Source organism: Oncorhynchus mykiss, unplaced genomic scaffold, assembly GCF_057628025.1.
Source record: "Oncorhynchus mykiss isolate SJ-2025 unplaced genomic scaffold, ASM5762802v1 scaffold93, whole genome shotgun sequence".
In the NCBI taxonomy this organism is placed as follows: domain Eukaryota; kingdom Metazoa; phylum Chordata; class Actinopteri; order Salmoniformes; family Salmonidae; genus Oncorhynchus; species Oncorhynchus mykiss.
Genome location: NW_028322092.1, coordinates 1,494,638 through 1,638,816, shown reverse-complemented (window position 1 = coordinate 1,638,816; position 144,179 = coordinate 1,494,638). Strand labels below are relative to the sequence as shown.

Sequence of the window (144,179 nt, the reverse complement as noted above, 5' to 3'; positions counted from 1 at the left end):
ACTGTGTGTCTCTACTGTTGTCAGGTTGTAGTACTGACCACTGTGTGTCTCTACTGTTGTCAGGTTGTAGTACTGACCACTGTGTGTCTCTACTGACCACTGTGTGTCTCTACTGTTGTCAGGTTGTAGTACTTACCACTGTGTGTCTCTACTGTTGTCAGGGTGTAGTACTGACCACTGTGTGTCTCTACTGTTGTCAGGTTGTAGTACTGACCACTGTGTGTCTCTACTGACCACTGTGTGTCTCTACTGTTGTCAGGGTGTAGTACTGACCACTGTGTGTCTCTACTGACCACTGTGTGTCTCTACTGTTGTCAGGTTGTAGTACTGACCACTGTGTGTCTCTACTGTTGTCAGGGTGTAGTACTGACCACTGTGTGTCTCTACTGACCACTGTGTGTCTCTACTGTTGTCAGGTTGTAGTACTGACCACTGTGTGTCTCTACTGTTGTCAGGTTGTAGTACTGACGCTGCTGTTTTGACCACTGTGATGTTGTATTGTTTATTGATACCGATCAGGGAAACAGCTGTTTTAAAGGCCACTGTGTATCAACAGGTAGTCGTGATGCTGTGTTAACCGTATATGCATATCCTAGCTTCTGGGCCTGAGTAGCAGGCAGTTTAATTTGGGCTCGCGTTTCATCCAAATGTCCTAATGCTGCCCCCTACCCTAGTGAAGTTAACAGATGCCCTGTTAACCTCTCATCTCTGTGTGTTAACCTCTCGTCTCTGTGTGTTAACCCCTCGTCTCTGTGTGTTAACCTCTCGTCTCTGTGTGTTAACCTCTCGTCTCTGTGTGTTACCAGGTCGTCGTGATGCTGCTAAAGAGTGAACATGATCAGATGACTCGACTGTTTGACCGTCTGTCTGCTGTGGACAGTGATGCCTTCAGTAAGAACGATGTGCAGAACCTGGCCAACAAGTACATCTGACCTCTAACCTCTGACCCTGTCTGGCCTGCTGGAGCGCATCCCCAATAGGTCCCTATTACCGAGTGCACTATGGAGGGAATAAGGCACCATTTGGAAACATCACAGCCGACTTTAAATACGAGTCCAGACTGCAAATCACCTTGCGTCATAAATAACCTCTCAATATTATTTTGTAGGTCAAGTCACAATTTACCCATGATACACCACGGTTTTGATGTTCTCAAACGCGACCCTTCACTCTGTCCTGCGTGAAGCTCCCAACATGACGTACTGGATCTATGCAACGTTGCACAACACGACTCAGAAGATGCTGAACGAGCTCAGAGCATTACGGACCCAAACCGACCTGTCTCTTTCTCTCTGTGTAATATATCACATCTCTACCGACCTCTACTAGGTATTTCTCTCTGTGTGATATATCACATCTCTACCGACCTCTACTAGGTATTTCTCTCTGTGTAATATATCACATCTCTACCGACCTCTACTAGGTATTTCTCTCTGTGTAATATATCACATCTCTACCGACCTCTACTAGGTATTTCTCTCTGTATAATATATCACATCTCTACCGACCGCTACTAGGTATTTCTCTCTCCAAAGACCTTTTTCACCCTGATCTGTTTTAGTTGACCGACAGTAAATGTTGTGAATTATTTAGCTTTTAAAAAACATCAACGCATAAGGTCCAATGTTCCACGATATCTGTCAGCATTTCCCTGCTGGGTCCGTGTTCTGCGGGCCAGGTCCATTCTCCTGCTGGGTCCGTGTTCTGCGGGCCAGGTCCATTCTCCTGCTGGGTCCGTGTTCTGCGGGCCAGGTCCATTTCCCTGCTGGGTCCGTGTTCTGCGGGCCAGGTCCATTCTCCTGCTGGGTCCGTGTTCTGCGGGCCAGGTCCATTCTCCTGCTGGGTCCGTGTTCTGCGGGCCAGGTCCATTCTCCTGCTGGGTCCGTGTTCTGCGGGCCAGGTCCATTCTCCTGCTGGGTCCGTGTTCTGCGGGCCAGGTCCATTCTCCTGCTGGGTCCGTGTTCTGCGGGCCAGGTCCATTCTCCTGCTGGGTCCGTGTTCTGCGGGCCAGGTCCATCCTCCTGCTGGGTCCGTGTTCTGCGGGCAAGGTCCATCCTCCTGCTGGGTCCGTGTTCTGCGGGCCAGGTCCATTCTCCAGCCTGCAGAACCTTCCCTACTTTCCCAGGCTGCTTTGACTGGCCAATAGGACGGTTGATTTGTTTCCCGGGTGTGATTTTTTTTTTTAAAGCTTGGAAGACATAACGACTTGAATTGACCGGGCTAGCGTTAGCCCCAGAGGCTATACAGAAAACAACATGTTGTTGTACAGCTTTATCATGCTGATATTGAACTAGATTAATGCATGATGCATAAATCACAATATTAACCAAGCGAATAAACGATCCAAACAGCACTATTTCCTCTGGGGTTCAAGGAGTATTTGACCATCCGTTCTCTGTCTAGAAATACAATGCTAGTTTTGGGGCAGTCGTCTCAGTTCTGTGTATAACCCCCATTTGTCTGAAAACAATGATGAAGCAACGTACAATGTGCTCAATACTAAACGGGGAATTATACAGGACTGGAGGTCAAGGTAAATGCAAAGTAAGTGTGTAAAAACATGTATCTTTTGAAGAAATGACCAGAAGTTATGAAAATGCCCCAGCATCAGTCAGCCAGCCAGCCAGCCAGCCAGCCAGCCAGTCAGCCAGCCAGTCAGCCAGCCAGTCAGTCAGTCAGCCAGCAGAGCACCCTTCCATCTGCAGTAGTCAGCAGTCTAATGCAAAATGCCCCAGTCAGCCAGCCAGCCAGCCAGTCAGCCAGCTAGCCAGCCAGCCAGCCAGTCAGCCAGTCAGCCAGTCAGCCAGCAGAGCACCCTTCCATCTGCAGTAGTCAGCAGTCTAATGCAAAATGCCCGTCAGTCAGCCAGTCAGCCAGCTAGCCAGTCAGCCAGCAGAGCACCCTTCCATCCAGCAGTCTAATGCTCACAGTGGAGAGACGAGAAGCAGCATCTTTGTGAGATGTGCCTTTGGAGTTCAGCTCATGGATCTACACTGTTCTGTTGTGAACCCATTTCAGATGTTCTGTCGTGAACCCATTTCAGATGTTCTGTCGTGAACCCATTTCAGATGTTCTGTCGTGAACCCATTTCAGATGTTCTGTCGTGAACCCATTTCAGATGTTCTGTCGTGAGCCCATTTCAGATGTTCTGTCGTGAACCCATTTCAGATGTTCTGTCGTGAGCCCATTTCAGATGTTCTGTCGTGAACCCATTTCAGATGTTCTGTCGTGAGCCCATTTCAGATGTTCTGTTCGTTGCAGAAGACAATAGTACATTTAAAAACATTTAAAATGACTTGTCAAAATGTCAGTGTGTTCTTCTTCTTTCTGTGTCCTGAATGTACCAGTCGCTTGGTTTAACCATTCTATAGCAATACAGCTGCACGGTCAGCGGGCTAGCGGCTCAGTGAGGGAGTCGCTTGGTTGAACCATTCTATAGCAATATAGCTGCACGGTCAGCGGGCTAGCGGCTCAGTGAGGGAGTCGCTTGGTTGAACCATTCTATAGCAATATAGCTGCACGGTCAACGGGCTAGTGGCTCAGGGAGGGAGTCGCTTGGTTTAACCATTCTATAGCAATATAGCTGCACGGTCAGCGGGCTAGCGGCTCAGTGAGGGAGTCGCTTGGTTTAACCATTCTATAGCAATATAGCTGCATGGTCAGCGGGCTAGTGGCTCAGGGAGGGAGTCGCTTGGTTTAACCATTCTATAGCAATATAGCTGCACGGTCAGCGGGCTAGTGGCTCAGGGAGGGAGTCGCTTGGTTTAACCATTCTATAGCAATATAGCTGCACGGTCAGCGGGCTAGTGGCTCAGGGAGGGAGTCGCTTGGTTTAACCATTCTATAGCAATATAGCTGCACGGTCAGCGGGCTAGTGGCTCAGGGAGGGAGTCGCTTGGTTTACGGGAGTCGCTTGGTTTAAGAGAGTCGCTTGGTTTAAGAAAGTCGCTTGGTTTAAGAAAGTCGCTTGGTTTAAGAGAGTCGCTTGGTTTAAGGGAGTCGCTTGGTTTAAGGGAGTCGCTTGGTTTAAGGGAGTCGCTTGGTTTAAGGGAGTCGCTTGGTTTAAGAGAGTCGCTTGGTTTAAGGGAGTCGCTTGGTTTAAGAGAGTCGCTTGGTTTAAGGGAGTCGCTTGGTTTAAGAGAGTCGCTTGGTTTAAGAGAGTCGCTTGGTTTAAGAGAGTCGCTTGGTTTAAGGGAGTCGCTTGGTTTAAGGGAGTCGCTTGGTTTAAGGGAGTCGCTTGGTTTAAGGGAGTCGCTTGGTTTAAGGGAGTCGCTTGGTTTAAGGGAGTCGCTTGGTTTAACCATTCTATAGCAAAATAAAAAATATGTAAAAATGTGTTTTAAGTCAAAAATGTAAATGGTTCTTTAACAATAAAACTGGGGTAAATAGTTTATACAGCTTATTTCTCTGATACTGTACAAATCACAATGATTGTGAATATATTAATGTTATGAAAAACTGAATAAAAGTGAAGACCAATTGTCCTCTTGATTCTTATTGTCACTAAAAACTGATATCTGCCTCAGAATGCTGTTCGTTGACAACAGCTCAGCGTTCAACACCATCGTGCCCACGAAGCTCATCACAAAGCTAAGGATCCTGGGACTAAACACCTCCCTCTGCAACTGGATCCTGGTGGGTGGTGAGGGTAGGTAACAACACGTCTGCCACGCTGATCCTTAACACTGGAGCCCCTCAGGGGTGTGTGCTAGTCCCATCCTGTACTCCCTCAGGGGTGTGTGCTAGTCCCCTCCTGTACTCCCTCAGGGGTGTGTGCTAGTCCCCTCCTGTACTCCCTCAGGGGTGTGTGCTAGTCCCCTCCTGTACTCCCTCAGGGGTGTGTGCTAGTCCCCTCCTGTACTCCCTCAGGGGTGTGTGCTAGTCCCCTCCTGTACTCCCCAGGGGTGTGTGCTAGTCACCTCCTGTACTCCCCAGGGGTGTGTGCTAGTCCCCTCCTGTACTCCCCAGGGGTGTGTGCTAGTCCCCTCCGGTACTCCCTCAGGGCTGTGTGCTAGTCCCCTCCTGTACTCCCTCAGGGGTGTGTGCTAGTCCCCTCCTGTACTCCCTCAGGGGTGTGTGCTAGTCCCCTCCTGTACTCCCTCAGGGGTGTGTGCTAGTCCCCTCCTGTACTCCCTCAGGGGTGTGTGCTAGTCCCCTCCTGTACTCCCTCAGGGGTGTGTGCTAGTCCCCTCCTGTACTCCCCAGGGGTGTGTGCTAGTCCCCTCCTGTACTCCCCAGGGGTGTGTGCTAGTCCCCTCCTGTACTCCCTCAGGGGTGTGTGCTAGTCCCCTCCTGTACTCCCTCAGGGGTGTGTGCTAGTCCCCTCCTAGTCCCTCCTCCGAGACCTGGTGGTAGGCCTGATCCCCGACAACGATGAGACAGCCTATAGGGAGGAGGTCAGAGACCTGGTGGTAGGCCTGATCCCCGACAACGATGAGACAGCCTATAGGGAGGAGGTCAGAGACCTGGTGGTAGGCCTGATCCCCGACAACGATGAGACAGCCTATAGGGAGGAGGTCAGAGACCTGGTGGTAGACCTGATCCCCGACAACGATGAGACAGCCTATAGGGAGGTCAGAGACCTGGTGGTAGGGCCTGATCCCCGACAACGATGAGACAGCCTATAGGGAGGAGGTCAGAGACCTGGTGGTAGACCTGATCCCCGACAACGATGAGACAGCCTATAGGGAGGAGGTCAGAGACCTGGTGGTAGGCCTGATCCCCGACAACGATGAGACAGCCTATAGGGAGGAGGTCAGAGACCTGGTGGTAGGTCCTGATCCCCGACAACGATGAGACAGCCTATAGGGAGGAGGTCAGAGACCTGGTGGTAGGGCCTGATCCCCGACAACGATGAGACAGCCTATAGGGTGGAGGTCAGAGACCTGGTAGTAGGGCCTGATCCCCGACAACGATGAGACAGCCTATAGGGAGGAGGTCAGAGACCTGGTGGTAGGGCCTGATCCCCGACAACGATGAGACAGCCTATAGGGAGGAGGTCAGAGACCTGGTGGTAGGCCTGATCACCGACAACGATGAGACAGCCTATAGGAGGAGATCAGAGACCTGGTGGTAGGCCTGATCCCCGACAACGATGAGACAGCCTATAGGGAGGAGGTCAGAGACCTGGTGTTAGGGCCTGATCCCCGACAACGATGAGACAGCCTATAGGGAGGAGGTCAGAGACCTGGTGGTAGGGCCTGATCCCCGACAACGATGAGACAGCATATAGGGAGGAGGTCAGAGACCTGGTGGTAGGCCTGATCCCCGACAACGATGAGACAGCCTATAGGGAGGAGGTCAGAGACCTGGTGGTAGGCCTGATCCCCGACAACGATGAGACAGCCTATAGGGAGGAGGTCAGAGACCTGGTGGTAGGCCTGATCCCCGACAACGATGAGACAGCCTATAGGGAGGAGGTCAGAGACCTGGTGGTAGGCCTGATCCCCGACAACGATGAGACAGCCTATAGGGAGGAGGTCAGAGACCTGGTGGTAGGCCTGATCCCCGACAACGATGAGACAGCCTATAGGGAGGAGGTCAGAGACCTGGTGGTAGGTCCTGACCCCCGACAACGATGAGACAGCCTATAGGGAGGAGGTCAGAGACCTGGTGGTAGGCCTGATCCCCGACAACGATGAGACAGCCTATAGGGAGGAGGTCAGAGACCTGGTGGTAGGGCCTGATCCCCGACAACGATGAGACAGCCTATAGGGAGGAGGTCAGAGACCTGGTGGTAGGGCCTGATCCCCGACAACGATGAGACAGCCTATAGGGAGGAGGTCAGAGACCTGGTGGTAGGGCCTGATCCCCGACAACGATGAGACAGCCTATAGGAGGAGATCAGAGACCTGGTGGTAGGCCTGATCCCCGACAACGATGAGACAGCCTATAGGGAGGAGGTCAGAGACCTGGTGTTAGGGCCTGATCCCCGACAACGATGAGACAGCCTATAGGGAGGAGGTCAGAGACCTGGTGGTAGGGCCTGATCCCCGACAACGATGAGACAGCATATAGGGAGGAGGTCAGAGACGTGGTGGTAGGCCTGATCCCCGACAACGATGAGACAGCCTATAGGGAGGAGGTCAGAGACCTGGTGGTAGGCCTGATCCCCGACAACGATGAGACAGCCTATAGGGAGGAGGTCAGAGACCTGGTGGTAGGCCTGATCCCAGACAACGATGAGACAGCCTATAGGGAGGAGGTCAGAGACCTGGTGGTAGGCCTGATCCCCGACAACGATGAGACAGCATATAGGGAGGAGGTCAGAGACCTGGTGGTAGGCCTGATCCCCGACAACGATGAGACAGCCTATAGGGAGGAGGTCAGAGACCTGGTGGTAGGCCTGATCCCCGACAACGATGAGACAGCCTATAGGGAGGAGGTCAGAGACCTGGTGGTAGGCCTGATCCCCGACAACGATGAGACAGCCTATAGGGAGGAGGTCAGAGACCTGGTGGTAGGGCCTGATCCCCGACAACGATGAGACAGCCTATAGGGAGGAAGTCAGAGACCTGGTGGTAGGCCTGATCACCGACAACGATGAGACAGCCTATAGGAGGAGATCAGAGACCTGGTGGTAGGCCTGATCCCCGACAACGATGAGACAGCCTATAGGGAGGAGGTCAGAGACCTGGTGGTAGGGCCTGATCCCCGACAACGATGAGACAGCCTATAGGGAGGAGGTCAGAGACCTGGTGGTAGGCCTGATCCCCGACAACGATGAGACAGCCTATAGGGAGGAGGTCAGAGACCTGGTGGTAGGCCTGATCCCCGACAACGATGAGACAGCCTATAGGGAGGAGGTCAGAGACCTGGTGGTAGGCCTGATCCCCGACAACGATGAGACAGCCTATAGGGAGGAGGTCAGAGACCTGGTGGTAGGCCTGATCCCCGACAACGATGAGACAGCCTATAGGGAGGAGGTCAGAGACCTGGTGGTAGGGCCTGATCCCCGACAACGATGAGACAGCATATAGGGAGGAGGTCAGAGACCTGGTGGTAGGCCTGATCCCCGACAACGATGAGACAGCCTATAGGGAGGAGGTCAGAGACCTGGTGGTAGGCCTGATCCCCGACAACGATGAGACAGCCTATAGGGAGGAGGTCAGAGACCTGGTGGTAGGCCTGATCCCCGACAACGATGAGACAGCCTATAGGGAGGAGGTCAGAGACCTGGTGGTAGGCCTGATCCCCGACAACGATGAGACAGCCTATAGGGAGGAGGTCAGAGACCTGGTGGTAGACTTGATCCCCGACAACGATGAGACAGCCTATAGGGAGGAGGTCAGAGACCTGGTGGTAGGGCCTGATCCCCGACAACGATGAGACAGCCTATAGGGAGGAGGTCAGAGACCTGGTGGTAGGCCTGATCCCCGACAACGATGAGACAGCCTATAGGGAGGAGGTCAGAGACCTGGTGGTAGGTCCTGATCCCCGACAACGATGAGACAGCCTATAGGGAGGAGGTCAGAGACCTGGTGGTAGGCCTGATCCCCAACAACGATGAGACAGCCTATAGGGAGGAGGTCAGAGACCTGGTGGTAGGGCCTGATCCCCGACAACGATGAGACAGCCTATAGGGAGGAGGTCAGAGACCTGGTGGTAGGGCCTGATCCCCAACAACGATGAGACAGCCTATAGGGAGGAGGTCAGAGACCTGGTGGTAGGCCTGATCCCCGACAACGATGAGACAGCCTATAGGGAGGAGGTCAGAGACCTGGTGGTAGGGCCTGATCCCCGACAACGATGAGACAGCCTATAGGGAGGAGGTCAGAGACCTGGTGGTAGGGCCTGATCCCCGACAACGATGAGACAGCCTATAGGGAGGAGGTCAGAGACCTGGTGGTAGGCCTGATCACCGACAACGATGAGACAGCCTATAGGAGGAGATCAGAGACCTGGTGGTAGGCCTGATCCCCGACAACGATGAGACAGCCTATAGCGAGGAGGTCAGAGACCTGGTGTTAGGGCCTGATCCCCGACAACGATGAGACAGCCTATAGGGAGGAGGTCAGAGACCTGGTGGTAGGGCCTGATCCCCGACAACGATGAGACAGCATATAGGGAGGAGGTCAGAGACCTGGTGGTAGGCCTGATCCCCGACAACGATGAGACAGCCTATAGGGAGGAGGTCAGAGACCTGGTGGTAGGCCTGATCCCCGACAACGATGAGACAGCCTATAGGGAGGAGGTCAGAGACCTGGTGGTAGGCCTGATCCCCGACAACGATGAGACAGCCTATAGGGAGGAGGTCAGAGACCTGGTGGTAGGCCTGATCCCCGACAACGATGAGACAGCCTATAGGGAGGAGGTCAGAGACCTGGTGGTAGACCTGATCCCCGACAACGATGAGACAGCCTATAGGGAGGAGGTCAGAGACCTGGTGGTAGGGCCTGATCCCCGACAACGATGAGACAGCCTATAGGGAGGAGGTCAGAGACCTGGTGGTAGGCCTGATCCCCGACAACGATGAGACAGCCTATAGGGAGGAGGTCAGAGACCTGGTGGTAGACCTGATCCCCGACAACGATGAGACAGCCTATAGGGAGGAGGTCAGAGACCTGGTGGTAGGGCCTGATCCCCGACAACGATGAGACAGCCAATAGGGAGGAGGTCAGAGACCTGGTGGTAGGCCTGATCCCCGACAACGATGAGACAGCCTATAGGGAGGAGGTCAGAGACCTGGTGGTAGGTCCTGACCCCCGACAACGATGAGACAGCCTATAGGGAGGAGGTCAGAGACCTGGTGGTAGGCCTGATCCCCGACAACGATGAGACAGCCTATAGGGAGGAGGTCAGAGACCTGGTGGTAGGGCCTGATCCCCGACAACGATGAGACAGCCTATAGGGAGGAGGTCAGAGACCTGGTGGTAGGGCCTGATCCCCGACAACGATGAGACAGCCTATAGGGAGGAGGTCAGAGACCTGGTGGTAGGGCCTGATCCCCGACAACGATGAGACAGCCTATAGGGAGGAGGTCAGAGACCTGGTGGTAGGCCTGATCACCGACAACGATGAGACAGCCTATAGGAGGAGATCAGAGACCTGGTGGTAGGCCTGATCCCCGACAACGATGAGACAGCCTATAGGGAGGAGGTCAGAGACCTGGTGTTAGGGCCTGATCCCCGACAACGATGAGACAGCCTATAGGGAGGAGGTCAGAGACCTGGTGGTAGGCCTGATCCCCGACAACGATGAGACAGCCTATAGGGAGGAGGTCAGAGACCTGGTGGTAGGCCTGATCCCCGACAACGATGAGACAGCCTATAGGGAGGAGGTCAGAGACCTGGTGGTAGGCCTGATCCCCGACAACGATGAGACAGCCTATAGGGAGGAGGTCAGAGACCTGGTGGTAGGCCTGATCCCCGACAACGATGAGACAGCCTATAGGGAGGAGGTCAGAGACCTGGTGGTAGGGACTGATCCCCGACAACGATGAGACAGCCTATAGGGAGGAGGTCAGAGACCTGGTGGTAGGCCTGATCACCGACAACGATGAGACAGCCTATAGGAGGAGATCAGAGACCTGGTGGTAGGCCTGATCCCCGACAACGATGAGACAGCCTATAGGGAGGAGGTCAGAGACCTGGTGGTAGGGCCTGATCCCCGACAACGATGAGACAGCCAATAGGGAGGAGGTCAGAGACCTGGTGGTAGGCCTGATCCCCGACAACGATGAGACAGCCTATAGGGAGGAGGTCAGAGACCTGGTGGTAGGGCCTGATCCCCGACAACGATGAGACAGCCAATAGGGAGGAGGTCAGAGACCTGGTGGTAGGCCTGATCCCCGACAACGATGAGACAGCCTATAGGGAGGAGGTCAGAGACCTGGTGGTAGGTCCTGACCCCCGACAACGATGAGACAGCCTATAGGGAGGAGGTCAGAGACCTGGTGGTAGGCCTGATCCCCGACAACGATGAGACAGCCTATAGGGAGGAGGTCAGAGACCTGGTGGTAGGGCCTGATCCCCGACAACGATGAGACAGCCTATAGGGAGGAGGTCAGAGACCTGGTGGTAGGGCCTGATCCCCGACAACGATGAGACAGCCTATAGGGAGGAGGTCAGAGACCTGGTGGTAGGGCCTGATCCCCGACAACGATGAGACAGCCTATAGGGAGGAGGTCAGAGACCTGGTGGTAGGCCTGATCACCGACAACGATGAGACAGCCTATAGGAGGAGATCAGAGACCTGGTGGTAGGCCTGATCCCCGACAACGATGAGACAGCCTATAGGGAGGAGGTCAGAGACCTGGTGTTAGGGCCTGATCCCCGACAACGATGAGACAGCCTATAGGGAGGAGGTCAGAGACCTGGTGGTAGGCCTGATCCCCGACAACGATGAGACAGCCTATAGGGAGGAGGTCAGAGACCTGGTGGTAGGCCTGATCCCCGACAACGATGAGACAGCCTATAGGGAGGAGGTCAGAGACCTGGTGGTAGGCCTGATCCCCGACAACGATGAGACAGCCTATAGGGAGGAGGTCAGAGACCTGGTGGTAGGCCTGATCCCCGACAACGATGAGACAGCCTATAGGGAGGAGGTCAGAGACCTGGTGGTAGGGACTGATCCCCGACAACGATGAGACAGCCTATAGGGAGGAGGTCAGAGACCTGGTGGTAGGCCTGATCACCGACAACGATGAGACAGCCTATAGGAGGAGATCAGAGACCTGGTGGTAGGCCTGATCCCCGACAACGATGAGACAGCCTATAGGGAGGAGGTCAGAGACCTGGTGGTAGGGCCTGATCCCCGACAACGATGAGACAGCCTATAGGGAGGAGGTCAGAGACCTGGTGGTAGGCCTGATCCCCGACAACGATGAGACAGCCTATAGGGAGGAGGTCAGAGACCTGGTGGTAGGCCTGATCCCCGACAACGATGAGACAGCCTATAGGGAGGAGGTCAGAGACCTGGTGGTAGGCCTGATCCCCGACAACGATGAGACAGCCTATAGGGAGGAGGTCAGAGACCTGGTGGTAGGGCCTGATCCCCGACAACGATGAGACAGCATATAGGGAGGAGGTCAGAGACCTGGTGGTAGGCCTGATCCCCGACAACGATGAGACAGCCTATAGGGAGGAGGTCAGAGACCTGGTGGTAGGCCTGATCCCCGACAACGATGAGACAGCCTATAGGGAGGAGGTCAGAGACCTGGTGGTAGGCCTGATCCCCGACAACGATGAGACAGCCTATAGGGAGGAGGTCAGAGACCTGGTGGTAGGCCTGATCCCCGACAACGATGAGACAGCCTATAGGGAGGAGGTCAGAGACCTGGTGGTAGACCTGATCCCCGACAACGATGAGACAGCCTATAGGGAGGAGGTCAGAGACCTGGTGGTAGGGCCTGATCCCCGACAACGATGAGACAGCCTATAGGGAGGAGGTCAGAGACCTGGTGGTAGGCCTGATCACCGACAACGATGAGACAGCCTATAGGGAGGAGGTCAGAGACCTGGTGGTAGGCCTGATCCCCGACAACGATGAGACAGCCTATAGGGAGGAGGTCAGAGACCTGGTGGTAGACCTGATCCCCGACAACGATGAGACAGCCTATAGGGAGGAGGTCAGAGACCTGGTGGTAGGGCCTGATCCCCGACAACGATGAGACAGCCTATAGGGAGGAGGTCAGAGACCTGGTGGTAGGCCTGATCCCCGACAACGATGAGACAGCCTATAGGGTGGAGGTCAGAGACCTGGTGGTAGGTCCTGATCCCCGACAACGATGAGACAGCCTATAGGGAGGAGGTCAGAGACCTGGTGGTAGACCTGATCCCCGACAACGATGAGACAGCCTATAGGGAGGAGGTCAGAGACCTGGTGGTAGGGCCTGATCCCCGACAACGATGAGACAGCCTATAGGGAGGAGGTCAGAGACCTGGTGGTAGGCCTGATCACCGACAACGATGAGACAGCCTATAAGGAGGAGGTCAGAGACCTGGTGGTAGACCTGATCCCCGACAACGATGAGACAGCCTATAGGGAGGAGGTCAGAGACCTGGTGGTAGGGCCTGATCCCCGACAACGATGAGACAGCCTATAGGGAGGAGGTCAGAGACCTGGTGGTAGGCCTGATCCCCGACAACGATGAGACAGCCTATAGGGTGGAGGTCAGAGACCTGGTGGTAGGTCCTGATCCCCGACAACGATGAGACAGCCTACAGGGAGGAGGTCAGAGACCTGGTGGTAGGCCTGATCCCCGACAACGATGAGACAGCCTATAGGGAGGAGGTCAGAGACCTGGTGGTAGGGCCTGATCCCCGACAACGATGAGACAGCCTATAGGGAGGAGGTCAGAGACCTGGTGGTAGGCCTGATCCCCGACAACGATGAGACAGCCTATAGGGAGGAGGTTAGAGACCTGTTGGTAGGGCCTGATCCCCGACAATGATGAGACAGCCTATAGGGAGGAGGTCAGAGACCTGGTGGTAGGCCTGATCACCGACAACGATGAGACAGCCTATAGGAGGAGATCAGAGACCTGGTGGTAGGCCTGATCCCCGACAACGATGAGACAGCCTATAGGGAGGAGGTCAGAGACCTGGTGGTAGGGCCTGATCCCCGACAACGATGAGACAGCCTATAGGGAGGAGGTCAGAGACCTGGTGGTAGGCCTGATCCCCGACAACGATGAGACAGCCTATAGGGAGGAGGTTAGAGACCTGTTGGTAGGGCCTGATCCCCGACAATGATGAGACAGCCTATAGGGAGGAGGTCAGAGACCTGGTGGTAGGCCTGATCACCGACAACGATGAGACAGCCTATAGGAGGAGATCAGAGACCTGGTGGTAGGCCTGATCCCCGACAACGATGAGACAGCCTATAGGGAGGAGGTCAGAGACCTGGTGGTAGGCCTGATCCCCGACAACGATGAGACAGCATATAGGGAGGAGGTCAGAGACCTGGTGGTAGGCCTGATCCCCGACAACGATGAGACAGCATATAGGGAGGAGGTCAGAGACCTGGTGGTAGGCCTGATCCCCGACAACGATGAGACAGCCTATAGGGAGGAGGTCAGAGACCTGGTGGTAGGCCTGATCCCCGACAACGATGAGACAGCCTATAGGGAGGAGGTCAGAGACCTGGTGGTAGGCCTGATCCCCGACAACGATGAGACAGCCTATAGGGAGGAGGTCAGAGACCTGGTGGTAGGCCTGATCCCCGACAACGATGAGACAGCCTATAGGGAGGAGGTCAGAGACCTGGTGGTAGGCCTGATCCCCGACAACGATGAGACAGCCTATAGGGAGGAGGTCAGAGACCTGGTGGTAGACCTGATCCCCGACAACGATGAGACAGCCTATAGGGAGGAGGTCAGAGACCTGGTGGTAGGGCCTGATCCCCGACAACGATGAGACAGCCTATAGGGAGGAGGTCAGAGACCTGGTGGTAGGCCTGATCACCGACAACGATGAGACAGCCTATAGGGAGGAGGTCAGAGACCTGGTGGTAGACCTGATCCCCGACAACGATGAGACAGCCTATAGGGAGGAGGTCAGAGACCTGGTGGTAGGGCCTGATCCCCGACAACGATGAGACAGCCTATAGGGAGGAGGTCAGAGACCTGGTGGTAGGCCTGATCCCCGACAACGATGAGACAGCCTATAGGGAGGAGGTCAGAGACCTGGTGGTAGGTCCTGATCCCCGACAACGATGAGACAGCCTATAGGGAGGAGGTCAGAGACCTGGTGGTAGGCCTGATCCCCGACAACGATGAGACAGCCTATAAGGAGGAGGTCAGAGACCTGGTGGTAGGGCCTAATCCCCGACAACGATGAGACAGCCTATAGGGAGGAGGTCAGAGACCTGGTGGTAGGGCCTGATCCCCGACAACGATGAGAGCCTATAGGGAGGAGGTCAGAGACCTGGTGGTAGGGCCTGATCCCCGACAACGATGAGACAGCCTATAGGGAGGAGGTCAGAGACCTGGTGGTAGGCCTGATCACCGACAACGATGAGACAGCCTATAGGAGGAGATCAGAGACCTGGTGGTAGGCCTGATCCCCGACAACGATGAGACAGCCTATAGGGAGGAGGTCAGAGACCTGGTGTTAGGGCCTGATCCCCGACAACGATGAGACAGCCTATAGGGAGGAGGTCAGAGACCTGGTGGTAGGGCCTGATCCCCGACAACGATGAGACAGCATATAGGGAGGAGGTCAGAGACGTGGTGGTAGGCCTGATCCCCGACAACGATGAGACAGCCTATAGGGAGGAGGTCAGAGACCTGGTGGTAGGCCTGATCCCCGACAACGATGAGACAGCCTATAGGGAGGAGGTCAGAGACCTGGTGGTAGGCCTGATCCCCGACAACGATGAGACAGCCTATAGGGAGGAGGTCAGAGACCTGGTGGTAGGCCTGATCCCCGACAACGATGAGACAGCCTATAGGGAGGAGGTCAGAGACCTGGTGGTAGGGCCTGATCCCCGACAACGATGAGACAGCCTATAGGGAGGAGGTCAGAGACCTGGTGGTAGGCCTGATCCCCGACAACGATGAGACAGCCTATAGGGAGGAGGTCAGAGACCTGGTGGTAGGCCTGATCCCCGACAACGATGAGACAGCCTATAGGGAGGAGGTCAGAGACCTGGTGGTAGGGCCTGATCCCCGACAACAATGAGACAGCCTATAGGGAGGAGGTCAGAGACCTGGTGGTAGGGCCTGATCCCCGACAACGATGAGACAGCCTATAGGGAGGAGGTCAGAGACCTGGTGGTAGGGCCTGATCCCTGACAACGATGAGACAGCCTATAGGGAGGAGGTCAGAGACCTGGTGGTAGGGCCTGATCCCCGACAACGATGAGACAGCCTATAGGGAGGAGGTCAGAGACCTGGTGGTAGGCCTGATCCCCGACAACGATGAGACAGCCTATAGGGAGGAGGTCAGAGACCTGGTGGTAGGGCCTGATCCCCGACAACGATGAGACAGCCTATAGGGAGGAGGTCAGAGACCTGGTGGTAGGCCTGATCCCCGACAACGATGAGACAGCCTATAGGGAGGAGGTCAGAGACCTGGTGGTAGGTCCTGATCCCCGACAACGATGAGACAGCCTATAGGGAGGAGGTCAGAGACCTGGTGGTAGGGCCTGATCCCCGACAACGATGAGACAGCCTATAGGGAGGAGGTCAGAGACCTGGTGGTAGGGCCTGATCCCCGACAACGATGAGACAGCCTATAGGGAGGAGGTCAGAGACCTGGTGGTAGGGCCTGATCCCCAACAACGATGAGACAGCCTATAGGGAGGAGGTCAGAGACCTGGTGGTAGGCCTGATCCCCGACAACGATGAGACAGCCTATAGGGAGGAGGTCAGAGACCTGGTGGTAGGCCTGATCCCCGACAACGATGAGACAGCCTATAGGGAGGAGGTCAGAGACCTGGTGGTAGGCCTGATCCCCGACAACGATGAGACAGCCTATAGGGAGGAGGTCAGAGACCTGGTGGTAGGCCTGATCCCCGACAACGATGAGACAGCCTATAGGGAGGAGGTCAGAGACCTGGTGGTAGGGCCTGATCCCCGACAACGATGAGACAGCCTATAGGGAGGAGGTCAGAGACCTGGTGGTAGGGCCTGATCCCCGACAACGATGAGACAGCCTATAGGGAGGAGGTCAGAGACCTGGTGGTAGGGCCTGATCCCTGACAACGATGAGACAGCCTATAGGGAGGAGGTCAGAGACCTGGTGGTAGGGCCTGATCCCCGACAACGATGAGACAGCCTATAGGGAGGAGGTCAGAGACCTGGTGGTAGGCCTGATCCCCGACAACGATGAGACAGCCTATAGGGAGGAGGTCAGAGACCTGGTGGTAGGGCCTGATCCCCGACAACGATGAGACAGCCTATAGGGAGGAGGTCAGAGACCTGGTGGTAGGCCTGATCCCCGACAACGATGAGACAGCCTATAGGGAGGAGGTCAGAGACCTGGTGGTAGGTCCTGATCCCCGACAACGATGAGACAGCCTATAGGGAGGAGGTCAGAGACCTGGTGGTAGGGCCTGATCCCCGACAACGATGAGACAGCCTATAGGGAGGAGGTCAGAGACCTGGTGGTAGGGCCTGATCCCCGACAACGATGAGACAGCCTATAGGGAGGAGGTCAGAGACCTGGTGGTAGGGTCTGATCCCCAACAACGATGAGACAGCCTATAGGGAGGAGGTCAGAGACCTGGTGGTAGGCCTGATCACCGACAACGATGAGACAGCCTATAGGGAGGAGGTCAGAGACCTGGTGGTAGACCTGATCCCCGACAACGATGAGACAGCCTATAGGGAGGAGGTCAGAGACCTGGTGGTAGGGCCTGATCCCCGACAACGATGAGACAGCCTATAGGGAGGAGGTCAGAGACCTGGTGGTAGGCCTGATCACCGACAACGATGAGACAGCCTATAGGGAGGAGGTCAGAGACCTGGTGGTAGGTCCTGATCCCCGACAACGATGAGACAGCCTATAGGGAGGAGGTCAGAGACCTGGTGGTAGGCCTGATCCCCGACAACGATGAGACAGCCTATAGGGAGGAGGTCAGAGACCTGGTGGTAGGGCCTGATCCCCGACAACGATGAGACAGCCTATAGGGAGGAGGTCAGAGACCTGGTGGTAGGGCCTGATCCCCGACAACGATGAGACAGCATATAGGGAGGAGGTCAGAGACCTGGTGGTAGGGCCTGATCCCCGACAACGATGAGACAGCCTATAGGGAGGAGGTCAGAGACCTGGTGGTAGGCCTGATCCCCGACAACGATGAGACAGCCTATAAGGAGGAGGTCAGAGACCTGGTGGTAGGGCCTAATCCCCGACAACGATGAGACAGCCTATAGGGAGGAGGTCAGAGACCTGGTGGTAGGGCCTGATCCCCGACAACGATGAGAGCCTATAGGGAGGAGGTCAGAGACCTGGTGGTAGGGCCTGATCCCCGACAACGATGAGACAGCCTATAGGGAGGAGGTCAGAGACCTGGTGGTAGGCCTGATCACCGACAACGATGAGACAGCCTATAGGAGGAGATCAGAGACCTGGTGGTAGGCCTGATCCCCGACAACGATGAGACAGCCTATAGGGAGGAGGTCAGAGACCTGGTGTTAGGGCCTGATCCCCGACAACGATGAGACAGCCTATAGGGAGGAGGTCAGAGACCTGGTGGTAGGGCCTGATCCCCGACAACGATGAGACAGCATATAGGGAGGAGGTCAGAGACGTGGTGGTAGGCCTGATCCCCGACAACGATGAGACAGCCTATAGGGAGGAGGTCAGAGACCTGGTGGTAGGCCTGATCCCCGACAACGATGAGACAGCCTATAGGGAGGAGGTCAGAGACCTGGTGGTAGGCCTGATCCCCGACAACGATGAGACAGCCTATAGGGAGGAGGTCAGAGACCTGGTGGTAGGCCTGATCCCCGACAACGATGAGACAGCCTATAGGGAGGAGGTCAGAGACCTGGTGGTAGGGCCTGATCCCCGACAACGATGAGACAGCCTATAGGGAGGAGGTCAGAGACCTGGTGGTAGGCCTGATCCCCGACAACGATGAGACAGCCTATAGGGAGGAGGTCAGAGACCTGGTGGTAGGCCTGATCCCCGACAACGATGAGACAGCCTATAGGGAGGAGGTCAGAGACCTGGTGGTAGGGCCTGATCCCCGACAACAATGAGACAGCCTATAGGGAGGAGGTCAGAGACCTGGTGGTAGGGCCTGATCCCCGACAACGATGAGACAGCCTATAGGGAGGAGGTCAGAGACCTGGTGGTAGGGCCTGATCCCCGACAACGATGAGACAGCCTATAGGGAGGAGGTCAGAGACCTGGTGGTAGGCCTGATCCCCGACAACGATGAGACAGCCTATAGGGAGGAGGTCAGAGACCTGGTGGTAGGGCCTGATCCCCGACAACGATGAGACAGCCTATAGGGAGGAGGTCAGAGACCTGGTGGTAGGCCTGATCCCCGACAACGATGAGACAGCCTATAGGGAGGAGGTCAGAGACCTGGTGGTAGGTCCTGATCCCCGACAACGATGAGACAGCCTATAGGGAGGAGGTCAGAGACCTGGTGGTAGGGCCTGATCCCCGACAACGATGAGACAGCCTATAGGGAGGAGGTCAGAGACCTGGTGGTAGGGCCTGATCCCCGACAACGATGAGACAGCCTATAGGGAGGAGGTCAGAGACCTGGTGGTAGGGCCTGATCCCCAACAACGATGAGACAGCCTATAGGGAGGAGGTCAGAGACCTGGTGGTAGGCCTGATCCCCGACAACGATGAGACAGCCTATAGGGAGGAGGTCAGAGACCTGGTGGTAGGCCTGATCCCCGACAACGATGAGACAGCCTATAGGGAGGAGGTCAGAGACCTGGTGGTAGGCCTGATCCCCGACAACGATGAGACAGCCTATAGGGAGGAGGTCAGAGACCTGGTGGTAGGCCTGATCCCCGACAACGATGAGACAGCCTATAGGGAGGAGGTCAGAGACCTGGTGGTAGGGCCTGATCCCCGACAACGATGAGACAGCCTATAGGGAGGAGGTCAGAGACCTGGTGGTAGGCCTGATCCCCGACAACGATGAGACAGCCTATAGGGAGGAGGTCAGAGACCTGGTGGTAGGTCCTGATCCCCGACAACGATGAGACAGCCTATAGGGAGGAGGTCAGAGACCTGGTGGTAGGGCCTGATCCCCGACAACGATGAGACAGCCTATAGGGAGGAGGTCAGAGACCTGGTGGTAGGGCCTGATCCCCGACAACGATGAGACAGCCTATAGGGAGGAGGTCAGAGACCTGGTGGTAGGGCCTGATCCCCAACAACGATGAGACAGCCTATAGGGAGGAGGTCAGAGACCTGGTGGTAGGCCTGATCACCGACAACGATGAGACAGCCTATAGGGAGGAGGTCAGAGACCTGGTGGTAGACCTGATCCCCGACAACGATGAGACAGCCTATAGGGAGGAGGTCAGAGACCTGGTGGTAGGGCCTGATCCCCGACAACGATGAGACAGCCTATAGGGAGGAGGTCAGAGACCTGGTGGTAGGCCTGATCACCGACAACGATGAGACAGCCTATAGGGAGGAGGTCAGAGACCTGGTGGTAGGTCCTGATCCCCGACAACGATGAGACAGCCTATAGGGAGGAGGTCAGAGACCTGGTGGTAGGCCTGATCCCCGACAACGATGAGACAGCCTATAGGGAGGAGGTCAGAGACCTGGTGGTAGGGCCTGATCCCCGACAACGATGAGACAGCCTATAGGGAGGAGGTCAGAGACCTGGTGGTAGGGCCTGATCCCCGACAACGATGAGACAGCATATAGGGAGGAGGTCAGAGACCTGGTGGTAGGGCCTGATCCCCGACAACGATGAGACAGCCTATAGGGAGGAGGTCAGAGACCTGGTGGTAGGGCCTGATCCCCGACAACGATGAGACAGCCTATAGGGAGGAGGTCAGAGACCTGGTGGTAGGCCTGATCACCGACAACGATGAGACAGCCTATAGGAGGAGATCAGAGACCTGGTGGTAGGCCTGATCCCCGACAACGATGAGACAGCCTATAGGGAGGAGGTCAGAGACCTGGTGTTAGGGCCTGATCCCCGATAACAATGAGACAGCCTATAGGGAGGAGGTCAGAGACCTGGTGGTAGGGCCTGATCCCCGACAACGATGAGACAGCATATAGGGAGGAGGTCAGAGACCTGGTGGTAGGCCTGATCCCCGACAACGATGAGACAGCCTATAGGGAGGAGGTCAGAGACCTGGTGGTAGGCCTGATCCCCGACAACGATGAGACAGCCTATAGGGAGGAGGTCAGAGACCTGGTGGTAGGCCTGATCCCCGACAACGATGAGACAGCCTATAGGGAGGAGGTCAGAGACCTGGTGGTAGGCCTGATCCCCGACAACGATGAGACAGCCTATAGGGAGGAGGTCAGAGACCTGGTGGTAGGCCTGATCCCCGACAACGATGAGACAGCCTATAGGGAGGAGGTCAGAGACCTGGTGGTAGGTCCTGATCCCCGACAACGATGAGACAGCCTATAGGGAGGAGGTCAGAGACCTGGTGGTAGGGCCTGATCCCCGACAACGATGAGACAGCCTATAGGGAGGAGGTCAGAGACCTGGTGGTAGGGCCTGATCCCCGACAACGATGAGACAGCCTATAGGGAGGAGGTCAGAGACCTGGTGGTAGGGCCTGATCCCCAACAACGATGAGACAGCCTATAGGGAGGAGGTCAGAGACCTGGTGGTAGGGCCTGATCCCCGACAACGATGAGACAGCCTATAGGGAGGAGGTCAGAGACCTGGTGGTAGGCCTGATCCCCGACAACGATGAGACAGCCTATAGGGAGGAGGTCAGAGACCTGGTGGTAGGGCCTGATCAACGACAACGTTGAGACAGCCTATAGGGAGGAGGTCAGAGACCTGGTGTTAGGCCTGATCACCGACAACGATGAGACAGCCTATAGGAGGAGGTCAGAGACCTGGTGGTAGGCCTGATCCCCGACAACGATGAGACAGCCTATAGGGAGGAGGTCAGAGACCTGGTGGTAGGGCCTGATCCCCGACAACGATGAGACAGCCTATAGGGAGGAGGTCAGAGACCTGGTGTTAGGGCCTGATCCCCGACAACGATGAGACAGCCTATAGGGAGGAGGTCAGAGACCTGGTGGTAGGGCCTGATCCCCGACAACGATGAGACAGCATATAGGGAGGAGGTCAGAGACGTGGTGGTAGGCCTGATCCCCGACAACGATGAGACAGCCTATAGGGAGGAGGTCAGAGACCTGGTGGTAGGCCTGATCCCCGACAACGATGAGACAGCCTATAGGGAGGAGGTCAGAGACCTGGTGGTAGGCCTGATCCCCGACAACGATGAGACAGCCTATAGGGAGGAGGTCAGAGACCTGGTGGTAGGCCTGATCCCCGACAACGATGAGACAGCCTATAGGGAGGAGGTCAGAGACCTGGTGGTAGGGCCTGATCCCCGACAACGATGAGACAGCCTATAGGGAGGAGGTCAGAGACCTGGTGGTAGGCCTGATCCCCGACAACGATGAGACAGCCTATAGGGAGGAGGTCAGAGACCTGGTGGTAGGCCTGATCCCCGACAACGATGAGACAGCCTATAGGGAGGAGGTCAGAGACCTGGTGGTAGGGCCTGATCCCCGACAACGATGAGACAGCCTATAGGGAGGAGGTCAGAGACCTGGTGGTAGACCTGATCCCCGACAACGATGAGACAGCCTATAGGGAGGAGGTCAGAGACCTGGTGGTAGGGCCTGATCCCCGACAACGATGAGACAGCCTATAGGGAGGAGGTCAGAGACCTGGTGGTAGGCCTGATCACCGACAACGATGAGACAGCCTATAGGGAGGAGGTCAGAGACCTGGTGGTAGGTCCTGATCCCCGACAACGATGAGACAGCCTATAGGGAGGAGGTCAGAGACCTGGTGGTAGGCCTGATCCCCGACAACGATGAGACAGCCTATAGGGAGGAGGTCAGAGACCTGGTGGTAGGGCCTGATCCCCGACAACGATGAGACAGCCTATAGGGAGGAGGTCAGAGACCTGGTGGTAGGGCCTGATCCCCGACAACGATGAGACAGCATATAGGGAGGAGGTCAGAGACCTGGTGGTAGGGCCTGATCCCCGACAACGATGAGACAGCCTATAGGGAGGAGGTCAGAGACCTGGTGGTAGGGCCTGATCCCCGACAACGATGAGACAGCCTATAGGGAGGAGGTCAGAGACCTGGTGGTAGGCCTGATCACCGACAACGATGAGACAGCCTATAGGAGGAGATCAGAGACCTGGTGGTAGGCCTGATCCCCGACAACGATGAGACAGCCTATAGGGAGGAGGTCAGAGACCTGGTGTTAGGGCCTGATCCCCGATAACAATGAGACAGCCTATAGGGAGGAGGTCAGAGACCTGGTGGTAGGGCCTGATCCCCGACAACGATGAGACAGCATATAGGGAGGAGGTCAGAGACCTGGTGGTAGGCCTGATCCCCGACAACGATGAGACAGCCTATAGGGAGGAGGTCAGAGACCTGGTGGTAGGCCTGATCCCCGACAACGATGAGACAGCCTATAGGGAGGAGGTCAGAGACCTGGTGGTAGGCCTGATCCCCGACAACGATGAGACAGCCTATAGGGAGGAGGTCAGAGACCTGGTGGTAGGCCTGATCCCCGACAACGATGAGACAGCCTATAGGGAGGAGGTCAGAGACCTGGTGGTAGGCCTGATCCCCGACAACGATGAGACAGCCTATAGGGAGGAGGTCAGAGACCTGGTGGTAGGTCCTGATCCCCGACAACGATGAGACAGCCTATAGGGAGGAGGTCAGAGACCTGGTGGTAGGGCCTGATCCCCGACAACGATGAGACAGCCTATAGGGAGGAGGTCAGAGACCTGGTGGTAGGGCCTGATCCCCGACAACGATGAGACAGCCTATAGGGAGGAGGTCAGAGACCTGGTGGTAGGGCCTGATCCCCAACAACGATGAGACAGCCTATAGGGAGGAGGTCAGAGACCTGGTGGTAGGGCCTGATCCCCGACAACGATGAGACAGCCTATAGGGAGGAGGTCAGAGACCTGGTGGTAGGCCTGATCCCCGACAACGATGAGACAGCCTATAGGGAGGAGGTCAGAGACCTGGTGGTAGGGCCTGATCAACGACAACGTTGAGACAGCCTATAGGGAGGAGGTCAGAGACCTGGTGTTAGGCCTGATCACCGACAACGATGAGACAGCCTATAGGAGGAGGTCAGAGACCTGGTGGTAGGCCTGATCCCCGACAACGATGAGACAGCCTATAGGGAGGAGGTCAGAGACCTGGTGGTAGGGCCTGATCCCCGACAACGATGAGACAGCCTATAGGGAGGAGGTCAGAGACCTGGTGTTAGGGCCTGATCCCCGACAACGATGAGACAGCCTATAGGGAGGAGGTCAGAGACCTGGTGGTAGGGCCTGATCCCCGACAACGATGAGACAGCATATAGGGAGGAGGTCAGAGACGTGGTGGTAGGCCTGATCCCCGACAACGATGAGACAGCCTATAGGGAGGAGGTCAGAGACCTGGTGGTAGGCCTGATCCCCGACAACGATGAGACAGCCTATAGGGAGGAGGTCAGAGACCTGGTGGTAGGCCTGATCCCCGACAACGATGAGACAGCCTATAGGGAGGAGGTCAGAGACCTGGTGGTAGGCCTGATCCCCGACAACGATGAGACAGCCTATAGGGAGGAGGTCAGAGACCTGGTGGTAGGGCCTGATCCCCGACAACGATGAGACAGCCTATAGGGAGGAGGTCAGAGACCTGGTGGTAGGCCTGATCCCCGACAACGATGAGACAGCCTATAGGGAGGAGGTCAGAGACCTGGTGGTAGGCCTGATCCCCGACAACGATGAGACAGCCTATAGGGAGGAGGTCAGAGACCTGGTGGTAGGGCCTGATCCCCGACAACAATGAGACAGCCTATAGGGAGGAGGTCAGAGACCTGGTGGTAGGGCCTGATCCCCGACAACGATGAGACAGCCTATAGGGAGGAGGTCAGAGACCTGGTGGTAGGGCCTGATCCCTGACAACGATGAGACAGCCTATAGGGAGGAGGTCAGAGACCTGGTGGTAGGGCCTGATCCCCGACAACGATGAGACAGCCTATAGGGAGGAGGTCAGAGACCTGGTGGTAGGCCTGATCCCCGACAACGATGAGACAGCCTATAGGGAGGAGGTCAGAGACCTGGTGGTAGGGCCTGATCCCCGACAACGATGAGACAGCCTATAGGGAGGAGGTCAGAGACCTGGTGGTAGGCCTGATCCCCGACAACGATGAGACAGCCTATAGGGAGGAGGTCAGAGACCTGGTGGTAGGTCCTGATCCCCGACAACGATGAGACAGCCTATAGGGAGGAGGTCAGAGACCTGGTGGTAGGGCCTGATCCCCGACAACGATGAGACAGCCTATAGGGAGGAGGTCAGAGACCTGGTGGTAGGGCCTGATCCCCGACAACGATGAGACAGCCTATAGGGAGGAGGTCAGAGACCTGGTGGTAGGGCCTGATCCCCAACAACGATGAGACAGCCTATAGGGAGGAGGTCAGAGACCTGGTGGTAGGCCTGATCCCCGACAACGATGAGACAGCCTATAGGGAGGAGGTCAGAGACCTGGTGGTAGGCCTGATCCCCGACAACGATGAGACAGCCTATAGGGAGGAGGTCAGAGACCTGGTGGTAGGCCTGATCCCCGACAACGATGAGACAGCCTATAGGGAGGAGGTCAGAGACCTGGTGGTAGGCCTGATCCCCGACAACGATGAGACAGCCTATAGGGAGGAGGTCAGAGACCTGGTGGTAGGGCCTGATCCCCGACAACGATGAGACAGCCTATAGGGAGGAGGTCAGAGACCTGGTGGTAGGGCCTGATCCCCGACAACGATGAGACAGCCTATAGGGAGGAGGTCAGAGACCTGGTGGTAGGGCCTGATCCCTGACAACGATGAGACAGCCTATAGGGAGGAGGTCAGAGACCTGGTGGTAGGGCCTGATCCCCGACAACGATGAGACAGCCTATAGGGAGGAGGTCAGAGACCTGGTGGTAGGCCTGATCCCCGACAACGATGAGACAGCCTATAGGGAGGAGGTCAGAGACCTGGTGGTAGGGCCTGATCCCCGACAACGATGAGACAGCCTATAGGGAGGAGGTCAGAGACCTGGTGGTAGGCCTGATCCCCGACAACGATGAGACAGCCTATAGGGAGGAGGTCAGAGACCTGGTGGTAGGTCCTGATCCCCGACAACGATGAGACAGCCTATAGGGAGGAGGTCAGAGACCTGGTGGTAGGGCCTGATCCCCGACAACGATGAGACAGCCTATAGGGAGGAGGTCAGAGACCTGGTGGTAGGGCCTGATCCCCGACAACGATGAGACAGCCTATAGGGAGGAGGTCAGAGACCTGGTGGTAGGGCCTGATCCCCAACAACGATGAGACAGCCTATAGGGAGGAGGTCAGAGACCTGGTGGTAGGCCTGATCACCGACAACGATGAGACAGCCTATAGGGAGGAGGTCAGAGACCTGGTGGTAGACCTGATCCCCGACAACGATGAGACAGCCTATAGGGAGGAGGTCAGAGACCTGGTGGTAGGGCCTGATCCCCGACAACGATGAGACAGCCTATAGGGAGGAGGTCAGAGACCTGGTGGTAGGCCTGATCACCGACAACGATGAGACAGCCTATAGGGAGGAGGTCAGAGACCTGGTGGTAGGTCCTGATCCCCGACAACGATGAGACAGCCTATAGGGAGGAGGTCAGAGACCTGGTGGTAGGCCTGATCCCCGACAACGATGAGACAGCCTATAGGGAGGAGGTCAGAGACCTGGTGGTAGGGCCTGATCCCCGACAACGATGAGACAGCCTATAGGGAGGAGGTCAGAGACCTGGTGGTAGGGCCTGATCCCCGACAACGATGAGACAGCATATAGGGAGGAGGTCAGAGACCTGGTGGTAGGGCCTGATCCCCGACAACGATGAGACAGCCTATAGGGAGGAGGTCAGAGACCTGGTGGTAGGGCCTGATCCCCGACAACGATGAGACAGCCTATAGGGAGGAGGTCAGAGACCTGGTGGTAGGCCTGATCACCGACAACGATGAGACAGCCTATAGGAGGAGATCAGAGACCTGGTGGTAGGCCTGATCCCCGACAACGATGAGACAGCCTATAGGGAGGAGGTCAGAGACCTGGTGGTAGGCCTGATCACCGACAACGATGAGACAGCCTATAGGGAGGAGGTCAGAGACCTGGTGGTAGGTCCTGATCCCCGACAACGATGAGACAGCCTATAGGGAGGAGGTCAGAGACCTGGTGGTAGGCCTGATCCCCGACAACGATGAGACAGCCTATAGGGAGGAGGTCAGAGACCTGGTGGTAGGGCCTGATCCCCGACAACGATGAGACAGCCTATAGGGAGGAGGTCAGAGACCTGGTGGTAGGGCCTGATCCCCGACAACGATGAGACAGCATATAGGGAGGAGGTCAGAGACCTGGTGGTAGGGCCTGATCCCCGACAACGATGAGACAGCCTATAGGGAGGAGGTCAGAGACCTGGTGGTAGGGCCTGATCCCCGACAACGATGAGACAGCCTATAGGGAGGAGGTCAGAGACCTGGTGGTAGGCCTGATCACCGACAACGATGAGACAGCCTATAGGAGGAGATCAGAGACCTGGTGGTAGGCCTGATCCCCGACAACGATGAGACAGCCTATAGGGAGGAGGTCAGAGACCTGGTGTTAGGGCCTGATCCCCGACAACGATGAGACAGCCTATAGGGAGGAGGTCAGAGACCTGGTGGTAGGGCCTGATCCCCGACAACGATGAGACAGCATATAGGGAGGAGGTCAGAGACCTGGTGGTAGGCCTGATCCCCGACAACGATGAGACAGCCTATAGGGAGGAGGTCAGAGACCTGGTGGTAGGCCTGATCCCCGACAACGATGAGACAGCCTATAGGGAGGAGGTCAGAGACCTGGTGGTAGGCCTGATCCCCGACAACGATGAGACAGCCTATAGGGAGGAGGTCAGAGACCTGGTGGTAGGCCTGATCCCCGACAACGATGAGACAGCCTATAGGGAGGAGGTCAGAGACCTGGTGGTAGGCCTGATCCCCGACAACGATGAGACAGCCTATAGGGAGGAGGTCAGAGACCTGGTGGTAGGCCTGATCCCCGACAACGATGAGAAAGCCTATAGGGAGGAGGTCAGAGACCTGGTGGTAGGCCTGATCCCCGACAACGATGAGACAGCCTATAGTGAGGAGGTCAGAGACCTGGTGGTAGGCCTGATCCCCGACAACGATGAGACAGCCTATAGGGAGGAGGTCAGAGACCTGGTGGTAGGGCCTGATCCCCGACAACGATGAGACAGCCTATAGGGAGGAGGTCAGAGACCTGGTGGTAGGGCCTGATCCCCGACAACGATGAGACAGCCTATAGGGAGGAGGTCAGAGACCTGGTGGTAGGGCCTGATCCCTGACAACGATGAGACAGCCTATAGGGAGGAGGTCAGAGACCTGGTGGTAGGGCCTGATCCCCGACAACGATGAGACAGCCTATAGGGAGGAGGTCAGAGACCTGGTGGTAGGCCTGATCCCCGACAACGATGAGACAGCCTATAGGGAGGAGGTCAGAGACCTGGTGGTAGGGCCTGATCCCCGACAACGATGAGACAGCCTATAGGGAGGAGGTCAGAGACCTGGTGGTAGGCCTGATCCCCGACAACGATGAGACAGCCTATAGGGAGGAGGTCAGAGACCTGGTGGTAGGTCCTGATCCCCGACAACGATGAGACAGCCTATAGGGAGGAGGTCAGAGACCTGGTGGTAGGGCCTGATCCCCGACAACGATGAGACAGCCTATAGGGAGGAGGTCAGAGACCTGGTGGTAGGGCCTGATCCCCGACAACGATGAGACAGCCTATAGGGAGGAGGTCAGAGACCTGGTGGTAGGGCCTGATCCCCAACAACGATGAGACAGCCTATAGGGAGGAGGTCAGAGACCTGGTGGTAGGGCCTGATCCCCGACAACGATGAGACAGCCTATAGGGAGGAGGTCAGAGACCTGGTGGTAGGCCTGATCCCCGACAACGATGAGACAGCCTATAGGGAGGAGGTCAGAGACCTGGTGGTAGGGCCTGATCAACGACAACGTTGAGACAGCCTATAGGGAGGAGGTCAGAGACCTGGTGTTAGGCCTGATCACCGACAACGATGAGACAGCCTATAGGAGGAGGTCAGAGACCTGGTGGTAGGCCTGATCCCCGACAACGATGAGACAGCCTATAGGGAGGAGGTCAGAGACCTGGTGGTAGGGCCTGATCCCCGACAACGATGAGACAGCCTATAGGGAGGAGGTCAGAGACCTGGTGGTAGGGCCTGATCCCCGACAACGATGAGACAGCCTATAGGGAGGAGGTCAGAGACCTGGTGGTAGACCTGATCCCCGACAACGATGAGACAGCCTATAGGGAGGAGGTCAGAGACCTGGTGGTAGGGCCTGATCACCGACAACGATGAGACAGCCTATAGGGAGGAGGTCAGAGACCTGGTGGTAGGCCTGATCCCCGACAACGATGAGACAGCCTATAGGGAGGAGGTCAGAGACCTGGTGGTAGGGCCTGATCCCCGACAACGATGAGACAGCCTATAGGGAGGAGGTCAGAGACCTGGTGGTAGACCTGATCCCCGACAACGATGAGACAGCCTATAGGGAGGAGGTCAGAGACCTGGTGGTAGGGCCTGATCACCGACAACGATGAGACAGCCTATAGGGAGGAGGTCAGAGACCTGGTGGTAGACCTGATCCCCGACAACGATGAGACAGCCTATAGGGAGGAGGTCAGAGACCTGGTGGTAGGCCTGATCCCCGACAACGATGAGACAGCCTATAGGGAGGAGGTCAGAGACCTGGTGGTAGGCCTGATCCCCGACAACGATGAGACAGCCTATAGGAGGAGGTCAGAGACCTGGTGGTAGGCCTGATCCCCGACAACGATGAGACAGCCTATAGAGAGGAGGTCAGAGACCTGGTGGTAGGGCCTGATCCCCGACAACGATGAGACAGCCTATAGGGAGGAGGTCAGAGACCTGGTGGTAGGGCCTGATCCCCGACAACGATGAGACAGCATATAGGGAGGAGGTCAGAGACCTGGTGGTAGGCCTGATCCCCGACAACGATGAGACAGCCTATAGGGAGGAGGTCAGAGACCTGGTGGTAGGCCTGATCCCCGACAACGATGAGACAGCCTATAGGGAGGAGGTCAGAGACCTGGTGGTAGGCCTGATCCCCGACAACGATGAGACAGCCTATAGGGAGGAGGAGTTCAGAGACCTGGTGGTAGGTCCTGATCCCCAACAACGATGAGACAGCCTATAGGGAGGAGGTCAGAGACCTGGTGGTAGGGCCTGATCCCCGACAACGATGAGACAGCCTATAGGGAGGAGGTCAGAGACCTGGTGGTAGGGCCTGATCCCTGACAACGATGAGACAGCCTATAGGGAGGAGGTCAGAGACCTGGTGGTAGGGCCTGATCCCCGACAACGATGAGACAGCCTATAGGGAGGAGGTCAGAGACCTGGTGGTAGGTCCTGATCCCCGACAACGATGAGACAGCCTAAAGGGAGGAGGTCAGAGACCTGGTGGTAGGCCTGATCACCGACAACGATGAGACAGCCTATAGGAGGAGGTCAGAGACCTGGTGGTAGGCCTGATCCCCGACAACGATGAGACAGCCTATAGGGAGGAGGTAAGAGACCTGGTGTTAGGGCCTGATCCCCGACAACGATGAGACAGCCTATAGGGAGGAGGTCAGAGACCTGGTGGTAGGGCCTGATCCCCGACAACGATGAGACAGCATATAGGGAGGTCAGAGACCTGGTGGTAGGCCTGATCCCCGACAATGATGAGACAGCCTATAGGGAGGAGGTCAGAGACCTGGTGGTAGGCCTGATCCCCGACAACGATGAGACAGCCTATAGGGAGGAGGTCAGAGACCTGGTGGTAGGCCTGATCACCGACAACGATGAGACAGCCTATAGGGAGGAGGTCAGAGACCTGGTGGTAGGGCCTGATCACCGACAACGATGAGACAGCCTATAGGGAGGAGGTCAGAGACCTGGTGGTAGACCTGATCCCCGACAACGATGAGACAGCCTATATGGAGGAGGTCAGAGACCTGGTGGTAGACCTGATCCCCGACAACGATGAGACAGCCTATAGGGAGGAGGTCAGAGACCTGGTGGTAGGCCTGATCCCCGACAACGATGAGACAGCCTATAGGGAGGAGGTCAGAGACCTGGTGGTAGGCCTGATCCCCGACAACGATGAGACAGCCTATAGGAGGAGGTCAGAGACATGGTGGTAGGCCTGATCCCCGACAACGATGAGACAGCATATAGAGAGGAGGTCAGAGACCTGGTGGTAGGGCCTGATCCCCGACAACGATGAGACAGCCTATAGGGAGGAGGTCAGAGACCTGGTGGTAGGGCCTGATCCCCGACAACGATGAGACAGCCTATAGGGAGGAGGTCAGAGACCTGGTGGTAGGCCTGATCCCCGACAACGATGAGACAGCCTATAGGGAGGAGGTCAGAGACCTGGTGGTAGGCCTGATCCCCGACAACGATGAGACAGCCTATAGGGAGGAGGTCAGAGACCTGGTGGTAGGCCTGATCACCGACAACGATGAGACAGCCTATAGGGAGGAGGTCAGAGACCTGGCTGTAGGGCCTGATCCCCGACAACGATGAGACAGCCTATAGGAGGAGGTCAGAGACCTGGTGGTAGGGCCTGATCCCCGACAATGATGAGACAGCCTATAGGGAGGAGGTCAGAGACCTGGTGGTAGGCCTGATCTTCGACAAAGATGAGACAACCTATAGGGAGGAGGTCAGAGACCTGGTGGTAGACCTGATCCCCGACAACGATGAGACAGCATATAGGGAGGTCAGAGACCTGGTGGTAGGCCTGATCCCCGACAACGATGAGACAGCCTATAGGGAGGAGGTCAGAGACCTGGCGGTAGGCCTGATCCCCGACAACGATGAGACAGCCTATAGGGAGGAGGTCAGAGACCTGGTGGTAGGCCTGATCCCCGACAACGATGAGACAGCCTATAGGGAGGAGGTCAGAGACCTGGTGGTAGGCCTGATCCCCGACAACGATGAGACAGCCTATAGGGAGGAGGTCAGAGACCTGGTGGTAGGCCTGATCCCCGACAACGATGAGACAGCCTATAGGGAGGAGGAGTTCAGAGACCTGGTGGTAGGTCCTGATCCCCAACAACGATGAGACAGCCTATAGGGAGGAGGTCAGAGACCTGGTGGTAGGGCCTGATCCCCGACAACGATGAGACAGCCTATAGGGAGGAGGTCAGAGACCTGGTGGTAGGGCCTGATCCCTGACAACGATGAGACAGCCTATAGGGAGGAGGTCAGAGACCTGGTGGTAGGGCCTGATCCCCGACAACGATGAGACAGCCTATAGGGAGGAGGTCAGAGACCTGGTGGTAGGTCCTGATCCCCGACAACGATGAGACAGCCTAAAGGGAGGAGGTCAGAGACCTGGTGGTAGGCCTGATCACCGACAACGATGAGACAGCCTATAGGAGGAGGTCAGAGACCTGGTGGTAGGCCTGATCCCCGACAACGATGAGACAGCCTATAGGGAGGAGGTAAGAGACCTGGTGTTAGGGCCTGATCCCCGACAACGATGAGACAGCCTATAGGGAGGAGGTCAGAGACCTGGTGGTAGGGCCTGATCCCCGACAACGATGAGACAGCATATAGGGAGGTCAGAGACCTGGTGGTAGGCCTGATCCCCGACAATGATGAGACAGCCTATAGGGAGGAGGTCAGAGACCTGGTGGTAGGCCTGATCCCCAACAACGATGAGACAGCCTATAGGGAGGAGGTCAGAGACCTGGTGGTAGGCCTGATCACCGACAACGATGAGACAGCCTATAGGGAGGAGGTCAGAGACCTGGTGGTAGGGCCTGATCACCGACAACGATGAGACAGCCTATAGGGAGGAGGTCAGAGACCTGGTGGTAGACCTGATCCCCGACAACGATGAGACAGCCTATAGGGAGGAGGTCAGAGACCTGGTGGTAGACCTGATCCCCGACAACGATGAGACAGCCTATAGGGAGGAGGTCAGAGACCTGGTGGTAGGCCTGATCCCCGACAACGATGAGACAGCCTATAGGGAGGAGGTCAGAGACCTGGTGGTAGGCCTGATCCCCGACAACGATGAGACAGCCTATAGGAGGAGGTCAGAGACATGGTGGTAGGCCTGATCCCCGACAACGATGAGACAGCATATAGAGAGGAGGTCAGAGACCTGGTGGTAGGGCCTGATCCCCGACAACGATGAGACAGCCTATAGGGAGGAGGTCAGAGACCTGGTGGTAGGGCCTGATCCCCGACAACGATGAGACAGCCTATAGGGAGGAGGTCAGAGACCTGGTGGTAGGCCTGATCCCCGACAACGATGAGACAGCCTATAGGGAGGAGGTCAGAGACCTGGTGGTAGGCCTGATCCCCGACAACGATGAGACAGCCTATAGGGAGGAGGTCAGAGACCTGGTGGTAGGCCTGATCACCGACAACGATGAGACAGCCTATAGGGAGGAGGTCAGAGACCTGGCTGTAGGGCCTGATCCCCGACAACGATGAGACAGCCTATAGGAGGAGGTCAGAGACCTGGTGGTAGGGCCTGATACCCGACAATGATGAGACAGCCTATAGGGAGGAGGTCAGAGACCTGGTGGTAGGCCTGATCTTCGACAAAGATGAGACAACCTATAGGGAGGAGGTCAGAGACCTGGTGGTAGACCTGATCCCCGACAACGATGAGACAGCATATAGGGAGGTCAGAGACCTGGTGGTAGGCCTGATCCCCGACAACGATGAGACAGCATATAGGGAGGAGGTCAGAGACCTGGTGGTAGGCCTGATCCCCGACAACGATGAGACAGCCTATAGGGAGGAGGTCAGAGACCTGGTGGTAGGCCTGATCCCCGACAACGATGAGACAGCCTATAGGGAGGAGGTCAGAGACCTGGTGGTAGGCCTGATCACCGACAACGATGAGACAGCCTATAGGGAGGAGGTCAGAGACCTGGTGGTAGGGCCTGATCACCGACAACGATGAGACAGCCTATAGGGAGGAGGTCAGAGACCTGGTGGTAGACCTGATCCCCGACAACGATGAGACAGCCTATAGGGAGGAGGTCAGAGACCTGGTGGTAGGCCTGATCCCCGACAACGATGAGACAGCCTATAGGGAGGAGGTCAGAGACCTGGTGGTAGGCCTGATCCCCGACAACGATGAGACAGCCTATAGGAGGAGGTCAGAGACCTGGTGGTAGGCCTGATCCCCGACAACGATGAGACAGCCTATAGAGAGGAGGTCAGAGACCTGGTGGTAGGGCCTGATCCCGACAACGATGAGACAGCCTATAGGGAGGAGGTCAGAGACCTGGTGGTAGGGCCTGATCCCCGACAACGATGAGACAGCCTATAGGGAGGAGGTCAGAGACCTGGTGGTAGGCCTGATCCCCGACAACGATGAGACAGCCTATAGGGAGGAGGTCAGAGACCTGGTGGTAGGCCTGATCCCCGACAACGATGAGACAGCCTATAGGGAGGAGGTCAGAGACCTGGTGGTAGGCCTGATCACCGACAACGATGAGACAGCCTATAGGGAGGAGGTCAGAGACCTGGCTGTAGGGCCTGATCCCCGACAACGATGAGACAGCCTATAGGAGGAGGTCAGAGACCTGGTGGTAGGGCCTGATCCCCGACAATGATGAGACAGCCTATAGGGAGGAGGTCAGAGACCTGGTGGTAGGCCTGATCTTCGACAAAGATGAGACAACCTATAGGGAGGAGGTCAGAGACCTGGTGGTAGACCTGATCCCCGACAACGATGAGACAGCCTATAGGGAGGAGGTCAGAGACCTGGTGGTAGGCCTGATCCCCGACAACGATGAGACAGCCTATAGGGAGGAGGTCAGAGACCTGGTGGTAGGCCTGATCCCCGACAACGATGAGACAGCCTATAGGGAGGAGGTCAGAGACCTGGTGGTAGACCTGATCCCCGACAACGATGAGACAGCCTATAGGGAGGAGGTCAGAGACCTGGTGGTAGGCCTGATCCCCAACAACGATGAGACAGCCTATAGGGAGGAGGTCAGAGACCTGGTGGTAGGCCTGATCCCCGACAACGATGAGACAGCCTATAGGGAGGAGGTCAGAGACCTGGTGGTAGGCCTGATCCCCGACAACGATGAGACAGCCTATAGGGAGCAGGTCAGAGACCTGGTGGTAGGCCTGATCCCCGACAACGATGAGACAGCCTATAGGGAGGAGGTCAGAGACCTGGTGGTAGGCCTGATCCCCGACAACGATGAGACAGCCTATAGGGAGGAGGTCAGAGACCTGGTGGTAGGGCCTGATCCCCGACAACGATGAGACAGCCTATAGGGAGGAGGTCAGAGACCTGGTGGTAGACCTGATCCCCGACAACTATGAGACAGCCTATAGGGAGGAGGTCAGAGACCTGGTGGTAGGCCTGATCCCCGACAACGATGAGACAGCCTATAGGGAGGAGGTCAGAGACCTGGTGGTAGACCTGATCCCCGACAATGATGAGACAGCCTATAGGGAGGAGGTCAGAGACCTGGTGGTAGGCCTGATCCCCGACAACGATGAGACAGCCTATAGGGAGGAGGTCAGAGACCTGGTGGTAGGCCTGATCCCCGACAACGATGAGACAGCCTATAGGGAGGAGGTCAGAGACCTGGTGGTAGACCTGATCCCCGACAACGATGAGACAGCCTATAGGGAGGAGGTCAGAGACCTGGTGGTAGACCTGATCCCCGACAACTATGAGACAGCCTATAGGGAGGAGGTCAGAGACCTGGTGGTAGGCCTGATCCCCGACAACGATGAGACAGCCTATAGGAGGAGGTCAGAGACCTGGTGGTAGGGCCTGATCCCCGACAACTATGAGACAGCCTATAGAGAGGAGGTCAGAGACCTGGTGTTACATCCTTTTTGGACATGTAATTTGTGTTTTGGAAGGGCTGCGGTCTCAATCCACCACATCCTCGTTCGTCAGCCTTCCTTCCGTACCTGTATGGGCTGCGGTCTCAATCCACCACATCCTCGTTCGTCAGCCTTCCTTCCGTACCTGTATGGGCTGCGGTCTCAATCCACCACATCCTCGTTCGTCAGCCTTCCTTCCGTACCTGTATGGGCTGCGGTCTCAATCCACCACATCCTCGTTCGTCAGCCTTCCTTCCGTACCTGTATGGGCTGCGGTCTCAATCCACCACATCCTCGTTCGTCAGCCTTCCTTCCGTACCTGTATGGGCTGCGGTCTCAATCCACCACATCCTCGTTCGTCAGCCTTCCTTCCGTACCTGTATGGGCTGCGGTCTCAATCCACCACATCCTCGTTCGTCAGCCTTCCTTCCGTACCTGTATGGGCTGCGGTCTCAATCCACCACATCCTCGTTCGTCAGCCTTCCTTCCGTACCTGTATGGGCTGCGGTCTCAATCCACCACATCCTCGTTCGTCAGCCTTCCTTCCGTACCTGTATGGGCTGCGGTCTCAATCCACCACATCCTCGTTCGTCAGCCTTCCTTCCGTACCTGTATGGGCTGCGGTCTCAATCCACCACATCCTCGTTCGTCAGCCTTCCTTCCGTACCTGTATGGGCTGCGGTCTCAATCCACCGCATCCTCGTTCGTCAGCCTTCCTTCCGTACCTGTATGGGCTGCGGTCTCAATTCACCGCATCCTCGTTCGTCAGCCTTCCTTCCGTACCTGTATGGGCTTCGGTCTCAATCCACCACATCCTCGTTCGTCAGCCTTCCTTCCGTACCTGCGGTGAAAACTGGCAGAGCTACAAGGCTATTTGTCCGACCAGGAGACATCACGGGAAATGTCTGTAACGTCTGAAAGGTCTCCCCTACAGACTAATGTGGCCCTCCTATAGAAAGGGGAGACTCTCACTAACACCTCTGTAACGTTAGAAAGGTCTCCCCTACAGACTAATGTGGCCCTCCTATAGAAAGGGGAGACTCTCACTAACACCTCTGTAACGTTAGAAAGGTCTCCCTTACAGACTAATGTGGCCCTCCTATAGAAAGGGGAGACTCTCACTAACACCTCTGTAACGTTAGAAAGGTCTCCCCTACAGACTAATGTGACCCTCCTATAGAAAGGGGAGACTCTCACAAACACCTCTGTAACGTTAGAAAGGTCTCCCGTACAGACTAATGTGGCCCTCCTATAGAAAGGGGAGACTCTCACTAACACCTCTGTAACGTTAGAAAGGTCTCCCCTACAGACTAATGTGGCCCTCCTATAGAAAGGGGAGACTCTCACGAACACCTCTGTAACGTCTGAAAGGTCTCCCCTACAGACTAATGTGGCCCTCCTATAGAAAGGGGAGACTCTCACGAACACGTCTGAAAGGTCTCCCCTACAGACTAATGTGGCCCTCCTATAGAAAGGGGAGACTCTCACGAACACCTCTGTAACGTCTGAAAGGTCTCCCCTACAGACTAATGTGGCCCTCCTATAGAAAGGGGAGACTCTCACTAACACCTCTGTAACGTTAGAAAGGTCTCCCCTACAGACTAATGTGGTCCTCCTATAGAAAGGGGAGACTCTCACTAACACCTCTGTAACGTTAGAAAGGTCTCCCTTACAGACTAATGTGGCCCTCCTATAGAAAGGGGAGACTCTCACTAACACCTCTGTAACGTTAGAAAGGTCTCCCCTACAGACTAACGTGACCCTCCTATAGAAAGGGGAGACTCTCACGAACACCTCTGTAACGTTAGAAAGGTCTCCCGTACAGACTAATGTGGCCCTCCTATAGAAAGGGGAGACTCTCACTAACACCTCTGTAACGTTAGAAAGGTCTCCCCTACAGACTAATGTGGCCCTCCTATAGAAAGGGGAGACTCTCACGAACACCTCTGTAACGTCTGAAAGGTCTCCCCTACAGACTAATGTGGCCCTCCTATAGAAAGGGGAGACTCTCACTAACACGTTAGAAAGGTCTCCCCTACAGACTAATGTGGCCCTCCTATAGAAAGGGGAGACTCTCACGAACACGTCTGAAAGGTCTCCCCTACAGACTAATGTGGCCCTCCTATAGAAAGGGGAGACTCTCACGAACACCTCTGTAATGTTAGAAAGGTCTCCCCTACAGACTAATGTGACCCTCCTATAGAAAGGGGAGACTCTCACGAACACGTCTGTAACGTTAGAAAGGTCTCCCTTACAGACTAATGTGGCCCTCCTATAGAAAGGTTAGACTCTCACGAACACGATGGGTGTTCTCATCTGAAGGTAACCTGGTAACCGTTAAAAATTAAAAACCTAAAGGTAACCTTTAAAAATTAAAAACCTAAAGGTAACCTAGTTTTATGCACCCCAAAAGAGGTTCAAATGTAGAAAAAATATATAGTTCCGGATCTTTCTTATATCTCATAGACAGAGGACACCTCAAAACCTTATTCCTTAAGATAGCCCAGAGAAATATTGACTATAGCAGTAAAGGCCAAATGTAGTATTTTATTAAATAATTTAATTCTATTTGTTTTTTGATACCTACAGGGGTAATAGAATTCTAAATGAAATAACTCAATGATCCATGGTATGACCCTCTTAAAACAATTCCATATGACCATCTTATTAAAACAATTCCATATGACCATCTTATTAAAACAATTCCACATGTCCGCTTAGTAGAACCTGCTGAAGACTCACATGCTGGTCTGTGATTCATTAAACTAGATCGGCAGTTTCATGTCTCTATACTGTATTTCAGTTTCCTTCTCCAAGCCTCTAGAACACAGAGTCAGTCATTCAGTCGATCAGTCTCCACATTGAGACACCACCATTAACAACAACCTTAGGGAGGAGACCGACCAGGAAAAGTTTAAGAGATATTTATTTTTTTAGATATGCATTTTACACACATTGTAAAAGGAAATTAGCAAACTAATATACAGATACCTTTAAATGCCATTCTAGCCTGGTCCCAGATCTGTGTGTGTCCTCTGTCCATCTCCTTTGGTCATTACCACATCAAACACAGATCTGGGGACAGGATAATGTCATTCTGCACAAATTAGAAAATCTAACTGGCACTAGTGTTTAAAGTATAGGAAAGGAAATGGACAGGGCAGAGAATTAAACCAACAGGAAATGGACAGGGCAGAGAATTAAACCAACAGGAAATGGTCAGGGCAGAGAATTAAACCAACAGGAAATGGTCAGGGCAGAGAATTAAACCAACAGGAAATGGACAGTGCAGAGAATTAAACCAACAGGAAATGGACAGGACAGAGAATTAAACCAACAGGAAATGGACAGTGCAGAGAATTAAACCAACAGGAAATGGACAGTGCAGAGAATGAATCAGGGAATAAACACAGACAACGTGTGTGAGGGGAGGAGAGGCAGCAGCATTTAAATCAGTCCAGAGATGTCATCATTCAACCACATGTCTTCACAGACCGGCAGGAGACACGGAACAGACGCCATGCGGCCCTGATGGCACACTACTCTCTAGATAGTACACTACCTGTGCACTGTGTCGGGGAATAGACTGTCATTTGAGACACAGACAGGAATAGGGGTCAACTGATGATATCCCCGTACATACACTCTGAGCATTGCAGTACATTTATGTAACCAGTCTGGTTAACAGCAGGAGACTCTGGCCTCCTGTTATTTGCGTAGCATTTGTAAAGCGTATTAGACAACAACAACAAACAAGCAGCCTGTATATATTCCTGTGTTTATTTTGACATGTTTAACCACATGGTGTAGACATGCTGCACCAGGTGGAGGAGTCTGGGGGATGACAAAACAGACGTCGTCAAGGGTTACCAGGAACAAGAGTTCTCAAGAGCCTGAGTGCTGTCTTTGGTAGGCAATTGAACAAGACGTGTAAAGTCTACCACAGTATTATGAAGCCCTACTCGTCTAGTATCTCTCCTGGCATGGTCAAGAGAGACCATCTGACATCTGTTGTTTTAGCTTTTTAAAGTCTAGAAGGAGGTGGAGAGATGCAGACGATTAGAAAGAGGAAAAACAGCTTTTCCTTTTCAAAAAGGCACAATGAGTAATAACCAACGTATATAAACCCTGGATTGTTGATGTTATGTGTTGGCCATTGAGATGCTTTGAAGCCACCGGTTGGCCATATTGGCTCTCCCCAGTAGGGGATGGATTACTGATGTTATGTATTGGCCATTGAGATGCTTTGAAGCCACCGGTCGGCCATATTGGCTCTCCCCAGTAGGGGATGGATTACTGATGTTATGTGTTGGCCATTGAGATGCTTTGAAGCCACCGGTCGGCCATATTGGCTCTCCCCAGTAGGGTATGGATTACTGATGTTATGTGTTGGCCATTGAGATGCTTTGAAGCCACCGGTCGGCCATATTGGCTCTCCCCAGTAGGGGATGGATTACTGATGTTATGTGTTGGCCATTGAGATGCTTTGAAGCCACCGGTCGGCCATATTGGCTCTCCCCAGTAGGGGATGGATTACTGATGTTATGTGTTGGCCATTGAGATGCTTTGAAGCCACCGGTCGGCCATATTGGCTCTCCCCAGTAGGGGATGGATTACTGATGTTATGTGTTGGCCATTGAGATGCTTTGAAGCCACCGGTCGGCCATATTGGCTCTCCCCAGTAGGGGATGGATTACTGATGTTATGTGTTGGCCATTGAGATGCTTTGAAGCCACCGGTCGGCCATATTGGCTCTCCCCAGTAGGGGATGGATTACTGATGTTGTTATGTGTTGGCCATTGAGATACTTTGAAGCCACCGGTCGGCCATATTGGCTCTCCCCAGTAGGGGATGGATTACTGATGTTATGTATTGGCCATTGAGATGCTTTGAAGCCATCGGTCGGCCATATTGGCTCTCCCCAGTAGGGGATGGATTACTGATGTTATGTATTGGCCATTGAGATGCTTTGAAGCCACCGGTCGGCCATATTGGCTCTCCCCAGTAGGGGATGGATTACTGATGTTGTTATGTGTTGGCCATTGAGATACTTTGAAGCCACCGGTCGGCCATATTGGCTCTCTCCATTAGGAGCAGGCCTCCATAGGAATGAATGGAATTCTACAGTGTTTCAATCAAATGTTTTTGTTTTGTTTTAGTGGGGACAGTAACATGAATCTAAAAAGGAAAATGTTATATATTATCTTATTTGTACGTTTAAGCTCACATTATATAATGTAAAAGTATGAAGGTGTCTGTAATGGAATACATGTTGTTAAAACCAATTAATAAATACATTTCTTTAGCTTCCAAAACATTTTTTTTACAATGGAGGGGGGAGAGCCAAGATGGAGGCATGGTGGCTTCAACACAGCGCCCCCTGTCAGTCATCTAGTGTATATATAAACCATTGGTTATAACAGATATGAAAGTTATCTTATTATGTGAGGTGAAAGCATCTTCAGCCTGAAAAAAAAAAAAAAAAAGCACAATTTTATTTTACTGACGGTTGAAAAATATTTGTTAAACAATTTCAAGGAAGTGACTCTCTCATTGGTGGGTTGTGGCTATTATAATTAACCCTCAGCGTGATTCATCCATCTTCGGGATGTTTAAACCATGGCCTTCCAGAGACCCAGCTCTACTTCTACCTAGCAACAGTACTCTGCTCCAGTACTCTGTCCCTCTCAGCTAGCCGTAGATAGAATGGTTTGTCCCTCTCAGCTAGCCGTAGATAAACTACTACCAGGCTTTTAAATTCCTTCCAGCGGACTAGTATCGAATTATAATAAGTACAAATCATCACTTAACAGAAGTGGCTTAATTATAAACTCATTTTAAAACTGAAGAGAACACGAAGGATAGTATTGCCTGGTTCATATTAAAGTTCAACTTGGCGTTTTGAGAGCTTGAAGGTTCCTGAACGTTGCGTCCTGATCCCCAGCTTGACTGACAGTCCGCCCGGGGGTCAGTGACGGGTCTCTTTCACTCCTGCTTGTGAGGAGGGACAGCAGCCAGTCGGAACACTGCAATAGGGGTCACATGACAGGAAACAACAGCCTTCACCTTGCTGTTATTAAAACAAGTCCTACTGACTGAGCTGAGGTTTTTGCACACTTCTGGACGACAGAAATGTCCATTCAAAGCTTTTGTCTTCTGGGGAAGAAAGAAAAACAATTATTCTGTGAAACCAAAAACTGGTGTTTTTAGGTCAGATGTCAGTCTGAATACAGGAGGTCTGGAACAGGCTGGAGGGACGGGCCTGCAGGTTGTTGTTGTTCTCCTGCAGCAGCTGTCCAACGGGAAGGGCTCCTCCTGTAATACAGTCACAATCTGCCTTCGTAGGACACACCTGGTTGATGTTTTCCTCTGCTATCAGACACCTCGGGGAGACGGACACCTCGGGACAGGGTGAGGAGACCGGGGAGTGAGGCTGGGAGAGGACACCTCGGGGTGAGGGTAACGCCTCCAGCCGGTCTCCCTCTACTTCAGGCAGAGGGCTGACTGTGGCGAAGCGGCTGTGGTAGTCAGACGAGGATCCGTGGCCGCAGGACGTCTTCGTGATCTCCAGGGCAGAGCCGCCGCTGAACTCTGACAAGTGGGAGGAGTCCGAGTCGGCTACGGAGGGCAGAGAGCCGCTGAGGGAGGGAGAGTCAAACTCTGAGGAGTTGGTGCTCTGCTGCTCAAGGAGACGAGCGTCCATATCCTCCCTCGTCTCCTGGATCTTACAGCCTCCTCCCTTCTTCAGCTTGCTTTTACTCTTCTTCCCCGAGGAAGAGGAGGAGGACTTGGCGGTGCCATCCTGGCCCTCTGAGGGGCATCCAGAGTGGCAGGACCAGCCACAGCGCCCAGCGTCTCTCCCATCATCCATAGCGTGGTCGTGTAGTTGACCAGCGGACTTACCCGGCTCTATGTCCACCTGCACCTCCATACTGGTCCCGTCTCTACACAAAACACCACCAGACAGAAAGGAAGAGGCAAGTTGAACACAGGTCTACAGGAGGGAGACAAGTCCTCTGTGGAGATGTCATTGAAATGTTAATGTTTCTAAATGACACGGCCCTGACCTGTAGTTGAGAAGGGATCCAGCCATTGCTTTGGTGCTAGCGTTGTCACTGATGGTCCCCAAGCTGAAGGTGGCCGACTCTCCACTCAGACTACACCTCTCCTTCTGAACATCAGCCTGGACCTCCAACCTGGAGCAGGGGACACGGGGGGACAGAAGAGGAGAGAGGACAGGGGGGAGGGGGAGGAGAGAGGACAGGACCGGGGGAGGAGAGAGGACAGGACCGGGGGAGGAGAGAGGACAGGGGGGAGGGGGAGGAGAGAGGACAGGACCGGGGGAGGAGAGAGGACAGGACCGGGGGAGGAGATCAGACCGTAGTTTATTTTTCCAGTCACAATACAAGGTGCATACAGCCAGATGGACCTACAGCCACCTGACAGTAAGGTTGGTATCCTGTCCAGTCTCTCATTAGCCGACCCCAACGCTGACCCGTTGAGGTAGCCGACCCCAACGCTGACCCGTTGAGGTAGCCGACCAACACTGTCCCGTTGAGGTAGCCGACCCCAACGCTGTCCCGTTGAGGTAGCCGACCAACACTGTCCCGTTGAGGTAGCCGACCCCAACACTGTCCCGTTGAGGAAGCCGACCAACACTGTCCCGTTGAGGTAGCCGACCCCAACACTGTCCCGTTGAGGTAGCCGACCCCAACACTGACCCGTTGAGGAAGCCGACCCCAACACTGTCCCGTTGAGGAAGCCGACCCCAACACTGTCCCGTTGAGGAAGCCGACCCCAACACTGTCCCGTTGAGGTAGCCGACCAACACTGTCCCGTTGAGGTAGCCGACCCCAACACTGTCCCGTTGAGGAAGCCGACCAACACTGTCCCGTTGAGGTAGCCGACCCCAACACTGTCCCGTTGAGGAAGCCGACCAACACTGTCCCGTTGAGGTAGCCGACCCCAACACTGTCCCGTTGAGGTAGCCGACCCCAACACTGACCCGTTGAGGAAGCCGACCCCAACACTGTCCCGTTGAGGAAGCCGACCCCAACACTGTCCCGTTGAGGAAGCCGACCCCAACACTGTCCCGTTGAGGTAGCCGACCAACACTGTCCCGTTGAGGTAGCCGACCCCAACACTGTCCCGTTGAGGTAGCCGACCCCAACACTGACCCGTTGAGGTAGCCGACCCCAACACTGACCCGTTGAGGTAGCCGACCCCAACACTGACCCGTTGAGGAAGCCGACCCCAACACTGACCCGTTGAGGTAGCCGACCCCAACACTGACCCGTTGAGGTAGCCGACCCCAACACTGACCCGTTGAGGAAGCCGACCCCAACACTGACCCAACACTGGTAGTTGATCGGGTCTTGGAATTCCCTCCAAGCCAACCTAAAGCACCAGGACCGGGGGTCACTAGGAGTTCAAACCACCTACAGATGAACAGGTTGTTGAGATGTAGTTGTTTCTGGTTGTCACCTGATGTCACTAGTCCGCGTTGCCATGGTAAGAAAGCGTGATGCGTACTTGGTCTTTCTGATCCTGATGGCAGGTAGCCGAGCGGTTTGAGACAGAGGTCACTGGTTCAAATTACCAAGGCAACAAAGTGAAGAATATGTCCATGTGCCCTTGAGCAAGGCATGTAACCCTACAACACATTACACTGGACCTATCATACTGCTGGGACTGACCCTGTACAACAACACATTACACTGGACCTATCATACTGCTGGGACTGACCCTGTACAACAACACATTACACTGGACCTACCATACTGCTGGGACTGACCCTGTACAACAACACATTACACTGGACCTATCATACTGCTGGGGCTGACCCTGTACAACAACACATTACACTGGACCTATCATACTGCTGGGACTGACCCTGTACAACAACACATTACACTGGACCTATCATACTGCTGGGACTGACCCTGTACAACAACACATTACACTGGACCTATCATACCACTGGGGCTGACCCTGTACAACAACACATTACACTGGACCTATCATACTGCTGGGACTGACCCTGTACAACAACACATTACACTGGACCTATCATACTGCTGGGACTGGCCCTGTACAACAACACATTACACTGGACCTATCATACTGCTGGGACTGACCCTGTACAACAACACATTACACTGGACCTATCATACTGCTGGGACTGACCCTGTACAACAACACATTACACTGGACCTATCATACCACTGGGGCTGACCCTGTACAACAACACCTATCACACTACTGACCCTGTAAAACAACACCTATCATACTACTATGACTGACCCTGTAAAACAACACCTGTCATACTACTGGGGCTGACCCTGTACAACAACACATTACACTGGACCTATCATACTGCTGGGACTGACCCTGTACAACAACACATTACACTGGACCTATCATACTGCTGGGACTGACCCTGTACTACAACACATTACACTGGACCTATCATACTGCTGGGACTGACCCTGTACAACAACACATTACACTGGACCTATCATACTGCTGGGACTGACCCTGTACAACAACACATTACACTGGACCTATCATACTGCTGGGACTGACCCTGTACAACAACACATTACACTGGACCTACCATACTGCTGGGACTGACCCTGTACAACAACACATTACACTGGACCTACCATACTGCTGGGACTGACCCTGTACAACAACACATTACACTGGACCTACCATACCACTGGGGCTGACCCTGTACAACAACACATTACACTGGACCTATCATACCGCTGGGACTGACCCTGTACAACAACACATTACACTGGACCTATCATACTGCTGGGACTGACCCTGTACAACAACACATTACACTGGACCTATCATACCGCTGGGGCTGACCCTGTACAACAACACATTACACTGGACCTACCATACTGCTGGGACTGACCCTGTACAACAACACATTACACTGGACCTATCATACTGCTGGGACTGACCCTGTACAACAACACATTACACTGGACCTATCATACTGCTGGGGCTGACCCTGTACAACAACACATTACACTGGACCTATCATACTGCTGGGGCTGACCCTGTACAACAACACATTACACTGGACCTATCATACTGCTGGGACTGACCCTGTACAACAACACATTACACTGGACCTACCATACTGCTGGGACTGACCCTGTACAACAACACATTACACTGGACCTATCATACTGCTGGGGCTGACCCTGTACAACAACACATTACACTGGACCTATCATACTGCTGGGACTGACCCTGTACAACAACACATTACACTGGACCTACCATACTGCTGGGACTGACCCTGTACAACAACACATTACACTGGACCTATCATACTGCTGGGACTGACCCTGTACAACAACACATTACACTGGACCTATCATACTGCTGGGACTGACCCTGTACAACAACACATTACACTGGACCTACCATACTGCTGGGACTGACCCTGTACAACAACACATTACACTGGACCTATCATACTGCTGGGACTGACCCTGTACAACAACACATTACACTGGACCTACCATACTGCTGGGACTGACCCTGTACAACAACACATTACACTGGACCTATCATACTGCTGGGACTGACCCTGTACAACAACACCTATCACACTACTGACCCTGTAAAACAACACCTATCACACTACTGACCCTGTAAAACAACACCTGTCACACTACTGACCCTGTAAAACAACACCTGTCACACTACTGACCCTGTAAAACAACACCTATCACACTACTGACCCTGTAAAACAACACCTGTCACACTACTGACCCTGTAAAACAACACCTGTCACACTACTGACCCTGTAAAACAACACCTATCACACTACTGACCCTGTAAAACAACACCTGTCACACTACTGACCCTGTAAAACAACACCTGTCACACTACTGACCCTGTAAAACAACACCTGTCACACTACTGACCCTGTAAAACAACACCTATCACACTACTGACCCTGTAAAACAACACCTATCACACTACTGACCCTGTAAAACAACACCTATCACACTACTGACCCTGTAAAACAACACCTATCACACTACTGACCCATCTTGGTTCAAATCTCTCTTGAAAAAAAAAAAAATCTGTTTTTATCTCAACGAGACTAACCTGGTTGAATAGAGGTTAAATCCAATCCAAAAGTACTGACCTGTTCAGGTAGTTGACCATGGCGCTGCCAGACAGAGATCCGGTGATGCTGGCCCCAGCCAGGGCCATGGTGGAGGCGTTCTCACTCAGGTTGTCCCTCATGGCGCCCATCCGGTCCACGTGGCTCCCGCTGGCACTCAGACTGCCCGTCATGCCCCCCACGCTACCTTCTCCGATGCTGGGGTTGTTCCTGGTGTCCGCCACAGAGGTCGTGTCTGAGGAGACAGGGGAGAGAGCAGGAGTTCATCAGAACCGCTCTATAAACTAAAAGACAAGGTCTTTCTCCTGTTGGTTCTCTCCCCTCTACGGCCTCGTCTTTTCTTGAAGGCCTGTAGTCAAACCTCACCTTTTGAACATTCTCCTCCTCTAGGAGGGTCAGAGGTCATCAGAGTCCAGTCACAATGAGTCAGCTAACGCAACTCATTCAGACTAAACACGAGGTTACTCACTCTGTGTGTGTGTGTGTGTGTCTCTGTGTGTGTGTGTGTGTGTGTGTGTGTGGAGAGACGTACCAGTAGCTTGCGCCCCACTCCCTGCGGTCATCTGGTTCTCGTCATCGAACTCGATGCGGACTCCTTTCCCATTACCAGTGGAGACGCCACAGCCCCCGCTGCGACACAGAGAGATGGGCACCACACCGTACACGTACGCCAGCATGATGGGCACGCCGATGCCTGGACACACAGAGAGAGAGACAGTTAACCACCTCACACCCTGGGGAGGGACACCAGACAACCAGCAGAGACCACTGTGTCTCCTAAGAGCAGTCGGTCACTACTAGCTCATCTAAACAACCAGAGACCACTGTGTCTCCTAAGAGCAGTCGGTCACTACTAGCTCATCTAAACAACCAGAGACCACTGTGTCTCCTAAGAGCAGTCGGTCACTACTAGCTCATCTAAACAACCAGGGACCACTGTGTCTCCTAAGAGCAGTCGGTCACTACTAGCTCATCTAAACAACCAGAGACCCCTGTGTCTCCTAAGAGCAGTCGGTCACTACTAGCTCATCTAAACAACCAGAGACCCCTGTGTCTCCTAAGAGCAGTCGGTCACTACTAGCTCATCTAAACAACCAGAGACCACTGTGTCTCCTAAGAGCAGTCGGTCACTACTAGCTCATCTAAACAACCAGAGACCCCTGTGTCTCCTAAGAGCAGTCGGTCACTACTAGCTCATCTAAACAACCAGAGACCCCTGTGTCTCCTAAGAGCAGTCGGTCACTACTAGCTCATCTAAACAACCAGAGACCACTGTGTCTCCTAAGAGCAGTCAGTCACTACTAGCTCATCTAAACAACCAGAGACCCCTGTGTCTCCTAAGAGCAGTCGGTCACTACTAGCTCATCTAAACAACCAGAGACCACTGTGTCTCCTAAGAGCAGTCGGTCACTACTAGCTCATCTAAACAACCAGGGACCACTGTGTCTCCTAAGAGCAGTCGGTCACTACTAGCTCATCTAAACAACCAGAGACCCCTGTGTCTCCTAAGAGCAGTCGGTCACTACTAGCTCATCTAAACAACCAGAGACCCCTGTGTCTCCTAAGAGCAGTCGGTCACTACTAGCTCATCTAAACAACCAGAGACCCCTGTGTCTCCTAAGAGCAGTCGGTCACTACTAGCTCATCTAAACAACCAGAGACCCCTGTGTCTCCTAAGAGCAGTCGGTCACTACTAGCTCATCTAAACAACCAGAGACCCCTGTGTCTCCTAAGAGCAGTCGGTCACTACTAGCTCATCTAAACAACCAGAGATCCCTGTGTTAGCAGGCCCCGGGGGGGAGACAGGCCCCGGGGGGGAGACAGGCCCCGGGGGTTGACTTTAATAAAATCCAAAGTGCATGACAGGGGACATGACAGACAGAGTACAGTATACTGACCACAGGGGACATGATGACAGACAGAGTACAGTATACTGACCACAGGGGACATGATGACAGACAGAGTACAGTATACTGACCACAGGGGACATGATGACAGACAGAGTACAGTATACTGACCACAGGGGACATGATGACAGACAGAATACAGTATACTGACCGACAGAGACGGCTGCCACCACAGGAGACATGATGACAGACAGAGTGACTCCTCCTACTATCACCAGGTTCCTCCTGTGAGGAGAGATGTCCTTCCCCTCATAGCGGTTATAGATCTAACAGACAGACAGACGGGTTAGAGGTCAGAGGTTATAGGTCAGACAGAGTGACTCCTCCTGCTATCACCAGGTTCCTCCTGTGAGGAGAGATGTCCTTCCCCTCATAGCGGTTATAGATCTAACAGACATACAGGGGTTAAAGGTCAGGGGTTATAGATCTGACAGGCAGACGGGTCAGAGGTTATAGTCCAGACAGACGGACATACAGGGGTTATAGATCAGACAGACTGGGTTAGAGGTCAGAGGTTATAGATCTGACAGACAGATGGAGGTTACAGGTCAGGGGTCATGGATCTGATAGATGGAGGTTAAAGATCAGGGGTCATGGATCTGACAGATGGGGGTTTACAGGTCAGAGGTCATGGATCTGACAGATGGGGGTTAGAGGTCAGGGGTCATGGATCTGACAGATGGGGGTTAGAGGTCAGGGGTCATGGATTTGACAGATGGGGTTAGAGGTCAGGGGTCATGGATCTGACAGATGGGGGTTAGAGGTCAGGGGTCATGGATCTGACAGATGGGGGTTACAGGTCAGGGGTCAAAGATCTGACAGACAGGGTTAGGTCAGGGGTCACCGTACTGTGAGGAGAACCATGACTCTCGACTTACTGAAAACACATCATACGAGTGATGCAGTGGTTCCATCTATTGGCTAACGGTATTATGCTGTGTTCATATAAAACAACGGTATTATTCTGTCTGTGTTCATATAAAACAACTGTATTATTCTGTCTGTGTTCATATAAAACAACTGTATTATTCTGTCTGTGTTCATATAAAACAACTGTAGTATTCTGTCTGTGTTCATATAAAACAACGGTATTATTCTGTCTGTGTTCATATAAAACAACTGTATTATTCTGTCTGTGTTCATATAAAACAACTATTATTCTGTGTTCATATAAAACAACTGTATTATTCTGTGTTCATATAAAACAACTGTATTATTCTGTGTTCATATAAAACAACTGTATTATTCTGTCTGTGTTCATATAAAACAACGGTATTATTCTGTCTGTGTTCATATAAAACAACTATTATTCTGTGTTCATATAAAACAACTGTATTATTCTGTGTTCATATAAAACAACTGTATTATTCTGTCTGTGTTCATATAAAACAACGGTATTATTCTGTCTGTGTTCATATAAAACAACTATTATTCTGTGTTCATATAAAACAACTGTATTATTCTGTCTGTGTTCATATAAAACAACTGTATTATTCTGTCTGTGTTCATATAAAACAACTGTATTATTCTGTCTGTGTTCATATAAAACAACTGTATTATTCTGTCTGTGTTCATATAAAACAACTGTATTATTCTGTCTGTGTTCATATAAAACAACTGTATTATTCTGTCTGTGTTCATATAAAACAACTGTATTATTCTGTCTGTGTTCATATAAAACAACTGTATTATTCTGTCTGTGTTCATATAAAACAACTGTATTATTCTGTCTGTGTTCATATAAAACAACTGTATTATTCTGTCTGTGTTCATATAAAACAACTGTATTATTCTGTGTTCATATAAAACAACTGTATTATTCTGTCTGTGTTCATATAAAACAACTGTATTATTCTGTGTTCATATAAAACAACTGTATTATTCTGTGTTCATATAAAACAACTATTATTCTGTCTGTGTTCATATAAAACAACTGTATTATTCTGTGTTCATATAAAACAACTAACTGTATTATTCTGTGTTCATATAAAACAACTGTATTATTCTGTGTTCATATAAAACAACTGTATTATTCTGTGTTCATATAAAACAACTGTATTATTCTGTGTTCATATAAAACAACTGTATTATTCTGTGTTCATATAAAACAACTAACTGTATTATTCTGTGTTCATATAAAACAAGCCTGTGTAATCATTGACTCGTACACAGTAGTTGTTGGAAACAACGCTGTAGGTTAAGTTCTCCAGTACATTCCTCCATCTTTAGTCCACGAGCTGATTATCATCTTTCTGGTTGTACAGACGACTAGACTTCCACCTGATCATCCCGTTTACAGCACAGACCCATTACTGATGAACGGCTTCTCTGTTGTCTGGTCATCTATCTGTCAACACGACGGCTGATGTCATCTGATGACCTCAGTCTGCCGTGTGTTTAGGGTCAGCTCACCTTCCTCCCCACGTACACAGGGATGCCTATGATCATGGCGGGGACGGCGATGCCAGCGATCAGAGCGATGCCCACCGGAGCGCCCACCAGCGTGCCCAGCTGCCACAGAATCTTCTTCTTCCTGCTCCACGGCTTCCTGCCCCAGAAGGTACATCCTGACGGGCTGGGGAGGACGGAGAGAGATGATTACAACCCAACCCTGACAGGCTGACCAGGGGACAGAGATGATTACAACCCAACCCTGACAGGCTGACCAGGGGACAGAGATAACAACCAAACCTGACAGGCTGACCAGGGGACAGAGATGATTACAACCCAACCCTGACAGGCTGACCAGGGGACAGAGATGATAACAACCAAACCTGACAGGCTGACCAGGGGACAGAGATGATAACAGGCTGACCAGGGGACAGAGATGATAACAGGCTGACCAGGGGACAGAGATGATTACAACCCAACCCTGACAGGCTGACCAGGGGACAGAGATGATAACAACCAAACCTGACAGGCTGACCAGGGGACAGAGATGATAACAGGCTGACCAGGGGACAGAGATGATAACAGGCTGACCAGGGGACAGAGATGATAACAACCCAACCCTGACAGGCTGACCAGGGGACAGAGATGATAACAACCCAACCCTGACAGGCTGACCAGGGGACAGAGATGATAACAACCCAACCCTGACAGGCTGACCAGGGGACAGAGATGATAACAACCCAACCCTGACAGGCTGACCAGAGGACAGAGATGATAACAACCCAACCCTGACAGGCTGGGGAGGGGACAGAGATGATAACAACCCAACCATGACAGGCTGACCAGGGGACAGAGATGATTACAACCCAACCGAGATGATTACAACCCAACCGAGATGATTACAACCCAACCCTGACAGGCTGGGGAGGGGACAAAGATGATTTACAACCCAACCCTGACAGGCTGGGGAGGGGACAGAGATGATTACAACCCAACCCTGACAGGCTGACCAGGGGACAGAGATGATTAAAACCCAACCCTGACAGGCTGACCAGAGGACAGAGATGATAACAACCCAACCCTGACAGGCTGACCAGGGGACAGAGATGATAACAACCCAACCCTGACAGGCTGACCAGGGGACAGAGATGATAACAACCCAACTATGACAGGCTGACCAGGGGACAGTCTAGGGCATATAGTCTAGCAGAACTCTGGCTATTCAGAGGCAGAACCCTGTGGTTCCTGTATAGATAGTGATGTATGACTCCCTGAGTGTTGACAGACTCCTCACCCCTCTGCCTCTCACCTCAGGTAGTGCAGGTCAGAGATCTCCTTCATGCAGAGCCAGCAGAACTCACAGCCACAGACGGCGCAGGTCATGTGGTTACAACTGCCGTCGTTCATCTTGATGATGTAAGCAGCGCAGCGCGGACAGGGCTTGATGTCATCGGCTGGGGATGAAGGAATAGAAACGCAGTGTTTGTTGTTAAAACAGAAACAGTAGACCACACCTCCCCCTTAAATCCCAGACAGCACATACACCCTCTTCTTCATCTAGAACATTCCCGACCTACCTACTTCTATTGCCAGAGGCAGTATTCCGGGTTCTCATCTGGCCACACAAGGAGCTCGGTGGGAAAGGAGGGGAAGGGAAAGACTATGCAATCTATTTTTAGGAGAAGGCTGTAACGTAACAAAATGTGAAAAACGTCAAGGGGTCTGAATACTTTCTGAATGAATGTATCCCAGTTGAAAACCTTTTGTTGGTTCTTCTCTGACATAGAAGACGGTTCCATAAAACCTAAATATAACATAATATAAAACCAAATAATTTCACCAGCGTCTTATTTCACAGGGCTTCATTCCATGTTTCCTTCCACAGGAGCCAGGAGAGATAAAAACGTCCTCTCACTGTCAACTACGTTTATTTTCAGCAAACTTTAACATGTGTAAATATTTGTATAGCCCCTTCTCCACAGATTGCTCAGTTTGGCTGTGCGGCCAGCTCTAGTCTTGGTGGTTCCAAACTTCTTCCATTTAAGAATAATGGAGGCCATTTTGTTCTTGGGGACCTTCAACGCTGCAGAAATGTTTTGGTATCCTTCCCCAAGATCTGTGCCTCGACACAATCCTGTCTCGGAGCTCTACGGACAATTCCTTCGACCTCATGGCTTGGTTTTTGCTCTGACATGCACTGACTACTGTGGGACCTTAAGGTATTTCTGTTTTTTCATTTTTTAATACATTTGCTAACATTTCTAAAAACCTGTTTTGCTTTGTCATTAAGTATTGTGTGTGGATTGACGAGGGGGGGGGGGGGACTAATTTAATCAATTTTAGAGCACTTTTTGCCAGTCCTGTCTGGTCCAGCGACGGTGGGTTTGTGCCCATAGGCGACGCTGTTGCCGGTGATGTCTGGTGAGGACCTGCCTTACAACAGGCCTACAAGCCCTCAGTCCAGCCTCTCTCAGACTATTGCGGACAGTCTGAGCACTGATGGAGGGATTGTGCGTTCCTGGTGTAACTCGGGCAGTTGTTGTTCCCATCCTGTACCTGTCCCGCAGGTGTGATGTTCGGATGTATCGATCCTGTGCAGGTGTTGTTACACGTGGTCTGCCACTGCGAGGACAATCAGCTGTCCGTCCTGTCTCCCTGAAGCGCCGTCTTTGGCGTCTCACAGTACAGACATTGCAATGTATTGCCCTGGCCACATCTGCAGTCCTCATGCCTCCTTGCAGCATGCCTAAGGCACGTTCATGTAGATGAGCAGGGACCTTGGGCATCTTTCTTCTGGTGTTTCTCTTAATGTAATGGCATGAAAAAAATTGCTGATTATTATCAATGACTTCAGATGTAACAAGTTGTCCAGTACAGGAAATCCTGACTTGTACCCTAGTTTCTAGAAAGACCCAGAGACATCAGTGTCCAGAAGACACCTGTACCAGGTGAGTCAGGTCCCCTTGTAGAACCCTCCAAGTGGTAAATCATCAGTGTCCAGAAGACACCTGCACCAGGTGAGTCAGGTCCCCTTGTAGAACCCTCCCAATGGTAAATCATCAGTGTCTAGAAGACACCTGCACCAGGTGAGTCAGGTCCCCTTGTAGAACCCTCCCAGTGGTAAATCATCAGTGTCCAGAAGACACCTGCACCAGGTGAGTCAGGTCCCCTTGTAGAACCCTCCCAGTGGTAAATCATCAGTGTCCAGAAGACACCTGCACCAGGTGAGTCAGGTCCCCTTGTAGAACCCTCCCAGTGGTAAATCATCAGTGTCCAGAAGACACCTGCACCAGGTGAGTCAGGTCCCCTTGTAGAACCCTCCCAGTGGTAAATCATCAGTGTCCAGAAGACACCTGCACCAGGTGAGTCAGGTCCCCTTGTAGAACCCTCCCAGTGGTAAATCATCAGTGTCCAGAAGACACCTGCACCAGGTGAGTCAGGTCCCCTTGTAGAACCCTCCCAGTGGTAAATCATCAGTGTCCAGAAGACACCTGCACCAGGTGAGTCAGGTCCCCTTGTAGAACCCTCCCAGTGGTAAATCATCAGTGTCCAGAAGACACCTGCACCAGGTGAGTCAGGTCCCCTTGTAGAACCCTCCCAGTGGTAAATCATCAGTGTCCAGAAGACACCTGCACCAGGTGAGTCAGGTCCCCTTGTAGAACCCTCCCAGTGGTAAATCATCAGTGTCCAGAAGACACCTGCACCAGGTGAGTCAGGTCCCCTTGTAGAACCCTCCCAGTGGTAGATCATCAGTGTCCAGAAGACACCTGCACCAGGTGAGTCAGGTCCCCTTGTAGAACCCTCCCAGTGGTAGATCATCAGTGTCCAGAAGACACCTGCACCAGGTGAGTCAGGTCCCCTTGTAGAACCCTCCCAATGGTAAATCATCAGTGTCCAGAAGACACCTGCACCAGGTGAGTCAGGTCCCCTTGTAGAACCCTCCCAGTGGTAAATCATCAGTGTCCAGAAGACACCTGCACCAGGTGAGTCAGGTCTCCTTGTAGAACCCTCCCAGTGGTAAATCAGTGTCCAGAAGACACCTGCACCAGGTGAGTCAGGTCCCCTTGTAGAACCCTCCCAGTGGTAAATCATCAGTGTCCAGAAGACACCTGCACCAGGTGAGTCAGGTCCCCTTGTAGAACCCTCCCAGTGGTAAATCATCAGTGTCCAGAAGACACCTGCACCAGGTGAGTCAGGTCCCCTTGTAGAACCCTCCCAGTGGTAAATCATCAGTGTCCAGAAGACACCTGCACCAGGTGAGTCAGGTCCCCTTGTAGAACCCTCCCAGTGGTAAATCATCAGTGTCCAGAAGACACCTGCACCAGGTGAGTCAGGTCCCCTTGTAGAACCCTCCCAGTGGTAAATCATCAGTGTCCAGAAGACACCTGCACCAGGTGAGTCCCGTCCCCTTGTAGAACCCTCCCAGTGGTAGATCATCAGTGTCCAGAAGACACCTGCACCAGGTGAGTCCCGTCCCCTTGTAGAACCCTCCCAATGGTAAATCATCAGTGTCCAGAAGACACCTGCACCAGGTGAGTCAGGTCCCCTTGTAGAACCCTCCCAGTGGTAAATCATCAGTGTCCAGAAGACACCTGCACCAGGTGAGTCAGGTCCCCTTGTAGAACCCTCCCAGTGGTAAATCATCAGTGTCCAGAAGACACCTGCACCAGGTGAGTCCCGTCCCCTTGTAGAACCCTCCCAATGGTAAATCATCAGTGTCCAGAAGACACCTGCACCAGGTGAGTCAGGTCCCCTTGTAGAACCCTCCCAGTGGTAAATCATCAGTGTCCAGAAGACACCTGCACCAGGTGAGTCAGGTCCCCTTGTAGAACCCTCCCAGTGGTAAATCATCAGTGTCCAGAAGACACCTGCACCAGGTGAGTCAGGTCCCCTTGTAGAACCCTCCCAGTGGTAAATCATCAGTGTCCAGAAGACACCTGCACCAGGTGAGTCAGGTCCCCTTGTAGAACCCTCCCAGTGGTAGATCATCAGTGTCCAGAAGACACCTGCACCAGGTGAGTCAGGTCCCCTTGTAGAACCCTCCCAGTGGTAAATCATCAGTGTCCAGAAGACACCTGCACCAGGTGAGTCAGGTCCCCTTGTAGAACCCTCCCAGTGGTAGATCATCAGTGTCCAGAAGACACCTGCACCAGGTGAGTCAGGTCCCCTTGTAGAACCCTCCCAGTGGTAAATCATCAGTGTCCAGAAGACACCTGCACCAGGTGAGTCAGGTCCCCTTGTAGAACCCTCCCAGTGGTAGATCATCAGTGTCCAGAAGACACCTGAACCAGGTGAGTCAGGTCCCCTTGTAGAACCCTCCCAGTGGTAAATCATCAGTGTCCAGAAGACACCTGCACCAGGTGAGTCCCGTCCCCTTGTAGAACCCTCCCAATGGTAAATCATCAGTGTCCAGAAGACACCTGCACCAGGTGAGTCAGGTCCCCTTGTAGAACCCTCCCAGTGGTAAATCATCAGTGTCCAGAAGACACCTGCACCAGGTGAGTCAGGTCCCCTTGTAGAACCCTCCCAGTGGTAAATCATCAGTGTCCAGAAGACACCTGCACCAGGTGAGTCAGGTCCCCTTGTAGAACCCTCCCAGTGGTAAATCATCAGTGTCCAGAAGACACCTGCACCAGGTGAGTCAGGTCCCCTTGTAGAACCCTCCCAGTGGTAAATCATCAGTGTCCAGAAGACACCTGCACCAGGCGAGTCAGGTCCCCTTGTAGAACCCTCCCAGTGGTAAATCATCAGTGTCCAGAAGACACCTGCACCAGGTGAGTCAGGTCCCCTTGTAGAACCCTCCCAGTGGTAAATGTGTCCAGAAGACACCTGCACCAGGCGAGTCAGGTCCCCTTGTAGAACCCTCCCAGTGGTAAATGTGTCCAGAAGACACCTGCACCAGGTGAGTCAGGTCCCCTTGTAGAACCCTCCCAGTGGTAAATGTGTCCAGAAGACACCTGCACCAGGTGAGTCAGGTCCCCTTGTAGAACCCTCCCAGTGGTAAATCATCAGTGTCCAGAAGACACCTGCACCAGGTGAGTCAGGTCCCCTTGTAGAACCCTCCCAGTGGTAAATGTGTCCAGAAGACACCTGCACCAGGCGAGTCAGGTCCCCTTGTAGAACCCTCCCAATGGTAAATCATCAGTGTCCAGAAGACACCTGCACCAGGTGAGTCAGGTCCCCTTGTAGAACCCTCCCAGTGGTAAATCATCAGTGTCCAGATGACACCTGCACCAGGTGAGTCAGGTCCCCTTGTAGAACCCTCCCAGTGGTAAATCATCAGTGTCCAGAAGACACCTGCACCAGGTGAGTCAGGTCCCCTTGTAGAACCCTCCCAGTGGTAAATCATCAGTGTCCAGAAGACACCTGCACCAGGTGAGTCAGGTCCCCTTGTAGAACCCTCCCAGTGGTAAATCATCAGTGTCCAGAAGACACCTGCACCAGGTGAGTCAGGTCCCCTTGTAGAACCCTCCCAGTGGTAAATCATCAGTGTCCAGAAGACACCTGCACCAGGTGAGTCAGGTCCCCTTGTAGAACCCTCCCAATGGTAAATCATCAGTGTCCAGAAGACACCTGCACCAGGTGAGTCAGGTCCCCTTGTAGAACCCTCCCAGTGGTAAATCAGTGTCCAGAAGACACCTGCACCAGGCGAGTCAGGTCTCCTTGTAGAACCCTCCCAGTGGTAAATCATCAGTGTCCAGAAGACACCTGCACCAGGTGAGTCAGGTCCCCTTGTAGAACCCTCCCAGTGGTAAATCATCAGTGTCCAGAAGACACCTGCACCAGGTGAGTCAGGTCCCCTTGTAGAACCCTCCCAGTGGTAAATCATCAGTGTCCAGAAGACACCTGCACCAGGTGAGTCAGGTCCCCTTGTAGAACCCTCCCAGTGGTAAATGTGTCCAGAAGACACCTGCACCAGGTGAGTCAGGTCCCCTTGTAGAACCCTCCCAATGGTAAATCATCAGTGTCCAGAAGACACCTGCACCAGGTGAGTCAGGTCCCCTTGTAGAACGCTCCCAGTGGTAAATCATCAGTGTCCAGAAGACACCTGCACCAGGTGAGTCCCGTCCCCTTGTAGAACCCTCCCAATGGTAAATCATCAGTGTCCAGAAGACACCTGCACCAGGTGAGTCCCGTCCCCTTGTAGAACCCTCCCAATGGTAAATCATCAGTGTCCAGAAGACACCTGCACCAGGTGAGTCAGGTCCCCTTGTAGAACCCTCCCAGTGGTAAATCATCAGTGTCCAGAAGACACCTGCACCAGGTGAGTCAGGTCCCCTTGTAGAACCCTCCCAGTGGTAAATCATCAGTGTCCAGAAGACACCTGCACCAGGTGAGTCAGGTCCCCTTGTAGAACCCTCCCAGTGGTAAATCATCAGTGTCCAGAAGACACCTGCACCAGGTGAGTCAGGTCCCCTTGTAGAACGCTCCCAGTGGTAAATCATCAGTGTCCAGAAGACACCTGCACCAGGTGAGTCCCGTCCCCTTGTAGAACCCTCCCAATGGTAAATCATCAGTGTCCAGAAGACACCTGCACCAGGTGAGTCCCGTCCCCTTGTAGAACCCTCCCAATGGTAAATCATCAGTGTCCAGAAGACACCTGCACCAGGTGAGTCAGGTCCCCTTGTAGAACCCTCCCAGTGGTAAATCATCAGTGTCCAGAAGACACCTGCACCAGGTGAGTCAGGTCCCCTTGTAGAACCCTCCCAGTGGTAAATCATCAGTGTCCAGAAGACACCTGCACCAGGTGAGTCAGGTCCCCTTGTAGAACCCTCCCAGTGGTAAATCAGTGTCCAGAAGACACCTGCACCAGGTGAGTCCCGTCCCCTTGTAGAACCCTCCCAGTGGTAAATCATCAGTGTCCAGAAGACACCTGCACCAGGTGAGTCAGGTCCCCTTGTAGAACCCTCCCAGTGGTAAATGTGTCCAGAAGACACCTGCACCAGGTGAGTCAGGTCCCCTTGTAGAACCCTCCCAGTGGTAAATCATCAGTGTCCAGAAGACACCTGCACCAGGTGAGTCAGGTCCCCTTGTAGAACCCTCCCAGTGGTAAATCATCAGTGTCCAGAAGACACCTGCACCAGGTGAGTCAGGTCCCCTTGTAGAACCCTCCCAGTGGTAAATCATCAGTGTCCAGAAGACACCTGCACCAGGTGAGTCAGGTCCCCTTGTAGAACCCTCCCAGTGGTAAATCATCAGTGTCCAGAAGACACCTGCACCAGGTGAGTCAGGTCCCCTTGTAGAACCCTCCCAGTGGTAAATCATCAGTGTCCAGAAGACACCTGCACCAGGTGAGTCAGGTCCCCTTGTAGAACCCTCCCAGTGGTAAATCATCAGTGTCCAGAAGACACCTGCACCAGGTGAGTCAGGTCCCCTTGTAGAACCCTCCCAGTGGTAAATCACAAGATAAAATAAAAAAATGTTGCAACACACTGTGTTCAAATCTTACACCAATTATTCCACCCATTGACTGGTCCACAATGTTTACTCTATATTGTTCCAATCATTTGTTCCTAACAATAAATCTGACACAACCTGAAGCTTTAGGGACTCTCATATGAACGTTGTGTCCAGACCAAGAATCACCATCCAAGTCAACAGTGGAGTTTCATTCAAATAAACAAAGTCAGGGTTTAAGGCCTGGGTTTAAGGCCTGGGTTTAAGGCCTTTGTTTAAGGCCTGGGTTTAAGGCCTGGGTTTAAGGCCTGGGTTTAAGGCCTGGGTTTAAGGCCTGAGTTTAAGGCCTGAGTTTAAGGCCTGGGTTTAAGGCCTGAGTTTAAGGCCTGGGTTTAAGGCTTGCAGTTGTAATGTTGTTAGTGTACAGTTTGAGGTCATCCATCCATTAACGTTCCTGTGAATTCAATAAATTTGTTTAGCACTTACGGACTGACTGGGCAGATGGTTCCCAGCCTGCAGGTCCAGCTTCCCCGGCCCCCTGTGTTCGCCCCTCGGGATCAGGAGGTCCAGCTTCCCCGGCCCCCTGTGTTCGCCCCTCGGGATCAGGAGGTCCAGCTTCCCCGGCCCCCTGTGTTCGCACCTCGGGATCAGGAGGTCCAGCTTCCCCGGCCCCCTGTGTTCGCCCCTCGGGATCAGGAGGTCCAGCTTCCCCGGCCCCCTGTGTTCGCCCCTCGGGATCAGGAGGTCCAGCTTCCCCGGCCCCGTGTTCACCCCTCGGGATCAGGAGGTCCAGCTTCCCCAGCCCCTGTGTTCGCCCCTCGGGATCAGGAGGTCCAGCTTCCCCGGCCCCCTGTGTTCGCCCCTCGGGATCAGGAGGTCCAGCTTCCCCGGCCCCCTGTGTTCATCCCTCAGGATCAGGAGGTCCAGCTTCCCCGGCCCCCTGTGTTCACCCCTCAGGATCAGGAGGTCCAGCTTCCCCGGCCCCCTGTGTTCCCCCCTCGGGATCAGGAGGTCCAGCTTCCCCGGCCCCCTGTGTTCCCCCCTCGGGATCAGGAGGTCCAGCTTCCCCGGCCCCCTGTGTTCGCCCCTCGGGATCAGGAGACCGTTTAATCCTCCTTCCCCGAAACGTAGGAGAGAGGTTCTGAAGTGGCGTTATGACTCAATCTGTGTGGGACTTGGCCGATCTGATAAACACCCTCTCAAAATGTTTGGTTGCTCTTCAGATGTTGCTTCAGCTGGGAGGACATCCACTTTATCGTCGACCCCCCCCTGAAATGTAACCTTCACGACTCCTGGGTCCCGGGCCTCTCTTCTCTCATCCTTTCAGATGTTGCTTCAGCTGGGAGGACATCCACTTTATCGTCGACCCCCACCTGAAATGTAACCTTCACGACTCCTGGGTCCCGGGCCTCTCTTCTCTCATCCTTTCAGTGGCCAGACTCCTGGGTCCCGGCCTCTCTTCTCTCATCCTTTCAGTGGCCAGACTCCTGGGTCCCGGCCTCTCTTCTCTCATCCTTTCGGTGGCCAGCAGCTCTGACACCAGCTCACAGCACAGCCCCTTGGTGAGCAGCTCTGACACCAGCTCACAGCACAGCCCCTTGGTGAGCAGCTCCGACACCAGCTCACAGCACAGCCCCTTGGTGAGCAGCTCCGACACCAGCTCACAGCACAGCCCCTTGGTGAGCAGCTCCGACACCAGCTCACAGCACAGCCCCTTGGTGAGCAGCTCTGACACCAGCTCACAGCCCGTTGGCCAGCAGCTCTGACACCAGCTCACAGCACAGCCCCTTGGTGAGCAGTTCTGACACCAGCTCACAGCACAACACCAGCTCACAGCCCGTTGGCCAACAGCTCTGACACCAGCTCACAGCCCCTTGGTGAACAGCTCTGACACCAGCTCACAGCACAGCCCCTTGGTGAGCAGCTCTGACACCAGCTCACAGCCCGTTGGCCAGCAGCTCCCTCATCTTTTCTGCTGTGTCTTCATTGTCCTCATCAGACAGGACTATTATAGATACTGAACGTCTGGGTACAACCGGTTCGTTGGGTCGTTCTAATTTTTTCCACAATACTATCCATTCTTGGACCCCCCGGGTCAATACCAATCACAGATGTCTTTAGTTTTCTGCTCCAAATCGATGTTCTATGAGCAGCTTCTCCAGGTCGTCATGGAGACCGTTCACCTTCCTGTTTATTTGCTCGTCCATTGAACAACTTCCTATCGTTCACTATAACAGCGGCGTGGTTTTCACCGAAGAGAGTCTCCGCTTGGTTACTTTCCGCCAGACCTTTAGCAGCAGACTGCTCGCGTACGGTTAAACATAGACGACTGGTTTTAGCAAGTTTAAAACAGATATACAAACTTGTTTTCAAAGTTTGTATTTGGTCCAAAGCATTCTCTTAGACCTAAACCTCAACTGCAGTGTGTTTCTCTCTCTTAAACCTAAACTGGAGTGTGTGTTGATCATCTTGTGTGCGTGTTCATCATCTTGTGTGCGTGTTGATCATCTTGTGTGCGTTTATCATCTTGTGTGCGTGTTGATCATCTTGTGCGTGTTTATCATCTTGTGCGTGTTTATCATCTTGTGCGTGTTTATCATCTTGTGCGCGTGTTGATCATCTTGTGTGCGTGTTGATCATCTTGTGTGCGTGTTGATCATCTTGTGTGCGTGTTGATCATCTTGTGCGTGTTTATCATCTTGTGCGTGTTTATCATCTTGTGCGCGTTTATCATCTTGTGTGCGTTTATCATCTTGTGTGCGTGTTGATCATCTTGTGCGTGTTTATCATCTTGTGCGTGTTTATCATCTTGTGCGCGTGTTGATCATCTTGTGCGCGTGTTGATCATCTTGTGCGCGTGTTGATCATCTTGTGCGCGTGTTTATCATCTTGTGCGCGTGTTTATCATCTTGTGCGCGTGTTTATCATCTTGTGCGCGTGTTTATCATCTTGTGCGCGTGTTTATCATCTTGTGCGCGTGTTTATCATCTTGTGCGCGTGTTTATCATCTTGTGCGCGTGTTTATCATCTTGTGCGTGTGTTTATCATCTTGTGCGCGTGTTTATCATCTTGTGCGCGTGTTTATCATCTTGTGTGCGTGTTTATCATCTTGTGTGCGTGTATCATCTTGTGTGCGTGTTGATCATCTTGTGTGCGTGTTGATCATCTTGTGTGCGTGTTGATCATCTTGTGTGCGTGTTGATCATCTTGTGTGCGTGTTGATCATCTTGTGTGAGTGTGTGTTACCTGCAGCACCACTCTCCTGGCTGTAGCTAAGAGACGAGGAGCTGAAGGTGCGTAGCCTCAGGCTCTGGGCTCTCTGCTGCCGGGCCGCATCACACGTCTGGTTGGGGTGCCACAGCTGCTTACAGTGGTAACAGAACTCCGTGCCACACCCCTCACGTCCACACGTGATCTTAGGACAGCTGGCACAGCCAAAGGCAATGACTGCATACCTACAAAACCAGAGGGAGAAACAGGTCAGGGTTCTATCTTCAAGGACAGAAAGGGACAACGCTCTCTGTGCTCAATGTCCAGGAGTCTCTGCCTGAGTCGTCAGAACACCCCCTGTTTCTAGCGATGTTCATAACGCTCTCTGTGCTCAATGTCCAGGAGTCTCTGCCTGAGTCGTCAGAACACCCCCTGTTTCTAGCGATGTTCATAACGCTCTCTGTGCTCAATGTCCAGGAGTCTCTGCCTGAGTCGTCAGAACACCCCGTTTCTAGCGATGTTCATTAATTCAGCCCAGACAGTTGTCCCCTGCCTGTCTGCCTCTCTCTCTCTTTCCCTGAGGACCCTCAGACAGGACCCTCAGACAGGACCCTCAGACAGAACCCTCAGACAGTGGTCCCCTGCCTGTCTCTCTTTCCCTGAGAACCCTCAGACAGGATCCTCAGACAGGACCCTCAGACAGGACCCTCAGACAGGACCCTCAGACAGTTGTCCCCTGCCTGTCTCTCTCTTTCCCTGAGAACCCTCAGACAGGATCCTCAGACAGGACCCTCAGACAGTGGTCCCCTGCCTGCCTCTCTCTCTCTCCAGGGTACTGCAGGCTAGCTCAGTGCTGCCCCCCTCTCATTGAATAACTCCGGTTGAAGGCCGACCAGGGTACTGCAGGCTAGCTCAGTGCTGCCCCCCTCTCATTGAATAACTCCGGTTGAAGGCCGACCAGGGTACTGCAGGCTGCCACTAGCTACTAAATTATCCTTAGAACTTGTGTGTGCAATTTTGAAAACAATCAATGCAAGGACATACATCTGGTGTATTAGAAGCAGTTATTGGCACCATGATTGTCTTTGAAATTTGTATTTATTCACACAAAAGATTGACCATGAAGATGGCCATTTTCTTCTTCACTATAATTTGGGGATCCTGTTTTCTGCTAACAAAGCCTGCAGTACCACGGTCGACCTTCAACTGGAGTTATTCAATGAGAGGGGGGCAGCACTGAGCTAGCCTGCAGTACCACGGTCGACCTTCAACTGGAGTTATTCAATGACAGGGGGGCAGCACTGAGCTAGCCTGCAGTACCACGGTCGACCTTCAACTGGAGTTATTCAATGAGAGGGGGGCAGCACTGAGCTAGCCTGCAGTACCACGGTCGACCTTCAACTAGAGTTATTCAATGAGAGGGGGGCAGCACTGAGCTAGCCTGCAGTACCACGGTTGGCCTTGAACTGTGTGGCTTCAATGAGAGGGGGGCAGCACTGAGCTAGCCTGCAGTACCCTGGTCGGCCTTCAACTGGAGTTATTCAATGAGAGGGGGGCAGCACTGAGCTAGCCTGCAGTACCACGGTCAGCCTTGAACTGGAGTTATTCAATGAGAGGGGGGCAGCACTGAGCTAGCCTGCAGTACCCTGGTCGGCCTTCAACTGGAGTTATTCAATGAGAGGGGGGCAGCACTGAGCTAGCCTGCAGTACCACAGTCGACCTTCAACTGGAGTTATTCAATGAGAGGGGGGCAGCACTGAGCTAGCCTGCAGTACCACGGTCGACCTTCAACTGGAGTTATTCAATGAGAGGGGGGCAGCACTGAGCTAGCCTGCAGTACCACGGTCGACCTTCAACTAGAGTTATTCAATGAGAGGGGGGCAGCACTGAGCTAGCCTGCAGTACCACGGTTGGCCTTGAACTGTGTGGCTTCAATGAGAGGGGGGCAGCACTGAGCTAGCCTGCAGTACCCTGGTCGGCCTTCAACTGGAGTTATTCAATGAGAGGGGGGCAGCACTGAGCTAGCCTGCAGTACCACGGTCAGCCTTGAACTGGAGTTATTCAATGAGAGGGGGGCAGCACTGAGCTAGCCTGCAGTACCCTGGTCGACCTTCAACTGGAGTTATTCAATGAGGGGGGCAGCACTGAGCTAGCCTGCAGTACCCTGGTCGGCCTTCAACTAGAGTTATTCAATGAGAGGGGGGCAGCACTGAGCTAGCCTGCAGTACCACGGTTGGCCTTGAACTGTGTGGCTTCAATGAGAGGGGGGCAGCACTGAGCTAGCCCGCAGTACCACGGTCAGCCCTGAACTTTGTGGCTTCAATGAGAACGGATCAGTCGTTCTCACCTGTCCAGAAAGACAACAGCCTGTCAGAAAGTCTCCAGGCTGGATCAGAGGCAGGTCATAACATTTAACACGCGTCAAATACGGATCAGTTTAGCTGTTGGCCGTTAAAGACTGTCTGTTTCACCAGCCACGTTGACGGGGGGGGTCAATTTACAGGGCACTACGAATAAAAACAGACAACAAGTAATGTATGAACACACGTGAGTCAGGTCAGAATGCTGCATCTTTGTATCACTTTGTGTCTGTTTTCAAAGTGTTTCTGCCGTTTTGTTTCATAGATGCTAATTGCACATAGAAATACAGATCCTAGATCCCCACCCCTCACAGCCTGACAGGGGAGATGTGCGCAATGATAGATTCATTTTTGGAGGCGCTGCACACACACACACAGGCCTTAAATGTTGGTCTAATTTACTGGAAAGTCTACAAGGTGAGACTTTGTCCTCGTGTTTCCTGGCTATTTACATTGTTTTGTTCACAAGCTCGGGTTGTTTTTCCACGTTAGTTTGAGTCTGCTGCCTCAACTGATTGTGAACGCGACGCCTCAGTCAGTTCCCTAATCTCTCTCTCTCACACACACACACACACACACACACACACACACACACACACACACACACACCCCTCGACCTCGAGCGCTCCCGTTACCTCTGGGCAACTAAACATTGTCTCCGTTATTTTTATTAAAAGACAAAAACTGACTGTAACAAACAGCAGGAGGATTCAACACTAAGAGCCAGACTGACTGTGTGGACTGTAACAAACAGCAGTAGGATTCAACACTAAACGCCAGACTGACTGCGTGGACTGTAACAAACAGCAGTAGGATTCAACACTAAGAGCCAGACTGACTGTGTGGACTGTAACAAACAGCAGTAGGATTCAACATTAAGAGCCAGACTGACTGTGTGGACTGTAACAAACAGCAGTAGGATTCAACACTAAGAGCCAGACTGACTGTGTGGACTGTAACAAACAGCAGTAGGATTCAACACTAAGAGCCAGACTGACTGTGTGGACTGTAACAAACAGCAGTAGGATTCAACACTAAGAGCCAGACTGACAGCGTGGACTGTAACAAACAGCAGGAGGATTCAACACTAAGAGCCAGACTGACTGTGTGGACTGTAACAAACAGCAGTAGGATTCAACACTAAGAGCCAGACTGACTGTGTGGACTGTAACAAACAGCAGTAGGATTCAACATTAAGAGCCAGATGAATGTCTGAGTAGCTCTAACTGCTCTGCTGAGGGAAGGGAAAGTTCCAAAGGAAATGTGGCTGCCAACAACTTAACAGCAGCAGTCTGAAAACAGCCAAGCAAGGAGGACTGAACGGCGTACGACCAAGCGCCAGACCAACGGCTATAAAGAGAGAGGAGAGGGACTGGAGGAACTACAGAGACAGAGGAGAGAGACTGGGGGAACTATAGAGACAGAGGAGAGAGACTGGGGGAACTATAGAGACAGAGGAGAGAGACTGGGGGAACTATAGAGACAGAGGAGAGAGACTGGGGGAACTATAGAGACAGAGGAGAGAGACTGGGGGAACTATAGAGACAGAGGAGAGAGACTGGAGGAACTATAGAGACAGAGGAGAGAGACTGGAGGAACTATAGAGACAGAGGAGAGAGACTGGGGGAACTATAGAGACAGAGGAGAGAGACTGGAGGAACTATAGAGACAGAGGAGAGAGACTGGGGGACCTATAGAGACAGAGGAGAGCGACTGGAGGAACTATAGAGACAGAGGAGAGCGACTGGAGGAACTATAGAGACAGAGGATAGAGACTGGAGGAACTATAGAGACAGAGGATAGAGACTGGAGGAACTATAGAGACAGAGGAGAGAGACTGGAGGAACTATAGAGACAGAGGAGAGAGACTGGAGGAACTATAGAGACAGAGGAGAGAGACTGGAGGAACTATAGAGACAGAGGAGAGAGACTGGAGGAACTATAGAGACAGAGGAGAGAGACTGAAGGAACTATAGAGACAGAGGAGAGAGACTGGAGGAACTATAGAGACAGAGGAGAGAGACTGGAGGAACTATAGAGACAGAGGAGAGAGACTGGAGGAACTAGAGAGACTGGAGGAACTATAGAGACAGAGGAGAGAGACTGGAGGAACTATAGAGACAGAGGAGAGAGACTGGAGGAACTATAGAGACAGAGGAGAGAGACTGGAGGAACTATAGAGACAGAGGAGAGAGACTGGGGGAACTATAGAGACAGAGGAGAGAGACTGGAGGAACTATAGAGACAGAGGAGAGAGACTGGGGGAACTATAGAGACAGAGGAGAGAGACTGGGGAACTATAGAGACCAACGGCTATAAAGACAGAGGAAAGAGACTGGAGGAACTACAGAGACCAACGGCTATAGAGACAGAGGACCTGCCTGCAGCATCACACTGACGATGTAATATATAGGAGCCAAGGCCAGCCTGCAGCATCACGCCCGATGATGTAATATATAGGAGCCAGGCCAGCCTGCAGCATCACGCCCGATGATGTAATATATAGGAGCCAGGCCAGCCTGCAGCATCACGCTGACGATGTAATATATAGGAGCCAAGGCCAGCCTGCAGCATCACGCCCGATGATGTAATATATAGGAGCCAGGCCAGCCTGCAGCATCACGCTGACGATGTAATATATAGGAGCCGGGCCAGCCTGCAGCATCACGCTGATGATGTAATAATATAGGGCGGTAGGTAGCTTAGCGGATAAGAGCGTTGGGCCAGTAACCAAAAGGTTGCTGGTTCAAATCCACGAGCAGACTAGGTGAAAAAAAATATATTGATGTGCCCTTGAGCAAGGCACTTCACCCTAATTGCTTCTGTACGTCGCTCTGGATAAGAGCATCTGCTAAATGACAACAACAACAAAATGTCAAAATGTAAATGTCAATGTGATGGATTTAGAAACAGTAGGCTAATGGAAGGACCATCTGCCCTCTCACACCACTGAGTGAGGCCTCGTCTCTCCAGCAGGTCAATGGCAGAGAGACAGCAGCCACAGCTCCAGCCAAAGTCCATTCTTACTCAGTCAGCAGGTTTAGGGGGGGAAATGTGTGTTTAAAAAGGCCTGACAGAACTGTCTCATGTTAATAACATTATGAAGCTTGTGTGAGACAGGGAGGGTTGAGTGTGGGGGGTTTGGTCCATAGGGAGGGTTGAGTGTGGGGGGGTTGGTCCATAGGGAGACAGGGAGGGTTGAGTGTGGGGGGTTTGGTCCATAGGGAGACAGGGAGGGTTGAGTGTGGGGGTTTGGTCCATAGGGAGCCAGGGAGGGTTGAGTGTGGGGGGTTTGGTCCATAGAGAGACAGGGAGGATTGAGTGTGTGGGTTTGGTCCATAGGGAGACAGGGAGGGTTGAGAGTGGGGGGTTTGGTCCATAGGGAGACACGGAGGGTTGAGTGTGGGGGGTTTGGTCCATAGGGAGACACGGAGGGTTGAGTGTGGGGGTTTGGTCCATAGGGAGACACGGAGCGTTGAGTGTGGGGGTTTGGCCCATAGTGGAGTCAGTCGCTCTCCTGCTCCAGCCCTCTACTCTTGACTCACAGCCCCACCCAGCCCAGCTGGAACCATTGGCCCCCTCCCTCCCAGAGCGGTCTGCTCCAACATGTGTATGTTCTCCTCTCAGTCAGTCCCTCTACTCTTGACTCACAGCCCCACCCAGCCCAGCAGGGCTAAAGTTCAGCTGGAACCATTGGCCCCCTCCCTCCCAGAGCGGTCTGCTCCAACATGTGTATGTTCTCCTCTCAGTCAGTCCCTCTACTCTTGACTCACAGCCCCACCCAGCCCAGCTGGAACCATTGGCCCCCTCCCTCCCAGAGCTGGCTACTCCAACATGTGTGTGTTCTCCTCTCAGTCCCTCTCCACAGGCTGGACTCTGGACTGACTGACGTTCCCAAATCCCCTCTGACCAGCAGCAGGTTCAACTGCACGGTGTAACAGGACAGTAATACAGAACAGTCTCACTACAGAGCTGTTTGTTGGTAGTCGACATTACAGGAAACGTTGTCCAATACTTGAGAAATGTTCAGCGAGTCAGAGGCAGCAAGTTGTCGTGCCAGACACCAACCAGCCTGAGCCGTGGGGCGCCATCTCATCAACACAAATCATTCACATGTCCTAATATTCAGAGAGAAACCCGATACATGTGAGAAGACATTAATACACTCAATAGCTTTCCTGACTTCATTATGATCTTTCAACAAAAAAATGGCGTCAGCCAATTATGAACATGTTCTCTCTTTATCTGGTATCTGAATACCCCTAAAACTATCCTTATTGATATGAAGTGTCATAACACCCCTAAAACTATCCTTATTGATATGAAGTGTCATAACACCCCTAAAACTATCCTTATTGATAGGAAGTGTCATAACATCCCTAAAACTATCCTTATTGATATGAAGTGTCATAACACCCCTAAAACTATCCTTATTGATATGAAGAGTCATAACACCCCTAAAACTATCCTTATTGATATGGAGTGCCATAACACCCCTAAAACTATCCTTATTGATATGGAGTGCCATAACACCCCTAAAACTATCCTTATTGATATGAAGTGTCATAACACCCCTAAAACTATCCTTATTGATATGAAGTGTCATAACACCCCTAAAACTATCCTTATTGATATGAAGTGTCATAACACCCCTAAAACTATCCTTATTGATATGAAGTGTCATAACACCCCTAAAACTATCCTTATTGATATGAAGTGTCATAACACCCCTAAAACTATCCTTATTGATATGAAGTGTCATAACACCCCTAAAACTATCTTTATTGATCCTTATTAATATGAAGTGTCATAACACCCCTAAAACTATCCTTATTGATCCTTATTGATATGAAGTGTCATAACACCCCTAAAACTATCCTTATTGATATGAAGTGTCATAACACCCCTAAAACAGTCCTTATTGATATGAGGTGTCATAACACCCCTAAAACAGTCCTTATTGATATGAGGTGTCATAACACCCCTAAAACAGTCCTTATTGATATGAGGTGTCATAACACCCCTAAAACAGTCCTTATTGATATGAGGTGTCATAACACCCCTAAAACAGTCCTTATTGATATGAGGTGTCATAACACCCCTAAAACAGTCCTTATTGATATTAAGTGTCATAACACCCCTAAAACAGTCCTTATTGATATGAAGTGTCATAACAACCCTAAAACTATCCTTATTGATATGAAGTGTCATAACACCCCTAAAACTATCCTTATTGATCCTTATTGATATGAAGTGTCATAACACCCCTAAAACTGTCCTTATTGATATTAAGTGTCATAACATCCCTAGAACTGTCCTTACTGATATGAAGTGTCATAACACCCCTAAAACAGTCCTTATTGATATGAAGTGTCATAACACCCCTAAAACTATCCTTATTGATATGAAGTGTCATAACACCCCTAGAACTATCCTTATTGATATGAAGTGTCATAACACCCCTAAAACTATCCTTATTGATAGGAAGTGCCGTAACTTGTGACCAATAAAAATAAGGAGAAATTGGACACCCTTGTTTAATTCCGCATCCAGTGTTGAATCTCTGAAGTTCCGTGGGATAATTTAACAGAGCTGTTACTATAATTGTAAAGTGTCTTAATTATATTGACCAAAACAAAACAAAACTCGAAAGAGTCTAAAAAATAAAATAATGTTTAACTGTATCAAAAGTCTTTTAAAAGTCCACAAATAAAACAAAGCCATCTTCCACAATGTTCTCATTGTCGTCTATCAAGTCCAATACTGGTCTAATATTATGACATATGCGTCTGCCCTTCATAAAACCAGACTGGGTTTCATCAATGATTTGGTCAAGACCTTTTTTTAAAGTCTTTCTGCAAAGACGGATACAAGCAGCTTTCCGTCATTGTTCATTAATGTGATTTGGTCTCCAATTGTCTGACATCACAGGATCTTTGTTTGGTTTGGGTATTACAGAAATGAGGCCTTGTTGTCATTGAAACAGGCAGGACCCATAAATCAACTGCCTCTTTAAAAACATTAAATTCAACAATATCCTTCTGAAAATATGTATAGAATTCACTGATAATGCCATCATTCCCTGGAGATTTGTTCTCTTTTCACTTAAAATCACTAGACTTTTGGAAGTCTATGAATTTTGCATAGTCTTTGACAGAGTCAGGACAGGCAGATATGTCACTAGTAGGACAGGCATTACTGGGATAAAGGTTACCATAGAATTCTGAAACAAGTTTTGAAATATCTTTGGGGTTTTCATTTTCTTTGTCATCTATATTAATGAATAGATGGAAATTCTGAACTTCTCTAAAATTGTAACGGTTGTGTTTTATCCCCCACCTTCCTCCAACCATCTCCTTCTGCTCTCCCTTCATACATTCTGTCCATTTCTAGTTGTAAAGAGAATAACTGAGCCTTTCCTTCTTCATCAAGGTCCTCCATAGAGATTAGAGAACGTTTTTCCTTAACAAGTTTATCTTCCCTCAATCTTTTAAAGTTCAGCAATTTCTTTACCTTTATAAAGAAATTTCTTTCTTTATTTCGTGGCTGTTTGTCTCATCTCACACTTCATTCATTCACCATATTTTCCATAAGACTTAAATAGTTGGGCTTCCCTCCAATTGTCTTGTATAATATGTTTGGCATCCATCTTGAAATGATCATCTTCCAACAGTCTACTATTGAGTTTCCAATAACTCTGTTTATTAACTTCAGATCCATTCATATTTAAAGACAAGAATATAACTTTATGATCGTTAAGAATTGGATGGTTCAATGGATACCTTGACTACGGTGTTATCTAATGAATTAGAAGTTCAACTCTTGGCCGTCTGGACATGTCCTTGTTACACCAAGTGAAGTCCTTTTTATCAGGATATGTAGATCTCTAAATATTGATTAATCCCAAGAAATAGATGATAAAAACTCAGGATTAACAATGCTGGATCTGTTAGGAGGATCTGTCAATCAGCACATTAGAAACAGAATTAAAATCTCCACCTGAGATCACTTTTGATATCCTGAAATACACCTTTAACTCTATTCATCTCTTATTGAAATAAAATCCTGCTGTTTTGTTTGTTGTTGGATGCATAAATATTCCCTAATAAAAACATTTCACTATTAAAATTAACCAACATCCAGAGTGGTGAGTCTTACTACTGGTGACCTTCCCTTTAATCCCCTTTAAATGCACCTCTTAAAACTGCTACACCTGCAGAGTGGTTGTTGCCATATGATAACCAGATATCGTTACCCCATTGATTTTTCCAAAAAGATAGATCGGAAGAACAAGCATGAGTCTGTTGTAAAAAGTAAAAGTCTGCATTAAATCGTTTGCAATACAGGAAAATAGCCTGACATTAATTGAACAAAGAGATTAAGACAAACTTCAACCAACAACCTTGTTATGCTAATATCAGCTTTTCCTAAGGATGTGTAACTCTAAAGGATTTCACCCCCTTATTAACAACCTCCAACAAAATAAAACCAACAAATACTGGTCATAAAGTTACTGAAGCATTCCTCCGGGCTGCATAGCATCTGGCCACGGTTGGGCGTCCCACAGGGCGGTGTACAATTGGTCCAGCGTCATCCGGGGGAGGCCGTCTTGGTAAATAAGAATTTGTTCTTAAACTGACTTGCCAAGTTAAATAAAAAGTTCACAAAAAATAATTCTTACTCCCACAAGGGGGAGGCATTGTGTAGACCTTACAATAAGCAGTTAGTTACCCATAGTTAGTGTTTAGTTTAGCCAGTTCTCAGGTCAGCCTTTTCTCATTCAAGCGTTGGTCTACATTTTTTATAATAACAGGCTGCTTTTCAACTGCAGTTTTTTGGCTTTCCAGTTCTGTCCGAGTTCGGCTCTCTCTCAAATGTTCTGATTTGGCCGCATTTCCCATCAATGGCAGTTCTTGCACCGATAAAAAATGCCCCTTTTCCTGCCGTTCAGGCTACAGCCACCATCAGCCACAGTTTCTCTCTTTATCCGCTGAGGTCAGATCCTCCGTGAACCTCAATGTTTGCTTGATGAGAAACTCACAATTCTTCGCTCGCCTCCAGAGAAGATCACGTGTAGATCTGTTCTTCGCTCGCCTCCAGTGAAGATCACGTGTAGATCTGTTCTTCGCTCGCCTCCAGAGAAGATCACGTGTAGATCTGTTCTTCGCTCGCCTCCAGAGAAGATCACGTGTAGATCTGTTCTTCACTGGCCTCTAGAGAAGATCACGTGTAGATCTGTTCTTCACTGGCCTCTAGAGAAGATCACGTGTAGATCTGTTGGTGAACCGGATGATGGTTTTCCCTTGGTCTCGTCTTGATCCCAAACGATGAACGATGTCTACATTTTCCTGGAGTTTGGATTTTGATTCTGGAATGACAGCTCCACAGATGTCAACAACTCTGTAATGTCAACAACTCTGGAATGTCAACAACTCTGGAATGTCAACAACTCTGGAATGACAGCTCCACAGATGTCAACAACTCTGGAATGACAGCTCCACAGAATGTCAACAACTCTGGAATGACAGCTCCACAGAATGTCAACAACTCTGGAATGACAGCTCCACAGATGTCAACAACTCTGGAATGACAGCTCCACAGATGTCAACAACTCTGGAATGACAGCTCCACAGATGTCAACAACTCTGGAATGACAGCTCCACAGATGTCAACAACTCTGGAATGACAGCTCCACAGATGTCAACAACTCTGGAATGACAGCTCCACAGAATGTCAACAACTCTGGAATGACAGCTCCACAGAATGTCAACAACTCTGGAATGACAGCTCCACAGATGTCAACAACTCTGGAATGACAGCTCCACAGATGTCAACAACTCTGGAATGACAGCTCCACAGATGTCAACAACTCTGGAATGACAGCTCCACAGATGTCAACAACTCTGGAATGACAGCTCCACAGATGTCAACAACTCTGGAATGACAGCTCCACAGATGTCAACAACTCTGGAATGACAGCTCCACAGATGTCAACAACTCTGGAATGACAGCTCCACAGATGTCAACAACTCTGGAATGACAGCTCCACAGATGTCAACAACTCTGGAATGACAGCTCCACAGATGTCAACAACTCTGGAATGACAGCTCCACAGATGTCAACAACTCTGGAATGACAGCTCCACAGATGTCAACAACTCTGGAATGACAGCTCCACAGATGTCAACAACTCTGGAATGACAGCTCCACAGATGTCAACAACGCTGCATTTGATGTCCTCACCAGCCTGCTCTGGAATGGAGCCTCAGGTTCCACCTGCGCTGGGATCTCTCCTCCTCATTCACCTTTTGCTCGAGTTTCGTCCTCTTCTCATTTTCCTGCCAGATAACTTCCACTTTTGAGGAGTTTCACTTCTCCAAAGATAGTCAGATATAGATTTTTTTTCATGGCCTAAATTTTCATCGTATTCTCCCTAACCATATCCCTCCAAGTCATGTTCCCTTTCATCTATCGTTGCTGTCAAAAAGCATCACAATATTGTTTTGCATCTCAAGAAGTGACATACCCTCTTGGCCTCATCTTTTCCCCTTGGGGCTTGACCAGAGTACTGGGACCGTAAGGTAAACGGCCTGAGCTGGGGACTGGAGGGGTGCAAGTTGTGACCATTGATGTCACGTACTCATTAAATCTCCATCCCCCATAGCAGTATTCCCCCCCCTCCTCCCCAGTTACATTCTGAAGAAGAGTACCCAAAACCAACTTTTGCTATTAATTGTCCATCTGATGATTTCTCCATTTCTTTTGGTTCTGGAAGTTTCTATGTAACATTAGACAAGCTAGTTTTTAAGCTAGCTAGCGGATCTAGTGTTGTCGCTGGAACTGAATTGTTTTTTTAGAGGTGAACAACTTGCAGAAAGTAATATATTACTATTAGTATAACAAACTAACCCGTATTCATATGGGGTTTTATAACCTTAGAAATGATCAAATGGTCATATTTGGGTCAGGAAATCCAATCATTTCTTCAGCTACCAAGAAAATGTATCTGCACCGACCGCCATCTGCTCAGGGTCGTTTTCCTTGTTGGAAGGTGAACCTTCGTCCATGTCGGAGGTAACGGAGCGCTCTGGAGCAGGTTTTCATCAATGATCTCTCTGTGCTTCAGTCCGTTCATCTTTGTCTCGATTATCCCTGCATATTGGCTATGCTCGGTAGGCTATAGGCCCAATACATTATCCCTGCACATTGGCTATGCTCAGCAGGCCCAATACATTATCCCTGCATATTGGCTATGCTCAGTAGGCTATAGACCCAATACATTATCCCTGCATATTGGTTATGCTCAGCACTCCCAATACATTATCACTGCATATTGGCTATGCTCAGTAGGCTATAGGCCCAATACATTACCACTGCATATTGGCTATACTCCGTAGGCTATAGGCCCAATACATTATCCCTGCATATTGGCTATGCTCAGTAGGCCCAATACATTATCCCTGCATATTGGCTATGCTCAGTAGGCTATAGACCCAATACATTATCACTGCATATTGGCTATGCTCAGTAGGCTATAGACCCAATACATTATCACTGCATATTGGCTATGCTCAGTAGGCTATAGACTCAATACATTATCCCTGCATATTGGCTATGTTTAGTAGGTTATAGACACAATGGGTTTAAAGCTAAACACAGCCGTCAGCACACTGCAGGGCCGCATGCCTGGCCAGCCCTACCCTGCTCTATTGTTCCACTGAGGCAGGCCAGCCCTACCCTGCTCTATTGTTCCACTGAGGCAGGCCAGGCAGCATACTGCAGGGCCACATGCCTGGCCAGCCCTATCCTACTCTATTGTTCCACTGAGGCAGGCCAGCACTACCCTGCTCTATTGTTCCACTGAGGCAGGCCAGGCCTACTCTATTGTTCCACTGAGGCAGGCCAGGCCTACTCTATTGTTCCACTGAGGCAGGCCAGGCCTACTCTATTGTTCCACTGAGGCAGGCCAGGCCTACCCTACTCTATTGTTCCACTGAGGCAGGCCAGGCCTACCCTACTCTATTGTTCCACTGAGGCAGGCCAGGCCTACCCTACTCTATTGTTCCACTGAGGCAGGCCAGCCCTACCCTACTCTACTCTATTGTTCCACTGAGACAGGCCAGCCCTACTCTATTGTTCCACTGAGGCAGGCCAGGCCTACCCTACTCTATTGTTCCACTGAGGCAGGCCAGCCCTACCCTACTCTACTCTATTGTTCCACTGAGGCAGGCCAGGCAGCAGGCAGGTAGAGGACCAGACACACAGCTGAAGGTTACAGGCCGACACACTCTCCTCTCCAGAGAGCTCAGGGCCCTACTGAAACACTGGGACCCCCACAGGGACAAACAGAGCTCAGGGCCTACTGAAACCCAGGGACAAACAGAGCTCAGGGCCCTACTGAAACCCAGGGACAAACAGAGCTCAGGGCCTACTGAAACCCAGGGACAAACAGAGCTCAGGGCCCTACTGAAACCCAGGGACAAACAGAGCTCAGGGCTCTACTGAAACACTGGGACCCCCACAGGGACAAACAGAGCTCAGGGCCCTACTGAAACACTGGGACCCCCACAGGGACAAACAGAGCTCAGGGCCCTATTGAAACACTGGGACCCCCACAGGGACAAACAGAGCTCAGGGCCCTACTGAAACACTGGGACCCCCACAGGGACAAACAGAGCTCAGGGCCCTACTGAAACACTGGGACCCCCACAGGGACAAACAGAGCTCAGGGCCCTACTGAAACACTGGGACCCCCCACAGGGACAAACAAAGCTCAGGGCCCTACTGAAACACTGGGACCCCCACAGGGACAAACAGAGCTCAGGGCCCTACTGAAACACTGGGACCCCCACAGGGACAAACAGAGCTCAGGGCCCTACTGAAACACTGGGACCCCCCACAGGGACAAACAGAGCTCAGGGCCCTACTGAAACACTGGGACCCCCACAGGGACAAACAGAGCTCAGGGCCCTACTGAAACACTGGGACCCCCACAGGGACAAACAGAGCTCAGGGCCCTACTGAAACACTGGGACCCCCACAGGGACAAACAGAGCTCAGGGCCCTACTGAAACACTGGGACCCCCACAGGGACAAACAGAGCTCAGGGCCCTACTGAAACACTGGGACCCCCACAGGGACAAACAGAGCTCAGGGCCCTACTGAAACACTGGACCCCCCACAGGGACAAACAGAGCTCAGGGCCCTACTGAAACACAGGGACCCCCCACAGGGACAAACAGAGCTCAGGGCCCTACTGAAACACTGGGACCCCCCACAGGGACAAACAGAGCTCAGGGCCCTACTGAAACACTGGGACCCCCCACAGGGACAAACAGAGCTCAGGGCCCTACTGAAACACTGGGACCCCCACAGGGACAAACAGAGCTCAGGGCCCTACTGAAACACTGGGACCCCCACAGGGACAAACAGAGCTCAGGGCCCTACTGAAACACTGGGACCCCCACAGGGACAAACAGAGCTCAGGGCCCTACTGAAACACCCGCAGCAGCTAGATCTTTAGTAGGTCAGTCTAATGGCCGAAAGTGTTCATTTCATTTTGGACACTGAGATGAGAACATCCCTGGTTTCAGGGACAACAGAAGGCTGAATTTATACTCGTCTCTACTACTGGGGCTTAGACCACAAAATGATTTCAAGTCCATTGCCAACTGTGCTAATATTGGCAACATGATCTCATCTGATCCAGAAATGTCTGTGGACCAGCCCAGTGTGTCTGAGCTGAGGTTCTGACCCGCAGTCTGCCCTGTGTGCGTCTGAGCTGAGGTTCTGACCCGCAGTCTGCCCTGTGTGCGTCTGAGCTGAGGTTCTGACCCACAGTCTGCCCTGTGTGTGTCTGAGCTGAGGTTCTGACCCGCAGTCTGCCCTGTGTGTGTCTGAGCTGAGGTTCCTACCCGCAGTCTGCCCTGTGTGTGTCTGAGCTGAGGTACTTACCCGCATTCTGCCCTGTGTGTGTCTGAGCTGAGGTTCACAGTCTGCCCTGTGTGTGTCTGAGCTGAGGTTCACAGTCTGCCCTGTGTGTGTCTGAGCTGAGGTTCACAGTCTGCCCTGTGTGTGTCTGAGCTGAGGTTCACAGTCTGCCCTGTGTGTGTCTGAGCTGAGGTTCACAGTCTGCCCTGTGTGTGTCTGAGCTGAGGTTCACAGTCTGCCCTGTGTGTGTCTGAGCTGAGGTTCACAGTCTGCCCTGTGTGTGTCTGAGCTGAGGTTCACAGTCTGCCCTGTGTGTGTCTGAGCTGAGGTTCACAGTCTGCCCTGTGTGTGTCTGAGCTGAGGTTCACAGTCTGCCCTGTGTGTGTCTGAGCTGAGGTTCACAGTCTGCCCTGTGTGTGTCTGAGCTGAGGTTCACAGTCTGCCCTGTGTGTGTCTGAGCTGAGGTTCACAGTCTGCCCTGTGTGTGTCTGAGCTGAGGTTCACAGTCTGCCCTGTGTGTGTCTGAGCTGAGGTTCACAGTCTGCCCTGTGTGTGTCTGAGCTGAGGTTCACAGTCTGCCCTGTGTGTGTCTGAGCTGAGGTTCACAGTCTGCCCTGTGTGTGTCTGAGCTGAGGTGTACAGTCTGCCCTGTGTGTCTGAGCTGAGGTTCTTACCCACAGTCTGCCCTGTGTGTCTGAGCTGAGGTTCTTACCCACAGTCTGCCCTGTGTGTCTGAGCTGAGGTTCTTACCCACAGTCTGCCCTGTGTGTCTGAGCTGAGGTTCACAGTCTGCCCTGTGTGTCTGAGCTGAGGTTCTTACCCACAGTCTGCCCTGTGTGTGTCTGAGCTGAGGTTCACAGTCTGCCCTGTGTGTGTCTGAGCTGAGGTTCTTACCCACAGTCTGCCCTGTGTGTGTCTGAGCTGAGGTTCACAGTCTGCCCTGTGTGTCTGAGCTGAGGTTCTTACCCACAGTCTGGGGCGGGGCACCATCGACAGTCAGGGTCGGTCACCAGCCATCGTCTCAACATGAACTCCTCGTACTTCTCCATGAGGGGCTGGTCTCCCAGGATGATGCGTATGTCGTGGGGATTGAACCGCTCAGAGCACTCTGGACAGCTGATGTTGACGCGCGACTCACTGATCTCTATTCGCAAGTACTGGCGCAGGCAATCCGCACAGGAGCGGTGGTGGCAGGTCATGATGTCCGGGAAACTGTCCCTAGAGTGACGTAGAAGGCACAGAGGGCACTCCAGCAGCTCTCGACCCCGGGAGGAAGAGGAGGAGGAGGAGGAGGACGCCCCGAGGGAGGAGGTGCAGGCAGCTCCGGCCACTGAGAAGGCAGAGTTCTTATCATTCAGCGTGAGGTCTGAGTGGATGCTGTCTATGCTGGCGATACCATCCACCCCTCCTTCTCCATGGAGCTCCATGGACTTCCTCTTGGGGTCTCGGCGCCGTCTGAACAGGTTCCCCATGGACAGACGTCTCTTCTTGGGGGCCTTCTTGACGGAGGGCAGGCTGACTGAGGAGGAGGACTGAAGGTCCCGGTCAGAGCCCATGGTTTGGTGCTTCTGGAGGTTCATCATGGCTCCAGAGGGATTCGGGGGGGGGACAGGGGGGCGCTGCCTAACCCCTCACATGGACAGGGTTAGGGAGGCCGGGAGAGACTGGAGGGGGGGGGGGGGGGGTCAGGGGTCTAGTGGGGAACACAGGGTTTAAGAGGCCGGGGAGAGACTGGGGGGGGGGGGGGGGGGGGGGGGGTCAGGGGTCTAGTGGGGAGCACAGGGTTTAAGCCATGGTGGTTCTCGTCAGTCCTTTCCTGAGTCTCTGAGGATCCTTGTTCTGTCCGTCTGAGGAGAGAAGGAACAAGCTGTTATTAAGTATTCAAACACCATCTCCACCCCACACTACCGTCTAGTGTACCCCCCCCACACTACCGTCTAGTGTACCTCCCCCACACTACCGTACTCCCCCACACTACCGTAATACCCCACACTACCGTCTAGTGTACCTCCCCCACACTACCGTACTCCCCCACACTACCGTAATACCCCACACTACCGTACTCCCCCACACTACCGTAATACCCCACACTACCGTCTCTCTAAGCTCCAGTGTAATATCCACACACTACATACACCTTAACCAAATACATTGAAACTCTCCACAATTCCTGACATTTAATCCTAGTAAAACAATTCCCAAAACAAATAATTTTGCACGCCCAATTTTTCAGTTTTTGATTTGTTAAAAAAGTTTGAAATATCCAATAAAATTGTGTCCCACTCGTTGTTGATTCTTCACAAAAAAATACAGTTTTATATCTTTATGTTTGAAGCCTGAAATGTGGCAAAAGGTCGCAAAGTTCAAGGGGGCCGAATACTTTCGCAAGGCACTGTAACGATGGTAATTTTTGTTTCATCAGACCAGAGGACATTTCTCCAAAAAGTACGACCTTTGTCCCCATGTGCAGTTGCAAACCGTAGTCTGGCTTTTTTATGGCGGTTTTGGAGCAGTGGCTTCTTCCTTGCTGAGCGGCCTTTCAGGTTATGTCGATATGGGACTCGTTTTACTGTGGATATAGATACTTTTGTACCAATTTCCTCCAGCATCTTCACAAGGTCCTTTGCTGTTGTTCTGGGATTGATTTGCACTTTTCGCACCAACGTACGTTCATCTCTAGGAGACAGAACGCGTCTCCTTCCTGAGCGGTATGACGGCTGCGTGGTCCCATGGTGTTTATACTTGCATACTATTGTTTATACAGATGAATGTGGTACCTTCAGGCATTTGGAAATTGCTCCCAAGGATGAACCAGACTTGTGGGGGTCTACAATTGTTTTTCTGAAGTCTTGGCTGATTTCTTTTGATTTTCCCATGATGTCAAGCAGAGGCACTGAGTTTGAAGGTAGGCCATCGTTTTAAAAGACCTGTTAACTAATATCATCACTTCTATTTAGTTGGAGAAATGTCTCTGCCTTCCACACTGTGCCTTGAAATCCCGTTACCAAAAACCCACATTCCTTTAAAGACAGACAACATCTCTTTCCATGACAGACTGACCAGGTGAAGGCTGTGATCCGTTAGACGTCTCTTGTTAAATCCACTTCAAAATCAGTGTAGATGAAGAGGAAGAGACAGGTTAAAATCAGTGTAGATGAAGGGGGAAGAGACAGGTTAAAATCAGTGTAGATGAAGAGGAAGAGACCGGTTAAAATCAGTGTAGATGAAGAGGAAGAGACCGGTTAAAATCAGTGTAGATGAAGGGGAAGAGACCGGTTAAAATCAGTGTAGATGAAGAGGAAGAGACCGGTTAAAATCAGTGTAGATGAAGAGGAAGAGACCGGTTAAAATCAGTGTAGATGAAGAGGAAGAGACCGGTTAAAATCAGTGTAGATGAAGAGGAAGAGACCGGTTAAAATCAGTGTAGATGAAGAGACCGGTTAAAATCAGTGTAGATGAAGGGGAAGAGACAGGTTAAAATCAGTGTAGATGAAGAGGAAGAGACAGGTTAAAATCAGTGTAGATGAAGAGGAAGAGACAGGTTAAAATCAGTGTAGATGAAGAGGAAGAGACAGGTTAAAATCAGTGTAGATGAAGGGGAAGAGACCGGTTAAAATCAGTGTATATGAAGAGGAAGAGACCGGTTAAAATCAGTGTAGATGAAGAGGAAGAGACAGGTTAAAATCAGTGTAGATGAAGGGGGAAGAGACAGGTTAAAATCAGTGTAGATGAAGAGGAAGAGACCAGTTAAAATCAGTGTAGATGAAGGGGGAAGAGACCGGTTAAAATCAGTGTAGATGAAGGGGGAAGAGACCAGTTAAAATCAGTGTAGATGAAGGGGGAAGAGACCAGTTAAAATCAGTGTAGATGAAGGGGGAAGAGACCAGTTAAAATCAGTGTAGATGAAGAGGAAGAGACAGGTTAAAATCAGTGTAGATGAAGGGGGAAGAGACAGGTTAAAATCAGTGTATATGAAGAGGAAGAGACCAGTTAAAATCAGTGTAGATGAAGGGGAAGAGACAGGTTAAAATCAGTGTAGATGAAGAGGAAGAGACCGGTTAAAATCAGTGTAGATGAAGAGGAAGAGACAGGTTAAAATCAGTGTAGATGAAGGGGAAGACCGGTTAAAGAAGGATTTATAAGCCTTGATACATTTGGATTGTGTATGTGTACCATTCAGAGGGAGACTGTGGAATCACCCTACAGTCCTTTACTGTGGAATCACCCTACAGTCTTTTACTGTGGAATCACCCTACAGTCTTTTACTGTGGAATCACCCTACAGTCTTTTACTGTGGAATCACCCTACAGTCTTTTACTGTGGAATCACCCTACAGTCCTTTACTGTGGAATCACCCTACAGTCCTTTACTGTGGAATCACCCTACAGTCTTTTACTGTGGAATCACCCTACAGTCTTTTACTGTGGAATCACCCTACAGTCTTTTACTGTGGAATCACCCTACAGTCTTTTACTGTGGAATCACCCTACAGTCTTTTACTGTGGAATCACCCTACAGTCTTTTACTGTGGAATCACCCTACAGTCCTTTACTGTGGAATCACCCTACAGTCCTTTACTGTGGAATCACCCTACAGTCTTTTACTGTGGAATCACCCTACAGTCTTTTACTGTGGAATCACCCTACAGTCTTTTACTGTGGAATCACCCTACAGTCCTTTACTGTGGAATCACCCTACAGTCTTTTACTGTGGAATCACCCTACAGTCTTTTACTGTGGAATCACCCTACAGTCCTTTACTGTGGAATCACCCTACAGTCCTTTACTGTGGAATCACCCTACAGTCCTTTACTGTGGAATCACCCTACAGTCTTTTACTGTGGAATCACCCTACAGTCTTTTACTGTGGAATCACCCTACAGTCTTTTACTGTGGAATCACCCTACAGTCTTTCACTGTGGAATCACCCTACAGTCCTTTACTGTGGAATCACCCTACAGTCTTTTACTGTGGAATCACCCTATAGCGCTTTACTGTGGAATTACCCTATAGCCCTTTACCTGTGGAATTACCCTAGATTCCTTTACTGTGGAATTAAGCTACAGTCCTTTACTGTGGAATTACCCTATAGTCCTCTACAAAACAGCCTTCTGACAAGAGCAGCCCTCAGCTCTTCCTCCAGGATATTACTTCCTAACCCACTTCAAAAAGACCATGGTGCACTTCCTCCTTTAGGGGCTGCTCGGAACCCTAACTACTACGGCGAAATAGCACAAGAGGATTCTCTTAAAACGAGGAGTGAGAAGGACAGCGCTTGCCAAAAGGAGGGAGAATAGAGGATATTGCATTTCAGTCAGAATATCCTGACAGCTGTACTGGTACATGTTCTTCGCCAGGAGCAGATGTAGCGTTGTACTGTGTTATTCTGATGGGGGTTTGGGACAGGTCAACTAGCTAGCCCGTCTCCAGACAGGGTTGCAGAAGCCTCGCAGAATCAAACACTCAGCTCATCTGGACAAGAACGGAAGTCAGCAGAGAGGAGCTTATTCAAACTCCTCACACAGCTTTATTAAGACGATAAACTAGAACCAGCTGGGCACTGGCCTGAGAAAAGGTGCCTGAGAGAGTTGAGGGAGAGAGAGGTCCAACCCATACTGCTCCAGTCTTCTCCCTCAGCTCTAGTCCAACCCAGTCTTCTCCCTAAGCTCTAGTTCTGTGGTCCAACCCATTCTGCTCTCTGCTCTCAGCTCTAGCCCTGTGGTCCAACCCAGTCTGCTCTCAGTTCTAGTCCTGTGGTCCAACCCATTCTGCTCTCTGCTCTCAGCTCTAGCCCTGTGGTCCAACCCAGTCTGCTCTCAGTTCTAGTCCTGTGGTCCAACCCATTCTGCTCTCAGCTCTAGTTCTGTGGTCCAACCCAGTCTGCTCTCAGCTCTAGTCCTGTGGTCCAACCCAGTCTGCTCTCAACTCTAGTCCAACCCAGTCTGCTCTCAACTGTAGTCCTGTGGTCCAACCCAGTCTGCTCTCAACTCTAGTCCAACCCAGTCTGCTCTCAGCTCTAGTCCTGTGGTCCAACCCATTCTGCTCCAGTCTGCTCGCTCAGCTCTAGTTCTGTGGTCCAACCGATTCTGCTCTCAGATCTAGTCCTGTGGTCCAACCCATTCTGCTCTCTCAGCTCTAGTTCTGTGGTCCAACCCATTCTGCTCTCTCAGCTCTAGTTCTGTGGTCCAACCCAGTCTGCTCTCTCAGCTCTAGTCCTGTGGTCCAACCCATTCTGCTCTCTCAGCTCTAGTCCTGTGGTCCAACCCATTCTGCTCTCAGCTCTAGTTCTGTGGTCCAACCCATTCTGCTCTCTCAGCTCTAGTTCTGTGGTCCAACCCAGTCTGCTCTCTCAGCTCTAGTCCTGTGGTCCAACCCATTCTGCTCTCTCAGCTCTAGTTCTGTGGTCCAACCCAGTCTGCTCTCAGCTCTAGTCCTGTGGTCCAACCCATTCTGCTCTCAGCTCTAGTCCTGTGGTCCAACCCATTCTGCTCTCAGCTCTAGTCCTGTGGTCCAACCCAGTCTGCTCTCAGCTCTAGTCCAACCCAGTCTGCTCTCAGATCTAGTCCCGTGGTCCAACCCATTCTGCTCTCTCAGCTCTAGTTCTGTGGTCCAACCCATTCTGCTCTCAGCTCTAATTCTGTGGTCCAACCCATTCTGCTCTCTCAGCTCTAGTTCTGTGATCCAACCCATTCTGCTCTCTCAGCTCTAGTTCTGTGGTCCAACCCATTCTGCTCTCAGCTCTAGACCTGTGGTCCAACCCATTCTGCTCTCAACTCTAGTCCTGTGGTCCAACCCATTCTGCTCTCAGCTCTAGTCCTGTGGTCCAACCCATTCTGCTCTCAGCTCTAGCCCTGTGGTCCAACCCATTCTGCTCTCAGCTCTAGACCTGTGGTCCAACCCATTCTGCTCTCTCAGCTCTAGTTCTGTGGTCCAACCCAGTCTGCTCTCTCAGCTCTAGTCCTGTGGTCCAACCCATTCTGCTCTCAGCTCTAGTCCTGTGGTCCAACCCATTCTGCTCTCAGCTCTAGTCCTGTGGTCCAACCCAGTTTGCTCTCAACTCTAGTCCAACCCAGTCTGCTCTCAACTCTAGTCCTGTGGTCCAACCCAGTCTGCTCTCAGCTCTAGTCCAACCCAGTCTGCTCTCAGATCTAGTCCTGTGGTCCAACCCATTCTGCTCTCTCAGCTCTAGTTCTGTGGTCCAACCCAGTCTGCTCTCAGCTCTAGTTCTGTGGTCCAACCCATTCTGCTCTCAGCTCTAATTCTGTGGTCCAACCCATTCTGCTCTCTCAGCTCTAGTTCTGTGATCCAACCCATTCTGCTCTCTCAGCTCTAGTTCTGTGGTCCAACCCATTCTGCTCTCAGCTCTAGACCTGTGGTCCAACCCATTCTGCTCTCAGCTCTAGTTCTGTGGTCCAACCCATTCTGCTCTCTCAGCTCTAGTTCTGTGGTCCAACCCATTCTGCTCTCTCAGCTCTAGTTCTGTGGTCCAACCCAGTCTGCTCTCTCAGCTCTAGTCCTGTGGTCCAACCCATTCTGCTCTCTCAGCTCTAGTTCTGTGGTCCAACCCATTCTGCTCTCAGCTCTAGTTCTGTGGTCCAACCCATTCTGCTCTCTCAGCTCTAGTTCTGTGGTCCAACCCAGTCTGCTCTCTCAGCTCTAGTCCTGTGGTCCAACCCATTCTGCTCGCTCAGCTCTAGTTCTGTGGTCCAACCCATTCTGCTCTCTCAGCTCTAGTTCTGTGGTCCAACCCAGTCTGCTCTCAGCTCTAGTCCTGTGGTCCAACCCATTCTGCTCTCAGCTCTAGTCCTGTGGTCCAACCCATTCTGCTCTCAGCTCTAGTCCTGTGGTCCAACCCAGTCTGCTCTCAACTCTAGTCCTGTGGTCCAACCCAGTCTGCTCTCAGCTCTAGTCCAACCCAGTCTGCTCTCAGATCTAGTCCCGTGGTCCAACCCATTCTGCTCTCTCAGCTCTAGTTCTGTGGTCCAACCCATTCTGCTCTCAGCTCTAGTTCTGTGGTCCAACCCATTCTGCTCTCAGCTCTAATTCTGTGGTCCAACCCATTCTGCTCTCTCAGCTCTAGTTCTGTGATCCAACCCATTCTGCTCTCTCAGCTCTAGTTCTGTGGTCCAACCCATTCTGCTCTCAGCTCTAGACCTGTGGTCCAACCCATTCTGCTCTCAGCTCTAGTTCTGTGGTCCAACCCATTCTGCTCTCAGCTTTAGTTCTGTGGTCCAACCCATTCTGCTCTCAGCTCTAGTCCTGTGGTCCAACCCATTCTGCTCTCAGCTCTAGCCCTGTGGTCCAACCCATTCTGCTCTCAGCTCTAGTCCTGTGGTCCAACCCATTCTGCTCTCAGCTCTAGTCCTGTGGTCCAACCCAGTCTGCTCTCAACTCTAGTCCAACCCAGTCTGCTCTCAGCTCTAGTCCTGTGGTCCAACCCATTCTGCTCCAGTCTGCTCGCTCAGCTCTAGTTCTGTGGTCCAACCGATTCTGCTCTCAGATCTAGTCCTGTGGTCCAACCCATTCTGCTCTCTCAGCTCTAGTTCTGTGGTCCAACCCATTCTGCTCTCTCAGCTCTAGTTCTGTGGTCCAACCCAGTCTGCTCTCTCAGCTCTAGTCCTGTGGTCCAACCCATTCTGCTCTCTCAGCTCTAGTCCTGTGGTCCAACCCATTCTGCTCTCAGCTCTAGTTCTGTGGTCCAACCCATTCTGCTCTCTCAGCTCTAGTTCTGTGGTCCAACCCAGTCTGCTCTCTCAGCTCTAGTCCTGTGGTCCAACCCATTCTGCTCTCTCAGCTCTAGTTCTGTGGTCCAACCCAGTCTGCTCTCAGCTCTAGTCCTGTGGTCCAACCCATTCTGCTCTCAGCTCTAGTCCTGTGGTCCAACCCATTCTGCTCTCAGCTCTAGTCCTGTGGTCCAACCCAGTCTGCTCTCAGCTCTAGTCCAACCCAGTCTGCTCTCAGATCTAGTCCCGTGGTCCAACCCATTCTGCTCTCTCAGCTCTAGTTCTGTGGTCCAACCCATTCTGCTCTCAGCTCTAATTCTGTGGTCCAACCCATTCTGCTCTCTCAGCTCTAGTTCTGTGATCCAACCCATTCTGCTCTCTCAGCTCTAGTTCTGTGGTCCAACCCATTCTGCTCTCAGCTCTAGACCTGTGGTCCAACCCATTCTGCTCTCAACTCTAGTCCTGTGGTCCAACCCATTCTGCTCTCAGCTCTAGTCCTGTGGTCCAACCCATTCTGCTCTCAGCTCTAGCCCTGTGGTCCAACCCATTCTGCTCTCAGCTCTAGACCTGTGGTCCAACCCATTCTGCTCTCTCAGCTCTAGTTCTGTGGTCCAACCCAGTCTGCTCTCTCAGCTCTAGTCCTGTGGTCCAACCCATTCTGCTCTCAGCTCTAGTCCTGTGGTCCAACCCATTCTGCTCTCAGCTCTAGTCCTGTGGTCCAACCCAGTTTGCTCTCAACTCTAGTCCAACCCAGTCTGCTCTCAACTCTAGTCCTGTGGTCCAACCCAGTCTGCTCTCAGCTCTAGTCCAACCCAGTCTGCTCTCAGATCTAGTCCTGTGGTCCAACCCATTCTGCTCTCTCAGCTCTAGTTCTGTGGTCCAACCCAGTCTGCTCTCAGCTCTAGTTCTGTGGTCCAACCCATTCTGCTCTCAGCTCTAATTCTGTGGTCCAACCCATTCTGCTCTCTCAGCTCTAGTTCTGTGATCCAACCCATTCTGCTCTCTCAGCTCTAGTTCTGTGGTCCAACCCATTCTGCTCTCAGCTCTAGACCTGTGGTCCAACCCATTCTGCTCTCAGCTCTAGTTCTGTGGTTCAACCCATTCTGCTCTCAGCTCTAGATAACACAGCCACAAGGAGGAACCAGAGCCTGCTGTGGTAAAGGGTTCCCACTAGATAACACAGCCACAAGGAGGAACCAGAGCCTGCTGTGTTAAATGGTTCCCACTAGATAACACAGCCACAAGGAGGAACCAGAGCCTGCTGTGTTAAATGGTTCCCACTAGATAACACAGCCACAAGGAGGAACCAGAGCCTGCTGTGTTAAAGGGTTCCCACTAGATAACACAGCCACAAGGAGGAACCAGAGCCTGCTGTGTTAAAGGGTTCCCACTAGATAACACAGCCACAAGGAGGAACCAGAGCCTGCTGTGTTAAAGGGTTCCCACTAGATAACACAGCCACAAGGAGGAACCAGAGCCTGCTGTGTTAAAGGGTTCCCACTAGATAACACAGCCACAAGGAGGAACCAGAGCCTGCTGTTAAAGGGTTCCCACTAGATAACACAGCCACAAGGAGGAACCAGAGCCTGCTGTGTTAAAGGGTTCCCACTAGATAACACAGCCACAAGGATGAACCAGAGCCTGCTGTGTTAAAGGGGTTCCCACTAGATAACACAGCCACAAGGAGGAACCAGAGCCTGCTGTGTTAAAGGGTTCCCACTAGATAACACAGCCACAAGGAGGAACCAGAGCCTGCTGTGTTAAAGGGGTTCCCACTAGATAACACAGCCACAAGGAGGAACCAAAGCCTGCTGTGTTAAAGGGGGTTCCCACTAGATAACACAGCCACAAGGTCGAGCCTGCTGCCTACCTGTTCCTGGTTTTACATCACACTTCCTGTGAATGGTAGGACTGTCGCTCACCACCGCCAACACTTGGTCTGGAATGCAAATAGTTAGCCAGCGTGAGCTAGCTACCGAGCTAGCATACCAACTCTGTTGGCACAGACTAGATCCTCCATATGACGTTGAGAAAAAAAAAGTGCATTGTGGGTAGTTTAGAAAACTTCCGGATATAAGTTCATGTAATAACCCGAAAACACAACTACGTTTGTACTTCTAGGTAACCAGATGGTGACTACAACTAAGTTACTAAGTCTCACTGGTGAGGAACAACTCCTGCTTCCTGCCGTTACTCTCCAGACGGCTCTGCTGCGTGTGTGTTCCTGGAATCCAGTCTTAATCTGCCGCTTAAATAAACAGGAAAATATGTTTTCCAAAATATGGACGCGTGACGCAGGAACAGCAACTAATAATGAAGCCCAGCGTGCCTCAGGAGAATGATTACCATACTACTGCAGGACGATAAGATCTAGCATCAACAGCCTTCAACAAGCGGAGAGCTCATCCCGTCCACCTCCCCCCCAGACCTCCCGTCCACCTCCCCCCCAGACCTATCGTCCACATCCCCCCCAGACCTCCCGTCCACCTCCCCACCCAGACCTCCCGTCCACCTCCCCCCCCAGACCTCCCGTCCACCTCCCCACCCAGACCTATCGTCCACCTCCCCCCCAGACCTATCGTCCACCTCCCCCCCAGACCTCCCGTCCACCTCCCCCCCAGACCTCCCGTCCACCTCCCCCCCAGACCTATCGTCCACCTCCCCCCCAGACCTCCCCCCCACCTCCCCCCCAGACCTATCGTCCACCTCCCAGCCCAGACCTCCCCGTGTCCACCCCCCCAGACCTTCCGTCCACCTCCCCCCAGACCTCCCGTCCACCTCCCCCCCAGACCTCCCGTCCACCTCCCCCCCAGACCTCCCACCTAGACCTCCCATCCACCTCCCGTCCAGACTCCCGTGTCCACCCCCCCCCCACCTCCCCCCAGACCTCCCGTCCACCCCCCCCCAGACCCATCGTCCACCTCCCCCCCAGACACCTCCCCCCCAGACACCTTCCGTCCACCTCCCCCCCAGACCTCCCGTCCACCTCCCCCCCAGACCTCCCGTCCACCTCCCCCCCAGACCTCCCACCTAGACCTCCCATCCACCTCCCATCCAGACTCCCGTGTCCACCCCCCCCACCTCCCGTCCACCCCCCCCACCTCCCGTCCACCCCCCCCCCCCCCAGACCCATCGTCCACCTCCCCCCCAGACCTCCCCGTCCACCTCCCCCCCAGACACCTCCCGTCCACCTCCCCCCCAGACACCTCCCGTCCACCTCCCCCCCAGACACCTCCCCCCCAGACACCTCCCGTCCACCTCCCCCGAGACACCTCCCGTCCACCTCCCATCCAGACACCTCCCGTCCACCTCCCCCCCAGACCTCCCGTCCCATCATGTGATCTCAAATGCCATGAGACTCAGACCATTAAGTTCTCTCCATAGCTCTTAAATTCTCTAGAAGAGCTGTTGATTTCTCTCCATAACTCTTAAATTATCTAGAAGAACTCTTGATTTCACTCCATAGAGCTCCATAAACACTTGAGAAGTCAAAAGAGCCTTCCCTGTGAAAGAATGATGTGAGGGACTGGAGTCCTGACAGAGAGAACATGTAGTTCTGAGTAGGAAGTGAATTTGTTGACAGTGGCCCACAGACATTGACTCACATTCAAAACCACACAGTGGATTACTGGACCTTTAGAACGCCCAGAGAGACATTTCCCAAACCTGTTACCGCTGGTTAAATATTTACTGACTGACTCTCAGATACAACAGGGAGGGTTGTCTCCCGACCGACCGACCGACCAACCCTCAGACACAACAGGGAGGGTTGTCTCCCGACCGACCCTCAGATACAACAGGGGGGGTTGCCCCCTCTCTGGCGGAGGTTAGAGAGCACCTTTGCTCAGTTACCAGACAGGACAGAGACGGAGTCGTCAGTGGTACTACTCTGTGGGTCTACATCTAGAGCCACCCCAGTGGGCTTCAACTAGACCCACAGACGGGCCCATATGTAGGGTGGTGAGAGAACCCACCACCCACAGCCAGAGTGGCATGCCCATAGCTCAGAGGCCAGTCTCTCTCAATGACCTCTCAGTAATAATGTCATCTTCTATGGTTTCTGGCAGCGTGAGACGAGGTCCAGGCCTCAACGAACACAGACCTCCTACACCTTCAGATAAATCCCTTCTAAATGAGGAGCAGGGACACTCCAGCAGCCAGATACATCGATGGACTCCAAACGGGCCACCAAGCTTAGACACTGAAACCAGACTGACAGGCCCACTAGCTCCAAACGAGCCATCAAGCTTAGACACTGAAACCAGACGGACAGAACCAATCCAGAACGATACGGCCGGTAACATAATGAAACCAGACTGACAGGCCCAGTCCAGAACCACAACGACGGTGACATAATGAAACCAGACTGACAGGCCCAGTCCAGAACCATAACGATACGGCCGGTGACATAATGAAACCAGACTGACAGGCCCAGTCCAGAACCACAACGATACGGCCAGGGAGACATAATGAAACCAGACTGACAGGCCCAGTCCAGAACCGCAACGATACGGCCAGGGAGACATAATGAAACCAGACTGACAGGCCCAGTCCAGAACCACAACGATACGGCCAGGGAGACATAATGAAACCAGACAGACAGGCCCAGTCCAGAACCACAACGATACGGCCGGGGAGACAATGAAACCAGACTGACAGACCCAGTCCAGAACCACAACGATACGGCCAGGGAGACATAATGAAACCAAACTGACAGGCCCAGTCCAGAACCATAACGATACGACCCATGTCATAATGAAACCAGACTGACAGGCCCAGTCCAGAACCGCAACGATACGGCCAGGGAGACATAATGAAACCAGACTGACAGGCCCAGTCCAGAACCACAACGATACGGCCAGGGAGACATAATGAAATCAGACTGACAGGCCCAGTCCAGAACCACAACGATACGGCCAGGGAGACATAACGAAAGCAGACTGACAGGCCCAGTCCAGAACCACAACAATACGGCCAGGGAGACACAATGAAACCAGACTGACAGACCCAGTCCAGAACCGCAACGATACGGCCAGGGAGACATAATGAAACCAGACTGACAGGCCCAGTCCAGAACCACAACGATACGGCCGGGGAGACAATGAAACCAGACAGACAGGCCCAGTCCAGAACCGCAACGATACGGCCCGGGGAGACATAATGAAACCAGACTGACAGGCCCAGTCCAGAACCGCAACGATACGGCCAGGGAGACATAATGAAACCAGACTGACAGGCCTAGTCCAGAACCACAACGATACGGCCAGGGAGACATAATGAAACCAGACTGACAGGCCCAGTCCAGAACCACAACGATACGGCCAGGGAGACATAATGAAACCAGACTGACAGGCCCAGTCCAGAACCACAACGATACGGCCAGGGAGACATAATGAAACCAGACTGACAGGACCAGTCCAGAACCACAACGATACGGCCAGGGAGACATAATGAAACCAGACTGACAGGCCCAGTCCAGAACCACAACGATACGGCCGGGGAGACAATGAAACCAGACAGACAGGCCCAGTCCAGAACCGCAACGATACGGCCCGGGGAGACATAATGAAACCAGACTGACAGGCCCAGTCCAGAACCGCAACGATACGGCCAGGGAGACATAATGAAACCAGACTGACAGGCCTAGTCCAGAACCACAACGATACGGCCAGGGAGACATAATGAAACCAGACTGACAGGCCCAGTCCAGAACCACAACGATACGGCCAGGGAGACATAATGAAACCAGACTGACAGGCCCAGTCCAGAACCACAACGATACGGCCAGGGAGACATAATGAAACCAGACTGACAGGACCAGTCCAGAACCACAACGATACGGCCAGGGAGACATAATGAAACCAGACTGACAGGCCCAGTCCAGAAACACAACGACGGTGTCATAATGAAAGCACCAACATGGCCGTATCAAACAGGAGAGATACCAGTGTAAATTGATGTCGTGTCTGTCACGATAGTCCAGGGTTATGGACCAGCAGCCCCAGCCAGGCTCAGCAACACTAAACCCTCAGAACAAACAGCAGACCACAGTCGTAACCTAACTGGAGAGAGCAAAGTGGCCACATTCTGATCATGCTCTGGTCAATTCAGCCCTTCTGCACATTCCTGTGCTGCTGTGGGGAAAGGAGTGGCACGTGGCCAGGGTATTAGTGGGAAGTGGGGACAGACCGGACAGGCAGGCTTGGGCATTAGGGCTTTAGTGGGGACAGACAGGCCAGGGCATTAGGGCTTTAGTGGGGACAGACAGGACAGCCAGGCCTGGGCATTAGGGTTTTAGTGGGGACAGACAGGCCAGGGCATTAGGGTTTTAGTGGGGACAGACAGGCCTGGGCATTAGGGCTTTAGTGGGGACAGACAGGACAGGGCATTAGGGCTTTAGTGGGGACAGACAGGACAGCCAGGCCTGGGCATTAGGGCTTTAGTGGGGACAGACAGGACAGCCAGGCCTGGGCATTAGGGCTTTAGTGGGGATTGACAGGCCAGGGCATTAGGGCTTTAGTGGGGACAGACAGGCCAGGGCATTAGAGTTTTAGTGGGGACAGACAGGCCTGGGCATTAGGGCTTTAGTGGGGACAGACAGGACAGGGCATTAGGGCTTTAGTGGGGACAGACAGGACAGCCAGGCCTGGGCATTAGGGCTTTAGTGGGGATAGACAGGCCAGGGCATTAGGGCTTTAGTGGGGACAGACAGGACAGCCAGGCCTGGGCATTAGGGTTTTAGTGGGGACAGACAGGCCAGGGCATTAGGGTTTTAGTGGGGAAAGACAGGCCTGGGCATTAGGGTTTTAGTGGGGACAGCCAGGCCAGGGCATTAGGGTTTTAGTGGGGACAGCCAGGCCAGGGCATTAGGGCTTTAGTGGGGACAGCCAGGCCAGGGCATTAGGGCTTTAGTGGGGACAGCCAGGCCTGGGCATTAGGGTTTTAGTGGGGACAGACAGGCCTGGGCATTAGGGTTTTAGTGGGGACAGACAGGCCTGGGCATTATAGTTTTAGTGGGGACAGACAGGCCTGGGCATTATAGTTTTAGTGGGGACAGACAGGCCTGGGCATTATAGTTTTAGTGGGGACAGACAGGCCTGGGCATTAGGGTTTTAGTGGGGACAGCCAGGCCTGGGCATTAGGGTTTTAGTGGGGACAGATAGGCCTGGGCATTAGGGTTTTAGTGGGGACAGACAGGCCAGGGCATTAGGGTTTTAGTGGGGACAGACAGGCCAGGGCATTAGGGTTTTAGTGGGGACAGACAGACCAGGGCATTAGGGTTTTAGTGGGGACAGACAGGCTAGGGCATTAGGGTTTTAGTGGGGACAGACAGGCCAGGGCATTAGGGTTTTAGTGGGGACAGACAGGCCTGGGCATTAGGGTTTTAGTGGGGACAGACAGGCCTGGGCATTAGGGTTTTAGTGGGGACAGACAGGCCTGGGCATTATAGTTTTAGTGGGGACAGACAGGCCTGGGCATTATAGTTTTAGTGGGGACAGACAGGCCTGGGCATTGTAGTTTTAGTGGGGACAGACAGGCCTGGGCATTAGGGTTTTAGTGGGGACAGCCAGGCCTGGGCATTAGGGTTTTAGTGGGGACAGATAGGCCTGGGCATTAGGGTTTTAGTGGGGACAGACAGGCCAGGGCATTAGGGTTTTAGTGGGGACAGACAGGCCAGGGCATTAGGGTTTTAGTGGGGACAGACAGACCAGGGCATTAGGGTTTTAGTGGGGACAGACAGGCTAGGGCATTAGGGTTTTAGTGGGGACAGACAGGCCAGGGCATTAGGGTTTTAGTGGGGACAGACAGGCCTGGGCATTAGGGTTTTAGTGGGGACAGACAGGCCTGTTTGGGATAGGGGGCAGCATTTCCACGTTCGGATGAAAAGCGTGCCTAGAGTAAACTGCCTAAGGCTTCCACTAGATGCCAACAGTCTTTAGAACCTTGTTTCAGGCTTCTACTGTGAAGGGGGAGAGAATAATAGCTGTTTGACTAAGGTGTCTGGCAGAAGGCCACGTGCATGTCACGTGCTGGTCACGTGCATGGCCGAGAGAGCGACCTGCGTTCCACTGCATTTATAAAGACAAAGGAATTGCCCGGTTGAAACATTATTGAAGATTTATGATAAAAACATCCTAAAGATGGATTCTATACATCGTTTGACATGTTTCTACAAACTGTAATATTTCTTTTTGGACTTTGAACTGTCGCCTCGACTTTGAAGTTTGGATTTGTGAACTAAACGCGCTAACAAAAGGGAGGTATTTGGACATAAATTTACTTTATCGAACAAAACAAACATTTATTGTGTAACTGGGATTCCTGGGAGTGCATTCTGATGAAGATCATCAAAGGTAAGTTAATATTTATAACGCTATTTCTGACTTTTACTGACTCCACAACATGGCGGGAATCTGTATGGCTTGTTTTTGTGTCCGAGCGCTGTACTCAGATTATTGCATGGTGTGCTTTTTCCATAAAGCTTTCTTGAAATCTGACACAGCGGTTGCATTAAGGAGAAGTATATCTTTAATTCTTTGCACATAACTTGTTAATGAAAGATACATTTATGATGAGTATTTCTGTAAATTAATGTGGCTCTCTGCAAATTCGCCAGGATGTTTTCGAGGCACAACATTACTGAACATAACGCACCAATGTAAACTGAGATTTTTGGATATGAACTTTATCGAACAAAACACACATGTATTGTGTAACATGAAGTCCTATGAGTATCATCTGATGAAGATCAAAGGTTAGTGATTCATTTTCTCTATTTCTGCTTTTTGTGACTCCTCTCTTTGGCTGGAAAAATGTCTGTATATGTTTTTGTGACTAGGCTCTGACCTAACATAATCATATGGTGTGTTTTCACTGTAAAGCCTTTTTACAAAAATCAGACACAATGGGTAGATTAACAAGAAGTTAAGATTTAATTTAAATATTTCAAAAAAATATTTTTCAATTTCACGCTCTGCCTTTTCAGCGGATGTTGTCGAGCCTAGCCGTAAGATAACAGTAGACTGACTGATGTGGTCTAGGGATGGAGTTGATCAGTCCCTCTCAGCTCCACTACTCACTGACCAATCTTGAAGCAAGGCCAGCTACCAGGCGCTCCGGGTTAACCCAGCTACCAGGCGCTCCGGGTTAACCCAGCTACCAGGCGCTCCGGGTTAGCCCAGCTACCAGGCGCTCCGGGTTAACCCAGCTACCAGGCGCTCCGAGTTAACCCAGCTACCAGGCGCTCCGAGTTAACCCAGCTACCAGGCGCTCCGGGTTAACCCAGCTACCAGGCGCTCCGGGTTAACCCAGCTACCAGGCGCTCCGGGTTAACCCAGCTACCAGGCGCTCCGGGTTAGCCCAGCTACCAGGCGCTCCGGGTTAACCCAGCTACCAGGCGCTCCGGGTTAACCCAGCTACCAGGCGCTCCGGGTTAGCCCAGCTACCAGGCGCTCCGAGTTAACCCAGCTACCAGGCGCTCCGAGTTAACCCAGCTACCAGGCGCTCCGGGTTAACCCAGCTACCAGGCGCTCCGGGTTAGCCTTGCACATCTACCTACATGTACATATTACCTCAACTAAACGGTGCCCCCACACATTGACTCTGTACCGGTGCCCCCTGTATATAGCCTCCACATTGACACATTGACCGTAATACCCTGTATATAGTCTCACTATTGTTATTTTACTGCTGCTCTGTAATTACTTGTTACTTTTAATTCTTATCTGTATTTTTTTTAAACTGCATTGTTGGTTAGGGGCTCATAAGTAAGCATTTCATTGTAAGGTGTTATATTCGGCACATGAGACTAATAACATTTGATTAGATCTGGGGTCTCAGCAATCAGTTGAAAAACTGAAATACAGTGCATTCGGAAAGCACCTTTGGCAGCGATTACAGAATCGAGTCTTCTTGGGTATGACGCTATAAGCTCGGCACACCTGTATTTGGGGAGTTTCTTCCATTCTTCTCTGCAGATCCTCAAGCTCTGTCAGGTTGGATGGAGAGAATCGCTGCACAGCTATTTTTCAGGTCTCTCCAGAGATATTCGATAGGGTTCAAATCCGGGCTCTGGCTGGGCCACTTAATGACATTCAGAGATTTGTCCCGAAGCCACTCCTGTGTTGTCTTGGCTGCGTGCTTCGGGTTATTGTCCTGTTAGAAGGTGAACCTTTGACCCAGCTGGAGGTCCTGGACGCTCTGGAGCAGGTTTTCATCAAGGATCTCTCTGCTCTGTTGATCTTTGCCTCAATCCTGACTAGTCTCCCAGTCCCTGCCGCTGAAAAACCTCCCCACAGCATGATGCTACCACCATGCTTCATCGTAGGGTTGGTGCCAGGTTTCCTCCAGACGTGACGCTTGGCATTCAGGCCAAAGAGTTCAATCTTGGTTTCATCAGATAATCTTGTTTCTCATGGTCAGAGTCCTTTAGGTGCCTTTTGGCAAACTCCAAACAGGCTGTCATGTGCCTTTTACTGAAAAGTGGCTTCCGTCTGGCCTCTCTACCATAAAGGCCTGATTGGTGGAGTGCTGCAGAGATGGTTGTCCTTCTGGAAGGTTCTCCCATCTCCACAGAGGAACTCTGGAACTCTTCTCCCTCTATTGCTTAGTTTGTCCAGGCGGCCAGCTCTAGGAAGTCTTGGTGGTTCCAAACTCCTTCCATTTAAGAATGGAGGCCATTTTGTTCTTGGGGACCTTCAATGCTGCAGAAATGTTTTGGTACCCTTCCCCAAGATCTGTGCCTCGACACAATCCTGTCTCGGAGCTCTACGGACAATTCCTTTGACCTCATGGCTTGGTTTTTACTCTGACATGCACTGTCAACTGTGGGGCCTTTATATAGACAGGTGTGTGCCTTTCCAAATCATGTCCAATCCATTGAAATTTACCACAGGTGGACTCCATTCAAGTAGTAGAAACATCTCAAGGATGATCAATGGAAAACAGGATGCACCGGAGCTCAATTGAGTCTCATAGCAAAGGGTCTGAAAACGTATCTAAATAAGGTACTTCGGTTTATGTTTTATACGTTAGCAAAAATGTCTTAACCTGTTTTTGCTTTGTCATTATGGGGTATTGTGATGTCATTATGGGGTATTGTGATGTCATTATGGGGTATTGTGTGTAAATTGATGAGTTTTTTAATTTTATTTAATCCATTTTAGAATAAGGCTGTAACATAACAAAATGTGGAAAAGGGGGAGGGGTCTGAATACTTTCTGAACGGACTGTATTATCAACTGCCAAGTAGTCTATCGCATGTTACGTGCCGTGTAACTCAGATACTGACTGTCTGACTGTACAGTATAACTCAGATACTGTCTGACTGTACAGTATAACTCACATACTATCTGACTGTCTGACTGTACAGTATAACTCAGATATACTATCTGACTGTCTGACTGTACAGTATAACTCAGATACTATCTGACTGTCTGACTGTACCGTATAACTCAGATATACTATCTGACTGTACCGTATAACTCAGATACTATCTGACTGTACCGTATAACTCAGATATACTATCTGACTGTACCGTATAACTCAGATATACTGACTGTATTATCAGAATTACTGAAGAACGTGGACACCTGCCAAGTAGTCTATAGCTTGTTACGTACAGTATAACTCAGATACTATGACTGTACAGTATAACTCAGATACCATCTGACTGTACAGTATAACTCAGATACTATCTGACTGTACAGTATAACTCAGATACTATCTGACTGTACAGTATAACTCAGATACTATCTGACTGTCTGACTGTACAGTATAACTCAGATACTATCTGACTGACTGTACAGTATAACTCAGATACTGTCTGACTGTACAGTATAACTCAGATACTGTCTGACTGTACAGTATAACTCAGATACTAATCGGACTGTCTGACTGTCTGACTGTACAGTATAACTCACATACTGTCTGACTGTCTGTACAGTATAACTCCGATACTATCTGACTGTACAGTATAACTCAGATACTAATCGGACTGTACAGGGTTATAGCGTCAGTATAATGGGCTAATAGCATAGTCTTATTTGGAGTGTTGTGTGATATATATACACACACCCACATTACTGCCCACTACATGTACAATACAAACATATGTGCAGCAAAGACAAACGAAAACATCACATCCATTGTTCTGTTGTTAAAGCCACTATGACAGACAACAGAACAGGAATGTTTCCAACCCCAACAAAGACAGTCTCTCTCCTCTCCTCTCCTCTCCTCGGCTGTAAAGGAGAGGAAATGAGGTAAGCACCCAGGCATCCCTGGCCCTGGTCCGCTGGGGAAGAATGTAAGAGGGGGAGAAACAGAGGGATGAGGAGAGGAACGGGGGAGGGAGAGGTAAACTTGACTGATCCCGCAAAGAAACGCTCCTCCCGCAAAGAAACGCGCCTTCCGCAAAGTCAGGGACAGCCAAAGACGCAGGATAAACACACAGCTAACAGCTCCTATAAATTGTGTCATGCAGATCAGGCCAGGGGGAACCCCCCAACTACTCAACCCCACCCAAGCTGTTAAAAATAACCCTCAGTAAAAGACAGATAAGTCAATGTGGGAAAAGTAACCCCCCCCCCAAAAAAGAAATACAGACCAGCAGCTCAAATGCCCACACACTGAGAACTCATGTCACAGACAGTAGGCCTCATCATATCACAGACAGTAGGCCTCATCACATCACAGACAGTAGGCCTCATCACATCACAGACAGTAGGCCTCATCACATCACAGACAGTAGGCCTCATCACATCACAGACAGTAGGCCTCATCATATCACAGACAGTAGGCCTCATCATATCACAGACAGTAGGCCTCATCACATCACAGACAGTAGGCCTCATCGTATCACAGACAGTAGGCCTCATCGTATCACAGACAGTAGGCCTCATCGTATCACAGACAGTAGGCCTCATCACATCACAGACAGTAGGCCTCATCACATCACAGACAGTAGGCCTCATCACATCACAGACAGTAGGCCTCATCGTATCACAGACAGTAGGCCTCATCATATCACAGACAGTAGGCCTCATCACATCACAGACAGTAGGCCTCATCACATCACAGACAGTAGGCCTCATCACATCACAGACAGTAGGCCTCATCACATCAGACAGTAGGCCTCATCACATCACAGACAGTAGGCCTCATCATATCACAGACAGTAGGCCTCATCGTATCACAGACAGTTGGCCTCATCATATCACAGACAGTAGGCCTCATCATATCACAGACAGTAGGCCTCATCACATCACAGACAGTAGGCCTCATCTTTACACTGAGGCACATTTGAGCAGGCGTACGTTGACGTGCCAAGGCCTTTAGGTCATCCCTTGAAGCTGACACCTGACCCAGAGGATCTGTAAGGCCGGAGGAAGAGAGCCTTCAGAAGTACCACGAGTTGGACAGCAGAGTGAAGGAAAAGCAGCCAACAAGTGCTCAGCATATGTGGGAACTCCTTCAAGACTGTTGGAAAAGCATTCCAGGTGAAGCTGGTTGAGAGAATGCCAAGAATGTGCAAAGCTGCCATCAAGGCAAAGGGTGGCTACTTTGAAGAATATAAAATACATTTTGATTTGTTACACAGTTTTTTGGTTACTACATTATTCCATGTGTTATTTCATAGTTTTGATGTCTTCATTATTATTCTACAATGTAGAAAATAGTAAAAATAAAGAAAAACCCTTGAATGAGTAGGTGTCCATAACTATAAAAAATAAAAATCCGATTTTTGACCCATATCACCCAGCCCTAGATTAGGTTCTGTTTGGCCCAGGCTATATCACCCAGCCCTAGATTAGGTTCTGTTTGGCCCAGACTATATCACCCAGCCCTAGATTAGGTTCTGTTTGGCCCAGGCTATATCACCCAGCCCTAAATTAAGTTCTGTTTGGCCCAGACTATATCACCCAGCCCTAGATTAGGTTCTGTTCCCCTGTTTGGTCCAGTCCTGGAAAAAGAGACCTTAAACCCTGCCAGAACTATCTTCAACCCTCTTCTCTCTGCCAGTTGTTAAATAGCTCAAAATAGGCTCAATGTTGTTGCTTCTGTAGTGAGAGAGCCACAATATGGAGGTAATATGGTCCTCTGTAAACAGCAGTTTGAATCCCCATCATTACCATGCCTGTTCAGGAATATCTCTGCCTTACAGGTCACAACATTTTCAAGGTGGCCCAATGTTACAGATTTAAAAAGGAGAGCACTTCTCGGGCCAACTTGGACTCTATAATAAGATTTGGTAATATTTCCCAGACACCACCGCTCTCATCCTGCTCTCAGCAGACCCACAGCTGTACCCAGATAGCTGCTTGGATCGCTCACTTTACGGTTCAGTGGAACACCCACCTTGAAATCCACTACAAACAATCTGTCAACAACGATATATTAGCCTGGGAAACAGAGTACTGCACTGTGAGGTCCACGGTTTAGGTTAGGACGAGACAACGATACATTAGCCTGGGAAACAGAGTACTGCACTGTGAGGTCCACGGTTTGGTTAGGACAAAACAACGATACATTAGCCTGGGAAACAGAGTACTGCACTGTGAGGTCCACGGTTTAGGTTAGGACGAGACAACAATACATTAGCCTGGGAAACAGAGTACTGCACTGTGAGGTCCACGGTTTAGGTTAGGACAAGACAACGATACATTAGCCTGGGAAACAGAGTACTGCACTGAGGTCCACGGTTTAGGTTAGGACGAGACAACGATACATTAGCCTGGGAAACAGAGTACTGCACTGAGGTCCACGGTTTAGGTTAGGACAAGGGCTGGAGTAAATCAAGTAGGGAAATAAAAGTTAACAGGAAATTGAATTTCAAATGATTTCCTGAATTGTATTCAAATGAAATGGGACCAGGGTTGAGAAACAGAGTGGATGATGAAGCCAGGCTTGTGTCTCAGAGTAACATTGTGTTCTGCGGGGCAGTAATATAGCGGAATCAGAACGTGGAAACCACTAGGTAATACACAGATCTCTGCTCAACATAGAACCACAAGGTTATCGGTCTCTCTGGTAGAGCCGAACAGAACAATGTGGACTACAAAATACAAAGTTGGCAGTGTGTCTTTGCCAAGCAACGTATAAAAAGGATGGTTGAAATGAAAACTGAGATGATTATTCGCATTAAAATATAAATCCATGTAGGCTAGAGGCCTCTTTCACAATCACACTATAACTGATTCCAGAGGTCGACCCAAAACAACACGTCGAGGTCGAAAGAGAGGGTGCCGGAGCTTCTTCTAGTGAGGCTTTGGAGGCACGCACACCACCCACCGCTTCCCAGTATATTACTCGCTAATGTCCAGTCGCTAGTTAAAAAAAAGTAAACGAAATCAGGACAAGAGTTGCTTAACAAAGTCATATCCTGGATTGTAACATACTCTCTTTCACAGAGACGTGGGGACATGCTGTCGAAGTCCGTACAGCCAATGGGGTTTTCAGTGCATCGCGCCGACAGGAACAAACAGCTCTCCGGTAAGGAGGACGGGGGCGTATGTTTTATGATTAACGACTCATGGGGTAATTGTAACAACAAATTCCTTTTTGTTCACCTGACCTATAATTCCTCACAATAAAATGCAGACTGTATCATCTCCCAAGAGAACTCTCCTCGGTTATAGTTACAGCCGTGTATATACACTGGACTCTATGCAAACAGGAAACCATATATCATGAGGCTGTATTTATTGTAGCTGGGGATTTTAACAAAGCTAATTTGAGAACAAGGGTACCTAAATTCTATCAGCATATCGATCGCAGTACATGAGCGAGTAACACGCTCGACCACTGTTCCTCTAACGTCCGCGATGCATACAACGCCCTCCTTTTGGCAAATCTGACCATGACTCCATCTTGTTGCTCTCCTCCTATAGGCAGAAACTAAAAACAGGATGCGCCCGTGCTTAGGTCTACCCAACGATGGTCTGACCAAATCGGATTCCGTGCGTCAAGATTGTTTTGATCACGTGGACTGGGATATGTTCCGGGTGGCCTCAGACAATAAGATTGATGTATACGCTGACTCGGTGAGTTTATAAGGAAGTGTATAGGAGACATTGTACCCACTGTGACTTAAAACCTTCCCTAACCAGAAACTGTGGATTGATGGCAGCATTCACGCACAACTGGAGAGCACGTACCACCGCATTTAATCATGGCAAGGCGACTGTAAACATGGCCGACTACAAACAGCGTAGTTATTCCCTCCGGAAGGCAATCGAACAAGCAAAACGTCAGTCAGGAGAAAGTAAAGTCACAATTACAGGCCACATCTCCGTGCCGGGGAGGGGAGGGACCTCTCTACTACAGACCACGTCACCGTTCCCTCTACTACAGACCACGTCACCGTGCCGGGGAGGGGAGGGACCTCTCTACTACAGACCACATCACCGTGCCGGAGAGGGGAGGGACCTCTCTACTACAGACCGCGTCACCGTGCCGGGGAGGGGAGGGACGGGACCTCTACTACAGACCACGTCACCGTGCCGGGGAGGGACCTTTACTACAGACCGCGTCACCGTGCCGGGGAGGGGAGGGACCTCTACTACAGACCACGTCACCGTGCCGGGGAGGGGAGGGACCTCTACTACAGACCACGTCACCGTGCCGGGGAGGGGAGGGACCTCTACTACAGACCACGTCACCGTGCCGGGGAGGGGAGGGACCTCTACTACAGACCACGTCACCGTGCCGGGGAGGGACCCCTCTACTACAGACCACGTCACCGTGCCGGGGAGGGACCTCTACTACAGACCGCGTCACCGTGCCGGGGCGGGGAGGGACCTCTACTACAGACCGCGTCACCGTGCCGGGGCGGGGAGGGACCTCTACTACAGCCCGCGTCACCGTGCCGGGGCGGGGAGGGACCTCTACTACAGACCGCGTCACCGTGCCGGGGCGGGGAGGGACCTCTACTACAGACCGCGTCTCCGTGCCGGGGCGGGGAGGGACCTCTACTACAGACCGCGTCACCGTGCCGGGGAGGGACCTCTACTACAGACCGCGTCACCGTGCCGGGGAGGGACCTCTACTACAGACCGCGTCACCGTGCCGGGGAGGGGAGGGACCTCTACTACAGACCGCGTCACCGTGCCGGGGAGGGACCTCTACTACAGACCACGTCACCGTGCCGGGGAGGGGAGGGACCTCTACTACAGACCACGTCACCGTGCCGGGGAGGGACCTCTCTACTACAGACCGCGTCACCGTGCCGGGGAGGGGAGGGACCTCTACTACAGACCGCGTCACCGTGCCGGGGAGGGACCTCTACTACAGACCGCGTCACCGTGCCGGGGAGGGACCTCTACTACAGACCACGTCACCGTGCCGGGGAGGGGAGGGACCTCTACTACAGACCACGTCACCGTGCCGGGGAGGGGAGGGACCTCTACTACAGACCACGTCACCGTGCCGGGGAGGGGAGGGACCTCTACTACAGACCACGTCACCGTGCCGGGGAGGGGAGGGACCTCTACTACAGACCACGTCACCGTGCCGGGGAGGGACCCCTCTACTACAGACCACGTCACCGTGCCGGGAAGGGGAGGGACCTCTACTACAGACCACGTCACCGTGCCGGGGAGGGGAGGGACCTCTACTACAGACCACGTCACCGTGCCGGGGAGGGACCCCTCTACTACAGACCACGTCACCGTGCCGGGGAGGGGAGGGACCTCTACTACAGACCACGTCACCGTGCCGGGGAGGGGAGGGACCTCTACTACAGACCACGTCACCGTGCCGGGGAGGGGAGGGACCTCTACTACAGACCACGTCACCGTGCCGGGGAGGGGAGGGACCTCTACTACAGACCACGTCACCGTGCCGGGGAGGGGAGGGACCTCTACTACAGACCACGTCACCGTGCCGGGGAGGGACCTTTACTACAGACCACGTCACCGTGCCGGGGAGGGACCTCTACTACAGACCACGTCACCGGGGAGGGGAGGGACCCTACTACAGACCACGTCACCGTGCCGGGGAGGGGAGGGACCTCTACTACAGACCGCGTCACCATGCCGGGGAGGGGAGGGACCCTACTACAGACCACGTCACCATGCCGGGGAGGGGAGGGACCTCTACTACAGACCACGTCACCGTGCCGGGGAGGGACCCCTCTACTACAGACCGCGTCACCGGGCCGGGGAGGGACCTCTACTACAGACCACGTCACCGGGCCGGGAGGGACCTCTCTAGTACAGACCACGTCACCGTGCCGGGGAGGGAACTCTACTACAGACCACGTCACCGTGCCAGGGAGGGGAGGGACCTCTCTACTACAGACCACGTCACCGTGCCGGGGAGGGGAGGGACCTCTACTACAGACCACGTCACCGTGCCAGGGAGGGGAGGGACCTCTCTACTACAGACCGCGTCACCATGCCGGGGAGGGGAGGGACCTCTACTACAGACCACGTCACCGTGCCGGGGAGAGGAGGGACCCCTACTACAGACCACGTCACCGTGCCGGGGAGGGACCTCTACTACAGACGACGTCACCGTGCCGGGGAGGGGAGGGACCTCTACTACAGACCACGTCACCGGGCCGGGGAGGGGAGGGACCTCTACTACAGACCGCGTCACCGGGCCGGGGAGGGACCTCTACTACAGACCGCGTCACCGGGCCGGGGAGGGACCTCTACTACAGACCGCGTCACCGTGCCGGGGAGGGACCCCTCTACTACAGACCACATCACCGTGCCGGGGAGGGACCCCTCTACTACAGACCAGGACCTCGTGCTGAGAGAGTGGACTTAAGCAATGCAATATGAGAAGGGTAGTAATATTTGGGTGAATGTAGTGGCTTCAATTCAATTCAAATCATTTCATTCTCTTTCCTTAATTTGTTCTTTTGACAGGATGCCATCTCTGCCCCCTTGAAAAGCTAGACCAGCTGGCCTTTCAAAACAACAAACGATTCATTCTAATTTAGCTCCAGTGCCACCAGCCTAAGTCAGCCAGCCAGCCAGCCAGCCAGCCAGCCAGCCAACCACCGGTCATTCAGCCAGTCAGCCAGTCAGCCAGCCAGCCAGCCACTCACAGAACAACTTTTCAGCTGCCAAACTAACACATGGTGGATGTTTTCATCCACAGCCCAAGGGAAGCAGGCAGGGCAGGCCGACCCTGAACCACACTGACAGGCAGGGACGAGGGTCGGGGCAGGCCACGTTATCACCTGGTACTCCCTGTATATAGCCACGTTATCACCTGGTACTCCCTGTATATAGCCACGTTATCACCTGGTACTCCCTGTATATAGCCACGTTATCACCTGGTACTCCCTGTATATAGCCACGTTATTACCTGGTACTTCCTGTATATAGCCAGGTTGCTACCTGGTACTTCCTGTATATAGCCAGGTTACTACCTGGTACTTCCTGTATATAGCCAGGTTACTACCTGGTACTTCCTGTATATAGCCAGGTTACTACCTGGTACTTCCTGTATATAGCCAGGTTAGTTCCTGGTACTTCCTGTATATAGCCAGGTTACTACCTGGTACTTCCTGTATATAGCCACGTTATTACCTGGTACTTCCTGTATATAGCCAGGTTATTTTTATTTGTTATTCACGGTGTCACTATTTCCATTTTCTCTTGATGGAAATGGACCCGTAAGCATTTCACTGAGTCTTCACCTGTTGTTTACACCTGTTGTTTACAGGTGAAGCATGTGAAAAATACAATGTGAGTTGATTAGAAATAGCAGCCCTGTAACCAGGCAGGCAGTGCTGTGCCTGGACACATTTAGAGCGGTTTAACGGGAGACAGATAAACTAGCAGCAGCTTGGCCCCTAGCAGGCCTATATAAAGAACCTGTTTAATCTCAACACATCCCGGTTAGGAGATGGAGGATTTTACACACTGGGCCTCTGATGTCCTGTCCTGCCCTGCCCTCTGACGCCCCCGCCCTCTGACGCCCCGCCCTGCCCTCTGACGCCCCGCCCTGCCCTCTGACGCCCCGCCCTGCGACAATTAATTGCCTACCGTCTGTAAGCTGTTAGTGTCTTAACGACCGTTCCACAGGTGCATGTTCATTAATTGTTTATGGTTCATTGAACAAGCATGATAAACAGTGTTATAACCCTTTACAATGAAGATCTGTGAAGTTATTTGGATTTTTACGAATGATCTTTGAAAGACAGGTTCCTGAAAAAGGCCCGTTTATTCTTTTTTTTAGCCGAGTTTACTTTTGAAGCTCATCTCCTGAAGAACCTCCCCCTTTCCTTCTGTCACCACACTACCGAGGCTGTGGGACAGCCAAGAAGTCATCATGTAGTGGAACAGGCTCGAACCCTCAGCCTTCTGGTCCCAAGCCCAGCGAGCCAGCAACTGTGCCACAACAACAACAAAAAAAAAAACATTTATAAAGAGAGAGTGGATATCCACATTTATAAACCTGGGTTGTTACACAACTCCCTCCTTTCACAAGGACAGTTTTACAGCGCCTCTTAAGGGGTCTCCACAGTGATTTCACAATCTGCGCAAATCGGCACTACGGAGCGCCATTCGCCTCGCGTTCCAAAAATTCTGTCACACAAAAGTACATAGGCAGGTGGGCGGCGCCCGTACCGATCGCTTCATAACCACATAACCACACCCCTTCAAATTAGTAGAGTCGGCTATTTGGCCTTACTGAAGAGCTCAATGACTTTCAACGTGCCCCCTTCCCAATAAGACACAGGGTGCCACCTTCCCAATAAGACACAGGGTGCCACCTTCCCAATAAGACACAGGGTGCCACCTTTCCAATAAGACACAGGGTGCCACCTTCCCAATAAGACACAGGGTGCCACCTTCCCAATAAGACACAGGGTGCCACCTTCCCAATAAGACAGTTCATCACATTTCTGCGCCGGTCAACTGCAAGCGCTGTTATTCTGAACGTGGAAAAAGTCTACGAGCAACAACGGCTCAACCGCAGGGTGGTAGGCCACACAAGCTCACAGAACGGGACCGCAGTGCTAGGCCACACAAGCTCACAGAACGGGACCGCAGAGTGGTAGGCCACACAAGCTCACAGAACGGGACTGCAGAGTAGTAGGCCACACAAGATCACAGAACGGGGCAGGAGAGTGGTAGGACACACAAGCTCACAGAACGGGACAGGAGAGTGGTAGGCCACACAAGCTCACAGAACGGGACCGCAGAGTGGTAGGCCACACAAGCTCACAGAACGGGACCGCAGGGTGGTAGGACACACAAGCTCACAGAACGGGACCGCAGGGTGGTAGGCCACACAAGCTCACAGAACGGGACTGCAGAGTGCGGAAGCCTGTAAAGTGTGTCCTCAGTTGCAATATTCCCTACAGAGTTCCAAACTGTCTCAGGAAGCAAAGTCGGGACAATAACTATTTGTCGGGAGCTTCAGTGAAATGGTTTCCATGGCGAAGCAACTTAAGATCATCATGACGCCAAGCGTCGGCTGGATTGGTGTAAAACTCACCGTCATTGGACTCTGGAGAAGTGAAAAAGCGTTCTCTGGAGCGATGAATCACGCTTCACCATCTGGCAGTCCAACGAACAAATCAGGGTTTGGTGGATGCCAGTAGAACGCTACCTGCCCCAATGCATAGTGCCAACTGTAAAGTTTGGTGGAGGAGGAATAATGGTCTGGGGCTGTTTTTCATGGTTCCGGCCCCTTAGTTCCAGTGAAGGGAAATCTTAACGCTACAGCATAAAATGACATTCTAGACAATTCTGTGCTTCCAACTTTGTGGCAACAGTTTGGGAAAGGCCCTTTCCTGTTTCAGCATGACAATGCCCCCGTGCTCAAAGCGAGGTCCATACAGAAATGGTTTGTCGAGAACCGTGTGGAAGAACTTGACTGGCCTGCACAGAGCCCTGACCTCAACCCCATCCAACACCTTTGGGATGAATTATAACGCAGACTGTGAGCCAGGAGGCCTAATCGCCCAACATCAGTGCCCAACCTCACTAATGCTCTTGTGGCTTAATGGAAACAAGTCCCTGCAGCACACAGCAATGTTCCAACATCTAGTGGAAAGCAACTCCAAATGAATGCCCATGATTTTGAAATATGATGTTCGACGAGCAGGTGTCCACATACTTTTGGCTATGTAGTTTACTTAGCATCTATGAATGGGTTAGATCCCACCCACATGAGGGCTAAAGAGAGCATAGCGGAATACAAGTACTAGTTAAAACATACTGTTACAGGGACGCGCTCACCGGCCCAAAAAAAACACACGGTAGTTAGTTGATGCAACCGTCCGTTCACGTCCTACACCGAAGTAATGAAACAGGCAGGTTTGTGAGGCTCGAACCCTCAACCTTCTGGTCCTGAGCCCAGCGCGTCATCAACAGTACCACAAAAAAACATACCGGCACATAAAGTCGATACAATTACAACAATTATTACCTGGGCGCTGGACACCGTTTCTCCCAAATAAAAATTCCAGATAGCACAGAAAAATATTTAGGAGCATATGCCCCCTCAAAATGGTAGCACAGTAGAGTCATGTCAATAGCTTGTTGGATAACAATTTAAATCCACCGTCTGACCAAACAAACATGGATATAACTAACCCCAATTAAGATACAAATAGGGTATTGATTGTGTTACATATCTGTAAAATGGAAACAGTGTCGCTACAAGAGGCAGACAGAGAAGAATCGGCCAGATGGATGTTTAGCTAGCTAGCTAGCTAACAACTGTATGGACTGTTCAGAAAGGAAAGACAGGAAAAATCACCTTCAAGTGTTGTTAACGTACCGTTTAACAACTGTAATGCCGTCTGTCCTGGTCAAATGTCAACAAAACATTATTTCTCTTCAACATGCCCACCCCCTCGAGAAATCCTTCTTTAATTTACTTTTCCGTCGCGTCCCACCTTCCGTTCTGAGCTGATCAAAAGAGTTCTCGTCCAAACAGAAAGTTCACACCTTCTCGCGAGATCTCGACCAAGTCATCGTAAGTCTGGAGTTTGGCTCGACATTATGTTAACTTTGATATGAAAAATAAGTAATACCCTTACATCAATCATGAAAAGTCCCAAACTTTGAAACAGTCATGGTCCTTTTTAAATACATACAGTGATACTTTAATTTACACAGAACGATCATCAAGGACTACTGTAAGTTACTGTTACAGTCCACAAAAGAGTACTTTCATTGCACCTACCATCATGATTTACATTATTCACATGCTTCTCATAACTGTCAAGAGTTGAGAGATGCTTTCGGGAAAACTTTCAGGCTTCAAGGAATTTGGTTGTCCATGTTACAGACATAAATCTGACAGGCCTGTCTATCATAGCCAACATATCCAGTAGTTAAAACTAGAGAGTAGAGAGAGGACCCCCCCCTGGTGTTAACTTGCAGCACAGTCCGTCTTTATAATAACTGACCTGGAATAAACAGAGTTTACTGTTGATGAGTTTTCTAGCTGAAAGTAAAAATGTAGTGTTTTATTAGGATCTCCATTCGCTAAAATATCAATACACACTTTTTATACATTTATGCCTTCATGTGTTCCATGTATCAGGTAACTCATTATAACGGCAACACTGCAGACATTCCTTTTTCCCCATATATTATGACCCTTTGCTCTACTGTTACCACTGCTTTGTCTAAACAGGTCCTGATATCCTGGACTCACAGCACCAGTTGTTCTGTAAACACCAGAAAGAATATCAGTCTCACGTTTGATCCATAAAAACTTGAATATTCACAAAGCAGAGCCGTATATATTTAAGCAATAAGACCCAAGGAGGTGTGGTAAAGCGGAGTGCTTAGGTACGACGCAACGCCGAGTGCCTGGACACAGGCCTTTAGCCGTGGTATATTGGCCATATATCACAAACCCGCGAGGTGGGCGCCGATGACGTAGATGTCGATTAAGGCAGCCCCCCAGCTCTCCGATTCAGAGGGGTTGGGTTAAATGTGGAAGACACATTTCAGTTGAATGCATTCAGGTGAACAATTGACAAGGTATTCCTTATTCCCTTATTGCTATTGTAAACTGGTTACCGACGTAATTAGAGCAGGAAATATAAATGTTTTGTCATACCCGTGTTATACGGTCTGATATACCACAGCTGTCAGCCAATCAATATTCAGGGCTCGAACCACCCAGTTTATAATTAAGGGCTGTGTCCAGGCACTCGGCGTTGCGTCGTGCGTAAGAACAGCCCTCACCCGTGGTATATTGTCAATATGGAAAACAGAAAGGAAAACACTGCACACTGCTGCTCGCGCTCCCAGGTGATATTTATTTATAACAACGTTTCCACCCCTAGGTCTTCATCAGGCATCCATATCCCATCGGCTTCGTTGCTTAAATATACAGGTATACAAAACATTAGGAACACCTGCTCTTTCCATGACATAGACTGACCAGGTGACTCCAGGTGAAAGCTATGATCCCTTATTGATGTCACTTGTTAAATCAAATCGAATCAAATGAATTTATATAGCCCTTCTTACATCAGCTAATATCTCAAAGTGCTGTACAGAAACCCAGCCTAAAACCCCCAAACAGGAAGCAATGCAGGTGTAGAAGCACAGTGGCTAGGGAAAACTCCCTAGAAAGGCCAAAACCTAGGAAGAAACCTAGAGAGGAACCAGGCTATGAGGGTGGGCCAGTCCTCTTCTGGCTGTGCCGGGTGGAGATTATAACAGAACATGGCCACGATGTTCAAATGTTCATAAATGACCAGCAGGGTCAAATAATAGTAATCACAGTGGTTGTCGAGGGTGCAACAGGTCAGCACGGCCAGGTGGACTGGGGACAGCAAGGAGTCATCATGCCAGGTAGTCCTGAGGCAAGGTCCCAGGGCTCAGGTCCTCCGAGAGAGAGAAACAAAGAAAGAGAGAAAGAGAGAATTAGAGAGAGCATACTTACAGTGCCTTGCGAAAGTTTTCGGCCCCCTTGAACTTTGCGACCTTTTGCCACATTTCAGGCTTCAAACATGAAGATATAAAACTGTATTTTTTTGTGAAGAATCAACAACAAGTGGGACACAATCATGAAGTGGAACGAAATTTATTGGATATTTCAAACTTTTTTAACAAATCAAAAACTGAAAAATTGGGCGTGCAAAATTATTCAGCCCCTTTACTTTCAGTGCAGCAAACTCTCTCCAGAAGTTCAGTGAGGTATCTCTGAATGATCCAATGTTGACCTAAATGACTAATGATGATAAATACAATCCACCTGTGTGTAATCAAGTCTCCGTATAAATGCACCTGCACTGTGATAGTCTCAGAGGTCCGTTAAAAGCGCAGAGAGCATCATGAAGAACAAGGAACACACCAGGCAGGTCCGAGATACTGTTGTGAAGAAGTTTAAAGCCGGATTTGGATACAAAAAGATTTCCCAAGCTTTAAACATCCCAAGGAGCACTGTGCAAGCGATAATATTGAAATGGAAGGAGTATCAGACCACTGCAAATCTACCAAGACCTGGCCGTCCCTCTAAACTTTCAGCTCATACAAGGAGAAGACTGATCAGAGATGCAGCCAAGAGGCCCATGATCACTCTGGATGAACTGCAGAGATCTACAGCTGAGGTGGGAGACTCTGTCCATAGGACAACAATCGTATATTGCACAAATCTGGCCTTTATGGAAGAGTGGCAAGAAGAAAGCCATTTCTTAAAGATATCCATAAAAAGTGTAATTTAAAGTTTGCCACAAGCCACCTGGGAGACACACCAAACATGTGGAAGAAGGTGCTCTGGTCAGATGAAACCAAAATTGAACTTTTTGGCAACAATGCAAAACGTTATGTTTGGCGTAAAAGCAACACAGCTGAACACACCATCCCCACTGTCAAACATGGTGGTGGCAGCATCATGGTTTGGGCCTGCTTTTCTTCAGCAGGGACAGGGAAGATGGTTCAAATTGATGGGAAGATGGATGGAGCCAAATACAGGACCATTCTGGAAGAAAACCTGATGGAGTCTGCAAAAGACCTGAGACTGGGACGGAGATTTGTCTTCCAACAAGACAATGATCCAAAACATAAAGCAAAATCTACAATGGAATGGTTCAAAAATGAACATATCCAGGTGTTAGAATGGCCAAGTCAAAGTCCAGACCTGAATCCAATCGAGAATCTGTGGAAAGAACTGAAAACTGCTGTTCACAAATGTTCTCCATCCAACCTCACTGAGCTCGAGCTGTTTTGCAAGGAGGAATGGGAAAAAAATGTCAGTCTCTCGATGTGAAAAACGGATAGAGACATACCCCAAGCGACTTACAGCTGTAATCGCAGCAAAAGGTGGCGCTACAAAGTATTAACTTAAGGGGGCTGAATAATTTTGCACGCCCAATTTTTCAGTTTTTGATTTGTTAAAAAAGTTTGAAATACCCAATAAATGTCGTTCCACTTCATGATTGTGTCCCATTTGTTGTTGATTCTTCACAAAAAAATACAGTTTTATATCTTTATGTTTGAAGCCTGAAATGTGGCAAAAGGTCGCAAAGTTCAAGGGGGCCGAATACTTTCGCAAGGCACTGTATATTCACACAGGACACCTGATAAGACAGGAGAAGTACTCCAGATATAACAGACTAACCCTAGCCCCCCGGCACATAAACTACTGCAACTAAAATCCACTTCAATCAGTGTAGATGAATGGGAGGAGACAGGTTAAAAGATGTTTAAGTCTTGAGACAATTGTGGCATGGATTATATATGTGTGCCATTCAGAGGGCGAATGTGGCACCGGTTTGTGTCAAGAACTGCAACGCTGCTGGGTTTTTTCACGCTCAACAGTTTCCTGTTTGTTTCAAGAATAGTCCACCACCCAAAGGACGTCCAGCCAACTTGACAACTGTGGGAAACATTGGAGTCAACATGGGCCAGCATCCCTGTGGAACGCTTTCGACACCTTGTAGAGTCCACGCCCCAATAGTGCTGAATCAAGCCCACTCTCCCTGCCGGTCCTGACAGTGACTCCTCAGGAACCTCCCTAGCTCCTGGTTCATCCTCTCCACCTGCCCATTGGACTGAGGCCGGTACCTGGAAGTGAGGCTGACTGTGACCCTGAGCTTCTCTATAAAGGCTTTCCACACCCGTAATGTGAATTGGGGGCCATGGTCAGAGACAATGTCCTCCGGAATGCCATAGTGCCAGAAGACCTGCTGGAACAGTGCCTCAGTGACCTGGAGAAAAGTAGGGAGACCAGAGAGAGGGATTAAACAACAGGATTTAGAACATCTATCCACAACCGTCAAAATGGTGGTGAAACCGTCAGAGGAGGGGAGAACAGTAACAAAGTCAATGGATAGATGAGACCAGGGACACTGAGGCTCGGGAAGGGGAAGGAGTTTCCCTGTTGGAGCATTCCGTGAGGATTTGGTTTGGGCACATACGGGAACAGGAGTTGAAGTAGCGAGTGACATCCTGCACTGTGGGCCACCAGTATTTCTCAGAGATGGATTGGGTACTGACATCCTGCACTGTGGGCCACCAGTATTTCTCAGAGATGGATTGTGGGTAGTGACATCCTGCACTGTGGGCAACAAGTATTTCTCAGAGATGGATTGGGTAGTGACATCCTGCACTGTGGGCCACCAGTATTTCTCAGAGATGGATTGTGGGTAGTGACATCCTGCACTGTGGGCCACCAGTATTTCTCAGAGATGGATTGTGGGTACTGACATCCTGCACTGTGGGCCACCAGTATTTCTCAGAGATGGATTGGGTAGTGTGAGAAATACCTGGATGTCCAGCCACGACAGCTGTGTGTGCCCAGGTAAGCAGCGGGTCCCTTATCCCCGTGGGAACGTAGATGCGCTCGGGAGGACAGTTAGCGGGTGCGGGCTCCCTCTCCAGAGCCTGGCGGATGTTCACATCTACGTCCCAGACTACAGGAGCTACGACTCGGGAGGATGGGATTATAGGTGCATTCTGGGACAGGACCCTCTCCCAAATTGTAGAGACGTGACAGGGCATCGGCCTTGGTGTTCTTAGAACCTGGACGATAGGTCAGCGTGAAGTCAAATCTTGTGAAGAAAAGGGCCCACCTTTTTTTTTAACATCGATGGGGTTGTAGCGGAGCGGGTCGAGAGCTTCAAATTCCTTGGTGTCCACATCACCAACAAACCATAATGGTTCAAACATACCAAGAAGGTTGTGAAGAGGGCACGACCACGCCTTTTCCCCATCAGGAAACTGAAAAGATTTGGCATGGGTCCCCAGATCCTCAAAAAGTTCTACAGCTGCACCATCGAGAGCATCCTCACCGGTTGCATCACCGCCTGGTATGGTAACTGCTCGGCATACGAACATAAGGCGCTACAGAGGGTGGTGCGTACGGCCCAGTACATCACTGGGGCCAACCTTCCTGCCATCCAGGACCTCAACCCAGGCGTTGTCAGAGGAAGGACCAAAATATTGTCAAAGACTCCAGTCACCCAAGTCAAAGACTGTTCTCTCTACTACTGCCATAAGACTGCAGAACAATTAACAATTGTTTTTACACTGCTGCCACTCGCTGTTTTTATCTATGAATAGTCACTTTAGCCCTACCTACATGTTCAAATTGCTTCCATTAACCTGTACCCCCGCACATCGACTCGGTACCTGTACCCCCGCGCATCGACTCGGTACCTGTACCCCCGCGCATCGACTCGGACCTGTACCCCCGCGCATCGACTCGGACCTGTACCCCCGCGCATCGACTCGGTACCTGTACCCCCGCGCATCGACTCGGTACCTGTACCCCCGCGCATCGACTCGGTACCTGTACCCCCGCGCATCGACTCGGTACCTGTACCCCCGCGCATCGACTCGGTACCTGTAGCCCCGCGCATCGACTCAGTATCTGTACCCCCTCGCATCGACTCGGTACCTGTACCCCCGCACATCGACTCGGTACCTGTACCCCGCGCATCGACTCGGTACCTGTACCCCCGCGCATCGACTCGGTACCTGTACCCCCACACATCGACTCTGTACCTGTACCCCCACACATCAACTCGGTACCTGTCCCACCGCGCATCGACTCGGTACCTGTACCCCCACACATTGACTCGGTACCTGTACCCCCACACATCGACTCGGTACCTGTACCCCCACACATTGACTCGGTACCTGTACGTATGTTGCCTCATTATTGTGTTACTTTTCTAAACTTTAGTTTATTCAGTAAGTATTTGCTTCACTATTTTCTTAACTGCAGGGTTGGTTAAGGGCTTGTGAGGAAGCATTTCACTGTAAGGTCTGTACACCACCTCTACCTTGTCACAACACAACTGATTGGTTCAAACGCATTCAAACGCATTAAGAAGGACAGAAATTCCACAAATTAACTTTTAACAAGGCACACCTGTCAATAGACAGGCATTCGAGGTGACTACCTCATGAAGCTGGTTGAGAGAATGCCAAGAGTGTGCAAAGCTGTCATCAAGGCAAAGGGTGGCTACTTTGAAGAATCTCAAATATAAAATATTTATTTACAACTTTTTTGTTGTTGGTTACAACATGATTCTATATGTGTTCTTTCATAGTTTTGATGTCATCCATATTATTCTACAATGTAGAAAATAGTCAAAATGAAGAAAAACCCCTGAATGAGTAGGTGTGTCCAAACTGTTGACAGGTACTGTATGTAACCCCACAATTTCAACATTAGTGACAAGGAAGTCATTTTTCTGAGGTATTTGCACAATATTTCGTTTGTTGCATTTGCGTGTAGTGGAGGACTGTTATCACGTTTCATCATTGTCTCAACATATTGGTGTTAAGTCTGACGGACCTAGACATTGTGACTGACCTATAAAAGTCTGGTGGAATATCACTAGTAAGTTTGTTTTATTCTCAAGTAGCTGCCTGTACTCCAGCACATCAAGTCTGTGAAAATTAAACTAACAGCTTCTTCACCCAAAAAGGTGTATGCATATTCGAGGTCGACCGATTAATCGGAAGGGCCGATTTCAAGTTTTCACAACAATTGGAAATCTGTATTTTTCAGCGCCAATTTTTTTTTAAAATTCCTTTATTTAACTGCAAGTTAAGAACAAATTCTTATTTTCAATGGCGGCCTAGGAACAAATAATCTAGGAACAGTGGGTTAACTGGTCTAGGAACGGTGGGTTAACTGGTCTAGGAACGGTGGGTTAACTCGTCTAGGAACAGGGGGTTAACTGGTCTAGGAACGGTGGGTTAACTGGTCTAGGAACGGTGGGTTAACTGGTCTAGGAACAGGGGGTTAACTGGTCTAGGAACAGGGGGTTAACTGGTCTAGGAACAGTGGGTTAACTGGTCTAGGAACAGTGGGTTAACTGGTCTAGGAACAGGGGATTAACTGGTCTAGGAACAGGGGGTTAACTGGTCTAGGGACGGTGGGTTAACTGGTCTAGGAACAGGGGGTTAACTGGTCTAGGAACAGGGGGTTAACTGGTCTAGGAACATGGGGTTAACTGGTCTAGGAACAGTGGGTTAACTGGTCTAGGAACAGTGGGTTAACTGGTCTAGGAACAGGGGGTTAACTGGTCTAGGAACAGGGGGTTAACTGGTCTAGGAACAGTGGGTTAACTGGTCTAGGAACAGTGGGTTAACTGGTCTAGGAACAGGGGGTTAACTGGTCTAGGAACAGTGGGTTAACTGGTCTAGGAACAGGGGGTTAACTGGTCTAGGAACAGGGGGTTAACTGGTCTAGGAACGGTGGGTTAACTGGTCTAGGAACAGGGGGTTAACTGGTCTAGGAACAGTGGGTTAACTGGTCTAGGAACAGTGGGTTAACTGGTCTAGGAACAGGGGATTAACTGGTCTAGGAACAGTGGGTTAACTGGTCTAGGAACAGGGGGTTAACTGGTCTAGGAATGGTGGGTTAACTGAACTAGGAACAGGGGATTAACTGGTCTAGGAACAGGGGGTTAACTGGTCTAGGAACAGGGGGTTAACTGGTCTAGGAACAGTGGGTTAACTGGTCTAGGAACAGGGGGTTAACTGGTCTAGGAACAGTGGGTTAACTGGTCTAGGAACAGGGGGTTAACTGGTCTAGGAACAGGGGGTTAACTGGTCTAGGAACAGGGGGTTAACTGGTCTAGGAACAGGGGGTTAACTGGTCTAGGAACAGTGGGTTAACTGGTCTAGGAACAGTGGGTTAACTGGTCTAGGAACAGGGGGTTAACTGGTCTAGGAAAAGGGGGTTAACTGGTCTAGGAACAGGGGGTTAACTGGTCTAGGAACAGTGGGTTAACTGGTCTAGGAACAGTGGGTTAACTGGTCTAGGAACAGGGGGTTAACTGGTCTAGGAACAGTGGGTTAACTGGTCTAGGAACAGGGGGTTAACTGGTCTAGGAACAGGGGGTTAACTGGTCTAGGAACGGTGGGTTAACTGGTCTAGGAACAGGGGGTTAACTGGTCTAGGAACAGTGGGTTAACTGGTCTAGGAACAGGGGGTTAACTGGTCTAGGAATGGTGGGTTAACTGGTCTAGGAACAGGGGATTAACTGGTCTAGGAACAGGGGGTTAACTGGTCTAGGAACAGGGGGTTAACTGGTCTAGGAACAGTGGGTTAACTGGTCTAGGAACAGGGGGTTAACTGGTCTAGGAACAGTGGGTTAACTGGTCTAGGAACAGGGGGTTAACTGGTCTAGGAACAGTGGGTTAACTGGTCTAGGAACAGTGGGTTAACTGGTCTAGGAACAGTTGGTTAACTGGTCTAGGAACAGTGTGTTAACTGGTCTAGGAACAGTGGGTTAACTGGTCTAGGAACAGTGGGTTAACTGGTCTAGGAACAGTGGGTTAACTGGTCTAGGAACGGTGGGTTAACTGGTCTAGGAACAGTGGGTTAACTGGTCTAGGAACAGGGGGTTAACTGGTCTAGGAACAGTGGGTTAACTGGTCTAGGAACAGGGGGTTAACTGGTCTAGGAACAGTGGGTTAACTGGTCTAGGAACAGTGGGTTAACTTGTCTAGGAACAGGGGGTTAACTGGTGTACGAACAGTGGGTTAACTGGTCTAGGAACAGGGGGTTAACTGGTATAGGAACAGGGGGTTAACTGGTCTAGGAACGGTGGGTTAACTGGTCTAGGAACAGGGGGTTAACTGGTCTAGGAACAGTGGGTTAACTGGTCTAGGAACAGGGGGTTAACTGGTCTAGGAACAGTGGATTAACTGGTCTAGGAACAGGGGGTTAACTGGTCTAGGAACAGGGGGTTAACTGGTCTAGGAACAGTGGGTTAACTGGTCTAGGAACAGGGGGTTAACTGGTCTAGGAACAGTGGGTTAACTGGTCTAGGAACAGTGGGTTAACTGGTCTAGGAACAGTGGGTTAACTGGTCTAGGAACAGTGGGTTAACTGGTCTAGGAACAGTGGGTTAACTGGTCTAGGAACAGTGGGTTAACTGGTCTAGGAACAGTGTGTTAACTGGTCTAGGAACAGTGGGTTAACTGGTCTAGGAACAGTGGTTAACTGGTCTAGGAACAGTGTGTTAACTGGTCTAGGAACAGTGGGTTAACTGGTCTAGGAACAGTGGGTTAACTGGTCTAGGAACAGTGGGTTAACTGGTCTAGGAACAGTGGGTTAACTGGTCTAGGAACAGTGGGTTAACTGGTCTAGGAACAGTGGGGTTAACTGGTCTAGGAACTGTGGGTTAACTGGTCTTGGAACAGTGGGTTAACTGGTCTAGGAACAGTTGGTTAACTGGTCTAGGAACAGTGGGTTAACTGGTCTAGGAACAGTGGGTTAACTGGTCTAGGAACAGTGGGTTAACTGGTCTAGGAACAGTGGGTTAACTGGTCTAGGAACAGTGGGTTAACTGGTCTAGGAACAGTGGGTTAACTGGTCTAGGAACAGTGGGTTAACTGGTCTAGGAACAGTGGGTTAACTGGTCTAGGAACAGTGGGTTAACTGGTCTAGGAACAGTGGGTTAACTGGTCTAGGAACAGTGGGTTAACTGGTCTAGGAACAGTGGGTTAACTGGTCTAGGAACAGTGGGTTAACTGGTCTAGGAACAGTGTGTTAACTGGTCTAGGAACAGTGGGTTAACTGGTCTAGGAACAGTGGTTAACTGGTCTAGGAACAGTGTGTTAACTGGTCTAGGAACAGTGGGTTAACTGGTCTAGGAACAGTGGGTTAACTGGTCTAGGAACAGTGGGTTAACTGGTCTAGGAACAGTGGGTTAACTGGTCTAGGAACAGGGGGTTAACTGGTCTAGGAACAGTGGGTTAACTGGTCTAGGAACAGTGGGTTAACTGGTCTAGGAACAGTAGGTTAACTGGTCTAGGAACAGTTGGTTAACTGGTCTAGGAACAGTGGGTTAACTGGTCTAGGAACAGTGGGTTAACTGGTCTAGGAACAGTGGGTTAACTGGTCTAGGAACAGTGGGTTAACTGGTCTAGGAACAGGGGGTTAACTGGTCTAGGAACAGTGGGTTAACTGGTCTAGGAACAGGGGGTTAACTGGTCTAGGAACAGTGGGTTAACTGGTCTAGGAACAGTGGGTTAACTGGTCTAGGAACAGTGGGTTAACTGGTCTAGGAACAGTGGGTTAACTGGTCTAGGAACAGTTGGTTAACTGGTCTAGGAACAGTGGGTTAACTGGTCTAGGAACAGGGGGTTAACTGGTCTAGGAACAGGGGGTTAACTGGTCTAGGAACAGGGGGTTAACTGGTCTAGGAACAGTGGGTTAACTGGTCTAGGAACAGTGTGTTAACTGGTCAAGGAACAGTGGGTTAACTGGTCTAGGAACAGTGGTTAACTGGTCTAGGAACAGTGGGTTAACTGGTCTAGGAACGGTGGGTTAACTGGTCTAGGAACAGTGGGTTAACTGGTCTAGGAACAGGGGGTTAACTGGTCTAGGAACAGTGGGTTAACTGGTCTAGGAACAGTGGGTTAACTGGTCTATGAACAGTGGGTTAACTGGTCTAGGAACAGTGGGTTAACTGGTCTAGGAACAGTGGGTTAACTGGTCTAGGAACGGTGGGTTAACTGGTCTAGGAACAGTGGGTTAACTGGTCTAGGAACAGTGGGTTAACTGGTCTAGGAACAGTGGGGTTAACTGGTCTAGGAACTGTGGGTTAACTGGTCTTGGAACAGTGGGTTAACTGGTCTAGGAACAGTGGGTTAACTGGTCTAGGAACAGTTGGTTAACTGGTCTAGGAACAGTGGGTTAACTGGTCTAGGAACAGTGGGTTAACTGGTCTAGGAACAGTGGGTTAACTGGTCTAGGAACAGTGGGTTAACTGGTCTAGGAACAGTGGGTTAACTGGTCTAGGAACAGTGGGTTAACTGGTCTAGGAACAGTGGGTTAACTGGTCTAGGAACAGGGGGTTAACTGGTCTAGGAACAGTGGGTTAACTGGTCTAGGAACAGGGGGTTAACTGGTCTAGGAACAGTGGGTTAACTGGTCTAGGAACAGTGGGTTAACTGGTCTAGGAATAGTGGGTTAACTGGTCTAGGAACAGTGGGTTAACTGGTCTAGGAACAGTGGGTTAACTGGTCTAGGAACAGGGGGTTAACTGGTCTAGGAACAGTGGGTTAACTGGTCTAGGAACAGGGGGTTAACTGGTCTAGGAACAGTGGGTTAACTGGTCTAGGAACAGTGGGTTAACTGGTCTAGGAACAGTGGGTTAACTGGTCTAGGAACAGTGGGTTAACTGGTCTAGGAACAGTGGGTTAACTGGTCTAGGAACAGTGGGTTAACTGGTCTAGGAACAGAGGGTTAACTGGTCTAGGAACAGTGGGTTAACTGGTCTAGGAACAGTGGGTTAACTGGTCTAGGAACAGTGGGGTTAACTGGTCTAGGAACTGTGGGTTAACTGGTCTTGGAACAGTGGGTTAACTGGTCTAGGAACAGTGGGTTAACTGGTCTAGGAACAGTTGGTTAACTGGTCTAGGAACAGTGGGTTAACTGGTCTAGGAACAGTGGGTTAACTGGTCTAGGAACAGTGGGTTAACTGGTCTAGGAACAGTGGGTTAACTGGTCTAGGAACAGTGGGTTAACTGGTCTAGGAACAGTGGGTTAACTGGTCTAGGAACAGTGGGTTAACTGGTCTAGGAACAGGGGGTTAACTGGTCTAGGAACAGTGGGTTAACTGGTCTAGGAACAGGGGGTTAACTGGTCTAGGAACAGTGGGTTAACTGGTCTAGGAACAGTGGGTTAACTGGTCTAGGAATAGTGGGTTAACTGGTCTAGGAACAGTGGGTTAACTGGTCTAGGAACAGTGGGTTAACTGGTCTAGGAACAGGGGGTTAACTGGTCTAGGAACAGTGGGTTAACTGGTCTAGGAACAGGGGGTTAACTGGTCTAGGAACAGTGGGTTAACTGGTCTAGGAACAGTGGGTTAACTGGTCTAGGAACAGTGGGTTAACTGGTCTAGGAACAGTGGGTTAACTGGTCTAGGAACAGTGGGTTAACTGGTCTAGGAACAGTGGGTTAACTGGTCTAGGAACAGAGGGTTAACTGGTCTAGGAACAGTGGGTTAACTGGTCTAGGAACAGTGGGTTAACTGGTCTAGGAACAGTGGGTTAACTGGTCTAGGCTATTCTTCAACATAAATGCGTAAAAAGACGTCACAATGCCTTGGGGAATACGTAGAAAACGTAAGCTCATTCGTAGCTCATTCACAGCCATATAAGGAGTCATTGGCATGAGGCGGTTTCACTTCCTGATTGGATTTTTATCTGGGTTTCGCCTGTAACATAAGTTCTGTTGCACTCACAGACAATATCTTTGCAGTTTTGGAAACTTCAAAGTGTTTTCTATCTAAAGTTGTTAATTATATGCATATTCAAGCATCTTTTCGTGACAAAATATCTTGTTTAAAACGGGAACGTTTTTTATCCAAAAATGAAAATACTGCCCCCTAGTTACAAAGGGTTAATAGTTCGAACAAGGTTAACTAATGCAGGCAGTGTATGTCTCTACTACCCAATGGGTCCCTCCTTCCCTCCTAACCCCTAACCCTAACCCCTAACCCTAACCCTAACCCAACCCTAACCCTAACACCCCAATGGGTCCCTCCTTCCAAGCTGTGTGTGATTTAGTTTTTCTTTTAAATGTTATGGGAGAAATGACAGGCTTCATTTTGGGCCTACTTTTTTCACGGTCGCTGCACTCAGAGCGAGCTACGGTCAAGCGGGGCATCTCGTTGAACTCGGCACAGCCTAGAGATTATGGAAATGCCATTGCAGGCTCTGTGTGTCTTTAAGCACCGCACTTTGTCACTCCATCCTTGCTGTGTGTGTGTGTGTGTGTGTGTGTGTGTGTGTGTGTGAGAGAGCTTTTCTTAGACATCTGTTGGGAGAAATGACTGACTTACAGTTCATGGGGGTTGAGGCCTAATCACACATAGGAAGTTTTGGAAAGATCTGACCTTTTTAACCCTTTGAAACGGCACCGGAAGTCAAAAGTCAAAAATAGCAAAAATTTTGAAAAAACTTCACACCCTTAAAAAGTGCTTTCTAGACCGTTTTTCGAAATATGCCAGACAAGCAGACAAGCATTTGTGTAAGTTTATCATGGCATAATAAAAATAAGAAAAGCAACCAAATTAAATCATTTACCTTTGAAGAACTTCGGATGTTTTCACTCAGGAGACCAGTTAGAGAGCAAATGTTCATTTTTTCCAAAAATATTATTTTTGTTGGCGAAATAGCTCCCGTTTGTTCGTCACGTTTGGCTAAGAAATCGACCGGAAAATGCGGTCACTACAACGCTGTACTGTTTTCCAAATTAGCTCCATAATATCGACAGAAACATGGCAAACGTTGTTTACAATCAATCCTCAAGGTGTTTTTCATATAACAATTCGATAATATACCCGTCGGGACAATTGGTTTCTCATAAGAAGCGATTGGAAAAATGGCTACTTGTGTACTTTACGCAAGATTTTCTGCGGGAGCCATTATGTGACCACTTGCTATATATGGTCCCTTACAGCTATTCTTCAACATAAATGCGTAAAAAGACGTCACAATGCTGTAGACACCTTGGGGAATACGTGGAAAACGTAAGCTCATTCGTAGCTCATTCACAGCCATATAAGGAGTCATTGGCATGAGGCGGTTTCACTTCCTGATTGGATTTTTATCTGGGTTTCGCCTGTCACATCAGTTCTGTTGCACTCACAGACAATATCTTTGCGTTAAAGTGTTTTCTATCCAAAGTTGTTAATTATATGCATAGTCGAGCATATTTTCGTGACAAAATATCTTGTTTAAAACGGGAACGTTTTTTAACCAAAAATGAAAATACTGCCCCCTAGTTACAAAAGGTTAATAGTTCAAACAAGGTTAACTAATGCAGGCAGTGTATGTCTCTACGCACCCCAATGTGTCCCTCCTTCCAAGCTGTGTGTGTGTGTGATTGAGTTTTCCTTTGAAATTTTATGGGAAAAAATGACTGATTTACAGTTCATGGGGGTTGCCTAATCACACATATGAAGTTTTGGACAGATCTGACTTTTTTAACCCTTCGAAACAGCCCCTGTGACACCAATTATGGCACTTCGGGTTGGCACAGGAAGCTATAAGTCAACACATATCCTCATTGGGGTATGCTTTTACAGAATCCTGAGTTTTAAGTCTTTACGTTAAGAACTGATTTACACAGGCTTGAATGCACTATGTCTGTCAAACTGCAGGCAGGGTATGGATATACACGTTTAGGGTGATTTTAACCACTTCAGGTTGCTACAGGAAGCTTAGAATCGACACAGGTAGACCTCATAGTGGCTTGATGGACTGTCATTGAAGACAGGTTCATAAGGCATTCATAACCTACATAGGCTTCAGGTTGACTTTAGAGGAGCAGGCAATGTATTCCTATGGGGAGAGAAGTCATTGTAATCTGTGAGACCAAAAAAACCCTGTTTTACTGTTAAGGGTTAATGCCACACGGTCAAGGTTAGGCTTGCACGGATCGGGAGGACCTCAGGAACGTACCTGAGGTCGAATTGTGCTTCTCACCCTAACGGTTCTCTCACTGTCACCCAAAAGCAAATGACATTTAGGGCCAGGCTTCATTTTGGGCCTACGTTTTTTCACGGTCGCTGCACTCAGAGCGAGCTACGGTCAAGTGGGGCATCTCGTTGAACTCGGCAAAGGCCTTGAGAATATGGAAATGCCATTGCAGGCTCTGTGTGTCTTTAAGCACCGCACTTTGTCACTCCATCCTTGCTGTGTGTGTGTGTGTGTGTGTGTGTGTGTGTGTGTGTGTGTGTGTGTGTGAGAGAGCTTTTCTTTGACATCTGTTGGGAGAAATGACTGACTTACAGTTCATGGGGGTTGCCTAATCACACATATTAAGTTTTGAAAAGATCTGACCTTTTTAACCCTTCGAAACAGCACCTATGACATCATTTTAAGGCACTTCCGGTTTACACAGGAAGCTGAAAGCGACCTCTAATGCATATTATAAGATGTGTGCATGAAGTGTATTATGTTACAGGTCAGATGTCACATTCCTGTTGTCATTCTGAAATACATCGAAGTAGAAACTTAGTGTGGAATGGATTAGGTCCGGGATCTTTTAACCACTGGTAGTAATGTCACATGATCTCCCTGACCAATCAGCTATCGAAGACTGACAAATTGTAGAGACGTGACAGGGCATCGGCCTTGGTGTTCTTAGAACCTGGACGATAGGTCAGCGTGAAGTCAAATCTTGTGAAGAAAAGGGCCCACCTTTTTTTTTAACATCGATGGGGTTGTAGCGGAGCGGGTCGAGAGCTTCAAGTTCCTTGGTGTCCACATCACCAACAAACCATAATGGTTCAAACATACCAAGAAGGTTGTGAAGAGGGCACGACCACGCCTTTTCCCCATCAGGAAACTGAAAAGATTTGGCATGGGTCCCCAGATCCTCAAAAAGTTCTACAGCTGCACCATCGAGAGCATCCTCACCGGTTGCATCACCGCCTGGTATGGTAACTGCTCGGCATACGAACATAAGGCGCTACAGAGGGTGGTGCGTACGGCCCAGTACATCACTGGGGCCAACCTTCCTGCCATCCAGGACCTCAACCCAGGCGTTGTCAGAGGAAGGACCAAAATATTGTCAAAGACTCCAGTCACCCAAGTCAAAGACTGTTCTCTCTACTACTGCCATAAGACTGCAGAACAATTAACAATTGTTTTTACACTGCTGCCACTCGCTGTTTATTATCTATGAATAGTCACTTTAGCCCTACCTACATGTTCAAATTGCTTCCATTAACCTGTACCCACGCACATCGACTCGGTACCTGTACCCCCTCGCATCGACTCGGACCTGTACCCCCGCGCATCGACTCGGTACCTGTACCCCCGCGCATCGACTCGGTACCTGTACCCCCGCGCATCGACTCGGTACCTGTACCCCCGCGCATCGACTCGGTACCTGTACCCCCGCGCATCGACTCGGTACCTGTACCCCCGCGCATCGACTCGGTACCTGTACCCCCACACATCAACTCGGTACCTGTCCCCCTGCGCATCGACTCGGTACCTGTACCCCCACACATCGACTCGGTACCTGTACCCCCACACATTAACTCGGTACCTGTACGTATGTTGCCTCATTATTGTGTTACTTTTCTAAACTTTAGTTTATTCAGTAAGTATTTGCTTCACTATTTTCTTAACTGCAGGGTTGGTTAAGGGCTTGTGAGGAAGCATTTCACTGTAAGGTCTGTACACCACCTCTACCTTGTCACAACACAACTGATTGGTTCAAACGCATTCAAACGCATTAAGAAGGACAGAAATTCCACAAATTAACTTTTAACAAGGCACACCTGTCAATAGACAGGCATTCGAGGTGACTACCTCATGAAGCTGGTTGAGAGAATGCCAAGAGTGTGCAAAGCTGTCATCAAGGCAAAAGGTGGCAACTTTGAAGAATCTCAAATATAAAATATTTATTTACAACTTTTTTGTTGTTGGTTACAACATGATTCCATATGTGTTCTTTCATAGTTTTGATGTCATCCATATTATTCTACAATGTAGAAAATAGTAAAAATGAAGAAAAACCCTTGAATGAGTAGGTGTGTCCAAACTTTTGACAGGCACTGTATGTAACCCCACAATTTCAACATTAGTGACAAGGAAGTCATTTTTCTGAAGTATTTGCACAATATTTCATTTGTTGCATTTGTGTGTGTGTGGTGGAGGACTGTTATCACGTTTCATCATTGTCTCAACATATTGGTGTTAAGTCTGACGGACCTAGATATTGTGACTGACCTATAAAAGTCTGGTGGAATATCACTAGTAAGTTTGTTTTATTCTCAAGTAGCTGCCTGTACTCCAGCACATCAAGTCTGTGAATATTAAACTAACAGCTTCTTCACCCAAAAAGGTGTATGCATATTCGAGGTCGACCGATTAATCGGAAGGGCCGATTTCAAGTTTTCAAAACAATTGGAAATCTGTAACTGTTTAACTGGTCTAGGAACAGGGGGTTAACTGGTCTAGGAACGGTGGGTTAACTGGTCTAGGAACAGGGGGTTAACTGGTCTAGGAACAGTGGGTTAACTGGTCTAGGAACAGGGGGTTAACTGGTCTAGGAACAGTGGGTTAACTGGTCTAGGAACAGGGGGTTAACTGGTCTAGGAACAGGGGATTAACTGGTCTAGGAACAGGGGGTTAACTGGTCTAGGAACAGTGGGTTAACTGGTCTAGGAACAGGGGATTAACTGGTCTAGGAACAGGGGGTTAACTGGTCTAGGAACGGTGGGTTAACTGGTCTAGGAACAGGGGGTTAACTGGTCTAGGAACAGGGGGTTAACTGGTCTAGGAACAGTGGGTTAACTGGTCTAGGAACAGTGGGTTAACTGGTCTAGGAACAGTGGGGTTAACTGGTCTAGGAACAGTGGGTTAACTGGTCTAGGAACAGTGGGTTAACTGGTCTAGGAACGGTGGGTTAACTGGTCTAGGAACAGGGGGTTAACTGGTCTAGGAACAAGGGGTTAACTGGTCTAGGAACAGGGGGTTAACTGGTCTAGGAACAGTGGGTTAACTGGTCTAGGAACAGTGGGTTAACTGGTCTAGGAACAGTGGGGTTAACTGGTCTAGGAACAGTGGGTTAACTGGTCTAGGAACAGTGGGTTAACTGGTCTAGGAACAGTGGGTTAACTGGTCTAGGAACAGTGGGTTAACTGGTCTAGGAACAGTGGGTTAACTGGTCTAGGAACATTGGGGTTAACTGGTCTAGGAACAGTGGGTTAACTGGTCTAGGAACGGTGGGTTAACTGGTCTAGGAACAGGGGGTTAACTGGTCTAGGAACAGGGGGTTAACTGGTCTAGGAACAGTGGGTTAACTGGTCTAGGAACAGTGGGTTAACTGGTCTAGGAACAGTGGGTTAACTGGTCTAGGAACAGTGGGGTTAACTGGTCTAGGAACGGTGGGTTAACTGGTCTAGGAACAGTGGGTTAACTGGTCTAGGAACAGTGGGTTAACTGGTCTAGGAACAGTGGGTTAACTGGTCTAGGAACAGTGGGTTAACTGGTCTAGGAACAGGGGGTTAACTGGTCTAGGAACAGTGGGTTAACTGGTCTAGGAACAGGGGGTTAACTGGTCTAGGAACAGGGGGTTAACTGGTCTAGGAACAGTGGGTTAACTGGTCTAGGAACAGTGGGTTAACTGGTCTAGGAACAGTGGGTTAACTGGTCTAGGCTATTCTTCAACATAAATGCGTAAAAAGACGTCACAATGCTGTAGACACCTTGGGGAATACGTAGAAAACGTAAGCTCATTCGTAGCTCATTCACAGCCCTATAAGGAGTCATTGGCATGAAGTTTTGGAAACTTCAAAGTGTTTTCTATCCAAAGTTGTTAATTATATGCATATTCGAGCATCTTTTCGTGACAAAATATCTTGTTTAAAACGGGAACGTTTTTTATCCAAAAATGAAAATACTGCCCCCTAGTTACAAAGGGTTAATAGTTCGAACAAGGTTAACTAATGCAGGCAGTGTATGTCTCTACTACCCAATGGGTCCCTCCTTCCCTCCTAAGCCCTAACCCTAACCCCTAACCCTAACCCTAACCCAACCCTAACCCTAACACCCCAATGGGTCCCTCCTTCCAAGCTGTGTGTGATTTAGTTTTTCTTTTAAATGTTATGGGAGAAATGACAGGCTTCATTTTGGGCCTACTTTTTTCACGGTCGCTGCACTCAGAGCGAGCTACGGTCAAGCGGGGCATCTCGTTGAACTCGGCACAGCCTAGAGATTATGGAAATGCCATTGCAGGCTCTGTGTGTCTTTAAGCACCGCACTTTGTCACTCCATCCTTGCTGTGTGTGTGTGTGTGTGTGTGTGTGTGTGTGTGTGTGTATGTGTGTGTGTGTGAGAGAGCTTTTCTTAGACATCTGTTGGGAGAAATGACTGACTTACAGTTCATGGGGGTTGAGGCCTAATCACACATAGGAAGTTTTGGAAAGATCTGACCTTTTTAACCCTTTGAAACGGCACCGGAAGTCAAAAGTCAAAAATAGCAAAAATTTTGAAAAAACTTCACACCCTTAAAAAGTGCTTTCTAGACCGTTTTTCGAAATATGCCAGACAAGCAGACAAGCATTTGTGTAAGTTTATCATGGCATAATAAAAATAAGAAAAGCAACCAAATTAAATCATTTACCTTTGAAGAACTTCGGATGTTTTCACTCAGGAGACCAGTTAGAGAGCAAATGTTCATTTTTTCCAAAAATATTATTTTTGTTGGCGAAATAGCTCCCGTTTGTTCGTCACGTTTGGCTAAGAAATCGACCGGAAAATGCGGTCACTACAACGCTGTACTGTTTTCCAAATTAGCTCCATAATATCGACAGAAACATGGCAAACGTTGTTTACAATCAATCCTCAAGGTGTTTTTCATATAACAATTCGATAATATACCCGTCGGGACAATTGGTTTCTCATAAGAAGCGATTGGAAAAATGGCTACTTGTGTACTTTACGCAAGATTTTCTGCGGGAGCCATTATGTGACCACTTGCTATATATGGTCCCTTACAGCTATTCTTCAACATAAATGCGTAAAAAGACGTCACAATGCTGTAGACACCTTGGGGAATACGTGGAAAACGTAAGCTCATTCGTAGCTCATTCACAGCCATATAAGGAGTCATTGGCATGAGGCGGTTTCACTTCCTGATTGGATTTTTATCTGGGTTTCGCCTGTCACATCAGTTCTGTTGCACTCACAGACAATATCTTTGCGTTAAAGTGTTTTCTATCCAAAGTTGTTAATTATATGCATAGTCAAGCATATTTTCGTGACAAAATATCTTGTTTAAAACGGGAACGTTTTTTAACCAAAAATGAAAATACTGCCCCCTAGTTACAAAAGGTTAATAGTTCAAACAAGGTTAACTAATGCAGGCAGTGTATGTCTCTACGCACCCCAATGTGTCCCTCCTTCCAAGCTGTGTGTGTGTGTGATTGAGTTTTCCTTTGAAATTTTATGGGAAAAAATGACTGATTTACAGTTCATGGGGGTTTCCTAATCACACATATGAAGTTTTGGACAGATCTGACTTTTTTAACCCTTCGAAACAGCCCCTGTGACACCAATTATGGCACTTCGGGTTGGCACAGGAAGCTATAAGTCAACACATATCCTCATTGGGGTATGCCTTTACAGAATCCTGAGTTTTAAGTCTTTACGTTAAGAACTGATTTACACAGGGTTGAATGCACTATGTCTGTCAAACTGCAGGCAGGGTATGGATATACACGTTTAGGGTGATTTTAACCACTTCCGGTTGCTACAGGAAGCTTAGAATCGACACAGGTAGACCTCATAGTGGCTTGATGGACTGTCATTGAAGACAGGTTCATAAGGCATTCATAACCTACATAGGCTTCAGGTTGACTTTAGAGGAGCAGGCAATGTATTCCTATGGGGAGAGAAGTCATTGTAATCTGTGAGACCAAAAAAACCCTGTTTTACTGTTAAGGGTTAATGCCACACGGTCAAGGTTAGGCTTGCACGGATCGGGAGGACCTCAGGAACGTACCTGAGGTCGAATTGTGCTTCTCACCCTAACGGTTCTCTCACTGTCACCCAAAAGCAAATTACATTTAGGGCCAGGCTTCATTTTGGGCCTACGTTTTTTCACGGTCGCTGCACTCAGAGCGAGTTACGGTCAAGCGGGGCATCTCGTTGAACTCGGCACAGCCTAGAGATTATGGAAATGCCATTGCAGGCTCTGTGTGTCTTTAAGCACCGCACTTTGTCACTCCATCCTTGCTGTGTGTGTGTGTGTGTGTGTGTGTGTGTGTGTGTGTGTGTGTGTGTGTGTGTGTGTGTGTGTGTGTGTGTGTGTGTGTGTGTGTGTGTGTGTGTGTGTGTGTGTGTGTGAGAGCTTTTCTTAGACATCTGTTGGGAGAAATGACTGACTTACAGTTCATGGGGGTTGCCTAATCACACATATTAAGTTTTGAAAAGATCTGACCTTTTTAACCCTTTGAAACGGCACCTATGACGTCATTTTAAGGCACTTCCGGTTCACACAGGAAGCTGAAAGCGACCTCTAATGCATATTATAAGATGTGTGCATGAAGTGTATTATGTTACACGTCAGATGTCACATTCCTGTTGTCATTCTGAAATACATCGAAGTAGAAACTTAGTGTGGAATGGATTAGGTCCGGGATCTTTTAACCACTGGTAGTAATGTCACATGATCTCCCTGACCAATCAGCTATCGAAGACAAATGCTACAGTAACACAAATTGTGCAATGACTTTTGACATCCTGGAGTGGTGGACTTCCTGTCTCACAGTATTTAAGGCTCAGACGTACATGCTGTATTGTCACTGGGTGTGCACCGTGAGTATCTGTGAGTATCTGTGCTGTATCTGTATCTGTGAGTATCTGTGCTGTATCTGTATCTGTGAGTATCTGTGAGTATCAGTGAGTATCTGTGCTGTATCTGTGAGTATCTGTGAGTATCTGTGAGTACATGTGAGTATCTGTGCTGTATCTGTGAGTATCTGTGCTGTATCTGTGAGTATCTGTGCTGTATCTGTGAGTATCTGTGCTGTATCTGTGAGTATCTGAGAGTATCTATGCTGTATCTGTATCTGTGCTGTAAAAAAGAATGGCACGTTTCTAACTTGCATTTCCACTTCCTGATAATTAGTTGATTTGATAGGCGCTACAAGACGAACGCCAGTTAATCTAATTGACCCACCAGGTAAGACAATACTGTAGATTCCACATGGTTGCTAAATGGCTATTTCAACTGTTCTTGTGCTTCACGTGATGACTTCGTTTTTTTCTATTATATGATATTCATTAAAACACGTAGTAACGGCTCAATTGATTAGTTCATTGCATAAAGAAGAGACGTTTTAAGGCATCCTAACATTTACACAATGTGAGAAGGTTCATGTCTATAGGCACTTTGACAGCTCTACTTTGTGTTACATGTTCAGTTTTACTAAAAATATGCAGAACGTAGAAGTATATTGAGCATACTTCCTGTTTCTTTAGAAGGGAAATGCTTTTAGATTTAGAGTAAAGATGCATCGTTGAGCTCAAAACTAGACCTGTTTTAAAGAATCATGACTGGGATCTTAGATGTTATAGAGTAAAACAGCAGCTATTTCACTTTGTTTTCTCTGAGTGTAGGAGCACAACAGGAAAATATTAAGGCCCTTGAACTCGGGAATCTGAAGAACCCTGCCATCGACCTGTTCCTGCAACAACAAGCACCACCAAGGATGGCTGGAGAAAACCTCTACAATGTGACGGACGACGTCCCGTCCACTTGGAGCATCGTTGAAACCGTCGTACAGTGGACAACGTTCTCCATCGGCTTTCCTCTGATCTGTCTGTCCATTTATGCCATGTACTTCCTGATCCGAGCTGATCACATCGCTCCGGTCTACGTTATCAACCTTCTTATTGCAGATCTCGTTCAGATCTGCATGAGGCCGTTCAACCCGTCTGGTACCTGGAAAACGATTGTACCTTTGATTGATTTCTTCGGTATCAGTGCGAGCATTAGTTTCATGGTATGTGTTGCTCTGGAGAGATATCTTGTGATTGCATTTCCTCTCTGGTACCGTTTTCGTCGTAACATCAAATACTCGCTCATAATGTCCTCCGTTATCTGGGTTATCCCTTTCATCCAAATCTGCGTGTTCTACCTCACACCGACTCTCGAGAGGAAACTGATTCTGTTTGCAGTTAACCTCCTCATACCCTTTCCGTTGCTCGTATTCTTCCTCGTGGGCACGTTGAAAGCTCTGTCCGTCTCCATCTCTGTGCCAGCTGTCGAACAGAGACGGATTATTGGTACCCTGGCCCTTGTGCTCGGCAATTACACAGTCCTGTTCCTACCCCTCATCATACAATATCTGATATCAGGGGTAACAGGCCGAGAAAATGTAAAGATCGGGACCCTCTTTGAGAGATTCAGCCCCCTTGTGGATCCCCTACTCTATGTGTTCATGAGAAAGGGAGCTAAGGACACTCTGGCCTTCCCCTGCTTCGGCAAGCTCATGGGTGACGAGGAGCAGAGTCAGGTCACCAACACTATGACCATGACTGATAGTGTAGTAGAAGGCTCCAGGTAGGACAGATGCAGGGTAATGGACTGTATCTGTACGATTCACTATGTATAACTCCTATCAACTCTAACCACTAGGCTACCCTGCCTCCTCTACACTCTAACCACTAGGCTACCCTGCCTCCTCTACACTCTAACCACTAGGCTACCCTGCCTCCTCTACACTCTAACCACTAGGCTACCCTGTCTCCTCTACACTCTAACCACTAGGCTACCCTGCCTCCTCTACACTCTAACCACTAGGCTACCCTGTCGCCTCTACACTCTAACCACTAGGCTACCCTGCCCCCTCTACACTCTAACCACTAGTCTACCTGCCTCCTCTACACTCTAACCACTAGGCTACCCTGCCTCCTCTACACTCTAACCACTAGGCTACCCTGCCTCCTCTACACTCTAACCACTAGGCTACCCTGCCTCCTCTACACTCTAACCACTAGGCTACCCTGCCGCCTCTACACTCTAACCACTAGGCTACCCTGCCTCCTCTACACTCTAACCACTAGGCTACCCTGCCCCCTCTACACTATAACCACTAGGCTACCCTGCCTCCTCTACACTCTAACCACTAGGCTACCCTGCCTCCTCTACACTCTAACCACTAGGCTACCCTGCCGCCTCTACACTCTAACCACTAGGCTACCCTGCCTCCTCTACACTCTAACCACTAGGCTACCCTGCCGCCTCTACACTCTAACCACTAATGGACTGTATCTGTACGATTCACTATGTATAACTCCTATCAACTCTAACCACTAGGCTACCCTGCCGTCTCTACACTCTAACCACTAATGGACTGTATCTGTACGATTCACTATGTATAACTCCTATCAACTCTAACCACTAGGCTACCCTGCCGCCTCTACACTCTAACCACTAATGGACTGTATCTGTACGATTCACTATGTATAACTCCTATCAACTCTAACCACTAGGCTACCCTGCCGTCTCTACACTCTAACCACTAATGGACTGTATCTGTACGATTCACTATGTATAACTCCTATCAACTCTAACCACTAGGCTACCCTGCCTCCTCTACACTCTAACCACTAGGCTACCCTGCCGCCTCTACACTCTAACCACTAGGCTACCCTGCCTCCTCTACACTCTAACCACTAGGCTACCCTGCCTCCTCTACACTCTAACCACTAGGCTACCCTGCCTCCTCTACACTCTAACCACTAGGCTACCCTGCCTCCTCTACACTCTAACCACTAGGCTACCCTGCCTCCTCTACACTCTAACCACTAGGCTACCCTGCCTCCTCTACACTCTAACCACTAGGCTACCCTGCCTCCTCTACACTCTAACCACTAGGCTACCCTGCCTCCTCTACACTCTAACCACTAGGCTACCCTGCCTCCTCTACACTCTAACCACTAGGCTACCCTGCCTCCTCTACACTCTAACCACTAGGCTACCCTGCCTCCTCTACACTCTAACCACTAGGCTACCCTGTCGCCTCTACACTCTAACCACTAGGCTACCCTGCCTCCTCTACACTCTAACCACTAGGCTACCCTGTCGCCTCTACACTCTAACCACTAGGCTACCCTGCCCCCTCTACACTCTAACCACTAGTCTACCTGCCTCCTCTACACTCTAACCACTAGGCTACCCTGCCTCCTCTACACTCTAACCACTAGGCTACCCTGCCTCCTCTACACTCTAACCACTAGGCTACCCTGCCTCCTCTACACTCTAACCACTAGGCTACCCTGCCGCCTCTACACTCTAACCACTAGGCTACCCTGCCTCCTCTACACTCTAACCACTAGGCTACCCTGCCCCCTCTACACTATAACCACTAGGCTACCCTGCCTCCTCTACACTCTAACCACTAGGCTACCCTGCCTCCTCTACACTCTAACCACTAGGCTACCCTGCCGCCTCTACACTCTAACCACTAGGCTACCCTGCCTCCTCTACACTCTAACCACTAGGCTACCCTGCCGCCTCTACACTCTAACCACTAATGGACTGTATCTGTACGATTCACTATGTATAACTCCTATCAACTCTAACCACTAGGCTACCCTGCCCCCTCTACACTCTAACCACTAGGCTACCCTGCCGCCTCTACACTCTAACCACTAATGGACTGTATCTGTACGATTCACTATGTATAACTCCTATCAACTCTAACCACTAGGCTACCCTGCCTCCTCTACACTATAACCACTAATGGACTGTATCTGTACGATTCACTATGTATAACTCCTATCAACTCCTTGTTCAAATTATCGGATCGAAACGAAGCTTTAACAGTGTTCTTTTCTTTGTTAAAATTATACCTTTACGGGCCTCCCGAGTGGCGCAGTGGTCTAAGGCGTCACTACAGACCCGGGTTTGATTCCAGGCTGTGCCATAACCGGCCGCGACCGGGAGTCCCAAGTTACCGGCACACAATTTTCCCAGCATTGTCCGGGTTAGGGGAGGGTTTGGCCAGGGGGGGGATTTACTTGGCTCATCGCGCTCTAGCGACTCCTTGTGGCGGCCCGGGCGCCTGCAGGCTGACTTCGGTTGCCAGTGGACGGTGTTTCCTCCGACACGTTGGTGCAGCTGGCTTCCGGGTTAAGCGTGCGGGTGTTAAGGTGTGCGGTTTGGCTGGTCATGTTTCGGAGGATGCAACCTTAGCTGCAACTCCCCAACGGGCTCGGGGGAGGCAATGAGACAAGATCGCAATTGGATAGCACGAAATTGGGGAGGAAAAAGGGGGTTAAAAAATGTATTGTTTTATTGTTGTAGTTAAAATGTGAAGAGTACATGCCTTGCTTTTTTATATAAAATACATGACATACTGTATTGTACACAGCCCTATTCTGCATTGCGCTATCTGTGTTGGGCTTGTATTGCAGCTTTTCAGAAAAATATGGACTTGTTTCCTTCAATAAACTGATAATGTGGATATTTGAGATCACTCTTTCTCCTCTTTTGTTCCCATTCTCTCCCGGAGTCCCTTTAAAAAAAGAGGACACTGAAAGTGGTCAGAGTTAGAGCCAGTTTGTTCATTGTACCTTGGTGACGCAGTGGCCAGGGCAGATAGGGGTTTGAATGACTAGGCATGTTGGGCAGCCTTCCTTCTCCAGAGACACAGTCTGGTTGATGGGCTGACAGGGCTGCGTGAGAGACCCCTCAACGGGTTCCAGGAGAACGAACAGGGAGATCAGGAGAACGCACAGGAACAGGGAGATCAGGAGAACGCACAGGAACAGGGAGATCAGGAGAACGCACAGGAACAGGGAGATCAGGAGAACGCACAGGAACAGGGAGATCAGGAGAACGCACAGGAACAGGGAGATCAGGAGAACGCACAGGAACAGGGAGATCAGGAGACCGCACAGGAAAAGGGAGATCAGGAGACCGCACATGAACAGGGAGATCAGGAGAACGCACAGGAACAGGGAGATCAGGAGAACGCACAGGAACAGGGAGATCAAGGTGCCTACACACGAAGACCTAACATCCTGAAAGAGAGCCTAAGTGAAAACAAATGATTTTCTCTGGCATTAGAAATTGTACAGTGGAAATGTCTTGTTATTTGTGAATAGTTGTAATAACTATATATAACAGTAAGAGAAGTCTGATCAATAGAGACGGGTTTACCTGAAGGATTCAGTCTGATCAATAGAGATGGGTTTACCTGAAGGACTCAGTCTGATCAATAGAGATGGGTTTACCTGAAGGACTCAGTCTGATCAATAGAGATGGGTTTACCTGAAGGACTCAGTCTGATCAATAGAGACGGGTTGAAGGACTCAAAGGGGTCAGCAGGCAGTCGTCACGTTCTGACCTTTATTTTCCTTTGTCTTTATTTAGTGTTGGTCAGGGTGTGAGTTGGGGTGGGCAGTCTATGTTTAGTCTTTATTTAGTATGGTCAGGGTGTGAGTTGGGGTGGGCAGTCTATGTTTAGTCTTTATTTAGTATGGTCAGGGTGTGAGTTGGGGTGGGCAGTCTATGTTTAGTCTTTATTTAGTGTTGGTCAGGGTGTGAGTTGGGGTGGGCAGTCTATGTTTAGTCTTTATTTAGTATGGTCAGGGTGTGAGTTGGGGTGGGCAGTCTATGTTGTCTTTATTTAGTGTTGGTCAGGGTGTGAGTTGGGGTGGGCAGTCTATGTTTTGTCTTTATTTAGTGTTGGTCAGGGTGTGAGTTGGGGTGGGCAGTCTATGTTGTCTTTATTTAGTGTTGGTCAGGGCGTGAGTTGGGGTGGGCAGTCTATGTTTAGTCTTTATTTAGTATGGTCAGGGTGTGAGTTGGGGTGGGCAGTCTATGTTTAGTTTTTATTTAGTATGGTCAGGGTGTGAGTTGGGATGGGCAGTCTATGTTTAGTCTTTATTTAGTGTTGGTCAGGGTGTGAGTTGGGGTGGGCAGTCTATGTTTAGTCTTTATTTAGTATGGTCAGGGTGTGAGTTGGGGTGGGCAGTCTATGTTGTCTTTATTTGGTGTTGGTCAGGGTGTGAGTTGGGGTGGGCAGTCTATGTTGTCTTTATTTAGTGTTGGTCAGGGTGTGAGTTGGGGTGGGCAGTCTATGTTTAGTCTTTATTTAGTATGGTCAGGGTGTGAGTTGGGGTGGGCAGTCTATGTTGTCTTTATTTAGTGTTGGTCAGGGTGTGAGTTGGGGTGGGCAGTCTATGTTTAGTCTTTATTTAGTATGGTCAGGGTGTGAGTTGGGGTGGGCAGTCTATGTTTAGTCTTTATTTAGTATGGTCAGGGCGTGAGTTGGGGTGGGCAGTCTATGTTGTCTTTATTTAGTGTTGGTCAGGGTGTGAGTTGGGGTGGGCAGTCTATGTTTAGTCTTTATTTAGTATGGTCAGGGTGTGAGTTGGGGTGGGCAGTCTATGTTTAGTCTTTATTTAGTGTTGGTCAGGGCGTGAGTTGGGGTGGGCAGTCTATGTTTAGTCTTTATTTAGTATGGTCAGGGCGTGAGTTGGGGTGGGCAGTCTATGTTTAGTCTTTATTTAGTATGGTCAGGGTGTGAGTTGGGGTGGGCAGTCTATGTTGTCTTTATTTAGTATGGTCAGGACGTGAGTTGGGGTGGGCAGTCTATGTTGTCTTTATTTAGTGTTGGTCAGGGTGTGAGTTGGGGTGGGCAGTCTATGTTGTCTTTATTTAGTGTTGGTCAGGGCGTGAGTTGGGGTGGGCAGTCTATGTTTCGTCTTTATTTAGTATGGTCAGGGTGTGAGTTGGGGTGGGCAGTCTATGTTGTCTTTATTTAGTATGGTCAGGGCGTGAGTTGGGGTGGGCAGTCTATGTTGTCTTTATTTAGTATGGTCAGGGTGTGAGTTGGGGTGGGCAGTCTATGTTGTCTTTATTTAGTATGGTCAGGGCGTGAGTTGGGGTGGGCAGTCTATGTTGTCTTTATTTAGTGTTGGTCAGGGTGTGAGTTGGGGTGGGCAGTCTATGTTGTCTTTATTTAGTGTTGGTCAGGGTGTGAGTTGGGGTGGGCAGTCTATGTTTAGTCTTTATTTAGTATGGTCAGGGCGTGAGTTGGGGTGGGCAGTCTATGTTTAGTCTTTATTTAGTATGGTCAGGGTGTGAGTTGGGGTGGGCAGTCTATGTTTAGTCTTTATTTAGTGTTGGTCAGGGTGTGAGTTGGGGTGGGCAGTCTATGTTGTCTTTATTTAGTATGGTCAGGGTGTGAGTTGGGGTGGGCAGTCTATGTTTAGTCTTTATTTAGTGTTGGTCATGGCGTGAGTTGGGGTGGGCAGTCTATGTTTAGTCTTTATTTAGTGTTGGTCATGGCGTGAGTTGGGGTGGGCAGTCTATGTTTAGTCTTTATTTAGTATGGTCAGGGTGTGAGTTGGGGTGGGCAGTCTATGTTTAGTCTTTATTTAGTGTTGGTCATGGCGTGAGTTGGGGTGGGCAGTCTATGTTTAGTCTTTATTTAGTATGGTCAGGGTGTGAGTTGGGGTGGGCAGTCTATGTTTAGTCTTTATTTAGTATGGTCATGGCGTGAGTTGGGGTGGGCAGTCTATGTTTTGTGTTTGTATGTTTAGGTTTCTGTTTTCGGCCTAGTATGGTTCTCAATCAGAGGCAGGTGTCGTTAGTTGTCTCTGATTGAGAATCATACTTAGGTAGCCTGGGTTTCCCTGTTGGTTTGTGGGTGTTTGTTTCCTGTGTCAGTGTTTGTCACCACACGGGACTGTTTCGGTTTGGTTTATTTCATGTTATCGTTTATTGTTTTGTATTTCATAGTGTTCAGGCTTTTCTTATTAAAATTTGTCATGAACACTTACCACGCCGCATCTTGGTCCGATCCTTACTCCTCTTCGGACGAAGAGACGTGTGTCCTGATGGGCTGTGTGTTTGGGCATTTAAACAGTGGAGGAGGCTGGTATTCAGGGTTGGAGGCTCTCTGCTCATGATTTCTCCCCTTTCACAACAACCTTGAATAGAATCCCATGTTGGTAACAGAATGGATGACTTTGACACAATGACTTCCTCCTGAACTCTACTTTGCACAGTTTAGACTTCTGCATGTGACTCGGTACCTGTACCCCAGCACATTGACTCGGTACCTGTACCCCCACACATTGACTCGGTACCTGTACCCCCACACATTGACTCGGTACCTGTACCCCCACACATTGACTCGGTACCTATACCCCCACACATTAACTCGGTACCTGTACCCCCACACATTGACTCGGTACCTGTACCCCCACACATTGACTCGGTACCTGTACCCCCACACATTGACTCGGTACCTATACCCCCTGTATGTTGCCTCATTATTGTGTTACTTTTCTAAACTTTTATTCAGTAAATATTTGCTTCACTATTTTCTTGACTGCAGTGTTGGTTAAGGGCTTGTGAGGAAGCATTTCACAGTAAGGTCTGTATACCACCTCTACCAGGGTTGGTTAAGGGCTTGTGAGGAAGCATTTCACTGTAAGGTCTGTATACCACCTCTACCAGGGTTGGTTAAGGGCTTGTGAGGAAGCATTTCACAGTAAGGTCTGTATACCACCTCTACCAGGGTTGGTTAAGGGCTTGTGAGGAAGCATTTCACTGTAAGGTCTGTATACCACCTCTACCAGGGTTGGTTAAGGGCTTGTGAGGAAGCATTTCACAGTAAGGTCTGTATACCACCTCTACCAGGGTTGGTTAAGGGCTTGTGAGGAAGCATTTCACTGTAAGGTCTGTATACCACCTCTACCAGGGTTGGTTAAGGGCTTGTGAGGAAGCATTTCACAGTAAGGTCTGTATACCACCTCTACCAGGGTTGGTTAAGGGCTTGTGAGGAAGCATTTCACAGTAAGGTCTGTATACCACCTCTACCAGGGTTGGTTAAGGGCTTGTGAGGAAGCATTTCACAGTAAGGTCTGTACACCACCTCTACCTTGTCACAACACAACTGATTGGTTCAAACGCATTCAAATGCATTAAGAAGGATATAAATTCCACAAATTCACTTTTAACAAGGCACACCTGTCAATTGAAATGCATTCCAGGTGACTACCTCATGAAGCTGGTTGAGAGAATGCCAAGAGTGTGTAAAGCTGTCATCAAGGCAAAGGGTGGCTACTTTGAAGAATCTCAAATATAAAATATTTATTTACAACTTTTATGTAGTTGGTTACTACATGATTCTATATGTGTTCTTTCATAGTTTTGATGTCATCCATTTATTCTACAATGTAGAAAATAGTAAAAATGAAGAAAAACCCTTGAATGAGTAGGTGTGTCCAAACTTTTGACAGGCACTGTATGTAACCCCACAATTTCAACATTAGTGACAAGGAAGTCATTTTTCTGAAGTATTTGCACAATATTTCATTTGTTGCATTTGTGTGTGGTGGAGGACTGTTATCACGTTTCATCATTGTCTCAACATATTGGTGTTAAGTCTGACGGACCTAGACATTGTGACTGACCTATAAAAGTCTGGTGGAATATCACTAGTAAGTTTGTTTTATTCTCAAGTAGCTGCCTGTACTCCAGCACATCAAGTCTGTGAATATAAAACTAACAGCTTCTTCACCCAAAAAGGTGTATGCATATTAGAGGTCGACCGATTAATAGGAATGGCCGATTAATTAGGGCTGATTTCAAGTTCATAACAATCGGAAATCGGTATTTTTGGGCAGATGTTTTTTTTATACCTTTATTTAACAAGTCAGTTAAGAACACATTCTTATTTTCAATGACGGCCTGGGAACAGGTTAACTGCCTCGTTCAGGGGCAGAATGACAGATTTTCACCTTGTCAGCTCGGGGGATTCAATCTTGCAATTCAATTCAATCTTGCAATTTTACAGTTAACTAGTCCAACGCAATAACGACCTGCCTCTCTCTCGTTGTACTCCACAAGGAGTGGAGTGGAGCCTGTTACGTGAATGCAGTAAACCAAGATAAGTTGCTAGCTAGCATTAAGCGTATCTTATAAAAAACAATCAATCATAATCACTAGTTAACTACACATGGTTGATGATATTATCTAGCGTGTCCTGCGTTGCATATAATCTGACTGAGCATACAAGCGTACAAGTATCTAAGTATCTGACTGAGCGGTGGTAGGCAGAGGCAGGCCCGTAAACACTCATTCAAACATCACTTTCGTGTGTTTTGCCAGCAGCTCTTCCTTGTGCGTCAAGCATTGCGCTGTTTGTGACTTTAAGCCTATCAATGTAATGAGTTTCGTCTTCATACGAAGGAGAGTCGGACCAAAATGCAGCGTGTGGTTTACGATCCATGTTTATTAATAATACGAAACACGAATCTCCAATACAATACTACAAAACAAAATGTAACGAAACCCTAACAGCCTATATAGTGTGAACACAGGGACACATAGGACAGGAACAATCACCCACAAACACACAGTGAAACCCAGGCTACCTAAATATGGTTCCCAATCAGAGACAATGACGAACACCTGCCTCTGACTGAGAACCATATCAGGCTGAACATAGAAATAGACAAACAAGACATGAAACATAGAATACCCACTCAGATCACACCCTGACCAATCAAAACATAGAAAATACAAAGTAAACTATGGTCAGGGCGTGACAGTACCCCCCCCCCAAGGTGCGGACTCCGGCCGCAAAACCTGAACCTATAGGGGAGGGTCTGGGTGGGCATCTGTCCGCGGTGGCGGCTCTGGCGCTGGACGTGGACCCCACTCCATTACAGTTTTAATCCCCCTCCTAAACGTCCCTAAATAGGTTACCCACCACAATGATAACATGGGACAGAGGGACAGCTCGGGACAGAGGTAACTCGGGACAGATGGGTAGCTCAGCACTGAGAGGAAGCTCAGCACTGAGAAGAAGCTCAGCACTGAGAGGAAGCCCAGGCAGGTAGTAGAAACTACCAGAACCTGGCTGGCTGGCGGTTTCAGCAGATCCTGGTCGACTAGCAGATCTGGAAGAATCTGGTTGACTGGCGGATCTGGGAGAATCTGGTCGACTGGCGGATCTGGGAGAATCTGGTCGACTGGCGGATCTGGGAGAATCTGGTCGACTGGCGGATCTGGGAGAATCTGGTCGACTGGCAGATCTGGGAGAATCTGGACGACTGGCAGATCTGGGAGAATCTGGACGACTGGCAGATCTGGAAGAGTCTGGACGACTGGCAGATCTGGAAGAGTCTGGACGACGGGCAGATCTGGAAGAGTCTGGACGACGGGCAGATCTGGAAGAGTCTGGACGACGGGCAGATCTGGAAGAGACTGGTCGACACAGACTGGCTGCTCTGGCTGCTCCATGCTGACTGGCAGCTCTGGCTGCTCCATGCTGACTGGCGGCCCTGGCTGCTCTGGCTGCTCCATGCTGACTGGCGGCCCTGGCTGCTCTGGCTGCTCCATGCTGACTGGCGGCCCTGGCTGCTCTGGCTGCTCCATGCTGACTGGCGGCCCTGGCTGCTCCATGCTGACTGGCGGCCCTGGCTGCTCCCTGCTAACTGGCGGCCCTGGCTGCTCCCTGCTAACTGGCGGCCCTGGCTGCTCCCTGCTAACTGGCGGCCCTGGCTGCTCCTTACAAACTGGCAGCTCCGGCGGCTCCTTGCAGACTGGCAGCTCTGGCGGCTCCTTGCAGACTGGCAGCTTTGGCAGCATCCTGCAGACTGGCAGCTCTGGCGGCTCCTTGCAGACTGGCAGCTCCTTGCAGACTGGCAGCTCTATGCATACTGGCAGCTCCTTGCTGACTGGCAGCTCTATACAAACTTGCAGCTCCATGCAGACTGGCAGCTCCATGCAGACTGGCAGCTCCGAACAGGCGGGAGACTCCGGCAACGCTGTAGAGGCGGAAAGCTCTGACAGCGCTAAACAGGCGGGAGACTCCAACAGCGCTGAAGAGGAGGAAGGCTCTGGCAGCGCTGAACAGGTGAGAGACTCCGACAGCGCTGGAGAGGAGGAAGGCTCCGACAGCGCTAAACAGGCGAGGCGCACTGTAGGCCTGATGCGTGGTGCTGGCACTGGTGGTACTGGGCCGAGGACACGCACAGGAAGCCTAGTGCGGGGAGCTGCTACCGGAGGGCTGGGGTGTGGAGGTGGCACAGGATGGGTTAGACCGTGAAGGCGTACTGGAGATCTTGAGAGCGGTGTTGGCACAGGACATGCAAGGCTAGGGAGGTACACAGGAGGCCTGGTGCGTGAGACTGGCACTGTCTTCACCAGCTGACTAGCACGCACCTCAGGACGAGTAGAGAGCACTGACCCAGGTGCCAATAAATCCCCGACACGCTCCTTCGGGCGAATATCATATTTAAAGCACCAACACAGCAACTCCCTCATTTCACTCTCCTCCAATTTCCCCATTAACTCCTTCACAGTCTCTGCTTCGCTTACCTCCAACACCGGTTCTGGTCTCCTCCTTGGCTCCTCACGATAAACAGGGGGAGTTGGCTCAGGTCTGCGACCTGGCGTAGCCATACTCCCTGTTAGCCCCCCCCCAAGAAATTTTTGAGGCTTACTCTCGGGCTTCCATCCGCTCCGTCGTGCTACTTCCTCATATTTGCGCCTCTCAGCTTTCGCCGCCTCCAGTTCTTCCTTGGGACGGC

At 50.6% G+C, this 144,179-nt stretch overlaps 3 protein-coding genes across 5 annotated transcripts in view; 2 read left to right on the top strand and 1 right to left on the bottom strand.

The window, feature by feature from the left end:
- LOC149970160 (sperm-associated antigen 1-like) overlaps positions 1–1,325 on the top strand; it is a 66,725-nt gene extending 65,400 nt beyond the window's left edge. Inside the window, exon 19 of the mRNA XM_090228632.1 lies at positions 807–1,325. Within this exon, the coding sequence (XP_090084758.1) occupies positions 807–932 (126 nt within the window). The 3' untranslated portion in view covers positions 933–1,325. The remainder of the gene's footprint in view (positions 1–806) is intronic.
- A 37,173-nt stretch (positions 1,326–38,498) lies between these two features.
- On the bottom strand, positions 38,499–109,595 carry LOC149970159 (E3 ubiquitin-protein ligase RNF19A-like). 3 transcript variants are annotated; one of them, XM_090228629.1, is made up of 10 exons: positions 109,420–109,595; positions 78,912–79,792; positions 62,693–62,901; positions 52,359–52,503; positions 51,071–51,233; positions 48,810–48,924; positions 47,284–47,445; positions 46,773–46,986; positions 42,658–42,786; positions 38,499–42,534 (listed from the first exon to the last, which is right to left on the bottom strand). In XM_090228629.1, the coding sequence occupies exons 2-10, from the start codon at positions 79,526–79,528 to the stop codon at positions 41,802–41,804; spliced, it is 2,487 nt and encodes an 828-aa protein (XP_090084755.1). In that variant the 5' UTR covers positions 79,529–79,792; positions 109,420–109,595; the 3' UTR covers positions 38,499–41,801. The 3 variants fall into 3 exon arrangements, with proteins under 3 accessions (XP_090084755.1, XP_090084756.1, XP_090084757.1); XM_090228630.1 differs by having other exon boundaries at positions 109,399–109,562; XM_090228631.1 differs by lacking the exon at positions 42,658–42,786 and having other exon boundaries at positions 40,799–41,056; positions 109,420–109,572.
- A 21,654-nt stretch (positions 109,596–131,249) lies between these two features.
- Positions 131,250–136,091, top strand: LOC149970158 (G protein-coupled receptor 4-like). Its single transcript, XM_090228572.1, has 3 exons — positions 131,250–131,436; positions 131,740–131,793; positions 132,231–136,091. Exons 1-3 carry the CDS (start codon positions 131,271–131,273, stop codon positions 133,178–133,180), a joined length of 1,170 nt encoding a protein of 389 aa, XP_090084698.1. The 5' UTR covers positions 131,250–131,270; the 3' UTR covers positions 133,181–136,091.
- Positions 136,092–144,179: the final 8,088 nt, after the last annotated feature.

Excerpts from the sequence above, each read along its gene's own strand:
- LOC149970159 (XM_090228629.1), bottom strand. The coding sequence starts at position 79,528 with ATGATGAACCTCCAGAAGCACCAAACCATGGGCTCTGACCGGGACCTT. Across the intron at positions 52,504-62,692 it reads CCAGGAGAGTGGTGCTGCAG|CCGATGACATCAAGCCCTGT; the intron begins GTAACACACACT and ends CTTCATCCCCAG. Across the intron at positions 48,925-51,070 it reads CTGTGTACGTGGGGAGGAAG|ATCTATAACCGCTATGAGGG; the intron begins GTGAGCTGACCC and ends TCTGTCTGTTAG.
- LOC149970158 (XM_090228572.1), top strand. The coding sequence starts at position 131,271 with ATGTCACATGATCTCCCTGACCAATCAGCTATCGAAGACAAATGCTAC. Across the intron at positions 131,437-131,739 it reads GGTGTGCACCGTGAGTATCT|TTGATTTGATAGGCGCTACA; the intron begins GTGAGTATCTGT and ends CCTGATAATTAG. Across the intron at positions 131,794-132,230 it reads TAATCTAATTGACCCACCAG|GAGCACAACAGGAAAATATT; the intron begins GTAAGACAATAC and ends CTCTGAGTGTAG.